The 141833-nt window shown below is 45.7% G+C and overlaps 2 protein-coding genes across 2 annotated transcripts; both read right to left on the bottom strand.

Moving 5' to 3' along the window:
• Positions 1-33521: 33521 nt before the first annotated feature.
• LOC309523325 (nuclear pore complex protein Nup214-like) lies at positions 33522-55448 on the bottom strand. Its single transcript, XM_082207130.1, has 4 exons — positions 55374-55448; positions 35072-35163; positions 34392-34481; positions 33522-34150 (listed from the first exon to the last, which is right to left on the bottom strand). The coding sequence occupies exons 2-4, from the start codon at positions 35126-35128 to the stop codon at positions 33935-33937; spliced, it is 363 nt and encodes a 120-aa protein (XP_082063256.1). The 5' UTR covers positions 35129-35163; positions 55374-55448; the 3' UTR covers positions 33522-33934.
• Positions 55449-71576: 16128 nt separating this feature from the next.
• LOC309523258 (nuclear pore complex protein Nup214-like) lies at positions 71577-135782 on the bottom strand (the record flags this gene model as incomplete). The annotated part of the gene is made up of 13 exons (XM_082207043.1): positions 135591-135782; positions 130227-130378; positions 129124-129313; positions 128556-128626; positions 126756-126819; positions 114128-114231; positions 112735-112841; positions 112503-112569; positions 111204-111330; positions 110397-110555; positions 103458-103792; positions 73616-73714; positions 71577-71651 (listed from the first exon to the last, which is right to left on the bottom strand). The coding sequence occupies exons 2-13, from the start codon at positions 130287-130289 to the stop codon at positions 71577-71579; spliced, it is 1461 nt and encodes a 486-aa protein (XP_082063169.1). The 5' UTR covers positions 130290-130378; positions 135591-135782.
• Positions 135783-141833: the final 6051 nt, after the last annotated feature.

Genomic DNA, 141833 nt, shown 5'->3' with positions numbered 1-141833 from the left:
AGATTCTTTGAATGAAATTTAGCTTGCCTATAGCAGAACGATACAAAGTTTTGTTAGGAAATGGCTTATCTTCACCTGTAAAGGTGAAACCACACACCATAGGCGTTTCCTTCCCATTTACATTTTCTAAACATAGCATTTCAACAAGATCATCAATTTTTGCAATTTGATGAATCAGAAAAGATCCATTTTTGCCTTTCTCAATTTGCATGGATAAGTAATTTTTAGCTATGCCTAATTCTACCACATCAAATTTCTTCTGTAACTGTGATACTACCTGTTTATATTCCTGTTTAGTTTTTGTAGAAATTAACACGTCATCTACATACACACATTTTTGTTACAGAGTTTGCTCTTTCCTTTATAAACACACAATTGTCTGCCTTTCCTTGTGAAAAACCAATACCCAGCAATTCTTTTGCTAAAGTTTGGTGCCAATTCCTTCCACTTTGGTGCAGACCATAAAGGGATTTATTTAATTTGCATACCAAACCTTCAGTGGCGTCTACGCCTTCAGGAACACGCATAAAAATTTGTTCTTTTAAATCTGCAAACAAATATGCAGTTTTTATATCTAGGTGATAAACAGAATGTCCACATTGTGATGCATCTTTTAACAAAAGCGTAACTGTTTCATATTTTACACTTGGTGAATAACACAAATCATAATCTTCGCCTGGAATTTGTTGAAAAACCCCTAGCAACTAATCTAGCCTTGTACCTTACAACATCATTTTTGTCATTCATTTTAACTCTATAAACCCATTTTGTGGGTCTCATATCTGTGGTTTGTGGTACAAGAAACAAAGTGTTATGCTCTTTTAAAGAAGCTATCTCAGAGTTCATAGCTTTATACCAATTTACAGCTTGGTGCTTAGGTAAATTCTGAACATCATTGTAGCTTTTTGGCTCAAAAACCGCCTTATTGGCATAAAGGTAAAGGTACCCCTGCCCGAACGGGCCAGTCTTGACAGACTCTGGGGTTTGTGCGCCCATCTCACTCAAGAGGCCGGGGGCCAGCGCTGTCCGGAGACACTTCCGGGTCACGTGGCCAGCGTGACAAAGCTGCATCTGGCGAGCCAGCGCAGCACACGGAACGCCGTTTACCTTCCCGCTGGTAAGCGGTACCTATTTATCTACTTGCACCCGGGGGTGCTTTCGAACTGCTAGGTTGGCAGGCGCTGGGACCGAGCAGCGGGAGCGCACCCCGCCGCGGGGATTCGAACCGCCGACCTTTCGATCGGCAAGCCCTAGGCGCTGAGGCTTTTACCCACAGCGCCACCCGCGTCCCTTATTGGCATACACAGAATTAAAATGTTCATCTGCAAAACGTTGTGGCTTCTGCCTCTTTCTATCTGAATGTCTCAGTCCGGAAGGAGAGTCAGACTCCTCAGACTTAATGGGACTAAGTGAACTACTAGTTTCAGGTTGTAAATCATCACTGTCAGACTGAAGAGATGCCTGTAGGCTAAGCTCATGGTCAGAAAACTCAAAAGAATCTAACCTCTCCTCGGGTGCCTGTAACTTTAAATCATCAAACAAATTATCAGATTCAACAGGCTTTTCGTCTTTTTCCATTAATTCAGAAGCACCATCTCCTGCTGCTGCTGCTTCCTCCTCTTCTTCCTCAGTATTATCTATACCATATCTTGGAAAACAGCAACTCCATTCCAATTTACAGTTTGTATCATGCTTCTGGTAATATGAAATTTGCCAGTTGCTGGTATGTAAATTCTGTACGCCCCCTGCTGGTAGCCCATTAATTTTCCCTGAACACTACGCTCACCCAATTTCTGCTAAGCGGGATAATGCATAATTACATCTGAACCCCAAATACGTAGGTATTTCAGATTGGGGCGTTTTTTAAACAGCTTCTCATAGGGGGTGACATCTAAACCAGAATGATAACTGCGATTTTTAACATGGCAAAAGGCATTGAGCGCTTCAGCCCAAAAAACCTCGGGCAGATTAGCATCGTGCGGATAAGTTTTAACCCCTGCCTGCAGGTCACGCTGCACAACTTCAACAAGCCCATTTTGCCAGGGACTTCGGGGGCAAGTTAACTCATGAGTAGTCCCCTGTGCTTCCAGGAAATTCTCAAAATCATCAAACAAATTCCCCGCCCCGGTCAGAAAACAGGTTCTCAATAGGTTTGTTAAAGTGCATTTTTACCCAGCTACAAAAAAATTTGTACTTCTCAAATGCTTGGGACTTCTCAGCTATTGCATAAGTCCAACAGTATCTACTATACTGGTCTATCAGAGTGAGCCAGTACTTAGAACCTCCTAATGATGGTGGGAGTGGCCCAACTAAATCACAATGTACACGCTCAAATGGTTCAGTTACTCTCCTATCTGAGCACCTACCCTTGCGTGCAACCTTAATCTTGTTCTTGCAACAGGATAGACATTGCATAAAGAATTTACATGGTTTTAAGTTGAGGCCATTAACAATATTCTTTGTCTTAATTACATCAGCAAAATTCAGATGTCCTAGAAGATGGTGTGCCTCATGGACACACCCGGAATGTGGCCTTACATTCCTCAACCCCTGGCTTGACTGTGCTGCTCTGCAATTTATAGGCGATTGGGAGTAGGTGCGAAAATACAGTCTATATAAACCATCAGAGTCCTGGGCATACAATAGACATTTGGTCCCATTGAAAAACTCACACATTGACTTTAAGAAACGCAGTTATGCCTTGACGAGCAAAACACCTTACTGATAATAAATTGTCCACTGACGGGCAGTAAATGCAGTTTGCTATCGTAATGTTTAAAGAGTCAAGTTTAACCGTACCCCTGCCAAGCGACTGCAGGACTTGTGAATTGGCTAAATGTACATTACCAATTTCCTCTTCAAAAGAAATAAACAAGCTTCGATCGTTGCAAATGTGCTGGGATGCACCTGAGTCCACAATAAAAGAATTCCACTTGGCACCTTTAATTCTTTTACGATCTGTTGTCTGAGCATGAAAAGCTCGCGGCTCATTTCTGTCTTTACGATATGATATCGGCTGCTGGGCTGACGACCGTGATTGACGAACAGAAACGGACTTGGGAGTACTTTGCTTTCTTTTGGATCTGCAGTCCTTTGCAAAATGTCCTTGCTTATTGCAGAACCAACAACGCTTGGCAGCTTTAAATGCAGTTGTATCACCACAAGTTTGCATATGGCGTTCCTCATTACTTCTGGAAATAGGAGAGCTTATGGCACAAGCCTCCCTTCTATCCAACTCGCCCAGTAATCTTGCCGTTATCCCTTCCACAGTTAATTGTGCTGGTGGAACAGCAGATATCTGGCTAGCTATACCATCAAAGTCCTCATTAAGGGAACAAAGAATGATAAAAACATACTGAATATCAGGGATTTCCATGTCCCTTCTAATTAATTCGCCGCGTATAGCCTCCAAACGTCTCAAGTGTGCTGCCAAATCAGGACCAGGCTGCAACTTTGTCTGGTACAGCTGCTTGAAAAACGTCAATGCAGACACCAACTCTTTTCTAATATGCACTGCTGCAAGACTGTCCCACATTTCTTTGGCAGTTTTCTTATTCCTTATATAGACTACTTGCTGGTCGCTGACTGCCAAATTAATTATCGCCCTGACTTTTGCATCTCCTTTCGACCAAGCATTAGTCACAGGGTCAGGAGGGTCATCAGTTACATAGGTCCATACTTCTCTAGAGGTCAAAAGTGCCTCCACCCGAAAATACCATAAACTATAGTTCTCATCTGTCAGCTGTGGGAAGACCAGAGCCTTCTCAGCTTCTGGAACCCGGTCAACCATTCTGGAACACTTCCAGACCCACAGAACTACGCCAACAGGAGAAAGAGTTTTCAAACCTTTCTCAGACTCCAAAAATATGCAGTCATCCACTCAGCAGCTGGGCCCATAACCAAAGATGTTGGCTATTTGCAGTTTAGTAGTGCTGCAGAGAGCTTGCTGGGGAGACCATGCATTAAAAAGGGACTAAAAAAAAAAAAACTTAAACAAGGTTTTAATAACAAAAACAAAAACTCCTTATACACTAAATACATCAACAACAAACCCAACCCATCCCCCAGGGTGATGAGGGAGCTAGGTGCTGCTCCTTATATACTATGCCCAAATGCTGACACAGCTTAATTAACACAACCTAGCAGCACCTGCTATGTTTCACAGCTGTAAGACTGGGTCTCGTTATTTGCCCTGGCCCTTAAAGACATACACAACTTGTGAAACAATAATGAACCTTCACATTTTACAGTGACCATTCAACACCTCCAACCAACCCTGTGGTTAAAGGATAGCAAATGAGGTGAACCTGGAGCCTGAACTATTCCTTGAGTGAAACTAATAACCTGATATTTTTGATGGGAAACAGGGAGCGCAGCCTCGAGAAGTCACTTGGTTTTTTGAGTATCACTTAGCTAAGAAGTAAGCTTTAAAACTCACTTCTGCTTTTTTGCTGTTCCAGGAGCCGATCCCACTCCAAATCCAGGACATAATTCACATCCTGAACAGCAAATTTCACGTACTGGTGTAAGCGCCGGATTTCCTGCCCAGAAAAAAAGAGGGTGGGGAATTTAGAATCATTTTTAATCTACTCAGGACACTATACAAGTGTGTGTGTGTGTGTGTGTGTGTGTGTGTGTGTGTGGTGTTTCAGAAATTATTAAGAGTTTACAACCATACTGATTTGGTTTCCTTCTGTGGTTAATGACAGACTGTGATCTATCTAGATTTCAATGAGGCTTCTGGCACCCAGTTGAGGAAAGGTGGGGCAGGATGCATAAATAACCAAAGAATTAGTGCAAACAACCTTAGAGAAGGCATTTATTTAAAAAACATTTCTATCTTCTCTGACCTGGCTTTAGCCTTATTGGTGATTGGGCAGTCTGAGGATACTAAAATAGTCCAATCAGAAACTTGCAGCTTCACATCTGGAACTAACCAATCACTGGAAGACACTGGAGCTTTTGGAGAAAGGCTGGTTGGCTGGGATTTGGGAAAAAGCATTGTTAGAGGGCTTGACGTACCATAGTAGAGTACAAATAAGTTTGCAGAAATAAAGGATGAATTTGAGAAAACCAGGGTGTCTTTCTTGATTTATGTAAACCAGATCTGTCCTCCCTCAGCCTGCACCTCACTCTGCTGCATGCCTAGACCTGTCTCAAGCCTATCTCACAGTGGTGCCAGGAGGGCAAAGTGAACCTTCAAGCATTTTGTATACTGAAAAGGGTTATTTAATGATGGAAGTGGTTTCAAGAAAATGGGGCCAAAGTGGAAAGGGCTGTTGCTGTTCATGGGCTCCAAAGAGTCATCTGATTGGCCACTGTGAGAAAAGGATGCTGGGCCAGACAGGCCTTCAGTCGAATCCAGCCAGATTCTGCTTAACTATATCACGTTACAAATCTAGAGTCACATCTTTATTCAAGCAACAACGACTCAATGCCCTATTTTAATTTAGATGTGGCATTTGGGGAAGATGATTATTGCCTGCAGGGGGCCTGCTGGAGCCTCAACTGGTGTGCATGAATGATTGAAAATTGTCCCCAAAAAGGCTTCTTTAGTTTAATGAATGTGCTTGTTCCACTGGCTTCAGAGCTCAGAAGGGCTGCGGAAGATATTGATTTGCTGGCTGCTACACTTGTAGGGAGAGATGGCAGCTGCTTTTGGCAAAGATGTGTTGCTATTTTGAAGAGCATTGTCAAAAGTGAGAGAGGGAGAGAGAGAGAGAGAGGGAGAGAGAGAGAGAGAGAGAGAGAGAGAGAGAGAGAGAGAGAGAGAGAGAAATGCCTCGATATTAATTTCTTATAGCAAAAAAAAAAAAGGCAGTATGCCACTGATTCACTGGGCAACAATTTTTTACTTTTTGAATGTTGTCTAGATTTCTACAACTGCTTTAGGGTATTTTTGCATCAGGAAATGGCATCCGTTTCTCTCCATCAGATCAGGTTTTTGTGCTATGTTGATTTGAAAAAAATCAGATCTTGTGACAAAATCGATTACATTTTTGTGGCATTATCAGCTGATTTTTGTCAACACATATCATCCTAAATATGTTTTTAAGATAAAAAAATGTTTTTCCAACAACATATATTGATTACCTGATAGAAACATTGATTACTGTAAACTGAATGGTGGGCATTGCTTTTTTTTTAATTTCTCTTTATTAATTTTCTTTTTTTTTTATAAAATTTTTATTGGTTTTACAAAAGTTTTTATAACAAACAAACATTAAAAAAGAAAAAAGACAAACAAACAAGTATAATTTCATAATGTCCTTTCATAAACTTCTTTCCTCGGACTTCCCCATACCTCCCCTTTCTGCATCCTCATGTCCAAATTTTTATAGCAACTTGTAAATGTTTTTTCCCGTCCTAGTTCATCATAGTCCTTTCTTAATCTAATCTTATATTACTGCAACCCTTTCTCTCTGTAAAATCTCGACATTCTAAGATTCATCAAGTTTATAATAGTCCTTAAGATAAATCTTAAATTTCTTCCAGTCTTCTTCCGCAGTCTCCTTTCCCTGGTCACGAATTCTGCTCGTCATTTCCGCCAATGTCATATAGTCAATCACTTTCATCTGCCATTCTTCCAAGGTGGGTAGGTCTTGTGTCTTCCAATACTTTGCGATCAATATTCTTGCTGCTGTTGTTGCATACATGAAAAAAGTTCTATCCTTCTTTGGCACCAATTGGCCGACAATGCCCAAGAGAAAGGCCTCTGGTTTCTTAAGGAAGGTATATTTAAATACCTTTTTCATTTCATTATATATCATTTCCCAGAAAGCCTTAATCTTCGGGCATGTCCACCAAAGATGATAAAAAGTACCTTCAGTTTCCTTACATTTCCAACATTTGTTATCAGGCAAATGGTAAATTTTTGCTAGCTTAACTGGGGTCATGTACCACCTATAGATCATTTTCATCACGTTTTCCTTTAAGGCATTACATGCCGTAAATTTAATACCGGTGTTCCACAACCTTTCCCAGTCAGCAAGCATAATATTATGACCAATGTCCTGTGCCCACTTAATCATAGCTGATTTAACTATTTCATCTTGTGTATTCCATTTCAACAGCAAGTTATACATTCTTGACAAATTCTTAGTATTGGGTTCTAACAATTCTGTCTCAAGTTTTGATTTTTCCACCTGGAAGCCAATTTTCCTGTCTTGTTTAAAAACCTCCATTATTTGATAATAGTGGAGCCAATCTTGTACTTTGGGTTTTAGTTTTTCATGGCTCTTTAATTTCAATTTCTCTCCATCCTGTTCTAAAATCTCACAATACTTTGGCCATCCGACCTCCATATTGACTTTCTTGTGTGCCTTAGCCTCTAAAGGTGACAACCATCTAGGGGTTTTGTTTTCCAACAGATCTTTATATCTCATCCAGACATTAAACAACGCTTTCCTAACAATATGATTTTTAAAGGCACTATGCACTTTGATTTTATCATACCATAGATATTAATTTTCATACACACATATACACACATATGTACAGAAAATAAATTCTTCACGGGAAAAGAAACAATAATAAGAACAACATAACTTAATTATAAGAAGAAGAAAAAAACAAAGACAAACATGTAAATTATTGACTTCCCTCCACCTCAGTTTTGGGTTATGTAATACATTTTCCCCCGCAGTTTTTCTTTAAAACTTTTGTATGTTGAGGGGTTATATTAAGCCTACTGTGATCTTTGGATTTTTAAAGTCTACTTCAATATAGGTTATGAATTTATTCCATTCTTTAATAAACTTTGTTTCTTTCTGGTCTCTAATTTTTTGTGTTAATTTTGCCAATTCTGAATATTCAAATAATTTACTTTGCCAATCTCTTACTGTTGGGATATTGGTTGATTTCCAATTTTGGGCGATTAAAATTCTAGCAGCTGTTGTTGCGTACTGGAATAAGGTCTGGTCCTCTTTCTTAATTTCATTGCCAATCATTCCGAGAAGAAAATTTTCAGGTTTTTGAACAAAAGTATATTTAAACATTTTTTTTTAGTTCATTATAAATGAGCTCCCAGAAGTTCTTGATTTTTTCACAAGTCCACCACAAGTGGTAAAAACTACCTTCCTTGTTTTTACACCTCCAGCACATTTTATCTCCATTGTTATAGATTTTTCCTAATTTTACAGGGGTGATGTACCATTTGTACATCATTTTTTCCATGTTTTCTCTTAAGGCAACACAAGCAGTGAACTTCATATCTTTATTCCAGAGCTTAATCCAACTATTGTATTCCAAATTATATCCCAGATCTATCACCCATTTCACCATAACTTCTTTTATTTCCTCGTCCTTAGGAATTTTGAATTTCCTTCCAGTATTTCTATCTGGAATCTTGATTTTTTTTCGTTTATCCCGATCTTTTGATCTTCTGTCCACAGTGCATTAATTTGATGGAATTGTAACCAACTCGTTAATTTATCTCCTAGTTCTTCATACGTTTTGATCTGCCAACCTTTTTCTGTTCTCACCAATAAATCTTCATATGTCCATCTCTTACCTTCTATGTTTGTTTTTTTAATTGTTAAAATATCTATTGGTGACAACCACCAGGGAGTTTTCCTTTCAAGAAGATTTTTATTTCTTTCCCAAACCTCTAGCAGAGGTCCTCTAATAATGTGACTGGAGAATTCTTTATGTACTTTTGCTTTATTATGCCACAAATATGCGTGCCAACCGAATCTGGTGTTAAAGCCTTCTAAATCTAGTAGGTCAGTGTTTTTTATTACAATCCATTCTTTAATCCAACAGAGGCATGAGGCCTCGTAATACAGTTTCAAATTCGGTACCGCAAAACCTCCTCTTTCTCTTCTATCTGTAAGCAATTTAAATTTAATTCTAGGCCTTTTTCCCTGCCAAATGAATTTAGATAAAATTTTCTGCCAATACTTTGTTTCCTCTTATCACCGGAATATTTTGAAATAGAAATAACAACTTTGGAAGTATATTCATCTTAATTGCGGCCATTCTTCCTGACCATGATAATTTTATTCTGTTCCATATATCTAAATATTTTTTAATTTCTTTCCAGGTTGTTTCATAATTGTCCGTCATTAAATTTATGTTCTTCATAGTTAGCCAAATTCCCAGGTATTTTACTTTTTTTACCGCTTTAATACCAATTTTAGTCTCTAGCTGGTTTTTCATAGCTTCTTCCAAGTTCTTCGTCATCATTTTAGTTTTTGATTTGTTTAACTTAAAACCCGATAACTTTCCAAATTCTTCTAACAATTCTATTACCTTATGGACACTTTTTTGTGGATCTTCTAATGATACCATCAGATCATCAGTGTATGCTTTCAGTTTGTATTCTTTTTTTCCAATTTTAATTCCACGTATTTCTGGAGTTGTTCTTATCTTATTTGCTATAATTTCTAGTATCATTATAAATAAAAGAGGTGATAGAGGGCACCCCTGTCTCGTACCCTTTGAAATTTCAAAATAATCAGTTAAATCATTATTAATAATCAATTTTGCTTTCTGGCTTGAGTAAATAGCTTTTATCCCTTCCAGGAAGGCGCCCTCTATCCCTACTGTTTCTAGACATCTTACAAGGAATTGCCAAGATACATTATCGAAGGCCTTTTCGGCGTCAATAAAAATTAGTGCCGCAGGTATTTCATTCTTGGCCTCTAGATATTCAATGATGTTAATTATATGTCTTATGTTGTCTTTTAATTGTCTATTGGGTAAGAATCCGACTTGATCTGTATGGATAAGGTTTCTTAAACATTTCTTAAGACGGTTGGCCATTACTTCCGCAAATAATTTATAATCATTATTTATGTTATTTATTTATTTATATCATTATTTAATGCTGCTGCTGCACTGTGAGTTGGGAAGGCCACTCCCTCCTCAGGCTGATTCCACCAGGCCCAGGGGGCGGGGCCCAGACTGACTCACCACCGCCACAGCTTAAGAGGCCTCATGAGGCACCGGGACACCACTGCTGCTGCTGCACTGTGGGTTGGGAAGGCCGCTCCCTCCTCAGGCTGATTATGTTGATATTGCAGAGTCCTGTGCACAACGGAATGACGAACAGTACGTGCCACATGCTTAAAGTTGCTTTATTCTCAGTTCAGTATTGAGAAATTACAAACATGCATCTTGCCTCTGCGGGAGCAGAGAAGCAAACGTCCTTCTCCTCGGAATAACGAACACCGAGAGGTCAGTGAAAAACAGGAAACCAGTGTACGTCACATCCAGCTTCCCATTCCCATGGGAAAACCCAACAGTGCTCTGACTGTGGAATGTAAACATTGTCTTGTGACAAGCACTTCGCTGCACAGTGAAGAGAGCTGAAACTAACATCCTCCCCCTTTCTGTGAACATCACTGGGCAGCGTGTTCGTACAATATCAGTACAAACCCAACTTCTGTACATAGGTACAGTGTTGATCCCTTGACACAATCTTGGACAATACATCAGCAGGAATTTCATTACCTGGCATATAGGACACCGTTACGAGTCCCTTCTGAATATGTTCCCTAGCATGTTGCACCTTCAATTGCAAGTGCTTCGTGCTTTGCTTACAACCTTCCGAATTCAGCAAAGCCAAACATGCTTTGTTGTCCTGGTAAACCTGGATTGGACATTTGACAGGAATTTTCATGTCTTTTCACAATTGTAACAACCATTCACACTCCTTAAGTGAATAAGACAGTGCATTCAGTTCAGCTTCACAAGTACTTAAGCTAATTGTTGTTTGCTTCTTGCATGACCAATCAAAAAGACCCTGATTGTACATGTAGCAAACTCCAGACGTACTTTTCCTGTCTGCAGTGTCACTTCCAAAACTTGCATCTGCAAAAATTTCAAGACCACCAGACTTCTGATTGTTAAATCTCAGTCTGTAATGCATAGTGCCTTTCAAATAGCGTGCTATGCGTTTCAGAGCTTTCCAATCCTTAACAGTAGGATTGTTAACTTGTCTGCTTAGCAAATTACAGCTAACAGCAATGTCAGGTCTTGAACATCTGGCAATGAAGTTTAGCTTGCCTAGCACACTTCTGTATAGTGTAGTGTCAGAAAATGCTTCTTCAGTGTCTTCTACCTGATAACCTGTTGTCATCGGTGTGTCTACAGGGTTAGCATCCATCAGGTTTAGTTTGCTTAACACATCAGCAATTTTCCTTGACTGGTGTACTAGAATGTTACCATCTTGATCTCTCTCTATTTCCAGAGATAGGTAGTTGTTTACCTCACCAAGATCTTTCATGTCAAAGTGCTCTTTCAGTTGAGCTAGGGCATTATTGTACATTGTGACATCTTTCCAAAAGAATAAAATATCATCAACATAAAACAAACAGTACAACTTCTTTTGCCCCTCCTCTTTGACAAACACACATGGATCAGCTTTCCCTTGCTGAAAACCTAGAGAAAACAATGCTTCAGTGAGTTTTGTGTGCCAACACCGTGCACTTTGTTTGAGACCATAAAGGGACTTCTTCAGAGCACAAACAAATCCCTGTTTTACCTGTACGCCATCAGGTGGAAGCATATAAAGTGATTCACCTAGAGATCCGTACAAAAATGCTGTATTTACATCGTGGTGACAAATGTGTAGATTCTCCTCTGCAGCTAGCTTGAGCATAAGCCTTATGCTCTCATATCTCACTGTGGGTGAGTAGGTCTCGTGATAGTCTTCACCTGGTACCTGTGCAAAACCTCTGGCTACCAATCTGGCTTTGTGTCTGACTATCTTGCCATTTTGATCAGTCTTCGCTTTGAAGACCCATTTGCTTCCAAGCAGTTTCATTCCTGGAACTACTGGAACAAGCTCCCAAGTTTTGTTCTTTTCTAAGGAATCAAGCTCAGCCTTCATGGCGTTTAACCATGGCTCAGCTTCCTTAGAATCCAAATCCTGGATTTCTTGGAAACTTGAAGGTTCAAATACCTTCTTGGAGCTTTTAACAGCTGCTACTGCTGTCTTGGCAAATTCATCAGCAAATCTCTTTGGAGGTCTGCCTTTAGTGGCTCTTTGTGACCTGCGAATCAGCCTTTGGTCTTCAACACTTTCCTCTTCCTTCTTAGGAGAAAAGTGACCTATTGTGAACAATGGTTCTTCCAATTCCTGATCAGAGCTTTCAGAGGGTCGCATAGAGGCTTTCGCACTCTTGAAATCCTCTGAAGTATCCGATTCAGTTTCAGACTCAGAATCAGAACCTTCATCAGTGGGTGTGGGTTGCTGTTGCTTATCCTTAGTCTCATCACTGTCATCAGGATAATATTGAAAAATTCCCACATTCTCCCCCCACTTGGCATTGTACTCAACACTTCTTGTGAGCCTAATTGTCTTAGAATCAGTCATCATTATTCTGTAAGAACCTTTCTGATAACCTAGAAAGATACCATGCAAACCACGCTTGCCTAACTTGGAGCTTTGTGGCGAGTGAATCCACATGTCAGAACCAAAAATTTTCATGTGTTTGATGTACGGTTTCTTGCCAAACATCTTCTCATAGGGGGTACAACCAATCGCTGAAGATAACCTGCAATTGTAACTGTAAATAAAACACGAGAGAGCTTCGGCCCAATAACTCTCTGGAAGATTGGCATCATGCAGCAAGGTTTTTAACCCTTGAAGCAATGTTTGATTTGCCCTTTCGCAAAGTCCATTCTGCCATGGCCAGCGAGGACTGGACAAATCGTGTTGAATTCCTTTCTCAGTCAGAAAAGCTTCAAACTGCTGAGAAGTGAATTCCCCCCCGCGATCTGTGAAAAGAATTTTTATCTTCTTACCATGCACATTTTCCAACCAAGCACAGAATTCCTTAAACCTTGGAAAAGCCTCTGATTTCTGTTTGAGATTGTACACGTAAATATACCTGGAAAATGCATCAATGAGAACCATGAAGAACCTATTTTCACCCAAAGAGGGCGATAGTGGACCAACTAAATCAGCATGAACAATCTGGTATGGTTCTGTAGCTTGTCTACTAGACACCTTACCTTTTGCAGCCATTTTCACCTTGTTTGCTGCGCATGCCTTGCACTTCATGTGGTACCTGCAGGGTTTAATAGTCATACCTTCAACCAAGGTAGGCATTTTCGATACTGCCTCAAAATGCAAATGACCAAATTTCCTGTGAAAATCATGAATACATCCTGCATGCAAACTTTTGTTAGAACCTGCAATGCAACAAGTATCATTCTGCACAACATCATCAAAATACAAAACAAACAAACGATCAACACATTCAGCATGCAATACATAATCGTCTTTCTTTGTGATGGTGCATTTCTTGTTCTTGAAGGAAACGTCAATGTTCCGTTCATTCAGCTGCATCACACTTAGAAGATTGTGTGTGGCATCTGGAACATAAAGTACATCCTGTATCGATAAGTCCAAACTGTGAAGAACAACAGTTCCGTAGCCTTGACTGGGGATCGTGTGGTCATCCGCCTGGTGAATCGCACCTTCCTGCGGTGTAAAAGACACGAACAGTCTCTTATCGTTGCACATGTGGTGGGTAGCTGCTGAATCAACAACGAAGAAGGATCTAGACGTCTTCTGGACCTTTGCAACCTTTGGAGTGAAGCGTGAGACCATTGCCTTGTGCTGCGTTGTCCTGGACACCGGACCTTTGCCTTTGCTTTGGCCTTTACCACGCGATGAACTTCCGCTGCGCTGCTCTGTCTTGGCCCTGGGATATTTGCATTCCCTCTTCATATGGCCTAGACGTCCACACGAGTAGCATTTCACTGCCTTCAAAGCTTTGGCGCCCTCTGGTGGTTCCACTGCACTCTGGGATGACGTCTGTGAAGACTCCCCCTTATCCATGCAGCTAGCACCCCGGCGATCTGCTTCATTCTGGATCACGGCAGTAACATAGGCTACTGTGAGCTGAGCAGTTGGTTGAACAGCAATCTGAGTGGCAACGGACTCCCAACTTGGACCCAAAGAATGTAGTATCATGAAGGAATACACAGCCTCTGGAAAGTTGAGTCCTCTCTGTTGCAGCTCATGTCTCAGATTCTGCATCTCCATCAGATGTTTACGCACATCTCCACCTTCAGCAAGAGCCATACCATGCAGCTTGGCATAGTAGTACATTGAGGAACCAGCTTCTGTCCTCAAGTGAGCCTCTCTTAAAGTGTTCCAAATTTCTTTGGCTGTGGTCTTTCCACGCAACAAACAGAGCTCTTCTGGGGATACTATCAACGTAAGCGTTCCCCTTGCTTTGGAATCCTTAGCAGCCCATTGAGCTGTAATTGGAGCTGGGGGGTTGTCTGTAATAACATTAAACAGACCCTCTTTCCGCAGAATTGCCTCTGCATACTGCACCCACTCCGTGTAATTTTTCTTATTGAGCTTAGGAATCCCAAAAGCATCAGCCAGCTTTGCTTCAGCCATCATTGCTGCTTTAAACAAGCTGCGTCACAGTACAGCTTCCAAAAGCACTTGTAAAAAGTACTTTCGCTTTCCCAGTCATCCAAGCCTGTGAGCTTGTGCCTTTATCTGTATCGCGGCAAAACGGCTTTAAAAGTACAAAGTCCAGCCATAAAGCTATAAACTAGAAACTGGCAGGCTGCCAGGCTGCTCCGGGCAGCATGAGCACATACCTTCATCAATCAAACTTGACGCGCAGAGCAGATAACGCGATCCGTTCCTCTGTACCTCTGCCGGCATTCCGACTCGGCTTGATTTACGTCTTTCTGGGCCCGATAACCAAAATGTTGATATTGCAGAGTCCTGTGCACAACGGAATGACGAACAGTACGTGCCACATGCTTAAAGTTGCTTTATTCTCAGTTCAGTATTGAGAAATTACAAACATGCATCTTGCCTCTGCGGGAGCAGAGAAGCAAACGTCCTTCTCCTCGGAATAACGAACACCGAGAGGTCAGTGAAAAACAGGAAACCAGTGTACGTCACATCCAGCTTCCCATTCCCGTGGGAAAACCCAACAGTGCTCTGACTGTGGAATGTAAACATTGTCTTGTGACAAGCACTTCGCTGCACAGTGAAGAGAGCTGAAACTAACAGATTCCACCAGGCCCAGGGGGCAGGGCCCAGACTGACTCACCACCGCCACAGCTTAAGAGGCCTCATGAGGCACCGGGACACCACTGCTGCTGCTGCACTGTGAGTTGGGAAGGCCACTCCCTCCTCAGGCTGATTCCACCAGGCCCAGGGGGCGGGGCCCAGACTGACTCACCACCGCCACAGCTTAAGAGGCCTCATGAGGCACCGGGACACCATTGCTGCGGCTTCACTGTGGGGGTTGAGGAAGGACGCTCCCTCCTGTAGGCACACTCCTCCAGGCCTAGGGGGCGGGGCCCACACTCGCCACCGCTACTGTTTTAAGGACACTGGTGTTGCCGCGGCAAATGTTTAAAATGTTTTTATATATTTTAAAATGTTTTATAGGGGTTTTTACTTTTTACTTTGTTGTACCACCGTGAACGGTGGTTTTTATTGATGTATTTTTATTTTGTTCCGTTTTATTTTGGTTTGGGGTTGGATATTGAGTGGGGTGGGGATTTGTTTTGTTGGTACAATTGTTTTTGATCTGATTTGTTTTCTATTTTGTAAATGGAGGTTGGTTTGAGGCTTGGGATTGCTACCGTAGTGGGGCGAGGGAGGTATGGCGGTGGGGGCAGATGTCATAGGCGAAGGGGATCGAGATATGGATATGCTCGTACCCCTTCCAATCTGCGCCCCATCCCGAGGGACAAAGGTAGGGTGAGCAAGGATTACTCACCTCCGTCACTGGTGTTGTGCAATGCAAGGTCTATAGGCAAAAAAACCGCCACCCTGCGAGACTTCTTCACCTCGCAGGGGGTCGACCTGGCTTGTGTGACGGAGACCTGGGTGCGCGAAGGGGAAACTGTTACCTTACGAGAGATGGCGCCCCCGGGTTTCTCCGTCCTCCACCAGTCGCGGACTGTGGGCCGGGGGGGAGGGGTGGCATTATTAATCCGAGAAGACTGTTCTTTCAGGGCTCTACCATCACCATCGATCCCCGGCATTGAATGTGTTGGCCTAGTGTGGGGCTCCGAGGTGAGCTTGGCTGTCTGGCTGGTGTACCGGCCACCTAGCGCACCAGCAGCCACCCTGTCAGGCCTGTTGGAGGCAGTGGCCGGCTGGGCCTTGGAGTTCCCCAACCTATTGGTACTGGGGGACTTCAACATCCATGCTGATGCCATTCCCTCCTCACAGGCTCTGGACCTGGTGTCTTCCATGGCAACACTAGGGCTCTCCCAGTTTGTTTCGGGCCCCACACATCAAGCAGGCCACACGCTGGATTTGATCTTTGGCGCCAGTATAGATGTGATCATGTCTCCCTCAATGAAGGTGCCATGGTCTGATCACTACGCACTGAAAGCCAGGATTGATTTTCCACCCCCATCCTGCTTAGGTGGCGAGCCAATTTGGGCTCGCCCGCAGAGGCTGATGGACCCTGATAGATTCCGTCAGGCCTTGCGGGACCTTGCTCCCCCTGGCGACTCATTGACTGAGCTTGTTGAGGGCTGGAATATCCAGCTCCTAGCAGCCATCGATGAGATCGCAGCTAGGCGCCCTCTGCGACCCCGCAGAAACCGGGCTCCCTGGTTTACCGAGCGGGACCTCAGACGGCTAGAGCGAGTATGGCGGGGTGCCCGTGACGGAGCTTCAAGAACATCTTATAGGGTTTTTATGAAAACCTACGAGATGGCAGTGAAGGCCACTAAGAAGTCCTACTTCTCGGCCTCCATTGCCTCCGCTAGCTCTCGCCCGGCGCAATTGTTTAGTATAATTAGGTCTTTAACGTCCCTTGAAGGACAGCCAAATTTAAATAACAATTTGACACACAGCTGCGAGGCATTTGCGAGCTTTTTTGCGGAGAAGGTCCTGTTGCTCCGCCATGACCTCCCTGCCAATTTGGATACAATAAAGGAACTGGAGGCCCCTCGACTGTCCTCGGGTCCAGTATTGGACCACTTTGACTGGATATCCCCAGCCGATGTGGACAGACTCCTCCAAGCTGGAAAGCCCACCACTTGTCCTCTTGACCCGTGCCCGTCCTGGCTGATTAGAGCGTGTCCAGACGAGGTGCGGGCCCCCCTGGGTGATATCATCAATTTGTCCCTTGGCACTGGGATATTCCCAGGGGAACTGAAGGAGGCAGTGGTGCGTCCGCTTTTAAAGAAAACATCATTAGATCCTTTAGATCTATCCAATTACCGCCCGGTTTCGAATCTTCCATTCCTGGGTAAGGTGATTGAGAGAGCAGTTGCTGAACAGCTTGGTAGGTTTCTGGATGAAACATCTGCTCTCGATCCATTCCAGTCCGGCTTCCGCGCTGGTCATGGGACCGAGACGGCTCTGGTCGCCCTAACAGATGATCTCCGCAGGCAGCTGGATCGAGGCGGGTCGGGGCTGCTGATTCTTCTAGACCTGTCAGCAGCCTTCGACATGGTCGATCACGAACTTCTGGACTTTATTAACTGGCCTTGCCGACGTGGGGATCCAGGGCACAGTCCTTCAATGGCTGCGCTCGTTTCTCTCCGGTCAGGGACAGAGGGTGGCGCTTGGGGGGGAATTGTCATCGCGCCACTCCTTGGTGTGTGGAGTGCCTCAGGGTGCGATTCTCTCCCTGATGCTTTTTAACATCTTTATGCGCCCCCTCGCCCAGCTTGTCCGGAGTTTTGGGCTGGGTTGCCATCAGTATGCCGATGACACCCAACTCTATCTGTTGATGGATGGCCATCCTGACTCGGCCCCAGACACACTGACCAGATGTCTGGAAGCTGTGGCTGGATGGTTACGTGGGAGCCGGTTGAAGTTAAATCCTTCGAAGACAGAGGTCCTCTGGCTGGGACGGAGCGATATGGGATTGAGGGGGCAACTCCCATCTCTTGCGGGGGTGCAATTAGTGCCAGCATCGTCCGTTAAGAGTTTGGGTGTAATCTTCGATACCTCCCTCTCCATGGAGGCGCAGATAGATTACAGCTATAACAAAGGCGGCATTTTTTCATCTCCGCCAAGCTAAGCAGTTGGCTCCTTATCTCTCTCGCCCTGACCTAGCCACTGTGATCCACGCGACGGTCACCTCCAGACTGGATTATTGTAACTCGCTCTACGTGGGGCTGCCCTTGAGACTGACCCAGAAACTCCAGCGGGTGCAGAATGCCGCAGCGAGACTCCTTATGGGGTCTTCGCTGCGAGATCATATCCATCCGGTGCTATACCAGCTGCACTGGCTCCCGGTGGAGTACAGGATCAGGTTTAAGGTGCTGATTTTAACCTTTAAAGCCCTATACGGCCTAGGACCCTCGTACCTACGGGACCACCTCTCCTGGTATGTCCCACAGAGAAATTTACGGTCTGCAAATAAAAACACCCTAAAGATCCCAGGCCACAGAGAGGTTAGGTTGGCCTCAACTAGAGCCAGGGCTTTCTCGGCCGCGGCTCCAATCTGGTGGAACGCTCTGTCACAAGAGACTAGGGCCCTGCAGGACCTGACATCCTTCCGCAGGGCCTGCAAGACAGAGCTGTTCCACCAGGCCTTTTGTCAGGGCGCAGCCTGACCCCCTCCTCTGGCAATCTGCACAAAATTTTGCTTGATGGTTGCCATTAATTTGATTTTAATTTGATTTAATTAATTTTATAATGAATGTTTTAGAATGTTGGACTATTTTGATTGTTGTTAGCCGCCCTGAGCCCGGCTTCGGCTGGGGAGGCCGGGATATAAATAAAATTTGTTATTATTATTATTATTATTATTATTATTATTATTATTATTATTAATGATATTGGTCTGTAGTTTTTCATATCTAATTTATCTGTGTCAGGCTTAGATATTAATGTAATATAGGCTTCCTTCCATGAGTCTGGTGTCTTTCCACCGCTTAAGATGTTATTCGCTATTTCTGTCATAGCTAAGCTATCCTCAATCTGTTCTTGTGATATGTTCAAATCTCTTATTTCCTCCTTCATTTTTTCTGTCTCCCTTTTATGTTCCTTCATTTCTTTTTGAATTTTCTTGTTTGATTCCTCTATTACTTTTGATCTAACTGATAGGTCTTGTATTTTATTAGTGAGTTCTCCCACAGCTCCTTCAATTTTTTTATCTATCTGTTCCTGCACCTCTCCTAATTTACTTTCCATATGCAATTCACTCTGTTTAAATTCCTCTTTGATCTTTAACCACAATATGTCTAGGTTTTTAATTTCCTCTTGTCGTGAGCCCTTTCTGTCTCCAAGAGTCCCTCCTACCTTTTTTCCATTTTCCCCTGACATTTTGTGATTATTTACACAATAGTCTGTGTTAATTTTCTGTCTCTCCCCTGAGGGGTGCACAATCTTTTTTTTTTTTTTGTTATTCTTATTTTTCTATGTCTTAACCACTTTCCTTTAATGTACCTTATTACGCCCGTGCGATTTTGTTTTTCTTATTTTATATTCTTACAATTTCTTTTATATCACTTTCTATTTTATTTCCTTTTTTCAGACAGAGTATTACCTTTGAAGTCAATTAATTCAGCTGTATCCTAAAGTACAACCATAATATCTCCGAGTACCACCAGAAAATATGTACTATTATAATAAACAGTTACAAATCCAGTTGGATAATAAAATGTCCAGAAATAAAAAAAAATAGCTTCACTTATAATCCCAGTATATCTCGACCGTGGCAATCTTAAAGTCTTGTTTATACACCTTAGTACCTTCCTTAGGCTCTTGTTTTTCTTCAAATGATTCCCCCCTCCTAGGGTATTATTAATAGTATATGAAAATATAGTTTGTGTTTTCCCAAACCGTCCCTTAAAACATTAACACCCTCTGAAAGTTTGGTAAATTTCTCCAAGACTCAAATAATTATTACTTATGTATGAGTTATTCCTGTTAAAGTGGTTTTCTAAAGTCCACGTAGATTGATGGGAGAGCAGTAGTTCCTTTTTTAAAAATTAAATAATTAAATAATTAATTAATGTTCAGTTCCGATTTCTTTTAATTTCTTTAATCTTCCACCACTTGCCGGTTTAATCCGTCACTTGTAAAGGATATTCTATAATTTAGTCCATGTCCTAATCCAAGGTCTAGTAAGGCTAATAATTCAGGCTTTAATCCATGATCTAAATCAGACCTGTAAACCAATTAGATCCCAATATCACAAAATCACTGGTCCAATCTCTATCACCAAATCACTGTTTCAGTCTCTATTACAAAAAAGAAGAAATCACTGGTCCCGTCTCTGTCACCAAATCACTGGTCCGGATTCTGTCCCAATTTCCTGTTTATATTTTCAAGTCCATAAGAGATGTGAATGTCCAATTCAAAATGTTGTAAATATCCAATTATAGTCTACTGGAGTGTAAAACCCCCTGTTTTTAACACTCAAAGTTATTTTCCAAATTTTCCCAGGGTTTATCGGGTGATATTTTCCGCATTCCAATTATTTCTGGTTTTTTTCTAACTCCAAAGCTTAAATGTGAATCTTTCCCAGAGCGCAAAAAAAAAACAACGAAAAAGAAAACGGGAAAGAGGGGGTTAACTTAAGTCCAGTTTTTCAGCAGTAAGGATCGAAAGAGTACCCAAGATCATTGCAGTCAAATATAACCTTTTTTCTTAGGCAGTTCTTATTTAAAAGAGAAGAGACGTTTCTGCCAATCTTCCCTTATTCTTGTCTTTACTGTAACTTTGTTGTTTTTAACGCAGCTTCCAAGCTTTCCCTGTTTTCTTTTAAATTAAACTTCTACTAGTTGTCTCAAGCTGCTCTTTCAATCAGCTCTGTGGTTATTACGTTTCTAATTATCTCTCTCACCGAGAGGGAACAACAAAGTCTCTGGATAGTCCTTAATCTGCTGCTTTGTTTTACAAATTCAAAAGTCTATTTGCCTCGACAGAAGCTGCCATGGGCTTTTGTTATGTACTCACGCAGTCAGGCTAGAGGCTGCTTCCTTCCTTTACTCCTGCGACTTAGTATCCTGTGCCATTTTAACTCCTCCACCTGGATGGATTCCTTAATTTAATCCTTCAACATCCAGCGTTCACTTAGTGTGTTCTTAAAAATTTTAATTTTAAAATACTTCTCTCACACTAAGGGTCCGTTCTTAAATTTTTGGAGATTGGCCGCTTTCTCTAGCGAGAGCCAGAGGCATCACAACACAGGGTCGGTTCCTTCCTCTTGCAATCCCCTCGTCTTCGAGCTCTTCAAGAAAAAACCCCGAAAAAACGGCCGGACCGCTTCCGCGCTACCGGTTAGCCATCCCTCAAGGGTATCCCCATTGAAATTTGTTGGGGGTGCAGTGCCTTTGCAACTCCCCCAAGCCCCTGTGTTGTTGGAAAAACCCCGACGAGGCTTTCCACGCTCCCTTTCTATCCACGACGGAAATCGGAAGTCGAATGGTGGGCATTGATAAAGGTAAGTACACGTAAACTGCACGTTCCGTCACCATTTTTCAAACTTCAGGGCTTGAACTTCCGTTTCTTGGAACTCCTGGAATGCTCAGCGGCAGGGAGGTCTCTCTTCAGAGTCCAACAGTAGTCAGCCATCATGACTGCGTCCCAGCGACCCTGATACCTGGTCTCCATCTCTTTCATGTCCTGATGGAATCTCTCCCCCTGCTCGTCACTCATTGAACCCAGGTTCTCAGGAAACCAGTCCATATTTGAAAAGAGGTAGTGCATCTTGACGCTCATGTTGCAGCCCAGGTTTCTGAAAGCAGTCAGCATAATAATAATAATAATAATAATAATAATAATAATAATAATAATTTATTATTTATACCCCGCCCATCTGGCTGGGCCTCCCCAGCCACTCTGGGCGGCTTCCATAAAAACCAAAAATACAGTAAAATATCACACGTTAAAAACTTCCCTGAACAGGGCTGCCTTAAGATGTCTCCTGAATGTCAGGTAGTTGTTTATCGCCTTGACATCTGCTGGAAGGGTGTTCCACAGGGCGGGCGCCACTACCGAGAAGGCCCTCTGCCTGATTCCCTGTAGCTTTGCTTCTCGCAATGAGGGAACCGCCAGAAGGCCCTCGGCGCTGGACCTCAGCGTCCGGGCAGAATGATGGGGGTGGAGACGCTCCTTCAGGTATACTGGACCGAGGCCGTTTAGGGCTTTAAAGGTCAGCACCAACACTTTGAATTGTGCTCGGAAACGTACTGGGAGCCAATGCAGGTCTTTCAAGACCGGTGTTATATGGTCTCGGCGGCCGCTCCCAGTCACCAGTCTAGCTGCCGCATTCTGGATTAGTTGTAGTTTCCGAGTCACCTTCAAAGGTAGCCCCATGTTGTTGACAAGTTCTGCGTAGTTTCTGGCCTTATTGTTGCCCAGAAAGTTCTTCACTACCAGAACAAATGCCTTCCACGCTTCCAGTTCCACTTCGTTCATTGAGTTTCCGAACTCTGGATCTCTGATGAGCTGACGGATCTGAGGACCGTCAAAGATGCCAGCTTTCAACTTCTCCATGGTCAATCCTGGAAAAGCCTGGCACAAGTAAGTGAAGCAGTCACCATCCCTGTCCAGAGCCTTGGTGAACTGCTTGATTAAGCAGAGCTTGATGTGCAGCGGTGGGAAAAGTATTCTGTCTCTGTCCACCAGAGGGTCATTGATGACGTTCCTTTCTTTGCAAGGCACCAATTCCTGACTTCCGGTCGGCGCCAGCGTTAATGGCGGTCCTCTTTCCGAGCTCCGGAGGAGGACTGCTCTGCGAGTTTGGGTCTGACCCGCTACGGCAAGCGGGGGACCCCTAAAATCACAGGCACTGAAGCCTGTGAACAAGGAGACTTGGCGGGCACCAGAAGCGCCCCCCTTTACTGCAGAAAGAGCCTTTTTAAAGGCTCTGGAACGGCATCGGGAGAGCGCGGTGCTGAGAGTCGTTACCCAGCCCGCAGAGTGAAGCCGCGTCGCCATTGACGGAGAGCGCCGATTCCTTCCTATAAATCTAGGACTGAAAAACCTGTGAGTAAGACTGAACGCTAATTTGGAACCCTTTAAAATTGAAAATTTGGCTGAAAACGGGGAAGGTAAAAATTAAGGAAGTCTGCCTTCCCCCGACTGTATGACAGCTAAAGCAACGGAAATTTAAAGCTGCATCTGTATGAAACATTCCTTGACTATTTAAACCTGACATTGGACTTAGATCTCCCCTCTAGCAAGCAGGACAGAGGGGAGGAAAAAGGGACAATAAGAACTGCGTGACTTATCTAAAAGGGAAAAATCTTCTGCTGCCTTAATACCCTGAAACGGACTGCCAAACAAGATAATAGAGCACTGAACTGTCTTTAAATTCTTGGGAAAGTTACATGGTTGAAGTTTCCTTTGCTACAAAGTTTTTAGACCTTGTTGCTACAGTATATTGGAGCATGCTGAAATAGTATCCACTGGGAAAAGTGCTGTAACATATATTTACAAGCCTCCTGATATACTTGTTTTTAACTTCTTTGTCTCCGTACTCGGACATTTTGCTTTGCTCCCCCTAGAGGGCTTAAGTAACGGTTGTAACAGTCTAGGACAGTGGAATTTTCCATCAGAGGACTGTTTTCGTGGGAACGTCCTTGGGACATGAGTGGCCCAGCAGAAGAGATAACCACCAGAGCCAAAGCTAAGCAGCAACAACACCAGCAACAGCAACAAAAGAAAAGAGGCTCAATTACAGGCGTAACTCCTACAGGAACAACAGGACAAGAAAAAGTGACAGCTGCCTCTATGGAGTCAGTGACACAAGCGTTACTCAAGATAAATCAATCTTTGGAGACCTTAACAAAGCAGAGTACAGAAAATACACAGAAATTAACAGAACTAACAGCAAGACTGGACTTGAACACAGAATCTATAAACAGGCTGGTTCAAGAAAATTCTGCAACACGTAAGATTGCAGAGGAAGCTAGAACTATTGCTGGAGAGACACAAGAGAACTTAGAACCGATTGCTAAAAAGGTTCATGAACATGATGCAACTTTGGCTTTGTGGGAACTACAGAGAAAGGAAAGAAATCTGAAATTGAGATTGATTCCCGAGAGCGAAGGAGACAACCTCGTGGAGTTTTTAACACAAGAGTTTGCTGATTTCTGGGAAGACCTGGAGGAGGAAGAATTTAAGATAACAACAGCATTTAGACTGGGCAGAAGACTGAACAGAAAGACCCCGAGGGATTGCCTGATTACCCTTAGATCTAAGGAAGAAAGAGATAAAATGTTAAAATTACACTACCAAAAGGCTTTGCAAATTGAAAATTCATCTATACAGATTTTTAAAGACATCCCTAAATATATCTTGGAGTTGAGAACCTCCTATAAGGATCTGGTCTACCTGCTGAAGAAGAACATCATTCCTTTCAGGTGGGAGTTCCCACAGGGACTGTCCTTTGACTACAAGGGAAAGAAGGTGAAAATAAAGACAATACAAGACAAAGAGAGGTTCCTGGAAAGAAACCAAGAGGACCTACAGAAGGGAACTGTGGACCCAATCGCAGAACAAAGGAGAGCACTAGATATTTTGAACTTATCGTTTGGACTTAATCCACCACCATCAGAGGAAGAGCAACAACTGGGAGCAGTTGGAGGAACAACGGAAAAGTAACAAGATGGCCCTGCAATTCCTTAGTTGGAATTGTAATGGGCTCAATATGCCTTTGAAGAGACGTCAAGTTTTTCATATTTTGAAAAGAGAACAATTGGATTTGATATGTCTACAAGAAACCCATGTAACCAGAGCACACAGGAAACTACTCATAAATAAAAGATTAGGACAAGAATTCATTTCATCGGACAAAGTTAAGAAAAGAGGAGTTGTGATTTATGTAAAAGAGAAATGGGTTCCAAAAATGATGTTTAAAGATGAGCAAGGAAGATATTTGGCAGTTGAAATACAAGTGCAAGGAGAAAAAAATTTAATAGTTGGAATTTATGCACCAAATGAAGGCAAGGCGGAATTCTTCAAGAAGCTCCATGAAACTTTGATGGACTATTTGGATTATAATGTGATAATTATGGGAGACATGAACGGTGTGGTTTCTACAAATATGGACAAAGCACAAAGACTGACAATCTCAAAGGAAGGGAGACTTCCGAAGACCTTCTTTGAAATGACTGAAAACATGGACTTAATAGATATATGGAGAACGAGGAACCCTCTTGAGAGAGAAGGAACATTCTTTTCTCAAGCAATGATGACCTGGACCAGAATTGATCAAATCTGGATCACTAGTGGGATGGCTCCAAAGATTAAGAAGATAGAAATCTGTCCAAAAACTTGCTCCGACCATAACGCCGTAAAGATGGAAATGAAACTTACAACAACTGGTCAATTTAGATGGAGGATGAATGACACCCTGTTTAGAGACAAGGAGATCCACATGAAGGCCCAAAAAAACTTTAAAGGACTATTTTGAAATAAATCTAAAGGCCGACGTGGAAAAAAGAGTGATCTGGGACGCAAGTAAAGCTGTGATGCGAGGTTTTTTGATTCAACAAAACTCAATAAAAAAGAAAAAGCAGAATGAGAAGAAGGAAAAGAACCTGGAAAAGATAAAAGAAGGAGAGAAAAAATTAAGATCAAAACCAAAGTCCCAGGAGATTTTGAGAGAGATTAAGCTATACCAGACGCAATATATGGAATTGATGAATCAAGAGATTGAGTGGAAGTTAAAGCAAATGAAACAAAAGACATTCGAATCGGCAGACAAATGTGGCAAACTTTTGGCATGGCAATTGAAGAAAAGGCAGAAACTAAATACAGTTACAAGTTTAGAAGTGGATGGGAAGAACATATCTAAACCCAATGTGATTAGAAACTGTTTTCTGAGCTACTTTAAAAAACTTTATTCTCAAGGACCACAAAATGAAGAGGACATAGATAAATTCCTTAATAAATATGGATTACAAAAAATCTCTCATCAAAGCAAGGTGGATTTAAACCAGAGAATAACAGAACAAGAGATAGAGGGTGCCATTCAGGACATGCAACTGGGCAAATCTCCAGGACCAGATGGACTGACTTCCAGATACTACAAATCTTTGAAGGAGTGGTTGGTTCAACCGTTAAAGGAAGTATGTAACGAGATCTTAGAGGGAAAAAAGGCACCAGAATCGTGGAAAGAAGCGTATATTTCACTCATACCAAAGACAGAGACTGAAAAGACTCAACTTAAGAACTACCACCCAATATCATTACTTAATGTGGATTACAAAATCTTTGCAGACATTTTGGCAAAAAGATTTAAAAGAGTGTTGATGGAGAAGATTCATAAGGACCAAGCAGGCTTTCTCCCCAAAAGGCATTTATCAGACAATGTAAGGAATATAATAGACATTTTGGAATTGCTAGAGGTGAATATTAACACCAAAGCAGTGTTGATTTTTGTGGATGCGGAGAAAGCCTTTGACAATATCTCTTGGAGTTTTATGAAAAAGAATCTTCATGGGATGGGGGTAGGCCAAGGATTTGAGAATGGTATGGGTGCGATATATTCTGAACAAAAAGCTAAGCTGATTGTAAATAATGTGGTAACTGAGGAACTTAAGATAGAAAAAGGAACACGACAGGGGTGCCCAATTTCCCCATTGCTTTTTGTTTCTGTTCTGGAGGTGTTGCTGAATATGATTAGAAATGACCAGCAGGTTAAAGGTGTACAGGTCGGAGCTAAACATTATAAGTTAAGGGCTTTTGCAGATGACTTAGTGTTGACCTTACAGGAGCCAAACACTAGTACGAAAAGGGTGTTGGAGATAATTCAACAATTTGGCCAGGTAGCCGGATTTAAACTGAACAAACAAAAAACTAAAGTCTTAGAAAAAAATTTAACAGTCACGGAGAAGGAGAAATTTCAAGAAGAGACAGGTTTGACGGTGGTCAAGAAGGTGAAATACCTAGGGGTTTTTTTGACATCTAAAAATTTGTTCATTTCTTTTTTAAATTTTTTGGCATCTGTATGCCACCCCATAACCATAGCTAAACTAATTAGACAAAACAAAGCACTTAAAAAAACAAAACCCCAACATAAATAGAACAAAAACAGTGGCAACAATAACATTAGCAACCTGCCCCATTATATATTACTGAAATGAAGAAAGCCTGGGCTAGAAGCTAACCAGGGTGGATTTGGGTGAGAAGGACTGATGGTGCTGTTCTGTTCTGGTACTCAACATTAAAGAAAACTAAGCCTAGGGATTTGTCCTTAAGTCTGTGCCTTTCGCAACTGTTCTGTTTGAATATCAGGATTCTAGCAAAAGCAACAACAGATCTTGGAAGCCTGCCCTCCCCTGGTCTAGAGGCTTCAACTGTGGCAAACTGTTTGCTTGATGCTGTCTGTCAGGGAACTGACATCAGAGGGAAAGGAGGTGGTAGGGCTCCCAGAGACTGGGAGAGACTCAACAGCCAAAGCAGGGACCAGCAGGGGGAGCACGGGGTCTCTGGAGGGGAATCTCAGTAATACTGAGAGAGACGCAGCAACGCAGGCAGGAAGCAGGGGAGAGAAAGGGGTGAGAGACACTTCTAGCGAAAATAGTGGGGAGGTGTCAGAAGCAACTGCAGGGAGACCCATGCTTCGTCGGAAGCTGTCACGTCGTGAGTCCAGGAGACGTGTTTCCGTTAAGGAACTTCTTTGTTGGAGGCGTTTCCGCAAACAGCCACTGTCGGACTCCACCAGTGACTAGAGCAGACATGTCTGATGAGCTCTGTCACGCACAGAGACTTGTGGGGCCGCACAAACTCTGAAGGGGCACACTTTTAAGCACAAGCAGCTAATCAACCCCCTGACAGCAGTCCGACAGTCTTTGTACGCTGCCTGTGCAGGAGAAAGCATCATGAGCGACCCAGCAGGAGCCGGAGCAGGAGGAGCTGATCCAAGCTTGGAGGAAAGATACCGAGCATTGGAAGTCCAACTTGCGCTGCAGACGGCGAGGCTGGAGGAGAGGAGGGCGCAGGATGCTGACAAGAAGGGGAGAACCACTCAGTTCCCCAGAAAGGTACCAGGATTGGTGCAGAAGTTTGGGGGGGGACCCCAAGGACTATCATGCCTTTAGGACAGAGATGCAATATGCCCTGAATGTGCAGTTTGATGAGTTCCCTGATGAGGAATCGCGAGTTGCTTTCGTAATTGGGCATCTTGAGAAGGGCGCGCGTGATTGGGTTCGGCCCCTGATGGCAACGCACAACGATATCCTAAAGGACACTATGAAATTCTTTCGTGCAATGGATATCATGTTTTCCAGTGATATTGAGGAAGGGTTGGTGCGCAGACAGCTGATGGCTTGCAAGCAGGGAAGCAGATCTGTCCGTGAGTACTGGACTGAATTTACCATGCTGATTCACAGATTGGGGTGGGATTTATCGGCAGCACCCATTCAGATGCTGTTTGAAGAAGGTCTTTCTTCAGCTGTGAAAGACGAGCTGTCCAGGAGCCCCAGGGCTGTGTCGATGGATCAGCTGACCAAGTCTGCGCTGACCATTGGAGCGCGCCAGGAGGCAAGAGCCTTGGAGAGGCGGGAAGGGAGAGGGGAACGTTGGAAGGAGTTACGCATTCCAGACATTCCTGAGCCAGCTTTCCCGCCGGCAGAGCCGATGGAAATCGGAACAGCCCGCGCGCGCGCAGTTTCAAAGCCCAGTGAGGGGGCGAAGAAGGAGGGAAAGGGAGCCCGGAAATGCTATCTCTGCCAACAGCCAGGCCACTTTGCCAGAGTCTGCCCCCAGAGGAAGGAATGGCAAGGGATGGTGGGGGCAGTGGAGGGAGGAGAGCAGGGAGAAACGGAGCAAGTAAAAGCCAACGCCTGGTTGCCGTCAGGGCACTGCAACCAGGCTCAAGAGCAGTGAAAGTGCCCGTACCAGAAGCTCCTCGACCTGCCCTAGTGATTGAAGTGTCGCTAGAGCTGCAAAATGGACACCCCCTACAAATAAAGGCGCTGTTGGATTCCGGCAGCTCTTGCAATTTTATGAGCAAGGAGTTTGCTGCTGAACATCAGATACAGACTATCCCTTTAAGCAACCCCCTGCAGGTGACCACAATCGATGGCAGGGAGCTGTTGGGAGGAGGAGTCAGCTTGCAGACCGTCCCAATGATAATGAGGGTGGCAAGGCACACAGAACTGATAGCGTTTAATGTGGCCACCTTGGGAGGCGCTCCCATTATTTTGGGAATGAGCTGGCTAGCCCTACATGATCCGCTGGTGGGCTGGCATCAAATAGTGGTTTCCTTCGGTTCAGCACATTGCTTAGAACACTGCAGGGGGGAAAGGGGTTCAGCAGGGGCCCAAGCCACCCTGGCAGGGACTGAAGTGATGGAGAAAGGGACGGTGCCACCACAGTATGCTGATTTCAACGATGTGTTCAGCGAGAAGGAAGCTGATCAACTACCCCCGCATAGGCCCTTTGATTGCCAGATTAATCTACTCCCTGGAGCCCAGCTTCCTGTAGGCAAGCTGTATGCCATGTCAGACAGGGAGATGCAGGAGTTGAGAGCGTTCATTGACAAGAACCTGAAGAGAGGCTTCATCAGGGAGTCTAAGGCAGCGGGGGGTAGCCCAGTGTTTTTTGTGGATAAAAAAAAACACGGACAAGCCGAGGCTGGTATGTGACTTTCGACAGTTAAATGCAGTGACTGAGCCTGCGGCTTTTCCCATGCCCAGGATTGATGATATTTTGACCAGGGTGCGAAAAGGAAAGATTTTTACAAAGCTGGACCTGAGGGGGGCGTACAACCTGATACGTATAAGGAAAGGGGATGAATGGAAGACCACCATGTTCACCCCTTTGGGGGCATTTGAATATCTCGTGATGCCTTTTGGATTACAAACAGGCTCCGCGTGTTTTCAAAGTTTTATGAACCACGTGCTGGGGCCTTTGCTCTACAAGAATTGCGTGGCCTTCCTAGATGACGTGTTGGTGTATTCGGAGAACGAGGAGCAACATGTGAGAGACGTCAGGGAAGTGTTGAGCAGGCTGCAAGCCAACAGACTGTGGGTGAAACTGGAGAAGTGTCAGTTTCATACCAAGGAGGTGGAATTCCTGGGGTACCGCTTGTCCGATAAGGGGTTGGCTATGGACCCCAGCAAGGTTCAAGCGGTGCTGGAATGGAAAACACCCAAGACCAAGAAGGATGTGCAGAGGTTCCTAGGGTTTGGAAATTTTTATCGTAAGTTCATCCGGAACTTCGCCCACCTGACGGCGCCCATCACGGACTGTCTTAGCGGCAAAAAGAAGTTTGTTTGGACGGGGGAGGCGGAGAGAGCGTTTGATGAACTGAAAAAGGCCTTCGCCTCTGACGAACAACTTCTACATGTGGATTTACAAAAAAAGCTGAGGGTCGAAACAGACGCGTCGGACAGAGCCATAGGGGCGGTGCTTCTTCTGCAGCCGGGGAAGGAGGGGTCAGAGTGGCGACCGTGTGCCTTCTTTTCGCGAAAACTGAACAAATCTGAGAGGAACTACACGGTGTACGACCGGGAACTTCTTGCCATTTATGAGGCCTTCCGGAGATGGAGGCATCTACTAATTGGTGCACAACAGAAGGTGCAAGTGTGCACGGACCATAAGAATCTAGAGTATTGGAGAACTGCGCGAGTGCTCAACCAACGGCAGTTGAGATGGGCCCAGGAGTTCTCCAAATTTAACTTTGAGATTTGTTACGTACCAGGCCCGGAGAACGTTAGGGCTGACGCTCTCTCACGCAAACCTGAATATTTGGAGGGAGAGGGTGCACCCGAGGAGACCCATGTCATTCCCGAGGACCGCTGGGTGTGTGGGGCGGCATTGGTGGGGCAAAGGGAGCTGGTAGAGGGAACGGTGCAGGATGAATACGCCCAGGACAAACTCAGGAGTCTCAGGAGGGAGGGAGACAAACCCGGGGGTTTTGAGGAGAGAAATGGGGCATTGTACTACAAGGGAGCGTTATACATACCTGAAGGGGAATTGAGGGAAAAGGTACTCAAGCAACTGCACGATAACCCCACAGCCGGGCATTTTGGGCAACACAAAACCATGTGGCTGGTCACCAGGGAATTCTGGTGGCCCAAGGTCAGGGAAGATGTGCGGGAATATGTGAGAGGGTGTGACAGATGCCAACGAGCCAAAGGGGAGAGGCGGGCACCGGCAGGTTTATTAGAACCACTACCCACGCCGGAGAGGCCATGGGAGGCAGTGGCAATAGATTTCATAACTGATCTGCCCAGGTCCAAAGGGAAAACAGCCATCATGGTGGTGGTAGACCTGTTAACCAAGATGGCCCACTTTATAGCCTGCTCACATGCGGTCACAGCAGAAGAAACCGCCAAATTGTTTGTGGAAAATGTGTTTAGGTTGCATGGCGCCCCCTTGAGGGTGGTTTCGGACCGAGGGAAACAATTTACTTCCAGGTTCTGGAGGAGGCTCATGAGCTTATTGCATGTAGAGGTCAATTTCTCTACTGCCCGTCATCCCGAAACCAATGGGCAGGCGGAAAGAGCCAATGGTGTCCTCCAGCAATATTTGAGGTGTTATGTTAATGACAGAGAGAATGATTGGGTGGAGAAGCTGGCGTTGGCAGAATTTGCCTACAACAATGCAGAGAACGTGTCCACGGGGATGAGCCCCTTTTTGGCCAATCACGGGTGTCATCCCCGAGCCTTCCCAGGGGGGGAGGGGGAGAACTGGAGCGTTCCAGCCGCAGAACAGTTCGTTGAAGAAATGGAAGCTATCCACCGCCAACTTCAACTTAATTTAAACCGGGCGAAGGAGGAATATAAGAGGCAGGCAGACAAAACCAGAAGGGAAGGGGAAAGCATTAGGGTGGGGGACCAGGTGTGGCTGTCCACCCAAGGGTTACCGTTTAAAGGAGGTTGTAAGAAGTTAAGACCCAGAAGACTGGGTCCATTTGAAGTCACGCAACAGGTCAACCCAGTGGCTTTCAGACTCCGGTTACCGAACCACATGAAGTTGCACCCAGTGTTCCACAGATCGTTGCTGTCACCGTATATAGGGGACAGAGAGGGGAGGGTCAATAGGGGACCAGCGATGGAGGAAAAAGAACAAAGCTACCATGTAGCGGAGATTCTCGATTCCAGGTGGAAGGGAGAGCAAGTAGAGTACTTGGTAAGGTGGGAAGGGGAACCGGAGTCGGAAAACACCTGGGTCAGGGCAGAGGATGTAGATGACGAGGTTCTGATTGAAGCCTTTCATCAGAGATTCCCTCGTAAACCCCAGCCAGTGGCGAGGTTCCGGAGGGAATACTTCGCCACCACCGACGAAGAAGAAGAGTTGGAGGGGTTCGCTGATTCCGAGGTGGAGGAGGATTCAGCGAGTCGGAACGAAGACCGATGGAGGGAGATGTTCGAGACGTCTGAAGATGAAGAGGATTCGTTTCGGGGTTTCAGCTCCTCACCGCCCAGAGGAGAGGGAGGGGGCGGGGGGGAAGGGGGCCCTGGAGGGGAGGTGGATGTCAGGGAACTGACATCAGAGGGAAAGGAGGTGGTAGGGCTCCCAGAGACTGGGAGAGACTCAACAGCCAAAGCAGGGACCAGCAGGGGGAGCACGGGGTCTCTGGAGGGGAATCTCAGTAATACTGAGAGAGACGCAGCAACGCAGGCAGGAAGCAGGGGAGAGAAAGGGGTGAGAGACACTTCTAGCGAAAATAGTGGGGAGGTGTCAGAAGCAACTGCAGGGAGACCCATGCTTCGTCGGAAGCTGTCACGTCGTGAGTCCAGGAGACGTGTTTCCGTTAAGGAACTTCTTTGTTGGAGGCGTTTCCGCAAACAGCCACTGTCGGACTCCACCAGTGACTAGAGCAGACATGTCTGATGAGCTCTGTCACGCACAGAGACTTGTGGGGCCGCACAAACTCTGAAGGGGCACACTTTTAAGCACAAGCAGCTAATCAACCCCCTGACACTGTCTTTATTTTATTTTCAGTCTTAGCTCAAAACCAGACATTTTATTCCCACTGGAATTTTTAAGTGGCTTGCTGTGGATTTTTGCTCTAAAGTCGTTCTGAGAAGTTTGAACAAGAAGTGGCTAAAAATCGTTCAATAAATATATATGATTTGCTAAAAGAATAAAACCCAAACAGCCTTCAGACCATGGTTTCCAAGGCAGTCACAAATTATGGTTATCAGTTCAGACATGGTACTAAGCTTCTTTAACCAGAAGATGGAACTATGCTATACAGTGGTACCTTGGTTTACAGACGCTTCAGGTTACAGACTCCACTAACCCAGAAATAGTACCTCAGGTTAAGAACTTTGCTTCAGGAAGAGAACAGAAATCACGTGGCGGCAGCGCGGAAGGCCCCATTAGCTAAAGTGGTACCTCAGGTTAAGAACAGTTTCAGGTTAAGAATGGACCTCCAGAACGAATTAAGTTCTTAACCCGAGGTACCACTGTATGCACATTACTGTCATTTCACTTTTGTCTCTAGCTCAAAAATGGTTTGTGGGACGGTTCCCCAAAACCCAGCAAACCTAATTACCCGAGGCAACACAATGGAGAGAGTATGTCTCCTTCAGGAACACCAAACCCCCTTTCAAACTTCCTCCTCAAGAGTGCAATCTGATGGGAATAGGATAAGTATGATAAATAAGGAAAATACATGCGGCATGCAGCCAAGGGTGAAGTGGTCTATTAAGGCACAGCATATTGTTTTCAGCAAATGAAAACATACACTCAATTACGAAACAATGGAGTGAACGAACTACTGTATTTAATAAGTGGGACTTGAGGGGCGGCAGGAATCAGAAGGCCATTTCAAACCACTCACTGTGCTTTATGATACTGATTTGGCAACTGTTTCAGGCAAAGCTGAAAATAAAATATATACACCACACAATGAAGAATACAACACCCACCTTGAATTACCAGGGCTACCAAACAGAGCAGACATGGTTAGGATTACACAGAAAATGTCACAGTCTCAGCAATAGTAATACCACCATAATCGTCCCATGCAATCAACAGAATGAGAAGTTCTTCAATTTGTAAAAACCATGACCTAACAAGTAACCCACTCTCAACCCTGAGCTAATTGAGCATGAAGGAAAACTTGGTTCTCAACTGGAGGCTACATCCTCCCCCAAATCCTCTTACCTCTGTTGTCTCTTTGATCTCCAAAAGGAAAGTGTGAAGGTCGTTTGACTCCATCCTCAACATCTCCTCCTCTTCCTCGGTGCCCACTTCGATGGCAGCTTTGGCTGTCCTGCCTTTCAGCTCTTCCATCTCCTTCTGGAAATGTGCAATCTACAGGAACAAGTTCAGTAGTTCATGCATGTTAAATGACGACACACCCAACCGTTGAGAGCTCAGGTTGGGGAAGAACAGTACGGACAGCAAACATGTTGCCCACCAGATGTTGTTGGACTACAACTCCCATCATCCTCTGACCATTGATGAACGTTGAAGTCCAACTTCATATGGAGCCCAGGTTCAAAGAAAGGTGACCCGGGGAGGAGCAGTACATCATAGCTCCAGAAAGCCTCACCTCCTCCCTGATTCCTATGATGACAGGATCTGAATCCTTCCACTGGTGAGTCTGTTTCTCCACTCCAGCAGTGGGTGGTTGCTGCCGGCCCTGCAAGGCACAAATGCTTTATTATTGTTTGATGGGGAATTTTAGAACTAAAATGTTCTGCTATGAGAGATAAAACAAGAAAACTTCTGAACATATTAAAGGAAGAGAGGGAGGAAGGTGGGTGCGTGTGTGTTGAAAGCAAAACACAAGTAAATAAAGTTTGTAATTTGCTTGTCTATAAGGGTGGGTCTGACAATAATGGTACAAAAAATTAATACTAAGGACAAGAAAAATTAAGCCTCCCCAAAATTAAAACCTGCCCCCCATAAAACTCCTAAGCAACCCCCACCCCATCCCCCAACAGTGTTTAGGCACCCTGAGCCACATATCCACCAGGAGTCACAGGTAAAATGTCTTCCTTGCTAAATAACCACCTAATATGCACAGGAACACACTCTTGGGGTTCACTCACGTAACTGAATGTCTCCCTTTACCAAATCTGCTCAGAGACTCCTTCAATCTTCCAGAGAGAAGCTGTGTGAGATAGAAGCAGCTATGTTCACGTAGTAAGCTTTGTCTGATTTGATCCTTGTTTTTGAGATGGAACAATATGTTTCCTGTCAAGGACAGACAGGTCAGCTTCTAATTACCTGGGAAGGGCTCACTTTTGAAACAGCTGAGGAAATCTTGGCTGTTTTCTGGAGCATGGAAGCTGGAAGAGCACTCTGAGAAGGACGCTTCACTAAGAGTCCAAAAAGAAACAAAATCACTCATAGACTCATAAATTTCAAAGATAACAGGATTTGGTAAGTGTAGCTATCTGCTTTCAGGAAAATTAAGTTTATATGTTTTTATGTACGGTATTTTTCGCCCCATAGGGCGCACCAGCCAATGGACGCACCTAGTTTTTTTTGGGGGGGGGAAATAAAGGGGAAAAATTTATTCCCCCCCCCAGGCGTGGGGCTGGGGTGGGGGATGCCCGAGCTTCCCCCAACCCCAGAACAGGCTGCTATCCGCAAGCCTAGGGAGCCCGGCGGGAAGTCACGCCGGTCTCCCCAGGCTTGCGGATATCTGTCCCCCGAGCTTGTGGGGCTGGTGGTGGGGAGATGCACACTTCTCCCCAGCGCCAGCCTCCAAACCAGGTTGGGGAACAGCGGGATGGCGGCGCTCTGCCTCCCTGCTGTCCCCCGAGCTTGTGGGGCTGGCGCTGGGGAGAAGCCGGCTTCTCCCCAGCACCAGCCTCCAAACCAGGTTGGGGAACAGCGGGAAGGTGCGCTGTGCCTCCCTGCTGTCTCCTGAGCTTGTGGGGCTGCCCGATATCTGCATGAAGCCCGGGGCGCGCTGTGCAGCGCGCCCCAGGCTTCGGGATGCAGGCTGCTATCCGCAAGCCTTGGGAGCCCGGCGGGAACTCCCACGGAGCTCCCAAGGCTTGCGGATAGCTTCCTGAAGCCTGGAGAGCGAGAGGGGTCGGTGCGCACTGACCCCTCTCGCTCTCCAGGCTTCAGTGAAAGCCTGCATTCGCCCCATAGGACGCACACACATTTCCCCTTCATTTTTGTGTTTTTTTTATAATAATATTTTATTAAGATTTTCCAAAAAGTAAACATCCACAAAAAACAAAAAAGTCAGAAAAAACAAACAACAAACATCAAAAATTCCAACAAAGAAACAGAAAAAAGAAGAAAAATACAAAAGAAAAATTTAGCATAAAAAAAGAACACTCTTTTATATTAATGACTTTCAAAACCTTATTCTCTTTGCTTCCACCCGCCTTCCCTTCTTGTATTCTACTTTAAAAGTTAATTCAGCAAGATCGTTTAATATTCATTTTAGACCTTTATAATCTTTATAATACCTTTATAATCTTATTTATCTTAATCGCTAGAACCCCTTCATTTCATTTTCAGAGCCTTCAACATTCATAAATTTTACAATATTTTTGTAGGTAAACTTTAAACTTCTTCCAATCCTCTTCCATCTGCTCCTCTCCTTGATCTCGGATTCTGCCGGTCATCTCTGCCAGTTCCATATAGTCTATCACTTGCATCTGCCATTCTTCCAAGGTGGGTAAATCTTGCGTCTTCCAATGCTTTGCGATAAGTATTCTTGCTGCTGCTGTGGCATACATGAAAAAAGTTCTATCCTTCTTTGGCACCAATTGGCCGACTATGCCCAGGAGAAAGGCCTCTGGTTTCTTCAGGAAAGTATACTTAAATACTTTTTTCAGTTCATTATAGATCATTTCCCAGAACGCCTTAATCCTTGGGCACGTCCACCAAAGGTGAAAGAATGTTCCTTCAGTTTCTTTACATTTCCAACATTTGTTATCAGGCAAATGATAGATTTTTGCAAGCTTGACTGGTGTCATGTACCACCTATAAATCATTTTCATAATATTTTCTCTTAAGGCATTACATGCCGTAAATTTCATACCGGTGGTCCACAACCATTCCCAGTCAGCAAACATAATATTATGACCAATGTCTTGTGCCCATTTTATCATAGCCGATTTAACCGTTTCCTCCTCCGTGTTCCATTTCAACAGCAAATCATACATTCTCGACAATATCTTAGCTTTGGGTTCTAACAATTCTGTTTCCAACTTTGATTTTTCCACCTGGAAACCATTTTTCCTGTCCAAATTATAGGCCTCTCTTATTTGAAAGTAATGTAACCAATCCTGCACCTTATCTTTAAGTTTCTCATAACTCTGCAATTTCAACCTGTCCCCTCTTGTTCCAAAATTTCTGAATATCTCGGCCATTTAGATTCCATATTAAGCTTTTTCACAGCTTTGGCCTCCATTGACGACAGCCACCTAGGAGTCTTACTTTCCAACAAATCTTTGTATCTCGTCCAGACGTTAAATAGTGCTTTCCTGACAATATGATTTTTAAAACCTTTATGAACTTTAGCCTTATCATACCACAGATATGCATGCCACCCAAAAGCGTTATCAAAACCCTCTAAATCCAGTATGTCAGTGTTCTCAAGAAGTAGCCATTCCTTCAGCCAGCAAAAAGCTGCTGCTTCATAATATAACTTAAAGTCTGGCAGGGCAACCCCCCCTCTATTCTTAGTATCAGTAAGGATTTTGTATTTTATTCTGGGCTTTTTGCCCTGCCAGACAAATCTAGAGATTTCTTTTTGCCACTTCTTGAAACAGTCCATCTTGTCAATGATTTGTAAGGTCTGAAACAAAAATAACATTCTTGGCAATACATTCATTTTGATAACCGCAATTCTACCCAATAAGGAAAGCTTCAGATTTGTCCAAATTTCAAGATCTTTTTTCACTTCCGACCAACACTTCTCATAGTTATCTTTAAATAAATTAACATTTTTTGAAGTCATGTTCACCCCTAGGTATTTCACTTTTTTTACCAATGATAAACCTGTTTCTCTCTGAAACCCTTCCTTCTCAATCGATGTCAGATTCTTCTCCAAAACCATTGTTTTCGATTTATTCAATTTAAAACCTGCCACCTGACCAAATTCTTGTATTATTTCCAAAGCTCTGTTAGTACTGGGAATTGGCTCCTGTAATGTCAATACTAGGTCATCTGCATATGCTTTAAGTTTGTATTGTTTAACTCCGACCTGTATACCCTGAATCTGTTGGTCCCTTCTAATCATGTTCAGCAAGACCTCCAGGACTGAAATAAAAAGCAGGGGGGAAATTGGGCAGCCTTGTCGTGTCCCTTTCTCTATCTTAACTTCTTCTGTAACTGCGTTGTTCACTATTAGTTTTGCCTTTTGTTCTGAATAAATCGCACCTATACCGTTTCCGAACCTTTCTCCCACCCCCATCCCTTGTAGATTTTTCCTCATAAAGCTCCAAGAGATATTATCAAAGGCTTTCTCCGCATCAATAAATTATCAAAACAGCTTTTGTATTTATATTAACTTGCAATTTTTCCAAGATGTCAATCAAATTCCTTGTATTATTAGACATATATCTGCCTGGGAGAAAGCCTGCTTGGTCTTTGTGTATCATCCCATCTAAAACTTTTTTCAGTCTTTTAGCCAAAATATCGGCAAAAATTTTGTAATCCACATTAAGTAGGGATATAGGGCGGTAGTTCTTAAGTTGTGTCTTTTCAGACTCATTTTTTGGTATTAGTATGATGAAGGCCTCTTTCCACGATTCCGGTGCTCTCTTCCCCTCCATAATTTCATTACAAACCTCCATTAACGGTTGAATTAAAAAGTCTTTCAAAACTTTGTAATACTTGGAGGATAGTCCATCTGGGCCTGGAGACTTGCCTAGTTGCAAATTCTTTATGGCACCTTCAACCTCTTGTTCAGAAATTTTTTCATTCAAAATTAGTTTGTTCTCTTGAGATATTTTTTGTAGTCCATTTGTTTCTAAAAATTTCTCAATCTTAATCTCATTCTGTGGCCCTTGTGCGTACAGTTGTTTAAAGTATCTCTGGAAACAATCTTTAATTTCCTTTGGGTTTTGTATGTTCCTTCCATTTACTTCAAGATTAGTCACAGTATTTAATTTTTGTCTTTTCTTCAGCTGCCAAGCTAGCAGCTTTCCACACTTATTAGCCGATTCAAAGGTTTTTTGTCTCATCTGTTTGATCTTCCATTCTATATCCTGATTAACCATTTTCAAATATTGTGCTTGATATGATTTAATTTCTCGCAGAATCTCCTGTGACTTGGGTTTAGACCTTAATCTCTTCTCTCCTTCTTTAATTTTCTCTAGAATCTTTCCTTTTCTCTCCTCTTGAAGTCTTCTCTTTATAGCATTTTGCTGAATCAAAAAACCTCTCATTACAGCTTTACTTGCGTCCCAGATTCCTCTCTTTTCCACCGTAGTCTTCAAGTTTATTTCAAAATAATCTTTTATAGTTTTTTGGGCCTTTTTAATAATTTCTGGATCTCTAAACAAGGTGTCATTCATTCTCCATCTGAAGGAACCAATTGGTGTTAATTTCATTTCCATTTTCACAGGGTTGTGGTCGGAGCAAGTTTTTGGGCAGATTTCCACCTTTCGAATCTTAGGTGCCATCCCTCTTGTAATCCAAATCTGGTCAATTCGTGTCCAGGTCATGTGGGTTTCAGAGAAAAAAGTCCCCTCTCTGCCTAGGGGGTTTTTAGTTCTCCAAGTGTCAATCAAGTCCATGTTGTCTGTCATTTCAAAGAAAGTCTTTGGTAGTCTTCCATCTTTTGTAACTAACTGTCTTTCAGATTTATCCATATTTGTCGACACAACACCGTTCATGTCTCCCATCAAGATGATATTTTGATCCATATAGTCCAACAAAGTCTCATGCAGTTTCTTATAAAATTCTGATTTCCCCTCATTAGGTGCATAGACTCCAATTATTAATATTTTCTCTCCTTGAAGTTGTATTTCAATTGCTACAAATCGTCCATGTTCATCTTTGAGGAGAAATTTTGGTGATAATTTCTCTTTTGCATATATCACAACTCCTCTTTTTTTAACTTTGTCTGATGAAATAAATTCTTGGCCTAATTGTTTATTTATCAGCAGTTTTCTGTGGAGTCTTGTTATATGTGCTTCTTGTAAACAAATCAAGTCTAATTGTTCCTTTTTTAAGATATGAAAAATTCTTTTCCTCTTACTGGGGGAATTCAAACCCCTGATATTCCAGGTTAAAATCTGCAGACATGTTGTGGTTACTTTAGGGTTCCTCCAACGGCTCCTAAGAGTTGCTCTTGTTCTGACGGTTGTGTCTCTTTCTCTAGTTGGTCCAACCCCAAGGGGTGTCAGGGTTACTTCCAGATCCTAGCTCACAGAGGATCACGCTAGCCAGCGATCGTTAAATAAAAGTCTTTATTGAGTTACAGTCTCCATTCTCGAGCTGCTGCGTGCAACCCTACGTCTTATGCTTAGATCGGCGAAGCTCCGTCTGAGTCTCCGCCCCTTGCGCACCAACTTAATATCCTAGCCCTGCTCCACCTTTTCCGCCTGACAGTTCTCCTCTGGGTCCCTCTGCCCCCCTGGGTCTCTTCCTTCCGGGATTCTTCTGACGCTGACCCCCCTGACTCTCCTGTCTCCTTGCGCCGGGCTTTAGGACCTGGCTCCCTTTCCGGGCTGCCTACTGCGCCACCTTCCTGTGCATTTGAACTTGGCGCGCGCGCCCAACCTTCCACTTTCCGTCTAACCGTCACTTCGCTCCCCGATGAAGGTGTGGCCACTCCTGACTCGTGCCCTCCCTCCTGTTGCGAGCTGCCAGCGCTTGCTCCCTGGCGCTCTTCCTCTTTCCTACTCTCTGGCGGTGACGTTGGTCCCGATCTCCAACTGCTCCCCTCTGAGTCCCCTCTGGCTCTTTCTTCCTGGGGTGTCCCCCTAGTCTCCCCCCTTGCCCTGGCCACTGGTGCTCCTTTTTGTGAATCTTCTGATTCACTGGAAAGACTCGGAGATCTCGGGTCGTCGTCATCACTCATCCTTTCTTCTGCCTCCTCCCCCTCGCTCTCTGTTTCCTCCCTTGCCCTCGCCTCTGCTCCTGAACCCCTGACATCCATCCCCCCCTCGAAGCCCCCTCTTCCCCCCTCCCCTCCTTCCGGTGCGGGAACTGGGTGCTGCAGTGTCAAGGGGACGAATGTCGGGTACAGTTCGCTTCCCGTGGCGGGCCTCCATCCGAAGTCTTCCGGTTCTTCCTCCCTGCTCTCGTCGACGACGGTCACCTCTGCTTCCATCTCTGTGCCGCCGTGCTCAAGACCCTGGTCGTCCCCGAAAACGTCCATGTCCGTCTCTCCCTCGCTTCCTTCTGGAGGCGTTGCTCGTCCTGGACCCTCCAGCCACTTCCTGCGCCACTGCTCCTCTGGTCGATCATCCCACCAATACGAGGGTTCTGAAGCAGATCCCGAGGGCGACCCCTCCGGGGAACGGGCGTCTCGTGTCGGTTCCTCATCCGAGTCGAACCCCCGGAACGTGCTGGCTGAAAGCGTGGGCGTGAAAAGCCAGTCGTCGAAAAAGTCCGCTGGCATTGGCCTATGGGGGAAGAGGGCATGAAACTCTTCCTTGAGCAGAGGTTCATCTAAAGCGTAGCCCGGCACCCAGCTGTTGGCACTGGCCGGGGTGCCCTCCTTAGCGAGAAGGTATTCTACCCCCTCTTCCCCCCATCTGGAGTCCAAAATCTCCGTGACTTCGTTGAGGCGCACCTCCTGTGCCACTCCCCGTTGCCTGGTTCCCTCTCGGAGCGGACTCGGCGCCGTTCCGGGTTCCTGAAACCTGTGCGGTGCCTTGTAGGGAGTGAGCACCGATCTGTGGAACACCGGATGCATTCTGGAACCCTCCGGAAGCGCCAGCCTGAAGGCCACCGGGTTGACCTGCTCTTCGACTTGGTAGGGCCCCAGTTGCTTATGCCCTAGTTTCTTCTTGGCCAACGACCTGGCCGGCACTGCGTGGGCTGCTAACCAGACCCAGTCTCCCACATGGATCTCTTCGCCAACCCTTCTGTGTTTGTCTGCCTGCACCTTGTATGCGTGTTTGGCCAGCTCCAGGTGCCGCCGCAGGTGATCGTGGACCTCCTGCAACTCCGACGCGAACGCATCTGCTGTCTGCGGCTCCCCCTCCACCAGTCTTTCCAGTCCCGGGAAGGTTCTGGGGTGCCTCCCGTTGTTGGCGAAGAACGGCGTGACCCCCGTGGACACGTGCTTCGTGTTGTTGTAGGCGAACTCGGCGAGCGGCAGGTAATCCACCCACGTCGCAGGCTGTTGATTCGCATAGCATCTCAGGTACTGCTGCATGATGGCATTGACCCGCTCCGCTTGCCCGTTGGTCTGCGGGTGTCTCGCCGACGCCAGGTTGATCTTGACGTTTAGGAAGCCCATCAGCTTCTGCCAGAAATTCGAGATGAACTGCCACCCGCGGTCGGACAGAATAGACCGTGGCAGACCGTGAACCTTGAACACGTGGTCTATGAACAGTTTGGCGGTTTGTTCCGCCGTGGCCACCTTCGCACACGGGATGAAATGTGCCATCTTGGAGAACAAGTCCACCACCACCAGCACGGCCGTCTTGCCCCTCGAGCTGGGCAGATCCGTGACGAAGTCCAGGGCGACTCTCTCCCATGGCTCGACCGGAGTTTGCAGCGGTTCCAACAGTCCGGCCGGCGGTCTGTGCACTGGTTTGGCCCTCTGGCAGGTGTCGCACCTCGCCACGTAGTCCGCGACCTCCCCTCTCATTCCGGGCCACCAGAAATCCCTGGCGACTAATTCCACCGTCTTCTCCTTGCCAAAGTGCCCGGCAGTGGGCGCGTCGTGCAGCTGATGCAGTACCTTGGCGCGAAGTTCGTCTCCCGGCACGTAGATGGCCCCTTTGCGGATGAGCAATCCATCTCTCAGCTGGAACCCGTCGGTCGCTGCCGTGCCCCTTTGCATCTCTGCCATCTTTGCTTGCGCGAAGGAGTCATTCTGCAACGCTCGGCGCACCGCCTCCAGGTCCACTGTCGCCGCAGCGCACGCCCACACTGTTGGCGCGAAGATGTGCATGGCGGCCGCTGGCGTGGCGTCCTCCAGATACTGTGGCTTACGGGAGAGCGCGTCCGCCATGATGTTGGTGTCCCCCGGGACATACTCTATTCGGAAGTCGAAGTTCGCAAAGAACTCAGCCCAACGTATCTGCCTCTGGTTCAGGAACTGTGCCGTGCGCCAGTGCTCCAGATTCTTGTGGTCCGTGCAGACCTGCACCGTGTGCTTGGCTCCAATCAGGAAGTGCCTCCATGCTTTGAACGCTGCATGAATAGCCAGCAACTCCCTGTCCCAGATGGTGTAGTTCTGTTCGGACTTGCTGAGCTTCCTGGAGTAAAACGCTCCGGGCCTCCAAACCCCCTGCGGGTTCTTCTGCAGCAGGACTGCTCCGACGGCCCTGTCCGAGGCGTCTGTTTCAACTCTCATCGGCCTGCTGGGGTCGACATGAAGCAGCTGTTCCTCCGACGCGAAAAGACGCTTGAGTGCCTGAAAGGACTGCTCCGCCTGCGCTGTCCAGATGAACTTCTTTTTCTTGGAACTGAGCGTGTCCGTGATGGCCGCTGTCTGCATAGCGAAGCCTTTGATGAACTTGCGATAGAAGTTCGCGAAGCCGACAAACCGTTGGACCTCCTTCCGGTTGCGTGGGCTTTTCCAATCCAACACCGCTCGAACCTTGGCGCTGTCCATGGCGAGCCCCTTGTCAGACAACTTGTAGCCCAGGAAATCCACCTCCGTCACGTCGAATTGGCACTTCTCCAGCTTGGCGTAAAGCCTATGTTGCCGGAGCCTGCTCAGCACTTCCCTGACGTGTCTGTCATGCTCCTGCTGCGATTCCGAAAAGATCAGGATGTCATCCAAGAAACAGACGCACGTCTTGTAGAGGAGCCCCGCCAACACGTGATGCATGAAAGCTTGAAAAACGTGGGAGCCATTTTGCAATCCAAAAGGCATAACTATATATTCGTAGGTGCCCAGGGGCGTGAACATGGCTGTCTTCCACTCATCTCCTTCCCGCATGCGAATGAGGTTGTACGCCCCTCGCAGGTCCAACTTGGTGAACACGCTGCCCTTGCGTACTTTTGCGAGGAGGTCGTCGATTCGGGGCATGGGGAAGTCCGATGGCTTGGTGACACTGTTCAAAATGCGGTAGTCCACTACGAGTCTTTTTTGGGGCGTGTCTCGCTTCTTCACAAAGAATACAGGACTGCCCCCCGCTGCCTGGGACTCTCGGATGAAACCGCGCTCCAAATTATGATCTATGAACTCTTTGAGTTCCTGCAGTTCGTCTTCAGACATGGAATACAGCTTCCCTTTGGGCAGCGCCGCCCCCGGCAGCAGGTCAATTTTGCAGTCATATGGTCTGTGGGGGGGTAGCTTGTCTGCCTCCTTCTCGCAGAAAACCTCCAAAAATTCTGCGTACTTGTGGGGAATCGCTTGCAGCGTGCCTAGCAGCAGCTGTGACTCCTCTTGCTCCCCTTCCTGCTGGGGCATGATGCAGTGTTCAGCACAAAAGGAAGAGCCGAAGGTCAGCTGCCTCTGGTACCAAGCCAGCGTCGGGCTGTGCTTGTCCAGCCAACTCATGCCCAATACAATAGGCGTGTCCGAGAGTTGAGTGACGTTGAAGCTGATGATTTCCCTGTGATTTCCAAGCCGCAGCACCATAGGTGGCGTCTGCTTCACCACTTGCCCCCCTAACAGCTCCCTGCCATCCACCGTGACAACCTGCAGGGGCAGCGTGGCAGGCAGCAACTGTATAGCGTGCCGGTCGACAAAGTCCTGCCCTATGAAGTCTGCATTGCTTCCCGAGTCGACTGTGATTGGCACGTCCATGGTGATTCCATTGGGTAGCTGGAGCGATGCGGTGAGCCTCACTACTGGCTTGGGCGGGAGGGGGTCCATGGGCGGTAAAATCTCTGGGGACTGCTTCACTGACACGTCTGGCTGGGCCCCAGTGCCTCTTCCTCCAGCCAGACATCGTCGTTTCCCTGCTGTGGTTCTCCGTGCTGCGTTGCTGCAGTCACCATTGCTGAGGCTGCAGTGTGCTTGTGGAGCCTCCGGGGACACTCTTTCGCCATATGCCCTGGATCCTCGCAGATATAACACTTCCTGTTCCCTCTAGGAGGCTTCGCTTTCACTGCTGCCGGTGCTAGGGCTCTGGCTGCTGACTGAGCCCTTGCACTCCCAACCTCCATCGGTTCCACCCCTCCCCCTGTTGGAGGCGTGGATTGCGCACGCGCTGCTTCTCTGGGAAGGAAGGAGGAGCCCCTGGCTGGTTCGCGCCCGCTGCGCCCTTCGTCCCTGCTCCACGGACGTTCTTCCAGCCGCACCCCCACCGCCAGCGCCCTCTGAACGATCTCCTGCGTGGTCCGGGGTCTCTCCCCCCTCGCAATCTCATCTTTAACCGAGTTGTGCAAGCCCTCCCAAAAAAGGTCTCTGACAGGAGCCGAATCTCTGTCCCATTCCAGGGCACTGACCAAAGCGAAAAAGCGGGCATGATACTGCCTTACGCTGGCCCTCCCTTGCCTTAGTCCATGCACCTCCTTTCGGGCAAGATCCACGTCAATGCTTGATAAAAAACAGCCATCCATCGCTTTAATAAAGGCGTCCGCATTTTGGAGCGCAGGATCCTTATCTCTCCACAAATTGCGCAGCCATGCTTTTGCGTCTCCATGCAAATGGGACATGATGAACCCCACTTTCTCTTGTTCATCTCTAAAGTCTTTGTGCAGTAGTTGCAGTGCACACATTACGTCTGCTCTAAAGTTGGGGTACTGTTGCAAATTCCCATCGAAGTGCGAGACCAGACCGCCTGTGCGTCTCCCCAACCCAATCCCCTCTGATTTGGGTGTCTGTTGCCCTTGCTTCGTAAGCACGTCCAACCTGACCTGGAGATCCCTGTAGGCGGCAGCTGCTTCCTCCTCTCTCTTCCTGGACGCCAGCGCCTCGGCATTCAGTCGTGAAACTGCTTCTCTGAGTTCCGTTATTTGCTGTTCGGCCGTCATATTGTCTGCCGTTCGTGAGCTCTCTTGTAGGCACCCGCTTTCCCTCCTCTCCGCGAGGCCGTGGATGCCCACAATTTGATGAGACGGAGCTTACTGTCAGGGTTACTTCCAGATCCTAGCTCACAGAGGATCACGCTAGCCAGCGATCGTTAAATAAAAGTCTTTATTGAGTTACAGTCTCCATTCTCGAGCTGCTGCGTGCAACCCTACGTCTTATGCTTAGATCGGCGAAGCTCCGTCTGAGTCTCCGCCCCTTGCGCACCAACTTAATATCCTAGCCCTGCTCCACCTTTTCCGCCTGACAGTTCTCCTCTGGGTCCCTCTGCCCCCCTGGGTCTCTTCCTTCCGGGATTCTTCTGACGCTGACCCCCTGACTCTCCTGTCTCCTTGCGCCGGGCTTTAGGACCTGGCTCCCTTTCCGGGCTGCCTACTGCGCCACCTTCCTGTGCATTTGAACTTGGCGCGCGCGCCCAACCTTCCACTTTCCGTCTAACCGTCACTTCGCTCCCCGATGAAGGTGTGGCCACTCCTGACTCGTGCCCTCCCTCCTGTTGCGAGCTGCCAGCGCTTGCTCCCTGGCGCTCTTCCTCTTTCCTACTCTCTGGCGGTGACGTTGGTCCCGATCTCCAACTGCTCCCCTCTGAGTCCCCTCTGGCTCTTTCTTCCTGGGGTGCCCCCCTAGTCTCCCCCCTTGCCCTGGCCACTGGTGCTCCTTTTTGTGAATCTTCTGATTCACTGGAAAGACTCGGAGATCTCGGGTCGTCGTCATCACTCATCCTTTCTTCTGCCTCCTCCCCCTCGCTCTCTGTTTCCTCCCTTGCCCTCGCCTCTGCTCCTGAACCCCTGACAGGTGTCTTCCCAAATCAAGTGGTCCCACTCCTGGTAATTCCGGTTCTTTTGTTCTGGCCTCTTTTCGTAGGTCCTCACCAAAATCTCTCAAGAAGCTCACTTTATCTTCCTTTGATCTTATCCTTATTTTCTTTCCTTTGAATGAAAATGAGAGGCCTTGTGGAAATTCCCACCTAAACGGAATGCTGCTTTTCCTTAGTAGACCTACCAAGTCTGCGTAGTTAGCTCTGAGATCCAGTAAATATTTTGGGATATCTTTAAAGATCTCAATTCTCTCACCTTCTATCACGAGTGCTTTCTGATAATGAAGATTTTGTCTCTTTCTTCCTTTGATCTTAGCGAAATCAAACAGTCTCTTGCTTTGTTTTTCCTTTTTACCCTTCCCAGTCGGAAGGCACTCACTATCTTAAATTCTTCCTTTTGTGGATCCAGGTCCCAGTAATCTTCAAATTCCGATGTAAGAAATTCAATTAATTCCCCTTCTTCTGATTCTGGGACCGCTCTTATTCTCAAATTAGTCTGTTTCTCTTTAAGTTCGATCAGAGAGAATTGTTCCTTATAGTCATCCAATCTTCTATTTATTGGCGGTATCTTCTCCTCCACCGCCAAAACCCTCTCTTTCGCTTCCTCTGCTGTCTTCTTTGTCTCCTTGGATTCCTGCAGCAACTTGTCAATAGCCTGGGTATTAATGTTCACTTTCTGTCCCACATCATTCACCTTCTGTCCAAGATCATTAATGGTTGAGGTATTTAAGTCAATCTTAGCTGTCAAATTTTGTATAGCTGAAAGAATCTTGTCCAGTGTAGTAGAGTCCGTTCCTGCTCCTTCTATAGCTTGTGGGGCAGAAAGTCCTGCTACAGATGCTCTTCTGTACGATTGTTGTTGCTGTGCCTGTAATTGCTGTTGTTGTCTAGTTTTAGCTTTAGTCGCTTTCTCTTGAGCCTTCTCAGACGTCTTATCTTGTTGTTTATCCTGATCCATTACTACTTCCGGAGGCGGCGCGAAACGAGTAATGGCGGTCCTCTTTGCGCAGCGAAGAGGGGCTCCGCAGAAAAGGGTCGTTCGCTACGGCAAAGCGACGACCCATTAAGTTAAACCACGAGCAGAGTGAGCTCGTGGCCGTGGGATCCGGCGGGCACCCAGAGCGACCCCCAAAACGAAGAAGGGACCCCGTAAGGGGCTCCGGAAGCGCGGAGGGGAAGCGGTGCTGTGGATTCATCGCTCTTTCTGCGGGAGTGAAGCCGCGCGGCTGTTACGGATGAGCGCCGACCTTTCTTCCTTTACATTGGATTACAAATTAACTACTCGTGAGTAAGATTTATTTGAGATTGGATTACAAATTCGTGAATTCGGCTGAAAGCGGGAGACGAGAAAAAGGAAGTCCGTCTCCCGGTGGTGCTTAGTGATCAAAGGCAAAGGAACTGACAAGCTGGAAGCAGTACAAAAGGGTTTTTAAATGAGAGACAGCATACGTCTGGAGAAGTTGGAAACTGAAGGGAAAGGCAAGTTATCTTTATTTTCCTGCTATTGTGTTTACTCTGTTTGGGGTTTTTCTCCTCTGCTAGACTTTTAAAAACTTTAAAGACTTGAAAACCCCTAGTCCCGGACTTGCAGTGGGCAAAAGGTTGTTTTGCGGATACACTTACAAAGCTGAAACGGATACTTAGAGGCATTACTGGTGGATACAATTAAGCAACTGTATTTTGCACCTTTTAAGAAACTATTGTGGCAAAATTGAGAGGGCTCTGCCAGAGGGAAAAGGTCTTCTCTAAAGACTATGGTTAATTTATTTAACTGCAGGAACTTTAATGGCGACTGAAACTTTGTTTCTTCTTTCATGAACTGAACAATACTCCCTCTAGTGGAGTTTGGGATTTACAATTTCCTGAGAACCAACTTTGTTTTGTCTCTCTGTGGTCTGGTTATTCACTCTGAGGCCTGTCTTTCCCATGGAACTTTTGACAGTTTGACCTTGAATCCAAAGACAGGTGTGGAATGAGCGACCGAGTAAAAACAAGAGCTGCGTCGAAAGCAGGGAAAGGCAAATTGGTACAAACAACTCTGGTTTCCCAGGCTCGCAGATCTTCAGTCCCTGCGGTTCTACAGGCTGTACCATCACCAACAACCCCAGCTGAAGAACCTGAACAGTTAACAAGTGAAGATATGGCAGCTGGGGGATCTAACACTCTTCTAGAGGAAATGTTACAACAATTTGCAATTTTGAACAAAAAAGTGGATGATCAAACTGCAAAAATTGACTTAGCCACATCTTCAATTACCAAACTCTCTGAACAGGTGGCTAAGCATTCACAAGATATTGGAAATCTAAAGGACGTTGTATCTGAAAATCGAAAATTGGCCGAGACTGCGAATGAAAAAGCAGAAGCAGCAACTAAAGAAGTGGAGGAATTGAAAGGAGAGGTAAGGCCGCTCCATAAACATATTACTGACCAGCAGGCCTATCTGTCTTTGGTGGAACTGCGAAACAGGGAAAATAATTTGAGATTACGCTCTATCCCAGAGATTGAGAAAGAGGACTTGATTGGCTTCTTAACAGCAGAATTTTCTAAATTCTGGGGTATAAACGAAGATACAGACTTTAAAATAACAACTGCATTCAGATTGGGAAGGGCTGCTGGGAAGGACAGACCTAGAGACTGTTTGATTATCTTAAGGACTAAGCAGGAGAGAGACAAGCTACTTGACCTACATTTTAACAAAGCACTTGAGATCCAGGACAGAAGAGCACAAATCTACAAGGATATTCCTAAACAATTACTGGATCTCAGATCTAACTACACTGACCTAGCTGGACTTTTGAGAGGTAACGGAATACCATACAGGTGGGAGTTTCCACAAGGCCTCTCATTCAAATACAAAGGAAAGAAGATAAAAATCAAAACGAAAGAGGACAGCCAGAAGTTCCTACACGACCACGGAGAAGACTTGCAGAAAGGAGTGGCAGCTATTTGGCCACCACCAGAGTCTGGAAAAGAGTTACCACCCTCGGATTTGGACAAAAAAGAAGACGCCCAATAAGAGTAACAACAGATTGATACAGGATGTCTCTGCAGCTGTATAGTTGGAACATTAATGGCGCGAATTCCCCAGAAAAACGCAAAAGGATCTTCCATATTCTAAAGAAAGAGAATTTGGACATAATTTGCTTGCAAGAAACCCATGTGACCAGGTTACACAGGAAGGTGTTAATAAATAAAAGATTAGGCCAAGAATTTATCTCATCAGATAGAGTTAAGAAGAGAGGCGTGGTGATCTACGCCAAGGAGAATTTATCACCAAAATTTTTGTTTAAAGATGAACAAGGAAGAATCCTGGCTATTGAAATTTCGACTCAAGGAGAGAAAGTTTTGATATTAGGAATTTATGCACCAAATGAGGGGAAATCAGAATTTTATAAGAAGCTGCATGAGACACTACTGGACTATCTGGACTATTCCAACATCATTATGATGGGAGATATGAATGGGGTCGTCTCTACTTTTATGGATAAGTCACAGAATCAGAATCTGACCAAAGATGGAAGACTACCAAAAACTTTCTTTGAACTAACTGACAATATGGACCTAATTGATTTGTGGAGGACGAGAAACCCCCTAGGTAAAGAAGGAACTTTCTTTTCTGAGGCCCACCTGTCATGGACAAGAATCGACCAAATCTGGGCAACTAGAGGGCTGGCACCTAAGACTACAAAAATAGAAATCTGCCCAAAGACTTGCTCCGACCATAACGCTTTGAAAATGGAAATGAGATTTACTACTGCCGACTCCTTCAGATGGAAAATGAATGACAACCTGTTAAAAGATCAAGAGATTGTAAAGAAGGCCCAAAAAGCTTTAAAGGACTATTTTGAAATTAACTTGAATACCTCGGTGGAAAAAAGAATAATCTGGGACGCAAGCAAAGCTGTCATGAGAGGGTTTCTGATACAACAGAATACGATCAAGAAAAAATTTTGGAATGGTAAAAAAGACAAGATATTGGAGAAGATAAGAGATGGAGAGAAAAAATTAAGATTGAATCCAAAATCAAAAGAGACTTTAAGAGAAATCAAATTTCACCAGTCACAATATGCGAAATTGATTAACCAAGAAGTGGAATGGAAAATCAAACAAATGAAACAAAGATCTTTTGAATCTGTGAATAAATGTGGGAAACTGCTAGCTTGGCAGTTGAAAAAGAGACAAAAATTAAATTATGTTACCAACTTAGAAGTTGAAGGGAAAAACATTCAGAAACCGGGAGAAATTAGAAAGTGTTTCCAGAAATATTTTAAAAAACTGTATACACAAGGGTCCGAGGAAGCAACTGAGATAGAACAATTTTTGAAAGACAATGGCCTACCAAAACTATCTCAAGAGAAAAGATCAATCTTGAACTGCAAAATAACACAACAGGAAATCGAGGATGCCATCCAGAATATGCAACTAGGCAAATCTCCAGGCCCTGATGGACTCACCTCCAAGTACTACAGGATGTTAAAAGACTATTTGATACAACCATTAATGGAGGTTTGCAACCAGATTATGGGGGGAGGGAGGGCACCAGACACGTGGAAAGAAGCATTCATCACACTGATACCCAAAGTGGAAACTGAAAAGACTCAACTTAAGAACTACCGTCCCATCTCACTCCTAAATGTGGATTACAAAATATTGGCGGATATTTTGGCTAACAGATTTAAAAAAGTATTAAACGAAGTAATCCATAAGGACCAAGCAGGCTTTCTCCCAGGCAGACATTTGTTTGATAACACCAGGAACATTATCGATATTCTGGAACTTTTACAAACAAATATTAACACTAAAGCAGTGTTAATTTTTATTGATGCGGAGAAGGCCTTCGACAACATCTCTTGGAAATTTATGAAGAAAAACTTGGAAGGGATGGGAGTGGGAAGGGGGTTTGAGAATGGAATAGAAGCAATCTATTCAGAACAAAAAGCTAAGTTGATAGTGAACAATGTGGTGACAGAAGAACTTCATATTGAAAAAGGAACACGCCAGGGGTGCCCCCTATCCCCTTTATTGTTTATATCAGTTCTGGAGGTTTTGCTGAATATGATAAGGGAGGATCGGCAGGTACAAGGAATACGGGTCGGAGCGAAACAATATAAACTGAAAGCATTTGCAGATGACTTGGTTTTAACACTACAGGAGCCAGAACCTAGTACAAAAAGAGTTTTGGAATTGATTCAGAAATTTGGTCGGGTGGCGGGTTTTAAGTTGAACAAACAAAAAACTAAGGTGTTAGGGAAAAATTTGACAGTTACTGAAACAGAGGGGTTTCAGAAGGAAACAGAACTAAACATTGTTAAAAAAGTGAAATATCTGGGGGTCAATCTGTCTTCTAAGAATTTGAATCTATTTAAAGATAATTATGAGAAATGTTGGTCAGAAGTTAAAAAAGATTTAGAAATTTGGTCAAGATTGAAACTATCCTTGTTAGGCCGAATTGCAGCTATAAAAATGAACGTTTTGCCAAAGATGTTGTTTTTGTTTCAAGCCTTGCAGGTTGTGGACAGAGTGGAATGTTTTGGAAAGTGGCAGAAGGATATTTCTAGGTTTGTCTGGCAGGGCAAAAAGCCCCGAATAAAGTTTAAAATACTAACTGATGCAAAGGAGAGAGGGGGGTTTGCCCTGCCAGACTTAAGGTTATATTATGAAGCTGCGGCCTTCTGCTGGATGAAAGATTGGATTTTATTGGAAAACACTGATGTCCTAGATCTGGAAGGCTTCAATAATTCGTTAGGTTGGCATGCGTATTTGTGGTATGACAAGGGGAAAACACATGGAATGTTTAAAAACCATATTGTCAGAAAAGCAATATATATGGTCTGGAAAAAATATAAAGACTTATTGGAAAGCAAAACTCCGAGGTGGATTTCACCAATAGAGGCCAAAGCTCGGAAAACACCCAATATGGAGGCATACTGGCCGAAATATTGGGAAATAATAGAAAACATTGGAGGTAATTGGAGGTTGCAGAGCTTTGAAAAATTAAAGGATAAGGTGCAAAATTGGCTACACTATGCCCAAATTAATGAGGTTTTTAAGCTAGATAAAAAAACAGGATTCCAGGTGGAAAAATCGAAACTTGAGACAGAGTTGCTAGAACCAAAGACCAAGTTATTATCGAGAATGTACAACTTGCTGCTTAAATGGAACACCCAGGATGAGATAGTTAAATCAGCAATGATAAAATGGGCTCAGGACATTGGTTATAATATCATGTCTGAAGATTGGGAGAGGTTATGGACCACCGGTATGAAATTTACTGCATGTAATGCTCTGAAAGAAAATATTATGAAAATGGTATACAGGTGGTACATGACCCCGGTCAAATTGGCTAAGATATACCATTTGTCCGATAATAAATGTTGGAAATGTAAGGAAGCTGAGGGGACATTCTTTCACCTCTGGTGGACTTGTCCAAGATTGAAGGCCTTCTGGGAAATGATCTATAACGAGTTAAAAAAGGTGTTCAAGTACACCTTTCCCAAGAAACCAGAGGCCTTCCTTCTGGGCATTGTCGGCCAGAAGGTGTTAAAAAAGGATAGAACTTTTTTTATGTATGCTACAACAGCAGCAAGAATTCTTATTGCCAAGCATTGGAAGACCCAAGATTTGCCCACACTGGAGGATTGGCAGACGCAATTGATGAACTACATGGAACTAGCCGAGATGACTGCAAGGATCCGAGACCTGGGAGAAGAGGCAATGGAGGAGGACTGGAAAAAATTTAAAGACTATCTGCAAAAGTACTATAAGTTGTATGAATCATAAGATGCCGTATGATTTGGAACGTTAGCCCCAGCAACGAAATTTAATTATTTATGAAATTGGACAACATTTATGAAAGAATCAAAGTTTAAATGGGTAAAAACGACATTATGTTATATTTTTAGAGTAAATGGAGAATAAGAGATTTAAACTTAAATTGCAACTGAAAATATAAAGAAACACACGAAATAAGGGTATAATTTGCTGATAACTTTATTATCAAGAATGCATTATGCGGGAGATGAGGGGAAGTCCAATGGAAATTTGAAATAAGTTCAGTTACGGAAATGACAGCTGCAATGGAAAATCCCCAGCAATAACACAAAGTTCCTCTAGGGGAGCAGAGTAGCAAAATGTTTCAAGATGATGGTTATTCAGCAATAAACTTCCCAAATGTTATACCAGTAGAAACAGTTATAAACTCAGATGTATCCTTTAAAAAGTTACCAGTCTCTTGCAGAAATCCACAGTAAAAATTACAATGTCTATAAAGGTGGTGCACTCAAAATGACCTTTAAGTTGTTTAAAGCAGTCCGATATCAAAGATTGAGTGATGATTCCCCCCCCCTTTCCCAACTTATGGGGGGAGGGGGTCGTTTGCCAGGCAATGAAGTTTAGCTCTTTACAATCACAGATTTTTTGGTTCAAAGCTTCTTTGTCCCTTGCTTTCAAACTATTTACAGGATCGGCAAAGCGGGCTTCCTGTTTACACTTTGCCGGTTTCGGATCCAAATTCCATAATAGCGTCCAAGATCAAAGTCAGAGCCAAGTTCAAAGCTCATTTATCTCAGTTCTTATTCTTTGATCTTTTCCAAACTCCCCACTTCTTACTCACGGATAGATGTTTCAGTTCGGAATTTCACAGGAAAAAGGTCAGCGCTCTCCGGTAACTGCTGTGCAGCTTCGCTCCGCAGAAGTAGCGATCGACTCACAACACAGCGCAAAACCCCCGCTCAGCTCCGAAGCTCTTTACAGGGCTTCTTTGACAGTTCGGGGGTGCGCAGAACGTGTCCGCTGAGTCCCACGGCCCCAGGCTTCTCCCGCCTGCGGGTTTTTTGAGGGTCCTCCGCTTTCGCTGCAGCGGTGGACCCGATTTCTACGGAGCTCTCCCTCCCGTTCAGAGGGAATCCGCCATTACCGTTGGCGCCGCCTCCGGAAGCCTCAAATAAGTATTTGTTTTCACATCTTAAGCTGCCCCTTCATTTTTGGAGGGGGAAAGGTGCGTCCTATAGGGCGAAAAATACGGTAGTTTCCATATAGCTGTTTTTAAGGTTGTTTTTTAGTTTTAATGACATGCTGTTTGTTTTTTTAGACTGAATGCTGATTAGAAGATTTTTGAAATATTAAGCAGTAGATCAGAGCTCTCCAAACTGCAGCTGCAGTGTGTAGGTGTGTCATGCAAATGCTCCCCACGCTTCTCCCAGGGCTGGAAAGGGGTTAGTTTAACCTCCAGTTTGCTAGTAAAAAAATGAATTACTGTGTTGTGAAATGATGCATGTCTAAAAAGTGTGTCACCAACATGTAAAGTTTGGAAAGCTCTGCAGTAGATAAGAAAGAGCAAGAAAGAGCAGACCACCATGGCAAAGAGAGCTCTAAGCACACATGTGACCATTCCAGAAAGGAGGAAACACAGACAGGCAGTAAAAAATAAAATCTGTGTGGCAGCAATAGACATTTTCAGCAAAAAGAACTGACCACTGTAGGATGTTGAAATGCCAAACTTCCATTTTTGTACAAAGTTTATAGTCCTCAATCCCTGTTTCTCATACTAATCCACATGTAATGCAGTCACAACTACATATGAGGTTTTATCAGCAGAAAAAGGGGGAAAGGGAGAGGGGATATACCTGCTGAAGAGACTGGGGTGGAAGCCTTGATTGGCACTGCAGGAGGGGTGCCCAGCACAGTGGACTGACCCACAGTCCCAGCAGGTGAGAAGGAGAACATACTGGAGCTTTGGCCACTGTTGGGAGCTGGTATAGAAGATTCAGCAGCAGTGAACCTGGGGAGGGAGGGAGAATAGAAGAATTCATGCTCTTGGGACTAGGACTCTTCATGGTACGGGCCTTTTGCAGGTGATTGTTACCCGTAGCTGCATGCAGGGTGCCCTTGGTCACACCCTGTGCCATCAGCACTCTGCAAGAGCAGTGGAAAACCTCTGTCCCACAAATGTATTGAAAAATAGCTGCACTATATATTTAAAGTGGTACCAATAGTCAGGACTTCTCCAAAATAACCCAGGGAGCTGTTGCTTGTTAAGCCTGCTGAGATAGGTTAAAGGTAAAGGTAAAGGGACCCCCGACCATTAGATCCAGTCGTGGACGACTCTGGGGTTGCGGCGCTCATCTTGCTTTATTGGCCGAGGGAGCCGGCGTACAGCTTCCGGGTCATGTGGCCAACATGACTAAGCCACTTCTGGCAAACCAGAACAGTGCACGGAAACGCCGTTTACCTTCCCGCCAGAGCGGTACCTATTTATCTACTTGCACTTTGGCGTGCTTTCGAACTGTGTGGAGGTAACGTTTCACTTGTGCTGAGGCACACCTCACACCAGGCATGGAACAGTGTGCCAAGGAGCATCGCACCCACGCTCCTTGAACTCCTGGCTCTTGGCTAGAAAACATGGTTTTTCCCCTGATCGTTTGTCCTCTCACAGATTTGGTTACTAGACATAACGCTTGGCTGGAGCATGACCAGGGATGCAGATGTAATCAAGTATCGGGGAGCATTTTAGGAAAACACCTGCTAACACGTGTATTTGATAACGCTGGAAATGTGCTTAGATGTTAATACGTCACGTGGTTTCACTACTGTTTCCAACTGTTGACTTCTGCTAATAAAAAGAGGCTCTGCGAAGCTTGCTCTTGAGCTTGCTCATGCACAGCTTACTGCATCCAACCTCCCGTCGTCCTCCATTATTCCTACATGTGGCGCCTAACGTGGGGCCTGACCATACTCGCTTCACCCGGCAAGGGCTACAGACGTGTCCTCGTATCCTTCTGGATCCCGGTGAGTATTTTTGGAATAGCATAGAGATGGGGGGTTCCCTTTCAGCACAACAGCAACAACATCGCAAAGATTTACAGTACCTGCTTTTAAAAGCACGTCACCGCTGCTCCTCAGGAGATCTCAAGGACCTGTTAGAAGTAATTAATCAGCAGTGTCCTTGGTATCCTGAAGGCGGATCTTTCAGACTCAAGGATTGGGAAAAGGTTGGGAGAACCTTGCATTTGGAACCTCGAGCCTCTGTTAAGATTTTACATACATGTACATAACTCTGTTTTTTTTTTATAAGATTTTTATTGGTTTTACAAAGTTTTTTTTTAAACAAACACACACATAAAAAGACATACAAACACGTATAGTTTCATAACAATTTTTTCATAAACCTCTCTTCTCGGACTTCCCCATACCTCCCCTTTCTGCATCCCAATGTCCATAGTTTTTTAACAACTTCTAAATATCTCTTTCCAACCTCTTTCATGTTGATCTTTTCTTTAATCTAATCTTATATCACTGTAACCCTTTCTTTCTGAAAACCTCGACATTCTAGCATTCATCAAGTTTATAGTAGTCCTTAAGATAAATTTTAAATTTCTTCCATTCTTCTTCCGCCGTCTCCTTTCCCTGATCACGGATTCTGCCAGTCATTTCAGCCAATGTCATGTAGTCCATCACTTTGATCTGCCATTCTTCCAGGGTGGGTAGATCTTGTGTCTTCCAATACTTTGTGATGAGTATTCTTACTGCTGTTGTAGCATACATAAAAAAAGTTCTATCTTTCTTTGACACCAATTGGCCGACAATGCCCAAGAGAAAGGCCTCTGGTTTCTTAGGGAAAGTACATTTAAGTACCTTTTTCATTTCATTATATATCATTTCCCAGAAAGCCTTAATCTTCGGGCATGTCCACCAAAGATGATAGAAAGTACCTTCAGTTTCTTTACATTTCCAACACTTATTATCAGGCAAATGGTAAATTTTTGCTAGCTTGACTGGGGTCATGTACCACCTGTAAATCATTTTCATAATATTTTCCTTTAAGGCATTACATGCCGTAAATTTAATACCGGTGTTCCACAACCATTCCCAGTCAGCAGACATGATGTCATGACCAATATCCTGTGCCCACTTAATCATAGCCGATTTAACTGTTTCATCTTGTGTATTCCATTTCAGCAGCAAATTATACATTCTCGACAAGTTCTTAGTATTGGGTTCTAACAATTCAGTTTCTATTTTTGATTTCTCCACCTGGAAGCCAATTTTCCTGTCTTGTTTGTAAATCTCCATTATTTGATAATAATGGAGCCAGTCTCGTACTATAGGTTTCAGTTTCTCATGACTCTGTAATTTCAATTTATCTCCATCTTGTTCCAAAATTTCCCAATACTTTGGCCATCTGGCCTCCATATTGAGCTTTTTCACTGCCTTAGCCTCCAAGGGTGACAACCATCTAGGGGTTTTGTTTTCCAACAGATCTTTGTATCTTATCCAAACATTATATAAAGCTTTCCTAACAATATGGTTCTTGAAGGCCCTTTGCACCTTGATTTTATCATACCATAAAAATGCATGCCAACCAAATTCATTGTTAAAACCTTCCAGATCCAAGATATCTGTGTTCTCGAGGAGCATCCACTCTTTCAGCCAGCAAATCGCTGCTGCTTCATAGTACAGTTTTAAGTCCGGCAGGGCAAATCCCCCTCTTTCTTTTGCATCTGTAAGTACTTTAAATTTTATTCTGGGCTTTTTGCCCTGCCAGACAAATTTCGCAATGTCTTTCTGCCACCTCTTGAAACAGTCCATCTTGTCGAGAATCTGCAAAGTCTGAAACAAAAATAACATTCTAGGCAATACATTCATCTTGATAACTGCAATTCGGCCTAACATTGACAGTTTCAAATTTGTCCATATTTCTAGATCTTTTTTAATTTCTGACCAACATTTTTCATAGTTGTCTTTATACAGGTTTAAATTTTTAGATGTCAAATGAACCCCTAGGTATTTGACCTTCTTAACCACTGTCAAACCTGTCTCTTCTTGAAATCTCTCCTTCTCCGTAACTGTTAAGTTTTTTTCTAAAACTTTAGTTTTTTGTTTGTTCAATTTAAATCCGGCTACCTGGCCAAATTGTTGGATTATCTCCAACACCCTTTTGGTACTAGTGTTTGGCTCTTGTAAGGTCAGTACTTTTATATGCCTGTTGTCTTTGTCCATGGAGTTTTCTTGGCAGGGATACTGGAGTGCCTTGCCGGTTCCTACTCCAGGTGGATCACGTTTGGTCAAAACTCTCCACTATGACCTGATCATCTTGGGTGCCCTGCTCGGCATAGTTCATAGCTTCTCTGAGTTCTTCAAGCCCCTTCGCCACGGCAAGGCAGTGATCCATGAAGGGGATCTTAGAAAGCACTGCAAATAACAAGGCCAGTGGAAGTGATGGTATTCCAGCTGAACTGTTTAAAATTTTAAAAGATGATGCTGTTAAGGTGCTCCACTCAATATGCCAGCAAGTTTGGAAAACTCAGCAGTGGCCAGAGGATTGGAGAAGATCAGTCTACATCCCAATCCCAAAGAAAGGCAGTGCCAAAGAATGCTCCAACTACCGCACAATTGCACTCATTTCACACGCTAGCAAGGTTATGCTTAAAATTCTACAAGGAAGGCTCAAGCAGTATGTGGACCGAGAACTCCCAGAAGTGCAAGCTGGATTTAGAAGAGGCAGAGGAACCAGAGACCAAATTGCAAACATGCGCTGGATTATGGAGAAAGCTAGAGAGTTCCAGAAAGACATCTACTTCTGCTTCATTGACTATGCAAAAGCCTTTGACTGTGTTGACCACAGCAAACTATGGCAAGTTCTTAAAGAAATGGGAGTGCCTGATCACCTCATCTGTCTCCTGAGAAATCTCTATGTGGGACAAGAAGCTACAGTTAGAACTGGATATGGAACAACTGATTGGTTCCAAATTGGGAAAGGAGTACGGCAAGGCTGTATATTGTCTCCCTGCTTATTTAACTTATATGCAGAATTCATCATGCGAAAGGCTGGGCTGGATAATTCCCAAGCCGGAATTAAGATTGCCGGAAGAAATATCAACAACCTCAGATATGCAGATGACACAACCTTGATGGCAGAAAGTGAAGAGGAATTAAAGAATCTTTTAATGAGGGTGAAAGAGGAGAGCGCAAAATATGGTCTGAAGCTCAACATCAAAAAAACGAAGATCATGGCCACTGGGCCCATCACCTCCTGGCAAATAGAAGGGGAAGAAATGGAGGCAGTGAGAGATTTTACTTTCTTGGGCTCCATGATCAGTGCAGATGGTGACAGCAGTCACGAAATTAAAAGACGCCTGCTCCTTGGGAGAAAGGCGATGGCAAACCTAGACAACATCTTAAAAAGCAGAGACATCACCTTGCCAACAAAGGTCCGTATAGTAAAAGCCATGGTTTTCCCAGTAGTGATGTATGGAAGTGAGAGCTGGACCATAAAGAAGGCTGATCGCCGAAGAATTGATGCTTTTGAATTATGGTGCTGGAGGAGACTCTTGAGAGTCCCATGGACTGCAAGAAGATCAAACCTCTCCATTCTGAAGGAAATCAGCCCTGAGCGCTCACTGGAAGGACAGATCGTGAAGCTGAGGCTCCAATACTTTGGCCACCTCATGAGAAGAGAAGACTCCCTGGAAAAGACCCTGATGTTGGGAAAGATGGAGGGCACAAGGAGAAGGGGACGACAGAGAATGAGATGGTTGGATGGTGTTCTTGAAGCTACCAGCATGAGTTTGATCAAACTGCGGGAGGCAGTGGAGGACAGAAGTGCCTGGCGTGCTCTGGTCCATGGGGTCACGAAGAGTCGGACACGACTAAACGACTAAACAACAACAACAAAAAGTCAGTACTAGGTCATCTGCAAATGCCCTTAACTTGTAATGTTTAGCTCCGACCTGTACACCTTTAACCTGCTGGTCACTTCTAATCATATTCAGCAACACCTCCAGAACCGAAATAAAAAGCAATGGGGAAATTGGGCACCCCTGTCGTGTTCCTTTTTCTATCTTAAGTTCCTCAGTTATCACATTATTTACAATCAGCTTAGCTTTTTGTTCAGAATATATCGCACCCATACCATTCTCAAATCCTTGGCCTACCCCCATCCCATGAAGATTCTTTTTCATAAAACTCCAATAAATATTGTCAAAGGCTTTCTCCGCATCCACAAAGATCAACACTGCTTTGGTGTTTATATTCACCGCTAGTAATTCCAGAATGTCTATTATATTCCTTACATTGTCTGATAAATGCCTTTTGGGGAGAAAGCCTGCTTGGTCCTTATGAATCTTCTCCATCAACACTCTTTTAAATCTTTTTGCTAAAATGTCTGCAAAAATTTTGTAATCCACATTAAGTAATGATATTGGGCGGTAGTTCTTAAGTTGAGTCTTTTCAGTCTCTGTCTTTGGTATGAGTGAAATATACGCTTCTTCGTTTTGTAATCCTTGAGAATAAAGTTTTTTGAAATAACTCAAAAAGCAATTTCTAATCTCATTAGGTTTAGATATATTCTTTCCATCCACTTCTAGGCTTGTAACTGTATTTAATTTCTGCCTTTTCTTCAATTGCCATGCCAGAAGTTTACCGCATTTATTTGCCGATTCAAATGTCTTTTGTTTCATTTGCTTTATCTTCCATTCAATCTCTTGATTCATCAATTCCATATATTGTGTTTGATATAATTTAATCTCTCTCAGAATCTCCTGGGACTTTGGTTTTAATCTTAATTTTTTCTCTCCTTCTTTTATCTTTTCCAAGATCTTTTCCTTCTTCTCATTCTGCTTTCTCTTCTTTATTGAATTCTGTTGAATCAAAAATCCTCGCATCACAGCTTTACTTGCGTCCCAGATCACTCTTTTTTCCACATCGGCCTTTAGATTTATCTCAAAATAGTCCTTTAAGGTTTTTTGGGCCTTCATGTGGATCTCCTTGTCTCTAAACAGGGTGTCATTCATCCTCCATCTAAATTGACCAGTTGTTGTAAGTTTCATTTCCATCTTCACGGCGTTATGGTCGGAGCAAGTTTTTGGGCAGATTTCTACCTTCTTAATCTTTGGAACCATCCCACTAGTGATCCAGATTTGATCAATTCTGGTCCAGGTCATCATTGCTTGAGAGAAAAAAGTTCCCTCTCTCTCAAGAGGGTTCCTTGTTCTCCATATGTCTATTAAGTCCAAATTTTCCGTCATTTCAAAGAAGGTCTTCGGAAGTCTCCCTTCCTTGGAGATTGTCAGTCTTTGTGCCTTGTCCATATTTGTAGAAACCACACCGTTCATATCACCCATAATTATCATATTATAATCCAAATAGTCCATCAGAGTTTCATGGAGCTTCTTGAAGAATTCCGCCTTGCCTTCATTTGGTGCATAAATTCCAACTATTAAATTTTTTTCTCCTTGTATTTGTATTTCAACTGCCAGATATCTTCCTTGTTCATCTTTAAATATCATTTTTGGAGCCCACTTCTCTTTTACATAGATCACAACTCCTCTTTTTTTTACTTTGTCCGATGAAATAAATTCTTGTCCTAGTCTTTTGTTTATAAGTAATCTCCTGTGGGCTCTGGTTATATGAGTTTCTTGTAAGCATATCAAATCCAGTTGTTCTCTGTTCAAAATATGAAAAACTTGTCGTCTCCTCAAAGGCATGTTGAGCCCATTACAATTCCAACTAAGGAATTGCAGGGCCATCTTGTTATTTTTCTGTTACCCCTCCGACCGCTCCAAGTTTTTGCTCTTCCTCTGATGGTACTGAGTCAAGTCCGTACGATAAATTGAGAATGTCTATTGCTCTCCTCTGTTCTGCAATTGGGTCCACAGTTCCCTTCTGTAGGTCCTCTCGGTTTCTTTCCAAGAATCTCTCTTTATCTTGTATCGTCTTTATTTTCACCTTCTTTCCTTTGTAGTCAAAAGACAGTCCCTGTGGGAATTCCCACCTGAAAAGGATGTTGTTCTTCTTTAGCAGATACACCAAATCCTTATAGAAAGCTCTCAGATCCAAAATGTGTTTAGGGATATCTTTAAAAATCTGTATAGATGAGTTTTCAATTTGCAAGGCCTTTTCAAAATGTAGTCTTAATATTTTATCTCTTTCTTCCTTGGATCTACGAGTAATCAAGCAGTCCCTCGGAGTCTTTCTACTCTGTCTTTTACCCAGTCTGAACGCTGTTGTAATTTTAAATTCGTCCTCCTCCAAATCTTCCCAGCAATCAGCGAACTCTTGTGTTAAAAACTCCACGAGGTTGTCTCCTTCTTTCTCTGGAATTAGTCTCAATTTCAAGTTTGTCTCTTTTCTCTGTAATTCCCACAAAGCCAGGGTTGCATCATGTTCATGCACCTTTTTAGCAATCGGTTCTAGATTCTCTTGGGTCTCTCCAGCAATGGTTCTAGCTTCTTCTGCGATTTTACGTGTAGCAGAGTTTTCCTGAACCAGCTTGTCTATAGATTGTGTGTTCAAGTCCAGTCTTGCCGTTAATTCTGTTAATTTCTGTGTATTTTCTGAGCTCTGCTTTGTTAGAGTCTCCAAGGATTGGTTTATCTTAAGCAGAGCTTGTGTCACTGCATCCATGGAAGCGGCTGTCACTTTTTCTTGTCCTGTTGTTCCTGTTGTTCCTATAGGAGTTACTCCTGTAATCGAGCCTCTCTTCTTTTGTTGCTGTTGCTGTTGCTGGTGCTGTTGTTGTTGTTTAGCCTTAGCTCTTGTGGTTATCTCTTCTGTTGGAGCACTCATATCCCAAGGTCGTTTCCCACGGGAACAGTCTCCTGATGAAAAATTCCACTGTCCTGGGCTGTAACAACCTTTGCTTTACCCTCTAGGGGGAGCAAATCAAAATGTCCAAGTACGGAGAAAAAGAAAGTTTAAAGCAAAGTATATCAGGAGGCTTGTAAATATGTATTTCAACACTTTTCCAATAGATACTGTCTCAGCCTACTCTAATATACTGTAGCAACGAAAGTCCAAGAACTTTGTAACAAGCAAAACTTCCACCTTGTAACTTTCACAGAAGTTTAGAATCAGTTCAGTGCCCTATTGTCTTACTTAGCAGTCCGTTTCAGGTTATTGAGGCAGCAGAAGACTTTTTTCTTTTAAATAAATCATGCTGTTTTTAATGTCTCTTTTTCCTCCCCTCTGCCCTGCTAGCAAGAGGGGGGTCCGAAGTCCAAATGTCAGATTTAGATAGTCAAAAACAATGTCTCTTGCGGATGCAGTTTTAAAGTTTCGTTGCTTTAGTTGTCATGCAGTCGGGGGAAGGCAGACTTCCTTAATTTTCCCTTTCCCCGTTTTCAGCCAAATTTCAAATGTAGGATTTAATCTCAAATAGATGTTCAATCTTACTCACAGGTTTTTTCAGTCCAGAATTTACAGGAAGGAATCGGCGCTCTCCGCTAATGGCGACGCGGCTTCACCCTGCGGGCTGGGTAGCGATTCTGAGCACCGCGCTCCCCCGATGTCGTTCCGGAGCCTTTAAAAAGGCTCTTTCTGCGGTAAAGAGGGGCGCTTCTGGTGCCCACCGAATCTCCTTGTTCACAGGCTTCCGCGCCTGTGATTTTAGGGGTCCCCCGCTTGCCGTAGCGGGTCAGACCCGAACTCGCAGAGCAGTCCTCCTCCGGAGCTCGGAAAGAGGACCGCCATTAGCGCTGGCCAGAAGTGTCGGTATAACTCTGATACCGAAACCAGAGCAAGATAGATCGGATGTTAAGAACTATAGACCAATCTCATTACTTAATGTGGATTATAAAATATTTGCAAATATTTTGGCCAATAGACTGAAAAAGGTTTTAATAGAATACATACATAAAGGTCAGGCAGGATTTCTGCCTGGGAGACATATGCAAGATATATAGGAATATAATTGACATTTACAAAGATTAGAGGCTAAAAGAATCTGTAAAGCATTATTAATGTTTATTGACACGGAGAAGGCCTTTGACAACATTTCTTGGCTTTTTATGGAATTTTTTTTAGAAAGAATTGAGGTTGGTCAAAAATTCTTAAATAGTATTAAGGCGATCTATTCTGAACAAAAAGCTAAAATTATTGTCAATAATGTGGTATCAGAGGAAATTAGAATCGAGAAAGGAACCAGGCAAGGGTGCCCACTTTCTCCTCTATTATTTATTTTGGTTCTGGAGGTATTGCTAAATATGATGAGGAAAGAAGAGGAAGTTAAGGGCATTGTAGTAGGATCTAAGCAGTATAAATTAAAAGCCTTTGCAGTATGATTTGGTTTTAACTCTACAGGATCCAGAAACCAGTGCATTAAAAGCACTGGAGATGATTCAGGAGTTTAGGCAACTGGTAGGATTTAAATTAAATAAGAACAAAACCAAAGTTTTGGATAAAAACTTAGATAACGATGAAAGAAAAATCCTTATTGAAAATACAGGCCAGGGCTTTTCGAAAAAGGTTAAATATTTGGGTGTGAATTTAACGGCGAAAAATTTAAATCTATACAAAGATAATTATGGAAAAGTGTGGAATGAAATTAAAAGAGATCTAGACATATGGTCAAATTTAAAATTATCACTTATGGGCCGAATATTGGTGGTTAAGATGAATGTATTGCCGAAAATGTTGTTTTTATTTCAAACCTTACCTATTATTGACAATGTTAAATGTTTTAAAGAATGGCAGAAGGCGCTCTCCAAATTTATCTGGCAGGGGAAAAAACCTAGAATTAAATATAAACTACTTATGGATGTAAAAGAAAGAGGGGTTTTTCCCCTGCCTGATTTGAAGATATACTTTGAAGCTGTGGCCTTCTGCTGGATTAAAGATTGGATTAAATTAGACAATGAAGATATTTTGGACCTGGAGGGATTGGACAAGCAATTTGGTTGGCATGCATTGTTAGGATATTTCCGTTCCTCCTTAAAAAGGGAACAGGCTGTTGTGTGTCACATGCCTGTGTACTTCCTGCTCATTGGGAGTCTCCGTTTTGTATATAGCTTTTGTCCTTACTGTTTTCCTCGACATGGATGCAAGCAGTCATGTTTTTCCTTTGTTCTGACCAACGTTGAATAATGCTGTAAATATGCTCTCCTGGGTGAATCTTCCGTTGTGGAAACTGCGAAAAGGGCGTTCATGGGTCTTGGAATGTGTCTGAGGCTCGTGTCGCTAATTTACTGATGCTGTTCTACAGGAGACCGAGAGATCGTCTGGAGACGACGTGTAGGCCTTCCTGATGGCCTTTGTCTCCCTGGCAGTATCCCAACATGCATATCTATGGTATGATAAGATAAAGGCCCATAGTGGTTTTAAGAATCATATAATTAGAAAAGCGCTATACAATGTATGGAGGATCTCTTGGTATGAAAAACACCCAAATGAATTTCACCAATGGAAGCACAGGCCCCAAAAGAGCTAAATATGGAAAATAAATGGTTGAGATATTCAGATTTATTGTTAGAGGACAATGAAGGAGTTAAATATAAAACCATTTGAACAAATCAAAGATAACGTGAATTGGGTTCAATACTATCAAATTAATGAACTTTTCAAGATTGATAAGAGAAATGGTTTTGCAACAGAAAAAACCAAATTGGAAACGGAGTTGTTAGACACTAATGTTAAGAATATGTCTAAAATGTATAATTTGTTGTTGGAGTGGCATACAAAGGATGAACAAGTTAAATCAGTTATGATTGACTGGGCACAAGATGTGGGACACAATATAATGATGGAGGACTGGGAAAAGTTATGGAAGAAAGGGGTTAAGTTTACTGCATGTACGATGTTAAAGGAAAATATTATGAAAATGATGTCTAGGTGGTACTTGACCCGTTAAATTAGCTAAGATTTATCATAACTGTGATAATTTATTGTCAGGGAACTGCCATCAGTGCCGGAGGGAGAGAGAGAGCTCCAGAGGGATCCCAGAGAGCGTCCCGGGATTGGGAGAGGCAGCCCATCTTCTGGGGAAGGGAATCAGCTCAGTTCCAGTGGAGAAGGGGGGCAGATGGGGGAATCAGAGAGGCAGTCACATGACTCCTTGCTGGGAACCAGCGGGGGGAAGAAGGGTCCTCCGCTGCCTACGCCCTCCTTGCGCAGAAGGCTTCCGCGCAGGGAGAGTAGGAGGAGACTGGGCGTGAAAGAACTTCTTTGCTGGAAGAAGTTTAAGAAATGCCCACTGACGGATTCTGCCAGCGATTGAGACAGCCACGGGTGAGTGGCTGTCCGGACAGAAAAGGTTCACTTAGGCAACCCAGCCAGGTGTTGGCACCGGCTTACGCACGAGCAACCCCTTGAACCATTACATTTATGTTGGAAATGTAAAGAAAAGGAAGGTACCTTTTATCACATGTGGTGGACCTGTCCCAAGGTGAAGGACTTCTGGGGAAAGATTTATAATGAATTTTTAAAAATGATGAAATATACATTTATAAAAAAAACTCAGAAGCCTTTCTACTTGGAATAATAGGTTTTGAACTACCCAAGCAAGATGTAAAGTTATTTTTGTATGCCACAACTGCTGCCCGAATTTTAATAGCCAAGAAATGGAAAACACAAGAATTAGCAACAGTGGAAGAATGGCAGGTGAAAATGATGGACTATATGGAGTTGGCTGACCTTACTGGAAGAATCCGTGACCAGAAAGAAGAGGAATACCAAGAAGAGTGGAAGAAATTTAAAGACTATTTGAATAAATATTGTAATATTAAAAATTAGAAATTGCTTGAAAGTACCAAATAGGCCTGGGATTAAATTAGGAGTAAATTAAATAAATGAGATCTAGAACTCTAAGAAAAGTTAAGAAATTGGACTTTAATTGGAATACTGTGTTTTAATAATGATATTAGAAAACTACTACATTCAAATACAAGGAAATTCAGATGGGAGGGCCCAGAGGAAGTCCAAAATATGTTTATAAGGTTAGATGTTTAAACAACTAATTAATTTGTGTTGTTTATGTTGTTAGGTGTTTGTTGTTATGTTTTTATTTTATTTTTTTATTTTTGCCTATGTTTGTGATTCTTTTTCTTTTTTCTTTGTTGTAGTATGTGCTATATTTGTAAAAAACCTAATAAAAATTATTTTATTTTTTATTTAAAAAAAGATTTTACATACGTGGCATCTGTGCCAAGATGCTGTTCAGAAATTTAGTCCAGCAGAAAGACAGCCTTTAATTTCCCTGATGAATCCACCACCCACACCACCTATGGTATCAAAAATAGTTTCTCCTAAATCAGATTTAGAACTTTCTGACATTAATCGTCAAATACCTCCTGGGCTTCAGCCCAGTGGCGTAGCGTGGGGGGTGCCAGGGGTGCCGGCCGCACCGGGCGCAACATCTGGGGGGGCGCGCTCGCTGCCTCCGGAGTCGCCGAAGAGCCTTGGGCGCAGGCTGTAGTGGAGCCGCATGTCTCGCGGAACCGACGAGCTGTGCGCGCGTCCGGGCTGAAGGCGCCCGGCAGGCAGCGGCTCTCAGCGCTCGCCGCGGAGGACGCGCCAGGCAGCCCCTCCTCACAGCCCCGCCTCCGCCGGTGCTGCTGCAGCTGCTGGGCCGTTGCATTTTCCTCGCCTCTCTGCCCCCCTCCTCCTCCGGGCAAGCGGCGTCGTTTGGGCGGCAGCGCCAGCGGCAACTCGCAGGTTAGGGGTTAGGGGGGGGCGCAAATTACTTGCCTTGCCCCGGGTTAGGGGGCGCAAATTACTTGCGTTGCCCCGGGTGCTGACAACTCACGCTACGCCGCTGCTTCAGCCTAAGATTTCTAGTAACAATCCTTTCTAGTTACTGGTACTAGAGATTTCTCAATCAGGCAGAAAAGGATCTGAGTTCCTTAAGGCAGGGAAGGAAACCCTCTCTGCCGTCCAGCACATGGTTAAAGAGGCAAAGGCATCTCCTCATTTAAACCTAGAGGAGCTTGCTGAACTTATTGAAGTTTGTCCCATTACTTGGACACCAGATAATCAAGGTGGCCAGGTAGGCCACTGGGACAGCCTTCCCTATTCTGTAATTAGGGAACTCAGGAAATCAATGTTTGGTTTTGGTCTAACCAGTACTTATGTCAAATGACTTTTGGAAGGCACGTCATCAGGCTTTGCAAAATTCCATTTGATTGGAAAGCACTCATGAAAATGATTTTAAATCCTGGTCAATTTGTGATATGGCAGAGTGAATTTCACGAAACTGCCAAGCACCAAGCCACCATTCATGCAGCCCAGGGAGTCATTTTTGATCATTTAGTAGGTGAAGGTCAGTTTGCTGCAATAAATATGCAGACCCAACTGCCTCAAGCCTATTTTCCTTTAATTTCTGCATGTGCCTTGTATGGCTTTAAAAAGGTTCCTGAAACTGGGAAACCTGCCAAGATCTTTGCCAGAAGAGAAGAAAAGAAATTATAAGAGTAAAATCTTTTGTAATATTGAAATATTAATTGGAATACAATATGGCGTTAAAATTATGGACTTGGAATGTTAATGGAATGAACGATAAAAAAACCACGAAATAAAATTGAACAATATTTAAAACAAAAGAATTTGGACATTATATGCCTACAAGAGACGCATGTTAAAAGGACGCACAGAAAATTTTTGATAAATAAAAAATTAGGAAATGAGTTTGTTTCATCTGATAAAAGTAAAAAGAGAGGAGTGGTATTGGTACATAAAAAATAAACTGGAGGCGCAACAAATATTTAAGGATGAAGAAGGGAGAATTATAGCAGTCCAAGTCAATTGGCAAGGTGAAAAACTGATAATCATTGGAGTTTATGCACCAAATGGAAATAAAATGGAATTTTTTAAGGACTTGGAGGAAAGATTATTTGAATATTTGGATCAAAAGATCATAATAATGGGTGATATGAATGGTGTAGTTTCAATGGAAATGGATAGACTACGGGCATTTGGGAAAACAAAAGAAGAGAAACTTCCAAAATCATTCTTTGAAATGGCAGAGACCTGTAATTTGACGGACATTTGGAGACTAAGATACCCATTAGAAAAACAATTCACATTTATTTCAGAAGCAAATCAATCAATGTCAAGAATTGATCAGATATGGATATCCAATGAACTAACATCGAGAACCTTAAAGATTGAAATACAACCAAAAGTCTTCTCAGATCATAATGCAATTAAATGTATTCTAAAAGGATATGAAGAAAAATCTTTCAGATGGAGAATAAATGAAAACCTGCTGGACGATCAGAAGATAGTGGAAAGGGCACAGAAATTCCTAACGGACTACTTTCTAAATAATGTGAATAAAGGCACAAGAATGTGTACGGTGTGGGACGCTAGTAAAGCGGTGATGAGGGGTTTTTTTATCCAGCAAAATGCAATTAAAAACAAAATGAGAGAAAAAGGGAAAAAGGAAATCCTAAAACAAATTATGGAAAATGAAAAAAAAATTAACTACTAGGCCCAAGGATGAAAAAGTGAAACAAAATATAAAAGTGCTTCAAACTCAATTTGCGATGATAATTAATAAGGAAGTGGAATGGAATATTAAAAAAAATGAAGCAGAGGAATTTTGAATTTGCAAATAAGTCTGGAAAATGGCTGGCTTGGCAAATTAAAAAAAGGAAAGAGCAAAATACAATAAACAAAATAAAAGTGGAAGATCAAGATATTGAAAATCCGAAGGGAATTAGGAAAGGATTTGTAGATTTTTATAGAGAATTGTATAAAAGAAAGGGGAGAGGTAATGCAAAAGAAATAGAGGACTATTTAAAGAAGAAAGAGATGCAGAAAATATCGAGTTGCAATAAAAATAAATTGATTGAGCCAATCAAAATGGATGAAATTATAAATGCAATAAGAGAACTTAAAAGTGGGAAGACACCGGGACCGGATGGATTTAGTGCAAGATACTATAAAGAAATGAAACACACCCTGTCTGTACCATTAAAAGAAGTGATGAATAACATTTTAAAGAAGGAGGAAATACCAGAAACCTGGAAAGAAGCTGTCAGGGAACTGACATCAGAGCAGAGGGGGGAGGCGAGGCTTCCAGATTCTGCAGGAGAGGGAACGAGTAAGGGTAGAGAGAGAACGTCATCTGGGGAAGGAAGTCCAGGTGACACCAGGAAGAAGGGAGAGGCAGAGAGCATCTCGGAGGTGAGGCTCCGAGATTCTTCCAGTGAAGTCAGTGAGGAAGGTGGAGGACCACCACTAGGCACGCCCACTCTGCGCAGAAGGCTTCCGCGCAGAGAGGCGAGGCGAAGGTTGTCCGTTAAGGAATTCTTATGCTGGAGGAAATTTAGGAGACGCCCACTCACGGATTCTGCTAGCGACTGAGCAGCAGCGCCAAGGCTGCTCAGTCAGGGAAAGACACAACCGCCCCTAAGCAGTTTGGAACAGCTAGAGGTTTACACACAAGTAACCCCAATTCCCGTGACAGCAATCCGTGAGTCCCTTACATTGCTTGTGTGCAAGAGGACCGGGGTACAGTCATGAGTCAAACCGGAGGAGCCGGCGCAGGAGAGGGGGCCAAAGGCGGACAGAGTCTGGAGGAGAGAAACCGAGACTTGGAGCAGCAACTGGCTCTACTAGCGGCGCGGCTGGATGAAAGGAGGACACATGATGCCCAGGGGAAGATTACCCCCATCGCAAGAAAGGTACCGGGACTTGTGCAGAAGTTTGGGGGCAACCCCAGAGATTATAACGCTTTTAAGACAGAAGTGCAGTATGCGCTGGAGCTGCAGTACGATGATTTTGCCGATAATGGGGGAAGAGTCGCTTTCGTGGTGGGGCACCTGGAGGGGCGGGCCAGAGATTGGGTTCGACCCTTAATGGCAGCGGAGAACGCGGCCTTGAAGGACCTGCGGAAGTTTTTTAGCACGGTGGATCACATGTTCTCGAGCGATGTTGAACTGAGTGTGACACGCAAAGAACTGATGGGGTGCAAACAAGGAAACCAGTCAGTGAGAGAGTACTGGTCGAGGTTTGCTATGCTGATCCATAAACTTGGGTGGGATCTGAGTTCGGAACCAGTACAAATGTTATTTGAGGAGGGCTTATCCCCTTGGGTGAGAGACGAACTTTCCCGCTCACCCCGCCCGGAATCGATGGACCAGCTGACCAAGTTGGCGCTCGCTGTAGGAGTCCGACAAGAGACGTGTGCTCTGGAAAGGCGGGAAGGGAGAGCAGAGCGTTGGCATGACAACCGCATTCCAGACATGCCAGCGTCTACTGTGCCACCCGAGGAGCCAATGGAGATTGGAGGAGCGAGCGCGCGCGGGTTTTCAAACTCCAGCAAGGTGCGTAAGAAGGAGGGGAAAACCAGCAAGAGGTGTTTCCTATGCCAGCAGCCGGGACATTTTGCCAGAGCATGCCCTCAGAAGAAGGCGTGGCAAGGAATGGTGGGGGCAGTGGGGAGTGAGGAGGAAAAGAAGGAGGCGCCGGGAAACGGCAGTGCTTGGCTGCAGGAAGGCGGGCACAGCAGCCAGGCGAGCAACCAGTAGAAGTGCCCAAACCAGACCCTCCCCGAGCAGCCATCGCCATAGAGGTGGTGCTAGAACTCCCAAACGGACACCCCATCAAAGTGAAGGCGCTGCTGGATTCAGGCAGCTCTTGCCACTTCTTTAGCAAGGATTTTGCGCTAGAACACCAGCTACAGGTGGTGCCTCTAGAACATCCCCTGCAAGTAACCACGATTGATGGGAGAGAACTTTTGGGAGGGGAAGTAACCCACCAGACCCCTCCCATGAAAATGACAGTTTCCAGACACACTGAGACCATTGCCTTTCACGTAGCCACCTTAGTAGGACCACCTATCATACTGGGAATGAGTTGGCTGGCACTGCACGACCCAGTAGTAGGGTGGCACCCTACCCAGTAGTAGGGTGGCACCACCTTTGGGTCAGCTCACTGCGTAGAGCATTGCCACGAAGGGGAAACCCCGAGGATGGCAGTAGCCAGGGTGGCAGGGATGGTGGTGGGAGAAAAGGGGAGAGTACCACCTCAGTATGCAGACCTGGAAGAAGTCTTCAGCGAGAGAGAGGCGGATAGACTACCCCCTCACCAGCCCTTTGACTGTCAGATCAACCTACTCCCAGGGGCTCAGTTACCAGTGGGTAAGCTGTACGCCATGTCAGACAGGGAGATGCAGGAGTTGCGGAAGTTCATTGACAAGAATCTGAAGAGGGGCTTTATACGTGAATCAAGGGCGGTGGGGGGCAGTCCAGTGTTCTTTGTGGACAAAAGAGACTCCAAAGAGCCCCGCTTGGTCGTAGATTACAGGTCCGTGAACCGGGTGTCGGAACCGGTGACCTTCCCAATGCCCAGGATTGATGACATTTTGGCCAGGGTAAGGAAAGGGAAGGTTTTTACCAAGTTGGACCTTCGAGGGGCGTACAATCTGATAAGGATGAGGGAGGGGGATGAATGGAAAACCACGATGTTCATCCCTCTGGGGGCCTTTGAGTATCTCGTTATGCCCTTCGGATTACAATCGGGATCCAGCACATTTCAAGCATTCATGCACCACGTGCTGGGGTCCCTGCTGTACAAGAATTGTGTGGCCTTCCTGGACGACGTACTTATCTACTCAGAGAACGAGGAGCAGCATGTGAAAGATGTCAGGGAAATGCTGAAAAGGCTGCAGGAGCATCAGCTGTGGGTCAAACTGGAGAAATGCCAATTCCATGCACAAGAGGTGGAGTTCCTGGGCTACAGGTTGTCAGACAAAGGTCTGGCAATGGACCCAGGCAAGGTGCAGGCCGTGCTAGAATGGAAGCCTCCCAAGAACCGGAAGGACGTGCAGAGGTTCTTGGGGTTTGCAAATTTCTACAGGAAGTTCATCAAGAACTTCGCCCATCTAACGGCACCCATAACGGATTGTCTCAGCAGCAAGAAGAAGTTCGAATGGACGGAGGAGGCCCAGCATTCCTTTGAAAAGCTTAAGAGGGCGTTCGCGTCGGAAGAGCAGCTCCTACATGTGGATCTGCGGAAGCCGATGAGGCTAGAGACGGACGCATCAGACAGAGCTGTAGGAGGCATATTGCTCCAGCAGGGAAATGGGGAGTGGAAACCGTGTGCCTTCTTTTCCAGGAAGCTTAACAAGTCAGAGCAAAACTATACAGTGTACGATCGGGAACTGCTGGCAATTCACGAGGCTTTTCGACGATGGAGACATTTTCTCATAGGCGCACAGCACAAAGTCCAGGTGTGTACTGACCACAAGAACCTGGAATATTGGAGAACGGCGAGAGTGCTGAACCAACGACAGGTGCGGTGGGCTCAGGAGTTTTCCAAGTTTAATTTTGAGATTAGGTACGTGCCTGGGAAGGAAAATGTCAGAGCAGACGCCCTCTCCCGCAAGCCCGAATACGAGGAAGGGGAGGGAGGTCCAGAGGCGCGTTATGTCATACCCGAGGACAAATGGGGGGGAGTGTTTGTAGGGAGGCAAGAGCTGGCCGGGTTGACGAGGGATGATCAGTATGCACAAACCTGTTAGGATATTTCCATTCCACCTTAAAAGGGAGCAGGCTTTGTGAGTCACAGAGTCTGCACATGTCCTGTTCACAGGATGTTTATGTTCTGCTGTTCCTTTCGATTTTGCAGTCGGTCAGAGACGCTGACTCAGAACGGTCATGTTTTTCTTTGTTCTGTTCAACGCTTAATAAAGTCTGTGAATATGCTCTTCTGCGGTGCAGCTTTTCTGGCTGTGTTTCTGCTGATAAACAGTGTGCACAAGCCTGGAATGTGGCAATCTATTTCTGAGGCTTTGTGTCGCTAACTGCTGGATCTGCCTGTCTACGGGAGATCGATGGACGTCCGGCAGCCGGCTTGGGGCCATGATGGATTATATCTCCCTGGCAGTATTCCCAACAACAAGGTTTCGGGCCCAGATTCACAGCACCTACAGGAGAGTAAAACTGCAACAGACTGAGAGGTACGTGGGAAAAGCGAAAGAAAAGAGGGAGGCTTTTCTGTTTACCTCGGAAGGAGTCTTAGATCTCCGGAAGGCTTAATTGGCCTGGGAGCCGAGCCAGAGAGTTCGTGATTAATGAGCTGCCAAGATAAGGAGTCTCTGAAGTTAGTAAGACTCACGGCTAAAGCAAAAAGCTGGAAATGGAGTTTTTCCAAGCTTCTGAGGCAAATGAGTGTCCTAAGTTACATGGGCAGAACTATGAAACCTGGGCAAAATGGTGTGAAAGTTTGCTGCGTCAGTTTGGGGTGTGGCATACCGTATCTGAGGCCCCCCTGGTTCCTCTGACAGAGAAATGGAAAGGCCAAAATTCGAAGGCCATTGACGTAATAGTCTTATCCGTCTCTCTTGAGGAAATTAAGACGCTTGCTGGCAACACCACTGCACATGGGATGTGGAATGCTTTGAAAGCTGCTCACCAGCAAGTAATCCCAGCCCAGAGTTTGACTGCATCGGAGGTCCTGGCTGTTTCCCAGAATGCGAGTGAATGCAGGGATGCTGAGGGCACCGGTTGCAAGCTGCAGGGGGAGCTGACCGTCACGTCATCCCAGGCAGCGTTCCAGCCTCCAGGGGGAGCCAAGGAGTCGGCAGCTGAGAGCTCTGTTTCTCATGGGAACCAAGGTCATCGCCTTTGCAGAGGCCGGAAAGGCAAAGGTAAACAGAGGCAGGCGTCTGCAGATGGCCAGAAGCAGAGGGAGGGTGGAAAGCCCGCGCCAGGGAAAAACAAGGCTATGTTTGCTGGCACAGCTTCACCAAAGGCTAAAGGCACGTCTGCTGGCCAGGAGCAGGGGGGCAAGCTGCAAAAGCCCACACTGGTGGAAAACAAGGGTTTGCTTGCTGTAAAGACTGCTCCAACAGCCAAAGGCAGGTTTATTGTCGATTCAGGTGCCAGCCGCCACATCTCGAAGGACCGCCACCTGTTTATCTCCTTCACACCTCAAGAAGGTGAGATCCACCTGGCTGATGGAAGGACGCTGCAAATCGCAGGAGAAGGGACTGTGAAACTTGCAAGTCTGCACACAACCATCAGTAATGTACTTTTTGTTCCAGGAGCTGCAAGCAACTTGCTCAGTGTCCCACAGCTTACTGGGCATGGTTTTCAGATTTCCTTCAAGAGGAGCGTCTGTGTCATCAGTAAAGGCAAAGAGGACTATTTGCATGCAAAGTTTATGGATGGTTTGTTCCATATAACTTATGACGACACTAGTGCTGTTGTGTCTAATGCTGATTCTTGTTGTGTTGCACAAACTAACAAAGTTCTTCATGCAGGTTGCATTCACGATGCACATCAAAGGTTTTGTCACCTCTCTTGGAAGGCACTGGCCAAGATGCCAGAGGTGGTTGAGGGTTTGAACATCAAACCCTGTAAATTTCACATGAAATGTGTATCTTGTGCAGAGAACAAGGTGAAGGTTGCTCCAAAAGGCAAGGAGTCTAGCAGGCAGGCCTCCAAACCCTACCAGCTAGTGCATGCGGACCTGGTTGGTCCACTTGCGCCCTCTTTAGGAGGAGCAAGGTACTTCATGGTTCTAATTGATTCTTTTTCCAGGTACATTCATGTGTTTTTGCTCGAACAGAAATCGCAAGCGTTTCCGAAGTTTAAGGCATTCTGTGCTTGGTTGGAGAATGTGCACGGTAAACGTATTGGCTCTTTGTTTACCAATCGGGGCGGATAGTTCACGTCTCAGCAGTTTGAAGCTTTCCTGACTGAGAAGGGAATCCAGCATGACATGTCAACGCCCAGATCGCCATGGATGAATGGGCTTGCGGAGCGAGCAAATCAGACATTGCTGCAAGGAATGAAAAGCTTGTTGCATGATGCCAATCTCCCTGATAAGTTTTGGGGGGAAGCTTTGGGGAATTTTGTTTACTCCTTTAATCGCAGATTGTCATCACCTATTGGTTGTACCCCCTATGAGAAGATGTTTGGCAAGAAACCCAACATCAAACACATGAAAATCTTTGGTTCTGACATGTGGGTACACTCCCCACAAACCAACAAGCTTGGGAAGCATGGGGCACATGGTTTGTTCATGGGGTACGAAAAAGGTGCTTACAGGGTATGGATGACTAACTCTAAGTCCAAGGAGTGTTGAGTACAATCCTAAGTGGGGGGAAAATGTGGGAATTTTCCAGAGTTACCCAGAGGAGGATGAAGGTGATGTCAAGCAAGCAGCTAAAGCTGAGGAAGCTGATGAAGATGATGATGATGATCAGAGTTCGGATTCCAGTTCAGTGGGCGGCGCTGCTGCTGGTGTCAGTGACAGTGATGACACAGCAGAATACAAGAGCGCAAAGGCCTCAGTCAGACCATCTGATGCGTCTGACAATGAACTGGAAGAACCACTGTTCACCATTGGTCGCTTTTCTCCTAAGAAAGAGGAGATGAGTCAAGAAGACTTGCGTATATTACGCAGATCTGAGAGAGCCACGAAGGGCAAACCTCCAAAGAGGTATGCTGATGAGTTTGCTAAGACAGCAACTGCTGTTCTTAGTAGCTCAGAGAAGGTGTGGGAACCTTCAAGCTTCAAAGAGGTTCAGGAGTTAACCTCTAAAGATGCTGAGCCTTGGCTTAATGCCATGAAGGCTGAAGTTGATTCCTTGAACAGGAACCAAACTTGGGAACTGGTACCGGTAGTCCCAGGAATGAGACTGGTTGGCAGCAAATGGGTCTTCAAGGCCAAGACAGACCAGAATGGCAAGGTTGTCAGACACAAAGCCAGATTGGTTGCCAGAGGTTTTTCACAGGTACCAGGACAGGATTACCACGAGACCTACTCACCCACAGTCAAATATGAGAGCATTCGGCTGATGCTCAAGATCGCTGCGGAGGAGAAACTGCATGTTTCCCATCATGACATTAATACAGCTTTTTTATACGGGATTTTGAATGAGGAGCTGTTCATGCTTCCACCTGATGGGATGGAGATACAGAAGGGAATGGTCTGTGTGATGGGATGATGAGCTGCTTGTGCGTAAAATCGTAGTCCCTCAGAGTTTGTTCAAGTCCACAAACCTCTGTCTGTGACGCAGCCCCTCAGACATGGCTGCTCTAGTCACTTGCAGATTCCGACAGTGGTTGCTTTCGGAATCGCTTCCAGCATAAAAGCTCCTTAACGGAAACACGTCTTCTGGACTCGCGGCGTGACAGTTTCCGGCGAGGAGTGGGTCTCCCTATGGGAGGTTCAGAAACCTCCCCACTGTTCTCACTGGACGTGTCCCTGAGCCCTCCCTCTTGCTCGCTTTCCCTCAGAGACCCACCTCTCCCCCTGCTGGTTCCTGCTTCAGCTGCTGGGTCTCTCCCAGCCTCCGTGAGCCCTTCCACCACCTGTCCCTCCGATGGCAGTTCCCTGACATCCACCTCCCCTCTTGGACCCCCGTCACCCCCTCCCGTTCCCTCTCCTCTGGGCGGTGAGGAGGTAAAACCCCTAAAAGAATCCTCTTCATCTTCAGACGTCTCGAACATTTCCCTCCATCGGTCGCCGTTCCGGGTCGCTGAATCCTCCTCCTCCTCGGAATCTGTGAACCCCTCCAACTCCTCTTCCTCATCTGTGGTAGCAAAGTATTCCCTCCGGAACCTCGCTACAGGCTGAGGTTTACGTGGGAACCTCTGATGAAAAGTTTCTATTAAGACCTCGTCATTGACATCCTCTGCCATGACCCAGGTGTTTTCCGACTCCGGTTCCCCCTCCCACATTACCAAATACTCCACTTTATCTCCCTTCCACCTGGAATCGAGGATCTCCGCCACATGGTTGCTGTGTTCCCTTTCCTCCATTGCTGGTCCCCGAGTGAACCTCCCTTCTCTGTCCCCTTTATACGGTGACAGCAACGACCTGTGGAAAACTGGGTGCAGCTTCATGTGGTTCGGTAACCGGAGTCTGAAAGCCACTGGGTTGACCTGTTGCGTGACTTCAAATGGGCCCAATCTTTTGGGTCTTAACTTCTTACAACCCCCTTTGAATGGTAACCCTTGGGTTGACAGCCACACCTGGTCCCCCACCCTAATGGTTTCACCTTCCCTTCTGTTTTTGTCTGTCTGCCTCTTATACTCCTCCTTGGCCCTGTCTAAGTTAAGTTGGAGCTGACGATGGATCGCTTCCATTTCTTCTACGAACTGTTCGGCAGCCGGGACGCTCCATCTCTCCCCTTCCCACCCTGGGAAAGCCCTGGGATGGCACCCGTAATTAGCCAAAAAGGGGCTCATCCCTGTGGACACGTTCTCCGCATTGTTGTAAGCAAATTCCGCCAACGCCAGCTTCTCCACCCAATCATTCTCTCTGTCATTGACATAACACCTCAGATATTGCTGGAGGATGCCATTGGCTCTTTCCGCCTGCCCGTTGGTTTCAGGTTGCCGGGCAGTCGAAAAATTGACCTCTACATGCAGTAAGCTCATGAGCTTCCTCCAGAACCTGGAAGTAAATTGTTTCCCCCGGTCTGAAACCACCCTCAAGGGGGCGCCATGCAACCTAAACACATTTTCTACAAACAATTCCGCGATTTCTTCTGCCGTGACAGCATGTGAGCAGGCTATAAAGTGGCCCATTTTGGTTAACATGTCTACCACAACCATGATGGCTGTTTTCCCTCTGGACTTTGGCAGATCAGTCATGAAATCTATTGACACTGCTTCCCATGGTCTTTCAGGTGTGGGTAGCGGTTCTAATAACCCTGCCGGCGCCCGCCTCTCCCCTTTGGCTCGCTGGCATTGGTCACAACCTCTCACATACTCCCGCACATCTTCCCTGACCTTGGGCCACCAAAATTCCCTGGTAACCAGCCACATGGTTTTGTGTTGCCCAAAATGCCCCGCTTTGGGGTATCGTGCAGCTGCTTGAGTACCTTCCCCCTCAACTCTCCTTCAGGTGTATATAACGCTCCCTTGTAATACAACGCCCCGTTTCTCTCCTCAAAACCTCCGGGTTTATCTCCCTCCCTCCTGAGACCCCTGAGTTTGTCCTGGGCGTATTCATCATTCTCCGTTCCCTCCACCAGTTCTCTTTGCCCCACCAATGCCGCCCCACACACCCATCGGTCCTCTGGAATGACATGTCTCTCTTCGGGTGCTCCCTCCCCCTCCAAATATTCAGGTTTGCGTGAGAGAGCGTCCGCCCTAATGTTCTCTGGGCCTGGCACGTAACAAATCTCAAAGTTAAATTTGGAGAACTCCTGGGCCCATCTCACTTGCCGTTGGTTGAGCACTCGGGCCGTTCTCCAATACTCTAGGTTCTTGTGGTCAGTGCACACTTGCACCTTATGTTGTGCGCCAATTAGCAGGTGCCTCCATCTCCGGAAAGCCTCATGAATGGCGAGTAGTTCTCGGTCGTACACCATGTAGTTCCTCTCGGATTTGTTCAGCTTTCGCGAAAAAAAAGCACACGGTCTCCACTCTGACTCCTCCTTCCCTGGCTGCAGAAGCACCGCCCCTATAGCTCTGTCTGATGCGTCAGTTTCTACTCTCATCGGTTTTTGTAAATCCACATGCAGAAGTTGTTCTTCCGAGGCGAAGGCCCTTTTTAGTTCCTCAAATGCTCGCTCCGCCTCCTCAGTCCAAACGAATTTCTTCTTACTGCTGAGACAGTCCGTAATGGGCGCCGTCAGGTGGGCAAAGTTTCGGATGAACTTACGATAGAAGTTCCCAAACCCTAGGAACCTCTGCACATCCTTCTTTGTTTTGGGTGTTTTCCATTCCAGCACTGCCTGGACCTTGCCGGGATCCATAGCCAATCCCTTGTCTGACAGGCGGTACCCCAGGAATTCCACCTCCTTGGTATGAAACTGACACTTCTCCAGTTTCACCCACAGCTGGTTGGCTTGCAGCCTGCTCAACACTTCTCTGACGTCTCTCACATGCTGCTCCTCATTCTCAGAATACACCAACACGTCATCTAGGAAGGCCACGCAATTCTTGTAAAGCAAAGGCCCCAGTACGTGGTTCATAAACGATTGAAAGCACGCCGAGCCTGCTTGTAGGCCGTGTTACCATAAAGCACCAATGCTGCAGCAAGCAAAGGCTCCAGCAGCTCAGTCAGCTGCTTGTGGCTGGAAAGCCAGACAGGATGTTTGTGACTGTTGCCATGGAAACAAAGGGGCAGTCCATTCTGTACTGAGCACCGGATGTTAGCTCAGTGTGTGTGTCATATGACCCGTACTGGAAGTACATGGGTGGAGTTTCTTCTTGCTGTTGTCGAGTGCAGACGTGTTTCTCTGTACTGATATGAGAGACAGAAATAAAAGATGTAAATAGTTTTCTGTCTGCTTCTTTCCCCTCTCTGGGGGACACCAAAGGGGAGAGAGGAAGAACGGTGTGTTCCTCTCACACATCTGAGATGAATCGCCGGGACCTCGCCTGCTTATCAGCAGAGTGGAGACGCGAGGAGGTCGACAGGAATATCTGCCGGTGCCTACGCTGTGGCACATTCCTCTGACCCAGGCAGAATTCCAACAGGCCGAAGGGCATAACTAAATATTCAAATGCCCCCAAAGGGGTGAACATGGTGGTTTTCCATTCATCCCCCTTCCTTATACGTATCAGGTTGTACGCCCCCCTTAGGTCCAGCTTTGTAAAAATCTTTCCCTTCCGCACCCTGGTCAAAATGTCGTCAATCCTGGGCATAGGGAAGGCCACTGGTTCTGACACTGCGTTTAAAGCCCTGAAGTCACACACAAGCCTCGGCTTGTCCGTGTTTTTTTTATCCACAAAAAACACTGGGCTACCTCCCACCGCTCTGGACTCTCTGATGAAACCTCTCTTCAGGTTCTTGTCAATGAACCCCCTTAGCTCCTGCATCTCTCTGTCTGACATGGCGTACAACTTGCCTACAGGGAGCTGTGCCCCAGGGAGTAAATTGATTTGACAGTCAAAGGGTCTATGTGGGGGTAGTTGGTCAGCTTCCCTTTCGCTGAAAACGTCGCTGAGATCTGCGTATTGTCGTGGTACCTTCACTTTCTCTGTTACTTCCGTCCTTGCTAGGGTGGCTTGGGCCCCTGCTGAACCCTTTCCCTCTTTGCAGTGTTCTAAGCAATGCGCTGAACCAAAGGAAACCACTCTCTGATGCCAGCCCACCAGCGGATCATGTAACGCTAGCCAGCTCATCCCCAAAATAATGGGAGCACCTCCCAAGGTGGCCACATTAAACGCTATCAGTTCAGTGTGCCTTGCCACCTTCATTATCATTGGGACGGTCTGCAAGCTGACTTCTCCTCCCAACAGCTCCCTGCCATCGATCGTGGTCACCTGCAGGGGGTTGCTTAAAGGGATCGTCTGTATCTGGTGTTCAGCTGCAAACTCTTTACTCATGAAATTGCAGGAGCTGCCTGAGTCCAACAGCGCCTTTATCTTTAGAGGGTGTCCGTTTGGCAGCTCTAGCGACACTTCTATCACTAGGGCAGGTTTAGGAGGTTCTGGCGTGGGCACTTTCACTGCTCTTTGGCCTGGCTGCTGTGCCCCGACGGTGGCAGCCAGGCGTTGGCTTTTACTTGCTCCGGTATTTCTTCCTCTCTTCCCTCAACAGCTCCCACCATCCCTTGCCATTCCTTCCTCTGGGGGCAGACTCTGGCAAAGTGACCTGGCTGTTGGCAGAGATAGCATTTCCGGGCGCCTTTTCCCTCCTTCTTTCCCCCCTCACTGGGCTTTGAAACTGCGCGCGCGCGCGCTGTTCCGATTTCCATCGGCTCTGCCGGCGGGAAAGTTGGCTCTGGAATGTCTGGAATGCGGAACTCCTTCCAACGTTCCCCTTTCCCTTCCCGCCTCTCCAAGGCTCTCGCCTCCTGGCGCGCTCCTATGGTCAGCGCAGATTTGGTCAGCTGGTCCATAGAATCCGCCCTGGGCCCCCGGGAAAGTTCGTCTTTTACAGCTGAAGCAAGCCCTTCTTCAAATAGCATTTGAATGGGTTCCGCCGATAAGTCCCACCCCAATCTGTGAACCAGCATGGTGAATTCAGTCCAGTACTCAAGGACAGATCGGCTCCCCTGTTTGCAAGCCATTAGCTGTCTGCGCACCACTCCCTGCTCAATATCGCTGGAAAACATCAGATCCATGGCACGAAAGAACTTCATTGTGTCCTTTAGGACGTCATTATTCGTTGCCATCAGGGGTCTAACCCAGTCTCTCGCCCCTTTTTCAAGATGCCCAATCACAAAAGCCACTCGCGATTCCTCGTCAGGGAATTCATCAAACTGCAAATTGAGGGCATATTGCATCTCTGTCCGAAAGGCATGATAGTCCTTGGGCTCCCCCCCAAACTTCTGCACCAATCCTGTTACCTTTCTGGTGAGCTGGGTAGCTTTCCCCTTTTTGTCTGCATCTTGAGCCCTTCTCTCCTCAAGCCTCGCCGTCTGCAGCGCTAACTGGATCTCCAACGCCCGGTACCTTTCTTCCAGGCTTGGACCCGCTCCCGCTCCTGCTTCTCCGGTTCCGGCTGGGTCGCTCATGATGCCTTCTCCTGCACAAACTGCTTACAGAGATTGTCGGAATGCTGTGATGGGATGATGAGCTGCTTTTGCGTAAAATCGTAGTCCCTCAGAGTTTGCTCAAGTCCACAAACCTCTGTCTGTGACGGAGCCCCTCAGACATGGCTCCTCTAGTCACTTGCAGATTCCGACAGTGGTTGCTTTCGGAATCGCTTCCAGCATAAAAGCTCCTTAACGGAAACACGTCTTCTGGACTCGCGGCGTGACAGTTTCCGGCGAGGAGTGGGTCTCCCTATGGGAGGTTCAGAAACCTCCCCACTGTTCTCACTGGACGTGTCCCTGAGCCCTCCCTCTTGCTCGCTTTCCCTCAGAGACCCACCTCTCCCCCTGCTGGTTCCTGCTTCAGCTGCTGGGTCTCTCCCAGCCTCCGTGAGCCCTTCCACCACCTGTCCCTCCAATGGCAGTTCCCTGACAGTCTGTAAACTGCGGAAATCCTTATATGGTCTCAAGCAGAGTGCCAGGTGTTGGAACACAAAACTCACTGAGACATTGCTTTCTCTAGGTTTTCACCAGGGCAAAGCTGATCCATGTGTGTTTGTCAAGGAGGAGGGGCAAAACAAACTGTATTGTTTATGTTTTGTTGATGATCTTCTGATGTTTTGGAAGAATCAGGCTTTCTACCAAAGCACCCTAGCTCAGCTGAAGGAGCACTTTGACATGAAGGATCTTGATGAGGTATCCAACTATCTTTCTCTGCAGGTGGAGAAGGACCAAGCAGGTACTTTTCTGGTACACCAAACACAGAAAATTGCTGATGTGTTAACCAGGTTGAATTTGGTTGATGCAAACCCAGCAGACACACCGATGGTGACAGGTTACCAAGTAGACAGTACTGCTGAAGCGTTTTCTGACACAACGCTGTACAGATGCATTCTAGGCAAGATGAATTTCATTGCCAGATGTTCAAGACCTGACATAGCTGTTAGCTGTAATCTGCTTAGCAGACATGCCAACAATTCTACGATTCAGGATTGGAAAGCTCTGAAGCGCATAGCCCGTTATTTGAAAGGGACTATGCACTACAGGCTGAGGTTCACCAGTCAGAAGACTGGAGGTCTTGAAATCTTTGCAGATGCAAGTTTTGGAAGTGACACCACGGATGGTACAAGCACTTCTGGAGTATGCTACATGTACAACCACTGCCTGTTTGACTGGTTGTGCAAGAAGCAGACAACAGTGAGCCTAAGTTCCTGTGAAGCAGAACTCAATGCTCTGTCATTTTCACTCATGGATTGTGAATGGTTGATGCAACTGTTTAAGGACATCAGAGTGTCTGTAAAATGTCCTGTACAAGTGTATCAAGACAATAGATCGTGTTTGGCTTTGCTGAACTCCGAGAGTTGCAAGCAAAGGACCAAGTACTTACAGATTAAGCTACATCGTGCAAGAGAGTGTATTCAGAAAGGACTCATTCAGGTGTCCTACATGCCAGGAAATGAAATTCCTGCTGATCTGTTGTCTAAGGTTGTTAACAGAGAACAACTTAAGGTTTATGTACAAAGGTTGCAATTGGGTTGAACCACAGGTACTACAGGTTACACGGAAAGGGGGAGGATGTTGGGATATTTCCGTTCCACCTTAAAAGGGAGCAGGCTTTGTCAGTCACAGAGTCTGCGCATGTCCTGTTCACAGGATGTTTATGTTCTGCTGTTCCTTTCTATTTTGCAGTCGGTCAGAGACGCTGACTCAGAACGGTCATGTTTTTCTTTGTTCTGTTCAACGCTTAATAAAGTCTGTGAATATGCTCTTCTGCGGTGCAGCTTTTCTGGCTGTGTTTCTGCTGATAAACAGTGTGCACAAGCCTAGAATGTGGCAATCTATTTCTGAGGCTTCGTGTCGCTAACTGCTGGATCTGCCTGTCTACGGGAGATCGATGGACGTCCGGCAGCCGGCTTGGGGCCATGATGGACTATATCTTCCTGGCAGTATTCCCAACAAAACCAAGATCAGGGAAATTGGTATCACTGGGGAAACTCAGGGGGGTTCGAAGTAAAGGACGGACGGGGCACTGTACTATAAGGGTGCATTGTACATACCTGAGGGGGATTTGAGGAGCAGAATACTCAAGCAACTGCATGACAACCCCACGGCAGGACATTTTGGCCAACATAAGACAATGCTACTGGTCACCAGGCAGTTTTGGTGGCCACGGGTGAGAGAAGATGTGAAGGAGTATGTACGCGGGTGCCAGTGCTGCCAGAGAGCGAAGGGGGAGAGGACAGCACCTGCGGGGTTACTGGAGCCCTTACCGACACCAGAGAGGCCATGGGAGGTGGTATCAATTGACTTTATGACGGATTTACCCAAAGCCAGGGGGAAAACGGCAGTAATGGTGGTAGTTGACTTGATGACCAAAATGTGCCATTTTATTGCGTGCTCGCATGCGGTGACTGCAGCAAAGCTGTTTGTAGAGCATGTTTTCAGGTTGCATGGCGCCCCCTTGAGGATTTTATCCGACAGAGGCCAGCAATTCACGTCCAGATTCTGGAGGAAGCTTATGAGTCTGCTGGACGTCGAGGTTGGTTTCTCAACGGCCAGACATCCAGAAACCAACGGACAAGCAGAGAGGGCGAACAGCGTACTTCAACAATATCTACGCTGCTACGTCAACGAGAGGGAGAAGGATTGGGTGGACAAATTAGCGCTGGCTGAGTTTGCATACAATAACGCAGAACATGTGTCCACAGGGATGAGTCCGTTTATGGCGAATTACGGGTGTCACCCCAGGGCTTTCCCAGGGGAAGGGGAGGGAAGTTGGAGTGTTCCCGCAGCTGAAAAATTTGTGGAAGAGATGGAGGCTTTACACCAACAGCTTAAGTTAAACCTGGAAAGGGCCAAGGAAGAGTACAAGAGGCAGGCAGACAAGCACCGCAGGGAGGGAGAAAACATAAGAGTGGGGGACCAGGTGTGGTTGTCCACCAAAGGGTTACCGTTCAAAGGAGGGTGCAAGAAGCTACGGCCAAAGAGACTGGGACCGTTCGAAGCAGCCCAGCAAGTTAATCCGGTGGCCTTTAGGCTCAAATTGCCATCTCACATGAAACTGCACCCCGTGTTCCACAGGTCCTTACTCTCACCGTTCAGGGAAGGGAGGGAATTTCTGGGTCAGCAAAATGAAACACCCTTGCATCCACAGATGGAGGAAAGGGAACTCAGTGGCCATGCAGCTGAAATTCTCGATTCCAGATGGAAAGGGGGGGCGAGTGGAGTATTTGGTGGCGTGGGAGGGGGAGCCAGAAGAGGAAAATGCATGGGTCCCAGCAGAAGAGATTAGGGATGAGTATCTGCAGGAGGAGTTTCATAGCAGGTACCCGAGAAAGCCCAAACCACCAGAGAGGTTCTGGGGGGAGCAATTTGGCACCACCGATGAGGAGGAAGAGTTTGCGGGTTTTCCCGCCTCTGAAGAGGAGGGAGGGGATTTGACCGAAGAAGAATCCAACTGGGGAGATTGGGGAGAGAGAAGAGACAGCAGCAAATGGAGAGGGGTGTTTGAATCATCAGATGGAGAGGAGAGTTCCTTCCGGGGGTTTCCTGCATCACCGTCAGAGGAAAGGACGGGGGGGTGGAGGGCCCTGGGAGGGAGGTGGATGTCAGGGAACTGACATCAGAGCAGAGGGGGGAGGCGAGGCTTCCAGATTCTGCAGGAGAGGGAACGAGTAAGGGTAGAGAGAGAACGTCATCTGGGGAAGGAAGTCCAGGTGACACCAGGAAGAAGGGAGAGGCAGAGAGCATCTCGGAGGTGAGGCTCCGAGATTCTTCCAGTGAAGTCAGTGAGGAGGGTGGAGGACCACCACTAGGCACGCCCACTCTGCGCAGAAGGCTTCCGCGCAGAGAGGCGAGGCGAAGGTTGTCCGTTAAGGAATTCTTATGCTGGAGGAAATTTAGGAGACGCCCACTCACGGATTCTGCTAGCGACTGAGCAGCAGCGCCAAGGCTGCTCAGTCAGGGAAAGACACAACCGCCCCTAAGCAGTTTGGAACAGCTAGAGGTTTACACACAAGCAACCCCAATTCCCGTAACAGAAGCCTATATAACTTTTATTCCCAAACAGGACCCAAGTGAAGAATTACAGGCCGATCTCATTATTAAATAATGATTACAAAATGTTCGCAAACATTTTGGCAAATAAGATGAAAAGAATTTTAAAGGAAATGATACAGAAGGATCAAGCAGGTTTCCTTCCTGGTAGACAGATGAAAGACAACTTAAGAAATATAATTGATATAATGGAATATCTGACTAACAGGAAGGATAAATAAGCTATGTTAATTTTTGTGGATGCGGAGAAAGCCTTTGATAATATTTCTTGGGAATTTATGTTAAAAAACCTAGAAGTGATGGATATGGGCCAATCTTTTCTAAATGGTATAAAGGCAATATATTCCGAACAAAGAACAAAATTAATTGTTAATAACATAATAACGGAAAATATTGCAATAACCAAGGGTACAAGACAAGGGTGTCCTCTATCACCGCTGCTATTCATATCGGTCCTGGAAGTCTTATTAAGTTCAGTAAGAAACAATGAACAGATAAAAGGGGTATCAGTTGGCCGTAATCAATATAAAGTAAAGGGGTATGCTGATGACTTGGTTATAATGATAGAAGATCCTATAAAGAGTATTAAAGAAGTACTAAAAGAAATGGAAGAATTTGGACAGGTGGCAGGGTTTAAATTGAATAAGAAAAAAACCAAAATAATGGTGAGAAACATAGACCAAGAAATTAGTGAAAGAATAGAGCAACAGACAGAGATTGAGGTGGTAAAGAAAGTGAAATATTTAGGGATTGTATTGACTTCCAGGAATATTGATTTGTTTCAAAACAACTATGTACCAGTATGGAATAAAGTTAAACGAGATTTAGAGGTGTGGGGTAGAATGAAATTATCATTTTGGGGAAGAATTGCAACGATAAAGATGAGTGTGTTACCGAAAATGTTGTTTTTATTCCAAGCAATTCCAATAATTAAAGGAATAGCAATATTTAAAGAATGGCAAAAAGTAATTTCAAGATATATCTGGCAGGGCAAAAAGCCGAGAATAAAATTTAAGCTGTTAACAGATTTAAAAGAGAGGGGAGGCTTTGCCCTGCCAGATTTGAGGTTATATTATGAAGCATCATGTATATGTTGGTTGAAAGAATGGATGAAATTAGAAAATACAGATTTGTTAGATTTGGAAGGATATGATAATAGATTCGGTTGGCACACGTATTTATGGTACGAAAAGAAACGAGTGCATAAAGGTTTTGAAAATCATATTATTAGAGGATCTCTGATCGAGGTATGGGGTAGGTATAAAAACCTACTGGAACCAAAAATCCGACATTGGCTATCACCATTAGAGGTGATGAGTGTTAAAAAGATCAATATGACTAGGAGGTGGATAACATATGGGAGTTTAATCGAGAAAGAAGGAAGTAAGTGGAAAATGAAACCATATGAAGAAGTGAAAGAACATGTAAATGATTGGCTGCATTACTTTCGGATTAATGAGATGTTTAGAAAAGAGGTTGCAGAAAGAGGCTATTTTGAAAAATAATCTAGGTTTTAACGAGAAGTATTGAATAATGAAGTTAAAAATTTATTTATGATGTATAAATTATTATTAGAATGGCATTTGAAGGATGAAGAGGTTAAATCAGTTATGATTCAATGAGCCAAAGATTTTGGACATAACATTCAATTTGATGATTGGATAAAATTATGGAAGGAAGGGATGAGATTTACAGCATGCACCACAAATAAAGAAAATGTTATGAAAATGATATATCGATGGTATATAACACCAGTCAAATTAAGTAAGATGTATAAGGTGAGTAATAAATGTTGGAAATGTAAGGAGAAAGAAGGGACATTTTATCATATGTGGTGGGAATGTAAAAAAATGAAGTGCTTCTGGGAAATGATATATAATGAGATAAAGAAAATATTGAAATATACATTTCTTTAAAAACCAGAACCATTCCTATTAGGAATTTTAGGTGGTGAGATAAAAAGGAAGGATCAGAAAGTATTTTTGTATGCAGTAACAGCAGCTAGAACTCTGGTGGCCCAGAAATGGAAACAAGAAGAAATGCCCACGATTGAAGAATGGAGAACGAAATTACTGGATTATGCAGAACTAGACAGATTAACAGGGAGGATTCGCAACCGACGGGACCAAAGATTCACTGAGGACTGGAATAAATTTACAGAATATATTAAAAATATTTGTGATAATGATATAACGTTTGTAAGTTTCCAAGAAGCTCTGTAAGGAGGTTTGGTAGAAATATTGTTTAAATAATATGGTAAAATAAGATATACATAGTGCAATATAAATGAAGAAATGTGAAGATATGTAATAACTACGGAAAATTATCAGACATGTTGATGGAAGCCTAAAAGAAAAAAGATGTGTGAAGAATTCTTAATGTTTAATTGTGTTATAAATTTGTCTTTATTGGAAAATTAATAAAAATTATATACGAGAAAAAAAAAGAATCTTTGCCAGCATTGGGCAAGGAGCCTCTGAGCCTTTTCTTGATTTCACTAACCGCTTGCAAGAAGCATGGAAGACGAAGAGCAGACTCCATTTGAAGATCTCTCCCTCATTACAGTCGATCAGGTATATGAAGAAGAGCAGCAAAGTCAGTCCTCAGGGAATGTGCAGGCGACCTTGGAACGGACAGCTCACGGAAGAACCCCGACCAAACCCAAGAGGAGGCGTGTAGTGGTGATAGGGGATTCCCTACTGAGGGGAACAGAAGCAGTGATCTGTGGGCCTGACAAGATGTCTCGGGAAGTGTGCTGTCTCCCCGGGGCTAAGATCCAAGATGTAACTGAACGACTGCAAGGAATCATAAAACCCACTGACGAATACCCCTTCCTCTTGGTTCATGTGGGAACCAATGACACTGCAAGCAATAGCCTCCAGAAGATCAAAAGAGACTACGAGGCTCTCGGCAGGAAATTGAAGCAACTAAATGCACAAATTGTCATCTCGTCTGTCCTCCCAGTTGAACGACGTGGCCCAGGGAGAGAGGGGAAAATAGTGGAAGTGAACAGCTGGCTTCGCAAATGGTGTAAACAGGAACGGTTTGGATTCTTAGATCACGGACTGCAGTTTCTTGAAGATGGACTTCTGGCAAGTGATGGGCTGCACCTCACAACGGTTGGGAGAAATGTTTTTGCCAAAAATCTCAGAAACCTCATCAGGAGGGCTTTAAACTGACTAATGTGGGGGAGGGAGACAGTGCTCCTGAAGGTAGGAGTCTATCAATTAATGAAGATGATCATCCAAATGTCATAGACCAAATGGAGCAAACAGCACGCGGACCTAGTGGAGGGAGGAAAAAATCCTTAAATAAGAGACACGGGGGAATGATTAATGGACTTCAATGTCTGTACACTAATGCGCAAAGCATGGGAAATAAACAAGATGAGCTTGAGCTCTTGGTACAGCAAACTAAATATGACATAATAGGCATCACTGAAACCTGGTGGGATAAGTCCCACGATTGGAATGTAATAATGGAGGGATACAATCTATTTCAGAGAAACAGACCAGACAAGAAAGGAGGAGGAGTGGCGTTATATGTCAGGGGTGTGTATACCTGTGAAGAGATCCAAGATTTAGAACCTCAAAGCCAAAGTGAGAGCATTTGGGTCAAAATTAAGGGAGAGAAGAATAACAGAGACCTCATTGTGGGAGTTTACTATAGATCCCCAAGCCAAACGGAGGACATAGATGATGCCTTCCTGGAACAGATGGCCAAGCATGCAAAAGGAAGGGAGATAGTAGTAATGGGGGACTTCAATTACCCGGATATTTGTTGGACGTCAAACTCAGCCAAGAGCATAAGGTCAAACAGATTCCTCACTGGCCTTGCAGACAACTTCATTGTCCAGAAAGTGGGAGAAGCAACAAGAGGAACAGCCATTTTAGACCTGGTCCTAACCAATGTTGATGACCTGGTTAGTGGGGTAGATGTGGAAGGATCATTAGGCGCGAGTGATCATGCTCTTCTGAAGTTTACTATACAGTGGACAGTAGCAGCCAAGCATACTAGGACTCAATTTCTTGACTTTAAGAAAGCCGACTTCATAAAACTTAGGGAAGTGCTGGGTGAGATCCCATGGACAGCAATACTAAAAGGAAAGGGAGTTCATGATGGCTGGGAGTTTGTTAAGACGGAGATAGTAAAAGCACAACGTCAGGCAATACCAATGAGACGAAAACATGGAAGGTGCCTAAAGAAACCAGGGTGGCTATCTAAAGAACTTTTAACTGAATTAAGATTTAAAAAGGATGTGTACAAAAAATGGAAAAGGGGGGAAACCACCAAAGAGGAATTCAAACAAATAGCCAGCACGTGTAGACACAAAGTCAGAAAAGCTAAAGCACAGAATGAACTCAGGCTTGCTAGAGAGGTTAAAAGCAACAAAAAAGGCTTTTATGGGTATGTTCGTAGCAAAAGGAAGAACAAAGAAACAGTGGGGTCACTCAGAGGAGAAGATGGTGAAATGCAAACAGGGGACACAGAAAGGGCTGAACTCCTCAATGCCTTCTTTGCCTCAGTCTTCTCCGATAAAGAAGACAATGCCCGACCTGAAGAATTTGAAGCAAATGATTCAGCAAAGGAAACACAGCCCAGAATAACTAAGGAGATAGTACAAGAATATTTGGCTAGATTAGATGTATTCAAGTCTCCAGGGCCAGATGAACTGCATCCAAGAGTATTAAAAGAACTGGCAGATGTGATCTCAGAACCACTGGCAGTCATCTTTGAGAATTCCTGGAGAACAGGCGAAGTCCCGGCAGACTGGAGGAGGGCAAATGTTGTTCCTATTTTCAAAAAGGGGAAAAGAGAGGACCCAAATAATTACCGCCCAGTCAGTCTGACATCAATAGCAGGGAAGATTCTGGAGCAGATCATTAAGCAAACAGTCTGTGAGCACCTAGAAAGGAATGCTGTGATCACCAATAGTCAGCATGGATTTCTGAAAAATAAGTCATGTCAGACTAACCTGATCTCGTTTTTTGACAGAATTACAAGCCTGGTAGATGAAGGGAACGCAGTGGATGTAGCCTACCTTGATTTCAGCAAAGCATTTGACAAGGTGCCCCATGATATTCTTGTAAAGAAGCTGGTAAAATGCGGTCTTGACTATGCTACCACTCAGTGGATTTGTAACTGGCTGGCTGACCGAACCCAAAGGGTGCTGATCAATGGTTCCTCTTCATCCTGGAGAAGAGTGACTAGTGGGGTGCCACAGGGTTCTGTCTTGGGCCCGGTCTTATTCAACATCTTTATCAACGACTTGGATGATGGACTCAAGGGCATCCTGATCAAATTTGCAGATGACACCAAACTGGGAGGGGTGGCTAACACCCCAGAGGACAGGATCACACTTCAAAACGACCTTGACAGATTAGAGAACTGGGCAAAAACAAACAAGATGAATTTTAACAGGGAGAAATGTAAAGTATTGCACTTGGGCAAAAAAAATGAGAGGCACAAATACAAGATGGGTGACACCTGGCTTGAGAGCAGTACATGTGAAAAGGATCTAGGAGTCTTGGTTGACCACAAACTTGACATGAGCCAACAGTGTGACGCGGCAGCTAAAAAAGCCAATGCAATTCTGGGCTGCATCAATAGGAGTATAGCATCTAGATCAAGGGAAGTAATAGTGCCACTGTATTCTGCTCTGGTCAGACCACACCTGGAGTACTGTGTCCAGTTCTGGGCACCACAATTCAAGAAGGACACTGACAAACTGGAACGTGTCCAGAGGAGGGCAACCAAAATGGTCAAAGGCCTGGAAACGATGCCTTATGAGGAACGGCTAAGGGAGCTGGGCATGTTTAGCCTGGAGAAGAGGAGGTTAAGGGGTGATATGATAGCCATGTTCAAATATATAAAAGGATGTCACATAGAGGAGGGAGAAAGGTTGTTTTCTGCTGCTCCGGAGAAGCGGACACGGAGCAATGGAGCCAAACTACAAGAAAGAAGATTCCACCTAAACATTAGGAAGAACTTCCTGACAGTAAGAGCTGTTCGACAGTGGAATTTGCTGCCAAGGAGTGTGGTGGAGTCTCCTACTTTGGAGGTCTTTAAGCAGAGGCTTGACAACCATATGTCAGGAGTGCTCTGATGGTGTTTCCTGCTTGGCAGGGGGTTGGACTCGATGGCACTTGTGGTCTCTTCCAACTCTATGATTCTATGATTCTAAGCGGTGAGCCAGCAGATTGATAACCTTGACGCTGCCAATGAAGCTTCCAACATCTTGAGCATGTCTGGGATGATTCGCGCATGCCAATCGGAAGGATCGCAAACTTATAAAGCTTCGGTCCTTGCTGCAGCCCTCTGTTTACCAGAGAATACCAACTCTAAGCCCTTAGAAAAATGCCCATGTTGCAATAAAGGCTTCCAGTGGACAAGTCAGTGTGGGAGTTTGGGAGATGCCTAGTCGGGTCACCCTCTGACCCAGGACCAAAAAAAGGGGGGTTTCCCCACAACCAGTAGCAGCGAACAGCCAGTAACATCCTTAAAAAACCTGCCACCAAAGGCAGTGCGGGGCTGGATTTAATATTTTTTTATTTTCTTGTGGACAATTGAGTCTGACTACACAGGCATTCAGAATGCAAGCGTGGACTCAGCTGCATGTGACAGTCTGTTGCACAGCTACTTCCTTTTTTTCTGTGCCTGTGGCTGCAGACATGCTCTGAGAATGGGGGTTCAAGATTTACTGCAAAAACTTAATGCTAGTCTTGAATTAGGTGTCTGACTTTGTCTCAGTGTCGCCCTTAAAGTAGCAGATGCAGGAACCTATTTGGGTGGACCAAATAGGTGGACCAATGGCCAATCCCGGGGTAAAAATTAAAAGCCTTATATGCCCTGGTAGCAGAGCAACTTGCCTCTCAGCATGTAGAGGTCCCGACTAGCCCCTGGAATCTGTTTCTGTTTGCCCCAGTTAGAGTTTCCACAAAGCCACTTCCGCGATAAACAAGGAGGTGGGGTTGCGGGCGGCACGCCCCTTCCCCACATTCATGGGGGCTGGTTCCCACCCCTGCGATACCTTTTTTTTTATATAAATATTTTATTCAATTTTCAAACATAGAATAAGGAATCACATAGCACACATATCAACAAACAATATTAAAAAAGATAAAAAAGAAAAAAGAAAAAAAGAAGAATACAGCTGTTCATATTATTTTTATATAACTAACTGGACTTCCTCACATCTCCCTACCCTGCATTCTCTATAATAAAGATACCAGCAAATTATTACCTTGTTTCAATTCTTATTTTATACCTCTCAAATATTATACTTCTAATCTTAAATTAATTTTAACAATTAGTTTAAACTTAAGTTGAACATAATATTATTTTAAGTTTCGACCTTTTCTTGCATATCACTTAATTTTCTAAATCTTTCAGACGAGTTGCTAGAACCATACTTTTCTGAGTCGTGCAGTTTCTTAACATTCATACAATTTGTATTGTTTTTGTAAATAGTCTTTAAACTTTTTCCAATCCTCCTCCATTGTTTCTTCTCCCAAATCTCGGATTCTGCCAGTCATTTCAGCCAGCTCCATCAGTTGCGTCTGCCACTCTTCCAGTGTGGGCAAATCTTGTGTCTTCCAGTACTTTGCGATGAGTATTCTTGCTGCTGTGGTTGCATACATAAAAAAAGTTCTGTCCTTCTTTAACACTTTCTGGCCGACAATGCCCAAGAGGAAGGCCTCTGGTTTCTTAGTGAAGGTATATTTAAACACCTTTTTTAACTCATTGTAAATCATTTCCCAGAAGGCCTTCACTCTTGGACAGATCCACCAGAGGTGAAAGAATGTCCCTTCAGCCACCTTACATTTCCAACATTTATTATCAGCTAGGTGATATATTTTTGCAAGTTTGACTGGGGTCATGTACCACCTATATATCATTTTCATAATATTTTCCTTCAGGGCTTTACATGCCGTGAATTTCATACCGGTGGTCCATAACTTTTCCCAGTCTTCAAACATAATGTTGTATCCAATATCCTGAGCCCATTTTATCATGGCTGATTTAACTGTCTCATCCTGAGTATTCCATTTAAGCAGCAAGTTATACATTCTTGAAAGTACCTTAGTCTTTGGTTCTAACAATTCTGTTTCTAATTTCGATTTTTCCACCTGGAATCCTATTTTTTTGTCCAAATTAAAAACCTCTTTAATTTGAGCGTAATGTAACCAATCTCGCACCTTATTTTTCAGTTTCTCCAAACTCTGCAACCTCCAGTTGTCTCCAATTTTTTCTATTATTTCCCAATATTTCGGCCAACCGGCCTCCATATTGAGTCTTTTCCGGGCCTTAGCCTCCATTGGTGATAACCATCTTGGGGTCTTATTTTCTAATAAGTCTTTGTACTTTGTCCAGACAATAAATATTGCTTTCCTGACAATATGGTTTTTGAACACTTTATGAACTTTTACCTTGTCATACCACAAATATGCATGCCAACCAAAAGCATTGTTAAACCCTTCCAGATCTAGGACATCAGTGTTATCTAAAAGTAACCAATCCTTCATCCAGCAGAAAGCTGCAGCTTCATAATATAACCTTAAGTCCGGCAGGGCAAATCCCCCCCTTTCCTTTGCATCAGTTAAAATTTTAAATTTTATTCTGGGCTTTTTGCCCTGCCAGACAAACTTAGAAATGTCTTTCTGCCACTTTCCAAAACATTCCACTCTGTCCACAATCTGTAGGGTTTGAAACAAAAATAACATCTTTGGCAATACATTCATCTTTATAGCTGCAATTCGACCCAACAAGGAAAGTTTCAATCTTGACCAAATTTCTAGGTCCTTTTTGATTTCTGACCAACATTTTTCATAGTTATCTTTAAATAAATTCAAATTTTTCGCAGTCAGGTTAACCCCTAGGTATTTCACTTTTTTAACCACATTTAAGTCTGTCTCTTTCTGAAGCCTCTCTGATTACAAAGGTGTCAAATTTTTCTCTAAAACTTTAGTTTTTTGCTTGTTTAATTTAAATCCCGCCACCCGACCAAACTCATGAATCAATTCCAAAACTCTTTTCGTACTAGATTCCGGCTCCTGTAATGTTAAAACCAGGTCATCTGCAAAAGCTTTAAGCTTATACTGTTTCACTCCAACCTGTATTCCTTCCACCAACCGGTCCTCCCTAATCATGTTCAAAAGCACCTCCAGGACTGAGATGAATAACAAAGGGGATATAGGGCAACCTTGTCGTGTTCCTTTTTCAATTTTAAACTCATCTGTCACCACATTATTAACTATCAATTTAGCTTTTTGTTCTGAATAAATTGCCTCTATCCCATTTTCGAACCCCTGTCCCACTCCCATCCCTTCAAGACTTTTCTTCATAAATTTCCAAGATATATTGTCGAAGGCCTTCTCCGCATCTATAAAAATTAGCACTGCTTTACTATTAAGATTTGTTTGCAAAAGCTCCAAAATGTCAATAATGTTCCTAGTATTGTCAGATAAATGTCTACCTGGGAGAAAGCCTGCCTGATCCTTATGAATTACTTCATTCAAGACTTTTTTAAATCTACCTGCCAAAATATCTGCAAAAATTTTGTAATCCACATTTAGGAGTGAGATGGGACGGTAGTTCTTAAGTTGAGTCTTTTCAGTTTCCAGTTTGGGAATCAATGTGATGTATGCTTCTTTCCACGATTCCGGTGCCTTCTTCCCCACCATGATCTGATTACAAACCTCCATTAATGGTTGTATCAAGTAGTCTTTCAATGTCTTGTAGTACTTGGAGGTGAGTACATCCGGCCCTGGAGATTTGCCTAATTGCATACTCTGAATGGCACCTTCAATTTCTTGTTGTGTTATTTTGCAATTCAGGATTGTTCTTTTTTCCTGGGATAATTTTGGTAGTCCATTTGTTTTTAAGAATTGGTCTATCTCAGTCTCTTTTTGCGGCCCTTGCATGTAAAGTTGTTTGAAGTATCTCTGGAAGCATTTTCTAATTTCCTCAGGGTTCTGGATGTTTCTCCCTTCAATCTCTAAGTTTGTAACCGTATTCAGTTTTTGTCTCTTTTTCAACTGCCATGCTAGCAGTTTCCCACACTTATTTGCTGATTCAAATGACCGTTGTTTCATTAATTTAATTTTCCACTCAACTTCTTGGTTTATCAATTTGGCATATTGTGCTTGATAAAATTTAATTTCTCTCAGAATCTCCTGTGATTTAGGTTTTGATCTTAATTTTTTCTCACCATCTCTTATCTTCTCCAAGATCTTATCCTTTTTCCCATTCCAAAGTCTTTTCTTTATCGTATTCTGTTGTATCAAAACCCCCCTCATAACAGCTTTACTTGCATCCCAGATTACTCTTTTTTCCACTTTAGTATTCAAATTTATCTCAAAGTAGTCTTTTAGAGTCTTTTGGGCCTTCTTCACAATCTCCTGATCTCTTAACAAGGTGTCATTCATTTTCCATCTGAAGGAACCGATTGGAGTTAGTCTCATTTCCATTTTCATAGCGTTATGGTCGGAGCAAGTTTTTGGGCAGATTTCCACTTTTCTAGTCTTAGGTGCCAGTCCTCTAGTTATCCATATTTGGTCGATTCTTGTCCATGTCAGATGGGCTTCAGAAAAGAATGTTCCTTCTTTTCCTAGGGGGTTCTTTGTCCTCCAAATGTCAATCAGGTCCAAGTTGTCAGTTAACTCAAAAAAAGTTTTAGGTAGTCTGCCGTCTTTTGTCAAATTTTGATTTTGAGACTTGTCCATGTTTGTAGAGACCACCCCATTCATATCTCCCATCATAATGATGTTGCTGTAGTCCAGATAGTCCAGCATTGTCTCATGCAGCTTCTTGTAAAATTCTGATTTCCCCTCATTCAGTGCATAGATTCCTAATATCAAAAACTTTTCTCCTTGGGTCTGAATTTCGATTGCCAAAATTCTTCCTTGCTCATCCTTAAATAAGAACTTTGGTGATAGGTTCTCCTTTGCATAAATCACCACTCCTCTTTTCTTAACTCTGTCCGATGAAATAAATTCTTGGCCTAATCTTTTATTAATTAGCACTTTTCTATGGAGCCTGGTCACATGTGTTTCCTGCAAGCAGATAATGTCCAATTGTTCTTTTCTCAATATATGAAATATTCTTCTTTTTTCCGGGGAATTCCTACCATTAATGTTCCAACTAAGGAGCTGCAGAGACATCCTGGATCAATCTGCTATTCCTTTGGTGGTGGCGTCTCTTTCTTTTGATCCTCTGGCCCCAGAGGTACAGGAACAGGTACAGGTGCAGGCGGAGGTGGTGGCCAAGACCCAGGTCCCGCTATTCCTTTCTGAAGGTCCTCTCCGTGGTCGTTCAAAAACTTATCTTGATCTTCTGCTGTTTTAATTTTAATTTTCTTTCCTTTGAAGCTGAAAGATAGTCCTTGAGGAAATTCCCACCTAAAGGGGATTGAATTGCCTTTCAGTAATCTTGTTAATTCTGTATATGTAGATCTAAGGTCCAAGAGTTGCTTCGGAATATCCTTGTAAATTTCTGCTCTAATGCCTTGTATAACCAATGATTTTTCAAAGTGAAGGCTTAATATTTTATCTCTCTCTTGCTTGGATCTCAAAATAATCAGACAGTCTCTGGATCTATCTTTCCTCACCAATCTTCCCAGTCTGAAGGCACTCACAATTTTAAAGTCCTTGTCTTCTCCAATAGCCCAAAACTTTGAAAATTCTGATGTCAGATAGCCTATTAAGTCCCCCTGTTAGAGTTCTGGGATGGCTCTCAGTCTGAGGTTGTTCTCCCTATTTCTCAGTTCAATCATAGACAGGTAGGCCTGCTGTTCACTTATCTGTTTGTGCAAAGGTTTCACCTCCACCTGTACTGCTTCGGCCTTTCGATTGGCTTCCGCGGCTTTTTGATTCGCTTCCTCAGCTAATTTATGATTTTCTGCAGTTACTTCCTGGAGATTCCCAATTGCTTGTGTGTGTTGAGCAACTTGTTCAGTCAATTTACTGATACTGGCTGTAGCTTGGTCAATTTTAGCCGAATGCTCGTCTGCCTTCTTATTTAAACTTTCCAATTGTCCCAAAATTTGTTCTAAAAGAGCTGCAGATCCTCCTGTAGCCATATCTTCTAATGATGTCTGCTCAGTTTCTCCTTCATGTATCTCTAAAACAGCTGGGACAGATGATCTGCGTGGCTGAGAAGTCAAAGTTGTTTGCACTAGTTGTTTAGCTTTCGTTTTCGCCAATCTTGTTTTGCCCGTACCATTCATTCCAGTCCTGTCTACGTGCCAAGGTCAAGCTGTGTAAAGTCCCATGGGAATCACAATTCCAGAGAGTAAATAACAAAGCAGTAGAGAATAAAAACAAAAAGCAGGTCTCAGACAGCTGTAAGTCCAAAATCCTCTAGGGGGAGTGTAACAATGCATCAGAAAAGAAAATAAAGTTGTTCCGCCATTAAAATCCAAGCAGTCTTAAACCACAATGAAAGGATCATTCAGCTCCCCTTTAACATGCAGAGCTTTCCCAAGATTGAAACAAAGTCTCTAAAAAGGTGCGAGAAACAGTTCTCCCATTTGTATCCAGACTAAAACGCTCCAATGTAACACTTTCAGCAGTTAAACAGTCTCAGCAATTTGACAGTTCTTTTTTAATCTGGCAGCCCATGAATTTGGGCTTATCCGTCATTTATAAATCCACAAAAGGGGGAGGAAAGTCCAGTCCAAAACCAACAAAAGTAGAACAAAAATTAACTCTCTTGATCTCTTAGAAACAAGTTTAAATATTGCACAAAAGTCCAAACTTCTAAAGTCACCTTATAAAGATTCCAGCTTGTCAAATTCTTTGCTTTAATTCTTTAAGCATTGCAGGGAGACGGACTTCCTGGTTGCGTCTCCCGCTTTCACCAAATTTAGTCACTTTAGTCCCAAAATTCCCCTTACTCACGGGTTTGTAGTTTGAATCAAATATTCCAGGAAAAAAGGTCGGCGCTCATCGGCAGCAGCTGCGCGGCTTCACTTCCGCAGAAAGAGCGATGAACTCACAGCACCGCGCCAGCCCTTCCACGTTCCGGAGCCCCTTACGGGGTTCCTTCTTCGTTTTGGGGGGCGCTTCTGGTGCCCGCCGAGTCCCACGGCCACAGGCTCACTCTACCTGTGGTTTTTCTTTATGGGTCTCCGCTTCGCCGTAGCGGACGACCCGTTTCTGCGGAGCTCCCCTTCACAGCGCAAAGGGGACCGCCATTACCGTTTTGCGCCGCCTCTGGAAGTCCGATACCTAAGGGAATCCCCGCCCGTGTCATACCCTGGGCCAGCCAATCGGCTGGCTCCGGGGGCAGGGCCTTGGCTATTTAAACCTGCTGCAGCCTAGGCTCCTCCTCTTTCCTCCTCTGCTGCAGCTGACCCGGTTTTCCCGCCCATCCCACCCTGTTAGGATAGGTTCTCTGACGTTGCTATGGACTACGGTTGGTCGCTGTCAAGGGGCCTGGTAGGAATTTTACCAAATGGCAGATTGATTTCAGCCATTTGGTTTTCGCCTACCTCGTAGCAAACCGTCACAACTCTTCGGTATTGGCGGTTAGGCATTGGTAGGGGTACTGTCCTATTGTTATGCAAATGAAGGGGGAAGGAGCGCCATCACCTTCCCCCAAGCAAGGGTAGTCCGGTAAAGGATTCCGGGGGGCATGGCCTTGTCCTAAGCCTAAGGAGGTGTGGGCCCACGGCACGCCCCCACGCGGTGACGCCCGGGGGAGGTCCTAGTTGACGTGCCTCAGCAGGACTCCTCCCTCTGGTGATTAATCCTTCCGGCCTCTAGCCGGTTAGTAGTTAGGACCAATGCCTAAGCCAATACCGCTCAATTCCTGTAATCAATAAAGTTGTGGCCTAATTTGACCCATTAACCTTGTGTCCTGTGTCTTTATTTCCTCAGGGGGAGGCGGGAACTCGCCACGCAACCATTATAAGTTACCCACAGCACCATTACAGCTTTTTTGAGTTGTTAAAACCCTCGGACATCATTTCCATGACTGGAAAACATAGCACATGCTTAGCTGATTTTAATGCCTCCCTAAAGGGATGGTCTCATGCCCTGCAGCTCACTAACTCTGATTTAGTAACCTTAACCTTAGCTCACTAACTCTGATTTAGTAACCTTTAGTAACTCACCCAAAAATCTTTGGACAGTTGTGACTCAGCATGTTCCTTTCTTGGTCTGCCTGTTCTGTCAGCCAATGCCAATCCCTCATGCCATAGCTCTCTTTACTGATGGCAATCCAACACGAGGAGCTACAAACTTTCTGAGAATCAAGGCTGGTGTGTAAAGTACATCCCTCCTCGGCTCTCAGTCTATCTAGCTTTTTCCAGCTGTTCTGTCTGCTCTGATAGCAGATAGCCATTTTTGTATAGCAGCTTATTGAACAATTGCCTATGGCTTTGATAACCAATCAAACCGATGAGAATTTGTTGGCTTTGTTTCTCTCTCTGCACGTAAAATCTGCCTGGGCTCTTAACAGCAGGAAATGCCTGAGCAGATGCTGCCTTGCGAGAGCTAACTGTAACTTCCTCATTCTTAGACCCAGTGGACATTATATGTGGGGTTTTTTCACCAATCTGCAAATGTTCTAGCAAAACAGTTCAAACTGCACAGGCGCAGGCTTTAGTTCGCACCTGCCCTCACTGTTCCAAAATGCCTCAGTCATTTCCTCATGCAGTTGTGGCAAATGGATGTGACATCTGTAACACATGTTAAGCCCTAATTCCGCGGTTCACGTCACCATAGATACCTTCTCTGGTTTTATCTGGGCTACCACCAGCGATCTGAAACCACAACGATGGTGAATTCAACAAGTCAAACCTGCCAATCGCTCCCTGGAAGGCACCTTTTGGAAAAAGTTAGGAAATGGGGAGAAGTGCAGGACCCTAGGTGGATTTCAGTGTAAATCTAACACTTTGTTGTTTTCAATTAACCATCTTGGTTCTAATTCAGATCACCTTGCACCAGCAGACAGGCATTTCTGCAAATCCAAGGACCTCGACCTTAACAACCTACTGTGTCAACAGCTACCGGATCTGCAGTTTCGTGGCCCTGTGGCCTTGATAGCCTGGGGGCGGGGCTATGCTGTTACTTTTTACCCCTACAGGTCCGTTGTGAGTTCCAGTTCCGTGTGTGCTGTCAGCAGTCCAATCATCTGTCCAGCATGGCCTGGCATCAGGACCTGACCAATCTGTTTCCAAACTTCCAGCTAACCCTACAGGAGATGCCAGTAAAGCACCACCCAAGGGAGACATAGTGCCACCCAGTGCAGACCAGGAAAGAACTACGTCTAGTCACTTGGGGTGACACCAAAGCCCTCATTCCTGCTGGACAACATCAGCTCTCTTGAGCCCAACAACCAGAGACATTAGACTCATTTTTTGCTGCCACATCTTTGCCCAGCTTACTGCAAACTATACAATGTGTTTCCTCATTTTTTTCAACTTTGCAAGGTCTGCCTTGCCCCCCACAGCATGACCCTCTCTGCTCCAGCTTTGCAAACCACACTCTAGGCTTCATGTTTTGGCCCTTACCAATTCAGTCTCAGAATACACCCCTCTCTTAATATTTAGGAAAAGAGGAGGTGTGGAGGTAATGATCCGCTTGTGCTGAGGCACACCTCGCACCCGGCATGCAACAGTGTCGCAGATGTAATCAAGTATCGGGGAACATTTTAGGAAAACACCTGCTAACACGTGTATTTGATAAGGCTGGAAATGTGCTTAGATGTTAATACGTCATGTTAAGAGTGGTTTCACTACTGTTTCCAACTGTTGACTTCTGCTAATAAAAAGAGGCTCTGCAAAGCTTGTTCTTGAGCTTGCTTACACACAGCTCACTGCATCCAACCTCCCGTCTTCCTCTGTTATTTCTACAGAACTGCTAGGTTGGCAGGAGAAGGAACCGAGCAACAGGAGCTCACCCCGTCGCAGGGATTCGAACTGCCGACCTTCTGATCGGCAAGCCCTAGGCTCTGTGGTTTAGACCACAGTGATAGTTTAGGAGACCCCTATTCCCTCTCACAGAGATATAATTTCCACAGTGGCTTAGCAGTCAATCCTTCTTCCCAGGAACTCTGGGTCTCCTAACAGCTCTCATCCCCCTGAAAAAACAGTTCCTAAGATTCCTTGGACAGAGGACCTGTTTAAAACGGTATTGCTTTAAATGTACAGTGCAGATGGGGCCCCTGGTGCAGAACCTGTGGTGCCCCTCTGGATATTGGACTCCAGCTCCCACCAGCCCAGTCAGCATGTTCCATCGGACAATGGGAACCCTGAATCCAGCGAGACACGGAGAGCCCCACCAACTTTAAAACAATGTGTTTAACACATTCAAGAACTGCTTCAAAACCACCACACATACATTGCTAAAAAGATTCAAAGGGAGACTTACTTTTCAGTGAGGTTAGTTTTGACGGAGGAAGGTGACGAGGCAAAGCCTTGCTTTAGCCCAACAGGACTCGCGAAGGGAGGGGCCCCGGCTGAGCTGTCCATGCCCTAACTCACGGAACCAAAAGAGAAGGAGGGAGAAGAAGCTGCAATGGGGCTGGACAGCAGTGATGGAGTTGGAGGCACTTTGGAGATGCTGGTGGTTGGAGAGAAGGGGAACCCGACTGCTCCGCTCAGGTTAGAACCAAGGGGAGGCTTGGGGGTCTCCGACATGCCAGGATACTGAGGCGGGGTATCAGCAGCAGATCTGGTGGATTTCAGAGTGAAGGACGCAAAAGACAAAGTGGGTGCCCCTTTGCTGGAAACTGAAGATGTGGCTGGGACAATGGCCAAGGAAGCTTCGACTTTTAGAGGAGCAGCAGAAGCAAGAGCGGATGATGGGGGAGTGCTTCCTGGAAGCGATGAGAGAGGTTTTGTTAAAAGTTACTATGTGTCATTAGGGCCCTTCCACATCAAATCAACACAAAAAACAAGGGTTTCGCCACCCACTGTCTCGGATTTTGATGAAACTTGGTGTACACTCTTCCCTTATGGTTGCAAAATTGAAAATAATGCATAATTTTAAATTATTTTAATCTTTTTCTTTCTAGGTCTTATTTCCTTTCATGTCAGCATTCAAAGTTTCTGACCAATTTTTTTAGATTGATTTCGCGATATAGCCAATTTTCATAGTTTTAAATACCCCAAAACTGAAAAAGAAGTCTGCACTTTTGAAAATGAACCCCTGTAATAACCAATATTATTTCAGATTTTAAGATGAACAACTTTGTTTCATTAATTTTTTCTATTACAACTATGAATTGTAGAAAGTTGTACCCAGTAGCCATTTTTTCACCATGATGTCAAAAAAATGTAAAATTTTGTTACAAGACATAAGAGGCCATTAAATCTTATAATTTGTTGAGAAAGAGCATGTCTTTGCAATAATTTTCACCATCAAAAAAGTCTGATTCCATCGTGCCCACACGCTGGAAATTTAGGTTTTCTAAACCTAGTTTTTTCACCCAAAAACCTACATTTATACATTTTTTTAGGCATTTATAAAAACTTTTGAATGCTGGTGTATTTTTTCCTGAAATCCTCGTCCTCTTATTAAGCTCTGTGTAAAATTTCAAAGAGATCTGATCATTGGTTATTGGGGGGGGGGGGATAAAATGTACAGAAGGCCGAGGTTCTCAAGAGGGAAAAAAAATTAAGGGGGTTTCTTTCTTTCAACCATAAGGGAAGGGTGTACACCAAGTTTCATCAAAATCCGAGATGGTGGGTGGCATGACTGCGTTGAACTGACATGGAATGACCCATTAGGAAGAAGTCAGACATCACTCAGGGGCCACAGCTAGAATGGTGTTGTGTGCCAAGACAATGGCACTAACCCAGAGCAGAACGATTCCAGAACAGGGTGAGCTAGCTGGGAGGTGCAACAGGAGATAAGGAATAAGGAAATGGGCTGTGCGTCTAACTCAGCTGGGCTATAAAACCAGGCAAGGATGCTATAATTGACATCTTGGTGGAGTTACAGTTATGCAGGCTGGTGGAAAGCTTTTAACCGTGACTGGGTGTATGCTGCTTCACTCTAGCACATTATTTGTCCATTTGACTTAATCTTGCTTGCTTGGACTGGCAGCTGCTGTCTATGGTCTCTAGGGAGAAGAAAGATGTGGGGTGATCCTGATAACACACTGAGGCCGAGAGAGGTTCACTGCAAAAGGGAGAATATAATAATAATAATAATAATTTATTATTTGTACCCCGCCCATCTGGCTGGGTTTCCCCAGCCACTCTGGGCGGCTTCCATAGAAACCAAAAATACACTAAAATATCAGAGATTAAAAACTTCCCTGAACAGGGCTGCCTTAAGATGTCTTCTGAATGTCAGGTAGTTATTTATCACTTTGACATCGGATGGGAGGGCGTTCCACAGGGCGGGCGCCACTACCGAGAAGGCCCTCTGCCTGGTTCCCTGTAGCTTTGCTTCTCGCAATGAGGGAACCGCCAGAAGGCCCTCGGCACAGGACCTCAGCGTCCGGGCAGAACCATGGGGGTGGAGACGCTCCTTCGGGTATACTGGGCCGAGGCCGTTTAGGGCTTTAAAGGTCAACACCAGCACTTTGAATTGTGCTCGGAAACGTACTGGGAGCCAATGTAGGTCTTTCAAGACCGGTGTTATGTGGTCTCGGCGGCCGCCCCCCGTCACCAGTCTAGCTGCCGCGTTCTGGATTAGTTGTAGTTTCCAAGTCACCTTCAAAGGTAACCCCACGTAGAGCGCATTGCAGTAGTCCAAGCGGGAGATAACTAGAGCATGCACCACTCTGGCGAGACAGTCCGCGGGCAGGTAGGGTCTCAACCTGCGTACCAGGTGGAGTTGGTAGACAGCTGCCCTGGATACAGAATTGACCTGCGCCTCCATGGACAGCTGTGAGTCCAAAATGACTCCCAGGCTGCGCACCTGGTCCTTCAGGGGCACAGTTACCCTATTCAGGACCAGGGAGTCCTCCACACCAGCCCGCCCCCGTCCCCCAAAAATAGTACTTCTGTCTTGTCAGGATTCAACTTAAATCCGTTAGCCGCCACCCATCCTCCAACCGCCTCCAGGCACTCACACAGGACCTTCACTGCCTTCACTGGTTCTGATTTGAAAGAGAGGTAGAGCTGGGTATCATCTGCATATTGATGGACACCCAGTCCAAACCCCCTGATGATCTCTCCCAGCGGCTTCATATAGATGTTAAAAAGCATGGGGGAGAGGACGGAACCCTGAGGCACCCCACAAGTGAGGGCCCAGGGGACTGAACACTCATCCCCCACCACCACTTTCTGAACACGGCCTAGGAGGAAGGAGCGAAACCACTGTATAACAGTGCCCCCAGCTCCCAGCCCCTCTAGACAGTCCAGAAGGCTGTTATGGTCGATTGTATCAAAGGCTGCTGAGAGATCCAGCAGAACTAGGAAACAACTCTCACCTTTGTCCCTAGCTCGCCGGAAATCATCAACCAGCGCGACCAAGGCAGTTTCAGTCCCATGATGAGGCCTGAATCCCGATTGGAAGGGATCCAAATGGTCCGCATCCTCCAGGCGTGCCTGGAGTTGTTCAGCAACCACGCGCTCAATCACCTTGTCCAAGAATGGAAGATTTGAGACTGGGCGATAGTGGGCCATACTGGCCGGGTCTAAAGATGTTTTTTTAAGAAGCGGTTTAATGACCGCCTCTTTCAGCGGATCTGGGAATGTTCCCTCACAGAGGGAAACATTCACCACCCCGCAGAGCCCATCGCCCAGCCCTTCCTGGTTTGCTTTTATTAGCCAGGATGGGCAAGGATCAAGGAGACAGGTGGTTGGTTTCACACGTCCAAGCAGCCTATCCACATCCTCGGGGGTAACGGATTGAAACTGATTCCATGCAACTTGACCAGACAGAGCTCTAGCACTCTCCCGCCCCAGCCCTGCTCCCACGGTGGTGTCTAGCTCCTTCCGAATATGAGTGATTTTATCTGCAAAAAACTTTGCAAAATCGTTGCAGGAGATCTTGGGGTCTTTACAAGGCCCCGGTGGTAAAGGTGGTTCCGTTAAATTGCGAACCACCTGAAAGAGTCTCCTGCTACTATTTTCTGCAGATGAAATAGAGGTGGTGAAGAAAGTCTTCTTCGCCGTCGCTATCGCCGCTTGGTAGGCTCGACGTTGAGCTCTAACCTGTGTCCGGTCAGATTCGGAGTGAGTTTTCTGCCACCGATGCTCTAGCCGTCTCAGCGATTGTTTCATCGCCCTCAGCTCCGAAGAAAACCACGGGGCTGTCTGGGCTCCATGCAATCGGAGAGGGCGCTTTGGAGCCAGACAGTCGATAGCCCTGGTTAACTCCGCATTCCAGCGGGCCACCAGGGAAGCAGCTGAAAGGCCATCAACATGGGATAAAGCATCCCCTACCGCTCTCTGGAAACCATTTGGATCCATTAAGTGGCGGGGGCGGACCATCCAAATTGGTCCCACCTCCCTGCAGAGGGGAAGGGTAGCGGAAAAGTCCAGTTGCACCAGGAAGTGATCTGCCAGGAAGAAGACCCTCAACTGCCACACAGTTTGGTGTTGTGGAGAGGCTTTCCCACACAATTGAGATGTACCTCAGAAGCACTTGGACTTAACTCCACAGCTCAGCATGCCATCATACAAGATTCTCCTTCCCCCATTTAGCCCCACAGGGGAGGGCCAGAGTCAGCACACATTTTAACTCTCTATCAAGACCAGACAAGATTTGTGTATATGCACAGATACATGCTTAGAATACTGATATTAGCTCTGCCGTTTAAGGATATGGCAGGATAGACATACACAGTAATTTAATAAAAATGCACAATAGATCTTTTCAGACTCACAGATCGGACCTCCAAGATCCCTGCCCAAAGGGCAGGCTCTTAAATCAATACTACAATTTCCCAGGTCGGCTGGATTTTAATTGAGCTGGGAATTCAGAGCACAAGGCGTTCTACAATCCCCCATCGATTTTTGGCAAGGATCATGTCAGTCTGAATCAAACATCCTGCCAACAAGCATGCCAAGTGGAGCTGGAAAGAAAAGCCTTTGCCAAAACAAAGGTGTTCCATATTGAACAGGAAATGCAATTACACAGATGAAAAGTGAACAGGGCTTTGCAGTGAACCTTCATCTCTGGCCAAAACAGGTAATACACAAATAGTTCTCTTCGCCCTACCTGGAGATGCCAGGGATCACACCTGAGACCTTCTGCATGCAAAGCAGGTTTCTCTACCACTGAACTACACTGCCCCCCCCCACCTATTAGGAAGATTCCTTATTTCATGTCAGATTGTTGGTCCAGCTAACTGAGCGCTGTCTACACTGACAGGCAGCAGCTTCCCGGGTTTCCAGACCAGGGTCTCTCCCAGCCCCATGTGGAGATGCCAACTACTGAACACAGGACTCCTTGCATCCAAAGCGTAGGTCCAACCAATCATATATGCAAAGTGGGACAGTTTGGTAGCCTCTGCACTGCACACAGAAAGACCCAGCTTCAACACCCAGCTTCTCTAGGTGGGACGGAGAGAGGCCCTTGCCTGAAACCTGGAGAGATGCTGCCAGTCAGTGCAGATAATACTGATGGTCCAACCTGGCATGAGGTCTGTTTCCTACTCTCCTATGGAACGCTGTGAAGCGTTCCCAAGACTGCAGCCTTACAGAGCAATCCTAACCACATAAACAAAGATCTATCAAGGTGGAAATGCTGATGAGCAAAACCAAAAGATTGAAAAGGGAGGGTAAGGGGTACAGGTATGTCTTTTTGATCTCCAGTTGTGCATGTTGCTTGCCACGCCCTCCTTATCACTCTACACCAGCCTTCTCTGGCACGGTGCCACCCATACGTTGTTGAATTCTGACTCTCATTATTCTTGGTCACTGACTGCTGAGAGTTCTGTAACACCTAGAGCAGTGTTTCCCAACCGGTGTTCCGCGGCACACTAGTGTGCCGCGGAATGTTGCCTTGTGTTCCGTGGGAGGGAGGCGGGCGGCGAGAGGCGGGGCGGCGGCGGCGAGCACACGCGGGGCGGTGAGCGAGCTCCCTCCCACATCCCATCGCCGCTCGCTTCGGCCGGCCTACTGGAGGAAGGCGTGAAAACCTCGCGCATGCGCAGGCCTTCCGCCTGCGACAGCCCAGTAGGCCGGCCGAAGCGAGCGGCGATGGGATGTGGGAGGGAGCTCGCTCGCCGCCCCGCGTGTGCTCGCCACCCGACTCACCCGCCTCCCTCCCACGGCACACCAGCCTACCTCCATGGGAGGGAGTCGGGCGAGTCGGGCGGCGAGAGGCGGGGCGGCGGCGGCGAGGAGAAGCCGCCCAGCGCGGGGCTCTCGCCGTCTGCCTGCCTGGCTGCCTGCGAGCTCGGTGGGCAGCGCTTCCGTCCGCAGCGCCCGCCTCGCAGCTCTCATTCCCTGCCCCTGCCAAAGCTCACCCAGCCAAGCCGCGCTCTCTTTCCTGCCTCGCTTTGCTGCCTCCTCCCCCCCCCACCCCCAAAGCTTGGACGTTCCCCGGCAGGAAGGAGGGAACTTAATCCTCTCCAAGGGCTGCGGAAAACAGACATGCAAATGGGGGCATGCCAGCTCTTCAAGCGCCGCCGGCTTTCTTCGGGAATTACCGCCCGCCGAGCCCGGTAACGCTGACAGGCCGAGCCGCGGGGCTTGGCAGCGCAGCCGGCAGAGTGTGGCAAAGGGCGGCCGCCACGCGCCGGGCAAGGCGAGACTCGACGGGGAGGACACCGGCAGCAGCGCCCCCCCCCCCGAAACCCGCTCCGGGCAGGTAATTCACAGAGAGTGGACAGAAGGAAGCCTTAAAGGGCTTCAGCCTCCCAGAGTGGCGGGGAAGAATAATAATAATAATAATAATAATAATAATAATAATAATAATAATAATAATAATAATAATAATAATAAAATTGACAGGTGCTGTTTTTCTAGGTGAGGGGGTGGGGACTGTAATAACAAAAAAATCAGCTGTACATCAACCGCTGTTTTGCAATGAGGAATTGCAAATAAGGAAGATCAAAAGGAGAATGTTTTTTTTTGGGGGGGACTCTCTTCCTCTTCCTCCTCCTCCTCTCATTCTTGCTCCTCTTCCTGGCAAATGGGCTGCTGAGACCCCTTCTCTCTTGGGTGCCGGTGGGTGCTGTGACGTTGACGCTGCTGTGGCAAGTGCCTTTACTTAGCAGAGTGCATTCCCCTTTACACAGGAGGGGAGGGAAAAAAATTGAAACTTACACTTTCGTGCATCCCTCCCGGCGCGACGCTGCGCGCTGACGTCACGGGGCTGTAATGGTGGTGTGCCTCGAGATTTTTTTCATCAAACAAGTGTGCCTTTGCCCAAAAAAGGTTGGGAAACACTGACCTAGAGGGCACCAGGCTGCTCCATTTGCATTCAAGGTGTTTTAGGATAAGTGTTATACAACCTTGGATCCTCGGGTGTTGCTGGACCAAAACTCCCCCAAAAAGCAAGCAAGCACCTACCTGATTTTGTTCCTCTGTCTCCTTCTGGAGAGAGAGGCTCCGGCATCACCATCAGAGACCTCACACCAGGGTTTTGATTGACCATGTAAAAGGGGCAGAGGACTCCATCAGTTGACAGCAGCAGCAGGACCGGTGCTGGGTCCGTGGTTTTATCCTCACCTGCAAAAATGCCACAAACACACACACACCATGACCAGACATGTTCAGCAGTACCTCCACTTAGTAAGCAGCCCTCAGAACAAGTCCGGGACGGGACCAGGAAGTTATGTTAGAATGGCAAGAGTTTAAAACTTTACAAAGGGAACTAAGTGCCCAAGATGACTTCTCTTGAATAATGCAACATGTATTACAACTCTGTTCCATGCATTTCTAGTCTACCCTTTTTTTCTTTTACTTATACAGGACACATTCCAGCCAGGCAAAAAACAGTGTCAGCTGGGGAGAGTCCCATGGGCCAGATGGAGGCCTGGAGGGTCACAATTGGCCCCGAGGTCGCAGGTCTGCCCACTCTGAATAGCCTCAAGAATCACAGTTAGAAGGTGGGAAAATAGCACTTCCAAGTATATTAATAGCATCTTCTCAGGACTAATGACCAGCACTAAAGCTCCCTCTACAGCAGGCGTGAAGAAGCTTTAGCCCTCCAGATGTTGCTGAACTACAACTCTCAGCATCCCTGGCCATGCTTGCTAGGGCTGATGGGAGACATGGTTCAGCAACATCTGGAGGGCAAAAGGTTCCCCACACCTGCTATAGAGAGCACTGTTGTTTGCTTTATGCTTAACCCAAGAGCAACATTCATATACTTACTAATGGTTATGGGCATGTTGCTGGTGTAATCAACGGCCACGCCTACGGGCAAAGTGTCATCGTTCTTATCTGTGACCGGAAGTTCTGCTCGGCTGGAGTCTTCCAGAACCCACAGCTCCCAGTTGTTCTGTAAGAAGGGTTAGTTTAATTAGTACTAGGAATCAGGATCTTGGTCTATCTAGCACAGTATTGTCTACACTGACTAACAGCAACTCCCAACGCTACCTGGAAATGCTGGGAACTGAACCTGGGGCCTTATGCTTGCTAAAGAGATGCTCTGCTACTGAGCTATGGCCGCTCCCCAATGGCTCTGTGCTTTGGCAACCTCTGGAATCGTTCCAGCCAGGGAGGTCAACTTGTAATAATAAGGGCTTTTTTCACTTTAAAAAATCACTGTGGCACATGCAGTGGAGAGGAAAATTACTATTATTCCTTGGTTCATTTATAAAGATTTTTGTGTACAACCAACTCATATAAAGTATTGAGGCAGCACAGTGGTACCTCAGGTTACATATGCTTCAGGTTACAGACTCCGCTAACCCAGAAATAGTGCTTCAGGTTAAGAACTTTGCTTCAGGATAAGAACAGAAATTGTGCTCCGGTGGTGTGGCAGCAGCAGGAGGCCCCATTAGCTAAAGTGGTGCTTCAGGTTAATAACAGTTTCAGGTTAAGAACGGACCTCCGGAATGAATTAAGTACTTAACCCGAGGTACCACTGCATACAACAATATGTACAAGTACAAGTGAAACATTATGAAATAAACATTTAAACAACTGGATAATAAAAAATGTTTAGGCAGTTGCATGGGCTTGTTGGCATAAAAAGGTCTTCAAGAGATGCCTTAAAGTCAAAAGGGTATATCTAGTCCACCATCATTGGCAGGGGTGAGTCCACGGTCCACAAAAGCAAGAGCCTGAATAATGTAACTGTTAGCAGGTCGGGCTTGGAGCTGGAAGCCCAGGATTCAAATTGATCAAGTTCACTGGGCCAGTCTGTGCCTCTCAGCCTAAACTACCTCACAGGGTTGTTGTGGGGATTAAATGAGGGGGAGAACCATGTACACCACCTTGAGCTCCTTGGAGGAAAAAAGGTAGGGTATAAGTGCAATCAATCAATCAATCAATCAAGATAATAAATAAAATATTCTGTCCCAGTAAGTGCATGGGGTTCAAGGTGACATGAGACTTTGCTATTTCTTGCTGCAGCTGACTAATAATAACTACCCCTCTGGAACTCTCACTGGGACCTCTGATCTTCTTATAAGAGGCACTTGCTGGGGAAATAGGAAATGGGATTACCTTGTCTCCTTGCCTTGCGAGGATGCTGACCTCTGTGGAAGCAGCAGATGTTGCAAGGACCACATCCCTTGAGGAAGGAAACAACAACCACAAATCCATAACCCACTTCAAGCAGCATAAACACATTGCCCTGTTAGTTTCAAATAACAATCTTTAAATACACCCAGCCCTTTGCTCACCTAATTAATGTTAAAAGGGAACTATTCAGTGTTGTATGATCGCCATTACTCACCATTCTTCAACGTAGTTAAGGAAGTAGTGATGTAGCCTCTCAGAACAGCTGCCATAACAGGGCTCCATAAAATTCACAAACAGCTCAGGCCACTTGTCTTCCTTTTTCTGAATGGGGAGACAGAATGGGAAATAGTGTGTAAAATGGGAGATGCAACATATGAGAAAAAGCGCCTTAAGGGAGGGGCAGCTAACAAATGACCCTGCAGACGCTGGACTGTTTTAAAATGTTTGCATCATTTATAACATACATAACTGTTTTATGGTTGCAACTGTTTCATAATTACAAGGAGGGGGCCTTCATGATAGCCTGCTCCCAGATTTTGTGGCTTCCTTCCTAGAGAAGCTAGACTGGCTCCTTCCTTGCTGTTCTCCCCTGGCACGTGAAGGCTGCCTTGTTCCCATGTGCTTTGGGGAACTGACTGCTTTTAAGGAAAGTGATTTGAATAGTGCTTTGCTATTTTTTGCTATCAATATTTTCATAATTTGTGTTTATATAGTTTTAATTCTATTACAGTTTAATTCTTTTTAAACTATTATCTTCTGTATATTTTAGCTTTCTGTATTTTATCTGTTTCGCTTTAATTTCTGAAATCCGCCTTGAGCTACAGTGTAGAGAAAAAGCAAGATATAAAGAATGCATTATTATATAAAACAAACTGCCATCATTCCTGAACACAGGCCATGCTGGCTGAGGCTGATGGAAGCTGGAGTCCCTACAGTGTGTGGAAGGTCAAGGGTCCCACACCTCTGGCCAAAAGTATGATGAAATGTTTCAATAACCACAAAATGATATGCACTCCTAAACCGTTTTGCCTGGCTGGGATGCATCCTGGAATTCTGATAATGCCTCTTGATTGTCTGACTGGAGGACAGCAAGGACTATTATGAGTGTCCGTAGAAACTAGCCTACTATCCAGAGGCAAAATGTACATCCATTGCTCTGCTCGCTTTTGCCTGCAACCCTGCTGCTCACCACTGGCATGTGGTCCCTGGAAAGCTGCTCAGGACAGAATGTGGCCCTCAGGCAGAAAGAAAGTTCCAAACACACAAGTTAAACCTGTGCATCTAAGAGGTAGACATCTAACACATGTTTGTATGGGGACTTGGCAAGCAAAACTGACACTCGCAGCAGAAGTGTGGAGGCTGCTGTGGTTGGTGAATGCTTCAATTTCCATGCAAGGTTTGACTAAATGGTTTCTATGAAGTGGGATTCTACATCTACTTTTTTTATCATTCCGAAGCCAGAGCCTAAAATGCAGGAAGACACAGCAGCACAAACCAGGGGCAAAGACCTAGCAAAATTGTGAGAATGACAGTAGCCAGCACAGACTTAGAAAGCAAACACAAGAGAAATAGAAGTTGCTTCCCCAGCACTTCCTCTCTTCACATACAGGGAGCACAGCCATCACCACTTCTGGTGCAGTTTCCATGATCCCATCCGCAGCCGCATATACGATAGTGAAGATGTAAGTGCTGACCCACAACACGCCCAAGACTGGAAAACAGAAATGTGGGTAAACTTGGGTTGTCGGGTTTTTTGCTTTTGTTTTTCTCAAGAGCCACTCATTATTATTATTATTATTATTATTACTTACACAGGAACATAGGGTTGTATGCAAGCGTGGTCCTACTCAGAGTAGGCCCACTGAAATAAATGAACCTGTGTAGAAGTCAGTTGGATGCATCCCACTGGAAGCTGCCTTATGTCAAGTCAGATCACTGGTCCATATAGCTCAATATTGTCTGGCAGGGATTTTCCAGGATTTCAGCCAGGAGACATTCACAGCCCCACCTGGAGATACTGGGGGACTGAGCTTGGGACCATCTGCATGCAAAGCAGATGCCCTTCCACTGAGTTATGCTGCTTTCCCCTCATGCTAGGAAGCTTCCCAATATCATGTCAGATCATTGATCCAGGTAACTGAGTGCTGCCTACAATAATTGGCAACAGCACTCCAGGGTTTCAGTCTCTCCCAGCCCCACCTGGAGATGAACATGGGATTTCTGGAGTCAAAAGCATATGTCCATCCAATGTGCTATATACAAAGAGGGACAAAGAGGGATATCTTGGTGGTACACCACCTGCTTTGCATGCAGAAAGTCCCAGGTTGAATCCCCAGCATTTCCAGGTATGGCTGGGAGGCACCCCAGCCTGAAATCCCAGAGAGTTGCTGCCAGTTAGAGTAAGCAATACTAAACTTTGTGGATTAACAGTCTGACTTGGTATAATGCAGCTGGTTAGTTCCTTTATGTGTTCCTTAACACTGTTTACTGCGTGAAGACAGAAGGATCTAGGACACTGGAAACCTTCCCTACAGAGGGCTGCATCCAGCAAAGTTCTTCTCAAGTAGACACACTGAAGTTAATCTGCCTAATTTAGTCATCTCCATCAATTTCAAAGGGGCTGCTGTGAGTACAACAGTTTTGTTGCTGTATTAATCTTAGGGAACATGACATATAAAGAGCTTCAAGTTTCAATTACAAATATACGAATTAAAAATTTAACGTAACAGATGTTATAATATGCCCAAGGACTGCACTTTTTTCCAAAAGAAAGGAAGGCATTATCAAATCTTTGCACTATAATGACCGCTCCACGCTTAAAACGGGGGGCGCCCTTTGCATGGACGTGTGCAGCCCCTAGATCTGGAGTGGCCCCAACAGCATAGGCTTGGCTTTGCCTTCCCTCAGGTGTGATATCTGGAGGTCTCCGCCTACCTCAGTCAGTTGTCCAATCCCACCTGGGGGAAGCGTTGCCAAGGAGACCAGGCCAGGTAGGGGAGGGATTACCTGCCCACACAATAGAGGGAGGATCTTACCTGGGAATCCTCACTTGGCTCCAGAGCTTCTCCAGGAAGGACGTCGCTGGACTTCCTCGCTCCAAAGGTAAGCCTGGGGCCTTTGCCCCCCCCCCCCACTAGAGGGATCCCAAGGGATAACGGGGGGGGGGTAATGGACTTCAGGATACCCCTTCAAAAGGGGATCCTTTTCCTTAGGTGGGCCCTGATGCCCCGGGGTGTTGGGTGGTGGCACGGGGGCCCCTCTAGCTGCCCCCCATGCCTGCGGGGGTGTGTGGGCCGCGCGGGGGGGGAGGCAACGCCACGCGCGGCCCCTTCCCTTCCCCCGCCAGGCCTGGCGGCCCTGGGGTGCGGCGGGTGGTGGAGAGGGGGTCCCCGGTCACCTCCCAGGGCCTTGGTGGCCCCCAGACGGCCTTTCTTAGGCCGCAGGGAGGCCCGCCGCGTTTTGTGAGGCCTTACTAGGCCTTGGGGGGCTCCTCCGCGCCCCCCAGCCCTGGAGCCTCTCCTGGGTGGCGGGAGCCTTCCCGCCGCCCCCGCGATCGCCGGGGGGGCTGCGGGCCCCGCCGCGCGGCCTCCCCCGGCTCCGGAGGGCTGCCTGGGCCGCAGGGAGGCCTGGCTGGGCCTCGGCGAGGCCTTGTCGCATTTTGCGGCCTAGCCGGGCCTCCGGCGGCCTTGGAGCTTCTCCTGGGCGGCGGAGGCCTTCCCGCCAGACTCACAATCGCCGGGGTGGGGGCGCGGGCTGCGGCACTCCCCGGCTCTGGGTGGCCTAACCGGGCCTCGGAAAGGCTCTGCTGAATGGTGCGGCCTAGCTGGGCCTACAGCGGCTTTGGAGCCTCCCCTGGGCGGCGGGGGCCTTCCTGCCACCCCCCCATTCCGTGGGGGGGGGGCCGCGGGCCACACCGCATGGCCTTCCCCCACCTTTTGTCAGCCTTTAAGGCCGCAGGGAGGCCCTGCCACTTCGCATGGCCTACACCAGGCCTCTGGCGACCCTGGAACCTCCCCTGGGCGGCGGGGGGGGGACCTCTGCAGCCGGTGGGCATACCCGCCTCCCCCCCCCAGATGGCCCCGGGGGACAGTGTGTGCCTCTGCTTGCCCCACACCCCCATAAACTGTGGCGGGGCCTGCTTAGTGGTGGCCCCAAGTCTGCAGCCATTTCAATCGCGACCGCATGGCGGCAGCCACCGCTTCGACAGCCCTAAAATCTAAATCCGCCGAGCAGAGGAAAAAAGATAAAAAAGTGAGTGTTGAGCGTACCTTTCGTAATTGGCTCACCGCATACACCACTTACATGGGTATTATAGTCGCTAGTTAACCTGACAGGGGTTGGCACTTGTCCAACTACCTACTCATCATCCTAAAGGCTGAAGCCATGTCTGGGGGGGAGGCGGCACTCGCCTATGACCAGGCATTCAGGGAACGGGCGGCAGAGGACGACACAGTTAGATGGGATATCAAAGATGATGACGTGTGGTCTGAGTTGGTTGCCCCGTTCTTCAAGAAAGGGCCCGACAATGTGAAACAGTCCAAATATCAATCCAAGGCCCCCAAGAGATCTTGCTGGGAGTATAACAACGGTTCCTGCCTCAGAGAAAAATGTCGATTTGCTCATGAATGCGAGCGCTGTAGGGGATCTCACCCCACCATGAAATGTTTTCGGGGGAAGAAGCTTTTTCGAGGCTCCCGCGGATCAGGCGCAGGCACATCTCAAGACAAAAGAGAGGCCAGAGCCTCTACAGCAGTGTTTTTCAACCACTGTTGCCTGGTGTGCTGTGAGATGTTGCCTGGAGGGAGGCGGGCGAGGCGGGCGGCGAGAGGCGCGGCGGCGGCGGCGAGGAGAGGCCGCCCAGCGCGGGGCTCTCGCCATCTGCCTGCCTGGCTGCCTGCGAGCTCGGCGGGCAGCGCCTCCGTCCGCAGCGCCCGCCTCGCGGCTCTCATTCCCTGCCCCTGCCAAAGCTCACCCAGCCAAGCCGCGCTCTCCTTCCTGCCTCGCTTTGCTGCCTCCTCCCCCCCCCACCCCAAAAGCTTGGAGGATCCCCGGCAAGGGGGAGGGAAAAAAATTGAAACTTACACTTTCGTGCGTCCATCCCGGCGTGACGCTGCGCGCTGACGTCACGGGGCTGTAATGGTGGTGTGCCTCGAGATTTTTTTCATCAAACAAGTGTGCCTTTGCCCAAAAAAGGTTGGGAAACACTGCTCTACAGGCCCCTCTGGCGCTCAGCAAAGCAAAAACTGTTGGGAAACTGCCAGGGAGATAACGTCCATCATGGCCCCCAAGCCGGAGTTCGGAGAATCCATCGGCCTCCCGTAGTCACGCAGATCCAACAGTTAGGGGCACAAAGCCTTTGGAAATTCCTAGCCACATTCCTAGGCTGGTGCACCCTCTTTCAGCAGAAAACACAGTCAAAAGCTTGCACCGCAGAAGAGCAGAAGAGCATATTTACAGACTTTATTTAGAACATGAACAGAACAAAAGAAAACACGTCCATTCTCAGTCAGCGTCTCTGACCAACTGGCAATCGAAAGGAAACAACAGCAGAACAAAAACATCCTGTGAATAGGACATGCGCAGACTCTGTGACTCCCAAAGCCTGCTCCCTTTTAAGGTGGAACGGAAATATCCTAACATCCTCCCCCTTTCCGTGTAACCTGTTGTACCTGTGGTTCACCCAATTGCAACTTCTGTGTGTAAACCTTAAGTTGTTCTCTGTTAACAACCTTAGACAACAGATCAGCAGGAATTTCATTTCCTGCCATGTAGGACACCTGAATCAGTCCTTTCTGAATACACTCTCTTGCACGATGTAGCTTAATCTGCAAGTACTTGGTTCTCTGCTTGCAACTCTCGGAGTTCAGCAAAGCCAAACACGATCTAATGTCTTGATACACTTGTACAGGACATTTCACAGAAACTCTGATGTCCTTAAACAGTTGCATCAACCATTCACAATCCATGAGTGAAAATGACAGAGCATTGAGTTCTGCTTCACAGGAACTTAGGCTCACTGTTGTTTGCTTCTTGCACAACCAGTCAAACAGACAGTGGTTGTACATGTAGCACACTCCAGAAGTGCTCGTACCATCCGTGGTGTCACTTCCAAAACTTGCATCTGCAAAGATTTCAAGACCTCCAGTCTTCTGACTGGTGAACCTCAGCCTGTAGTGCATAGTCCCTTTCAAATAGCGGGCTATGCGCTTCAGAGCTTTCCAATCCTGAACCGTAGGATTGTTGGCATGTCTGCTAAGCAGATTACAGCTAACAGCTATGTCAGGTCTTGAACATCTGGCAATGAAATTCATCTTGCCTAGAATGCATCTGTACAGCGTTGTGTCAGAAAACGCTTCAGCAGTACTGTCTACCTGGTAACCTGTCACCATCGGTGTGTCTGCTGGGTTTGCATCAACCAAATTCAACCTGGTTAACACATCAGCAATTTTCTGTGTTTGGTGTACCAGAAAATTACCTGCTTGGTCTCTCTCCACCTGCAGAGAAAGATAGTTGGATACCTCACCAAGATCCTTCATGTCAAAGTGCTCCTTCAGCTGAGCTAGGGTGCTTTGGTAAAAAGCCTGATTCTTCCAAAACATCAGAAGATCATCAACAAAACATAAACAATACAGTTTGTTTTGCCCCTCCTCCTTGACAAACACACATGGATCAGCTTTGCCCTGGTGAAAACCTAGAGAAAGCAATGTCTCAGTGAGTTTTGTGTTCCAACACCTGGCACTCTGCTTGAGACCATATAAGGATTTCCGCAGTTTACAGACCATTCCCTTCTGTATCTGCATCCCATCAGGTGGAAGCATGAACAGCTCCTCCCCCAAAATCCCGTACAAAAAAGCTGTATTAATGTCGTGGTGGGAAACATGCAGTTTCTCCTCCGCAGCAATCTTGAGCATCAGCCGAATGCTCTCATATTTGACTGTGGGAGAGTAGGTCTCGTGGTAATCCTGTCCTGGTACCTGTGAAAAACCTCTGGCAACCAATCTGGCTTTGTGTCTGACTACCTTGCCATTCTGGTCTGTTTTGGCCTCGAAGACCCATTTGCTGCCAACCAGTCTCATTCCTGGGACTATCAGTACCAGTTCCCAAGTTTGGTTCCTGTTCAAGGAATCAACTTCAGCCTTCATGGCATTAAGCCAAGGCTCAGCATCTTTAGAGGTTAACTCCTGAACCTCTTTGAAGCTTGAAGGTTCCCACACCTTCTCTGAGCTACTAAGAACAGCAGTTGCTGTCTTAGCAAACTCATCAGCATACCTCTTTGGAGGTCTGCCCTTGGTCGCCCTTTCAGACCTACGTACTAGACGCAAGTCTTCTGGACTCATCTCCTCTTTCTTAGGAGAAAAATGACCAATGGTGAACAGTGGTTCTTCCAGTTCATTGTCAGACGCATCAGATGGTCTGACTGAGGCCTTTGCGCTCTGGTAGTCTGCTGTGTCATCACTGTCACTGACACCAGCAGCAGCGCCGCCCACTGAACTGGAATCCGAACTCTGATCATCATCCTCATCATCATCCTCATCATCCTCAGCAGCTTCCTCAGCTTTAGCTGCTTGCTTGACATCACCTTCATCCTCCTCTGGGTAACTCTGGAAAATTCCCACATTTTCCCCCCACTTGGGATTGTACTCAACACTCCTTGAGAACTTAATGGACTTAGAGTTAGTCATCCATACCCTGTATGCACCTTTTTCGTACCCCATGAACAAACCATGTGCCCCACGCTTCCCAAGCTTGTTGGTTTGTGGGGAGTGTATCCACATGTCAGAACCAAAGATTTTCATGTGTTTGGTGTTGGGTTTCTTGCCAAACATCTTCTCATAGGGAGTACAGCCAATGGGTGATGACAATCTGCGATTAAAAGAATAAACCAGATTCCCCAAAGCCTCCCCCCAAAACTTATCAGGGAGATTGGCATCATGCAACAAGGTTTTTATTCCTTGCAGCAATGTCTGATTTGCTCTCTCTGCAAGACCATTCATCCATGGCGATCTGGGCGTTGACATGTCATGCTGGATTCCCTTCTCAGTCAGGAAAGCTTCAAACTGCTGAGAAGTGAACTCCCCGCCCCAATCAGTAAACAAACAAGAAATACGTTTACCGTGCACATTCTCCAACTAAGCACAGAATGCCTTAAACTTCGGAAACGCTTGCGATTTCTGTTCGAGCAAAAACACATGAATGTACCTCGAAAAAGAATCAATCAGGATCATGAAGTACCTTGCTCCTCCTAAAGAGGGCGCAAGTGGCCCAACCAGGTCTGCATGCACTAGCTGGTAGGGTTTGGAAGCCTGCCTGCTAGACTCCTTGCCTTTTGGAGCAACTTTCACCTTGTTCTCTGCACAAGATACACACTTCATGTGAAATTTACAGGGTTTGATGTTCAAACCCTCAACCGCCTCTGGCATCTTGGCCAATGCCTTCCAAGAGACGTGACCAAACCGTCGATGCGCATCGTGAATGCAACCTGCATGAAGAACTTTGTTAGTTTGTGCAACACAACAAGAATCAGCATTAGATACAACAGCAGTGTCCTCATAAGTTATATGGAACAAACCATCCATAAACTTTGCATGCAAATAGTCCTCTTTGCCTTTACTGATGACACAGACGCTCCTCTTGAAGGAAATCTGAAAACCACGCCCAGTAAGCTGTGGGACGCTCAGCAAGTTGCTCGCCGCTCCTGGAACAAAAAGTACACCGCTGATGGTTGTGTGCAGACTTGCAAGTTTCACAGTCCCTTCTCCTGCAATTTGCAACGCCCTTCCATCAGCCAGGTGGATCTCACCTTCCTGAGGCTTGAAGGAGATAAAGAGATGGCGATCCTTCGTGACGTGGCGGGTGGCACCTGAATCAAGAATAAATCTGCCTTTGGCTGTTGGAGCAGTCTTTACAGCAAGCAAACCCTTGTTTTGCACCGCTGTGGGCTTTTGCAGCTTGCCCCCCCCCCCCGCTGCTCCTGGCCACCAGACGTGCCTTTAGCCTTTGGTGAAGCTGTGCCAGCAAACATAGCCTTGTTTTTCACTGGCGTGGGCTTTTGCAGCTTGCCCCCCTGCTTCTGGTCAGCAGACGTGCCTTTAGCCTTTGGTGAAGCTGTGCCAGCAAACAACGCTTTGTTTTTCCCTGGCGCGGGCTCTTCACCCTCCCTCTGCTTTGGGCCATCTGCAGACGCCTGCCTGTGTTTACCTTTGCTTTTCCAGCCTCTGCAAAGGCGATGGCCTTGGTTCTCACGAGAACCAGAGCTCTCAGCTGCCGACTCCTTGGCTCCCCCTGGAGGCTGGAATGCTGCCTGGGATGACGTGACGGTCAGCTCCCCCTGCAGCTTGCAACCGGTGCCCTCAGCATCCCTGCATTCACTCGCATTCTGGGAAACAGCTAGGACCTCCGATGCAGTCAAACTCTGGGCTGGGATTACTGGCAAATGAGCTTTTTTCAAAGCATTCCACATTCCACGTGCAGTGGTGTTGCCAGCCAGCGTCTTAATTTCCTCAAGAGATACGGATAAGACTATTACGTCAATCGCTTTCGAATTCTGGCCTTTCCATTTCTCTGTCAGAGGAACCGGAGGGGGCTCAGAAACGGCATGCCACACCCCAAACTGACGCAGCAAAGATTCACACCATTTTGCCCAGGTTTCATAATTCTGCCCATCCAACTTAGGGCATTCAGCATTTCCATAAGCTCGGAAAAACTCCATTCCAGCTTTTGGCATTAGCCGTGAGTCTTTTTTAACTTGAGAGACTCCTTATCTTGGCAGCCATTAATCACGAAGCCTTTTTGGCGCAGCTCCCAGGCCAATTAAGCCTTGCCGGAGATCAAAGGCTCCTTGCAAGGTAAAACAGAAAAGAGTCCCTTCCTTTCGCTTTCCCCACTTCATACCTCTCAAACGCAGTCTGTTGCAGCTTTACTCTCCTGTAGGTGCTATGAATCTGGGCCCGAAACCTTGTTGTTGGGAAACTGCCAGGGAGATAACGTCCATCATGGCCCCCAAGCCGGAGTTCGGAGAATCCATCGGCCTCCCGTAGTCACGCAGATCCAACAGTTAGGGGCACAAAGCCTTTGGAAATTCCTAGCCACATTCCTAGGCTGGTGCACCCTCTTTCAGCAGAAAACACAGTCAAAAGCTTGCACCGCAGAAGAGCAGAAGAGCATATTTACAGACTTTATTTAGAACATGAACAGAACAAAAGAAAACACGTCCATTCTCAGTCAGCGTCTCTGACCAACTGGCAATCGAAAGGAAACAACAGCAGAACAAAAACATCCTGTGAACAGGACATGCGCAGACTCTGTGACTCCCAAAGCCTGCTCCCTTTTAAGGTGGAACGGAAATATCCTAACAATGCCCGCAAATAGTGCTCTCCTTTCCCTAGCCCCCTCACCCATATCTCTATCAGCAATGCTGCCTTTGTTACACCAGTACCCCAATAAAGAGGCAGCAAAATACATTGAGGAGGTCTTTAAGGAAGGTTTCCGCATCCCAGTGGTAGGCACCCCCTCATGCACCAATCCCCCCAACCAAAAGTCTGTCCGAGATATGCCATACATCGCCAAGAAGAAGATCACAAAAGAACGCTTGCTGGGGCGAATGGCAGGTCCCTTCACAGAACCCCCATTTCCTAACCTCATAGTGTCCCCACTGGCTATTGTACCTAAGAAGGCACCAGGCGAGTTTCGATTAATACATAACCTTTCTTACCCAAAGGGTGGGTCAGTAAATGATGCCATTCCCGAAGAACAATGCTCAGTCAAATATGCATCTCTTGATCAGGCAATCAGGCTGGTTAGGGAGTTTGGCCCGGGCGCGCTCATGGCAAAATGTGACATCGAATCAGCCTTCCGTCTGCTACCAGTCCACCCCAGGGACTTCTGGTTGCTAGGTTTCAAATTCCAGGACCAATGGTACTTTGACAAAGCTATGCCCATGGGCTGTTCCATCGCATGCGCTGCATTTGAAACCTTCAGCACATTTGTGGAATGGGCCATGAAACGCAGGTCGGGGTCCCACCGCATTTCCCATTACCTGGATGACTACTTTTTCGTGCAGCCAGCGGGCTCAGATGCATGCGCTAGGGCGCTGGCATGCTTCATTCAGCTGGCGGCTGAACTAGGCATTCCACTGGCAGCAGACAAGACCGAAGGTCCAACCACTGTCATCTCATATCTGGGTATTGAACTGGATTCTGTCAGTCAAACCTCTCGCCTGCCCCCGGCCAAACTCGCCACGCTGCGGGAATTGATAACTACCATGATGGCCCAGAAGAAGACCACATTGCGTCAGGTCCAGACACTCCTAGGACACCTCAATTTTGCATGCAGGGTTATCTCGCCCGGTCGCGCCTTTTGCGCACGCCTAGCCCGCCTCACGGCTGGCGGTGGTGCCCCCCATCACCACATCAGGGTCACCCACACCATAAGGGAGGACCTCAAAATATGGCTGACCTTCCTGGAAAGTTACAATGGGGTGTCCTTTTGGCAAGATTGGCTGCTGCCTAAGGAACAGCTACAGGTGCACTCTGACACCTCTGGTCGCTTTGGCTTTGGTGTCTACTTCAGGGGTCACTGGTGTGCGCAGCCGTGGCCGACATCTTGGCACGCGGAGGGCATTACACGCGATTTAACTTTTCTTGAGTTCTTCCCAATCCTAGTGGCTCTCCGGGTTTGGGGGCACCTCCTCAAGGACACCAGGGTGTGCTTCTGGTCGGACAACCCGGCGGTGGTAAGAATCATCGCGAAGCAATCCGCAAAATCCAACAGGGTAATTCGCGTGCTCCGCCTCTTCGTGCTGGAATGTCTGAAAGGTAACATCTCCTTTTCCGCACGGTTCATCCCCGGCCTCAATAACAAAATTGCAGATGCCCTGTCTCGCTTTCAGATGGAGCGTTTTCGCGACCTAGCACCCGAGGCCGATCAACTCCCAGAGGCCTTTCCGGAGGACCTCTGGGAACTTGGACGAGAGAAGTGACAGCAGGAGTACTGAGCGCCCTTGCACCATCAACATTGCAGTCCTACACCAGAGCATGGTCCCAATTCGAGGGGTTCAGAGATAAGTTTGGTTTACGATGCAGACGTGCTGCTAAGGAGCATGATGTTCTAAAATATTTGGTTCACCTAAAGCGTAGAGGCATGGCCCTTAGGACCATCAGCCCGCACAAGGCCGCTATCTCATACTTCAGCAACTGTTTTGGGTTCCCAGACCCCTGTAACACTTTCCACGTAAGGAAGCTTATTGCAGGGTGGCGTCGCTCCCACCCGCCCATTCCAGATAAGAGGAGGCCAGTAACCAGTGAGATCCTCCAGATGATATGGGATGCGCTCCCCAGCATTTGCTGGTCCAACTATGAGGTTAGGCTCTTCAGGGCGGCCTTCTCCCTGGCCTTCTTTGGTGCGCTCCGTATCGGAGAGTGCGTTGGGGGCACACTGTCACCTCATCACGGGGGCTTGTCAGTGGCTGATATCAACCTTGACAAGCGCATGATACAAGTCAAAATCCGAGCCTCCAAAACCGATCAACTAGGTAGGGGTTCCATTCTAAGTCTAGCCTCCTCCCCACACACTGGACCATGCCCTGTCGCGGACACACGAAAATTCCTGAAGGTACATCCTCCGGGACCAGGCCCCCTCCTCATTCATGCATCAGGCCGCCCCATGACCCGTTGCCAATTTGTCTCAATATTGCGTAAGGCCATACATGCCTGTGGAGGCGACCCGGCACAATTTTCCGGGCATTCCTTTCGCATTGGTGCAGCAACCACTGCAGCTGCGAGCAGCCTCCCGGCCGAACACATAAAAACAATGGGGCGGTGGCGTTCAGCTGCCTTCAAAGGCTACATTAGACACAACCAGCAGGCACTGACAGATACCATATAATCCTTTCTTTCAGACTCAACCCCCAAACATGTGTGGATCTTCGGCCACAGCATAGTGCATTGGGCGGCCATCCACGCCACTACTGGTCCAGGCGGTGAACATCTGGGTCTGCAGCCAAAGATCTCCATTACCTGGTTCGGACAACGTGGAATGCGGTGGGATGGCCTGCTCCCTCGGTTGCGTCACGAACTTGCGTTCCGCCAAGCGCGGTTGTGCTCCACCTCGGCGAAAATGACTTGGTCGTGCGGAAAAGCATAATTCTGATCAAAACAGCGATCGCAGACCTGGAAAGCGTACACGCCACTCACCCCAGTATCATGATTTTCTGGTCCAAACTTCTACCATGCTTGCATTGGCGTGGCAACATCAAACCCACTAGACTCAATTACATTGTGGAAAAAATCAATAGGGCAGTGCGTTCTGCAACCACTCGCATGGGAGGTCTGGTTGTGAAACACCCCAACATTAAAGTTTACATGCAGGAGCTATTTCGGCTGGATGGCGTGCACCTATCGGACCTTGGTAACGAGCGTTGGCTAAGCGACATCAGGCATGGCCTGATGGACTGGTTGGAGGATGGCAAAGGCGTTTTTCAGATGTAGGTAGTCTTGGCGGTGAGACCGCAATCTTTGCGGTCTCGGGTGGCGGTATCAGGCCTTGGGTGGAATCCTTTTGTCCATCTTCCTCTTGCGGCGACGATACCAGGGTTCCCCGTTAAAGGGGTTTTCTGAAGGGAGGCTTTGGCCGTACACCGAAAGGTCGTCATTGCTCTCTCCTGCGGCGGCGGCGGCGTTACGGGGGCGGCCATCTCTGCTTGAACATATGTTCTCCAGAGCCGGCCCATCCCCCCACACACACTGGGTAACCCTGATGCTCCCTAGGTCCCCGGCGGGGGACCAGGGAGGGAGAACGCCCAATGCCTGAGCCAAGGTCTACCCACATTTGAAATTTAATAAAGTTGTGGCCAATTTAATCCCATAGCACGTTGTCTTGGGTCGTTATTCCACATGACGGGGGGACCGTGCAGGATCTGGGGACTCCGCCTGTCCACGCAATTATGTAACTGTGCTGCATTAACAACCCTGACAACTAAATTACAGGAGATTAAATATTAATCCATACTGTAAATGGGATTGGTATAAAATACTACTTAGTATTTTGAGCAAAACACCTGCCAGATTTATTTTTCAACGACTAGTTAGTCAAAAACAAGCATCTCACATTCCACAATATGCCTGGATTTCATGGATGGGCAAATTCTAGGCATGTAAGTGAAACACTGTGATTACATGATCCATCTGTACTACTGTAATACCAACCGGTCAAAACGCCAAATTTTAGGAAACACAGTACCTTTGACAGGATTATCTGAATCATAGAATGGAGGACAGGGAATTGTTTTCTTCTCCTGCAGGTTCTGAAAAAATAGAAGAATGAGAGTGATTAGAATACCCTAAGTTTAATCATATGGGGGGTTTGTTTCTTCAAAGTATTCTATCTACAATGCAACACTTCATATCACACATGCAATAATAAAACACAAACACTCTGAATTTATACAAGAACTTTCAAAAAAATGTCCAAAGTGTTTCATCTGAAGCTACCATGGTTCAGTAATCTGATGACATGGTACATTTCACTCAGTACTGTCTGCTCTGTGGATGATGAACCTGAAGCCCTCCAGATGTTCTTGGACTACAACTCCCAGTATCCCCTGACTATTGGCCATGCTAGATGGAGCTGATGGGAGATGGAATACAACAGGGGTCAGCAAACCTTTTCAGCAAGGGGCCGGTCCACTGTCCCTCAGACCTTGTGGGGGGCCAGACTATATTTTTTGGGGGGAAATGAACAAATTCCTATGCCCCACAAATAACCCAGAGATGCATTTTAAATAAAAGCACACATTCTACTCCTGTAAAAACACGCTGATCCCCGAACCACCCGCAGGCCAGATTGAGAAGGCGATTGGGCCGGATCCGGCCCCCGGGCCTTAGTTTGCCTACCCATGAAATACAACAACAGCTGGAGGACTATGAGTTCTCTATCCCTAATCTGCTCTCAATGGGAACAATGCTCCAAGATTTCAGGCACAGGCATTTTGTAGCGAAAGATCCCTCTAAGGAGAGATTGCTGGCAGTCAAATGTGGGCACTCTTAACCTCCCGCTTAATTATGGGCATGGTCCCAACTCACTTATATCAGAGATGAACATCATCATGGGAGAGGTGTTTCCAGCAATCCCATCCTTTGCCCTTGGAAGCCTTATAAGCTGCTGCTACAGGAGAGGGACTGTAAGCAACATCATAGGAGTGGTGCTTCTAGGACTAAGGTGAAACTATGATGCTTCCTTGTTTTTGCTATTGCATGCTGCATGGTGCTTAAGTAATCTTGTTATATTTATAATACTGAAATGTGGGGTTTTGGTATGATATATTTTTGTTGTGCTGTGTTATTATGAAGGTTTTAGTAGTGTTCGTTCGAAATGCATTCCTGTTTCTTTGTTGTAAGCTGCTTTGAGCATGTTTTTTTGTAGAAGAGCAGCAAACAAATAAAATGAAAGAAAATTGATTAATTTTAGGCCCAGGGATCAAATGCAGTCCTCCAAGCCTCTATTTTGTCCTCAGGGTTCACCTCAAGCCACATCCCTTACTAGCCCTCTTTCCCCCTTTGTGTTTTTGCCTGGCTAGATGCACAGCCATTCATTCATAGCACATGGCTTATCGCTAAGAATCCTTAGAACCATAGTTTACCCCAACAGAACCACAGTTCCCATGATTCCTTGGGGAAGGGGGGAAGAAATCATGTGTTTTAAATGTATGGTGCATATGCAGCCTTGTGCTCCTAAACTTCTTGATTGCCTGGATGGTGAATAGAGAGGAGTGTGAAGGCATGAAGAAACTAGCTTATTATACAAAATCAAAATTCTCATTCTACCTGACAGTGCCGGTGACTGAACCTGGGGACTAGTGCATGCAAAATGGATGCTCAAGCTCTAGACTACAGCCATTCCCAGACATGTACTTCTGCTACCCTTATGCTTAAGACTCCATCTTCTGAACTGTGAATTGGGAGAACAAAACAGGAAAGAACCAAGAGGGAGAAGCAGGAGGAGGCAGATCATTATAGGCCAAATAGAACAAAACAGACTTACAGGCAGATACTGGACCACTGTGCCATTCTGCTTGCCTACAGCCAGCTGCTTTCCTTTAGGACTCCAACACACTAAAGGGGGGGGGGGGAGAGAAAAGCAAGCAGGCATCATTAAGCAGTTGCAAAGGAAATAGCAACAACAAAACCAACCAGTGCAATTTGGCAAATGGCTTAAATTGCCCTCACAAGTGTTATTCAAACACGACGACAATCTCAAATTTGGAATGCAATAGAATGTCCATTCAACATGAAGGTGCAGCCAACGATGGTCTCAGGAGAGCATACCCTAGAGTAGGAGAGGGGAAATGTTGGCCCTCTAGATGCTGCTGAACAGCAGCTCCCATCAGCCTAGCAAGCACAGCCAATGGCCAGGGGTGGGTGGTAGTTGGAGTTCAGCAACATTGGGAGGGCCAAAGGTTCCTTATGAGATACCCTTGTTTGCAATAGTCCATATGGTGCAATCAGGCTTACTTTGAGCTGTAACTCTAAAATATATGTAAATCGGAACTCCAATTCAGCTGATTTATAACAGGGATTTTTTGCATCAGTCTAAAAGTCATGCTACTAACCTGATGTAACAGCCACTGAAGCAGGGAGAGTTGCATAGATCTTCACGGAATCTGCCACCTGCAGGACAGAGAGGCTTCCATCAGACAGACAGACGGCCAGCATGGAGGCATTCACTGGATTCCATTTCAGGTCAATGACCATCGCCCCAGCCATCTTCTGATAGGCAAAGGGGCGTTTTTGCTGCTTAGCCTATTAGAAGGAAATGGACGTTTGTTAGATCGTATCCATATGAGCAAAGACACCTGCCTTCAGTAGAGTCAAATCACTGGCCCACCAAGCTCAGTATAATAATAATAATTATTATTATTATTATTATTATTATTATTATTATTATTATTTATACTGCGCCCAACAAAACACTAAAATACATACTCTATACCATACTCTCCAAGACCTGAAGGAAAGAGATGTTTTCACTAGCCTAAGCTCCTATCAGTGGTAGAGTTCAGAAGTAATGATGAGCTCCAGATTATTGTAGCACTGGAGGACCTTTTTATACAGGGGCCACATTCCATTATGGACAACATTCCAGCGGGCACGTATCAGTAGTGGGCATGGCTTGAGGCAAACGCGCACAGAGTAATGGATATATACAGTGGGCTACATTCCAGCCATGCAAAAGTCAGAGCCTTTTACATGTGCTGCCCCCTGTATCTTCAGCCATGCAAGCAAGAGTCATTATCACAGTTCATGGACAACTTCCAGCCAGGAAAAAGCACTCAGGGAGAATGCTGAGCAAGGCTGGTGAGGAGTGTGGCCTGGGGAGAGCTTTGAGGGTCAGATAGAGAGGATATGAGTCACAGCGAACCTCAGCCTCACACACTTCATCCCCCCTGCTGGCACAGCCACAAGGAAGAGACTGGAATCTTCTGCTCCCTTTTTGATTAACCGCAGTTTACTATCGCACATGAATACTACACTGTGGTAGTATTCCTCCCAATTTTTAATTAACAATGGTTTAGCATTACATCTGAATCCTTAAGTGTGGTTATGCTTCATTAGGGCTTGCTAAAGCTCTCCAGTTTCAAAACTCATAGCAAAGCACACCCTGGAGTGAGGGTTGTGGGGGGTTCCAAGTTTGTTTTCAAACCATGCAACTTACCTGATTCACAAAGGTGCGAACATCAAAAAAGCCAATGAAGGACCCAGCTTCACTGGAGGCCATGCAGACAGAGAGTGTGAGGTTATCACAGCTGAGTGCCAAGTGATGCACAAATAACTAGGTGGGAACGAAGAGACTCTGGACATTCTAAACTTAAAAAAAATGAAGAGGAGCACCAGGGAGGGGGGGGAAACAATAAATTATTTTAAAGGTAGTTAGAGGCCTGAACTAATCCAATACTGCCCTATTCGTCTGTTAAGATCGGCTGGGGATGCCCTGCTTGTTATTTCAACCTGTTGGGCAGCAGAGCTGGGCGATGTCTGGTTTTCAACATCGCAATATACTGATATAACACAATGTCTGAAATAAGAAGAAAGGTGGGAAGAAGGTGGGAAGAAATAAGCAGCCACATATTGACTCCTGGATATGGACTTCAAACTGGTTTTGGATGATACATTGCCCAGCCCTAGTGTACTAATCTGGAGGGAGGGAGGAGGCAGCCCACTTGCTTGGGTGAAGGTGCAGACAGGCAGGCAAGCACCTTCTCAAGTTCCCTCTGCCAAGGCTGGCAGCTGGGCTGCAGAGGGAGGAATTGGGCCTCTCACTGTGGGTGAACATCAGACAGACTTGCAAGTGTCACTCGAGAGTGAAATGTGCAGTGCTGGTGGCAGTCAAGGAGTGAGCAAGGATTCATGATATATTGCCAGGTGAAAAATTCTGAAACTGTTATCATGATCTGGACTTCAAACCAGTTTGGGGCAATGCTCTGATATATCGCCCAGCTCTACCGGGCAGGCACTGTTAATGCAAGACATTCTGAATGGCACCCTCATAGAATATAGAACTCCCTTGCAAATGGAATGTGTCACAATGTGAAAACCTTTATGGTTTACTCAAGCCTTTGGAATGTAATATACCTTCTTGCCAATGCCACTACTTTATGTGTTGTTAATGTTATTTATTGTTGTGCTGTATTTGTAAACTGCATCGCCCAGCCATGCTCCTGTTGGGAAGGTTAGGATATAAGTAAAGGAAAATAAATACAGAGATACATAATAAACCCCTGATCCCAGAATTCTAAGACAACGCTAAACTAGGAGCTACACACTCTCCCCTTTTGTGATTCCCAGCAACACAGTGATTCACAAACATTGTCTCAGTAAGCATTACAACGACTGTAGATGGTTGGCCAATGCTATTTCCCCTGCACCAGTTTGGCAGGTTAGAAAATGCAGGCTTACTTAGGGCAACCAAGTTAATGAATGAGGCAACAGTTGAATGCAGACTTCCAGATGTTTAGCTGTCCCTTACCCACAATGCTACATGAGCCCAAATAGGTAAAAACAAACAAACCCAGAGGAATCATGGTGGGGGACGGGGAACATATAAATAGTAACAGTGGAGGACCCTAAGAACTCTCTGCCGAAAGTCTTAGAAAAAATACAGAACTTTGGGCAGGTGGCAGGTTTTAAGTTGAACAAAAATAAGACAAAGCTGAGAGTGAAAAATGTACCAGAAAAGGGGGGGGGGATTACAGCAAAATATAGAAACAGAGGTTCATAAAAAAGTTAAATATTTAGGAGTTTGGTTGACAACCAAAAATATTAACATGCTTAAAGATAATTATGAAAAAAATGGAATGAAATAAAAAGGAATCTAGAAGTATGGGGAAGAATGAATTTATCACTGTTAGGAAGTGATAAATATGAAGTGATCAATATGAACATATTGCAAAAAATGTTATTTTTATTCCAGTCAGTACCGGTTATAGGTAATGAAGCATGCTTCAAGAAATGACAAATGGATATTACAAAATTCATTTGGAAAGGGAAAAACCAATAATAAAACATAAATTACAGTGGTGCCTCGCAAGACGAAAAGAATCCGTTCTGTGATTCTCTTCGTCTAGTGGTTTTTTCGTCTTGCGAAGCAAGGCCATTGACGGATTAGCGGATTAGCGCTATTAGCGCTTTTAGCGGCTTTTAGCGTCTTATCTGCTGATCGGATCAGCTGATAAGCGGCTTAGCGGCTTAGAAAAAGGGGGGGGAGGAAAAAAACCAGCAAGAACTCGCAAGACATTGTCGTCTTGCAAAGCAAGCCCGTTTTGCGAAGCACCTCCAAAACGGAAAACTCTTTCGTCTAGCGAGTTTTCCATCTTGCGAGGCATTCGTCTTGCGGGGCACCACTGTACTTACAGACAGTAAAGATAGAGGTGGTTTTTCCCTTCCAGATCTTAAAAGTACAAAGGTAAGGTACAAAGATTTATTAGAACAGAAGACTCCATGGTGGTTGTCTCCAATGGAAGCAACATTGATTAAAAAAATAAATAGGAGAGGAAAATGGCTTACAAATAGAGATCTATTAATAGAAACAGAAGGGAAATTAAAAATGAAAGAATTTGAAGAGATCAGAGAACATGTTAATGACTGGTTACAATTTTTTCAAGTAAATGAGGTCTTCAAAGAAGATAAAAAGAAAGGATTTAATTATAATTTATCTAGATTTCAAAGAGAAATTGTAGAGGATAATACCAAATTATTGAAGAAGATGTATAATTTATTATTAAAATGGGAAACCAAAGATGAAGAGGTTAAATGTGTAATGATTAAACGGGCACAAGATGTAGGATATAACTTACAAATGAAAGACTGGGAAAAATTATGGAAAGTTGATTTAAAATTCACCGCATATACAACTTTGAAAGAGAATTATATGAAAATGATGTACCGATGGTATTTAACTCCTGTCAAACTGGCAAAAATGTATAGAACAAGTGCTAATAAGTGCTGGAAGTGTAAAGAGAAAGAAGGTACGCTTTACCACATGTGGTGGAATTGTAAAGTAATTAAAAGTTACTGGCAAATGATACATAATGAACTGAAGAAGATGTTTAAAATTTTGTTAAAAAACCAGAAGCTTTTCTGTTGGGTATAATAGGACAGGAACTACCAAAAAAGCAGAAGAAGTTGTTTATGTATGCTACAACGGCGGCTTGGATACTACTAGCCCAAAAATGGAAGGACGACAAGATACCAATGAAAGAAGAATGGCAAGTCAACCTTATGGAATATGCAGAAATGGCGAAACTAATGGAAAGAATAAGAGACAATGATAATGTAGAATTTTAAAAAGACTGGGAACCTTTTGTGTTATATTTACAGAAATATTGTAAAGATACGGACTCCCTAGCAGGGTTTGATTAAACACTTACAAGTAAGAAAAGAAGATCAAAGGTTAAGTAAGGACAACATGGAATGAAATTGACTGTAAGATGTAATCATGAAGGAAAATTTGGTATAAAACTGATAAGAAAATAAGAGTATTAAGGTATAAAATTTTAAACATAAGATAATAATTAGTAGCAGTAAATGCCTGTTGTCTTTATCCATGGAGTTTCTTGGCAGGGATACTGGAGTGGCTTGCCGGTTCCTGCTCCAGGATCACGTTTGGTCAAAACTTTCCACTATGACCTGTTCATCTTGGGTGCCCTGCTCGGCATAGTTCATAGCGTCTGTGAGTTATTCAAGCCTCTTCGCCACGGCAAGGCAGTGATCCATGAAGGGGGATCACTGCCTTGCCGTGGCCAGTGGCCAGAGGATTGAGAAGATCAGTCTACATCCCAATCCCAAAGAAGGGCAGTGCCAAAGAATGCTCCAACTACCGCACAATTGCACTCATTGCACACGCTAGCAAGGTTATGCTTAAAATTCTACAAGGCAGGCTTAAGCAGTATGTGGACCAAGAACTCCCAGAAGTGCAAGCTGGATTTCGAAGGGGCAGAGGAACCAGAGACCAAATTGCAAACATGCACTGGATTATGGAGAAAGCTAGAGAGTTCCAGAAAGACATCTACTTCTGCTTCATTGACTATGTAAAAGCCTTTGACTGTGTCGACCACAGCAAACTATGGCAAGTTCTTAAAGAAATGGGAGTGCCTGATCACCTCATCTGTCTCCTGAGAAATCTCTATGTGGGACAAGAAGCTACATTTAGAACTGGATATGGAACAACTGATTGGTTCAAAATTGGGAAAGGAGTACGACAAGACTGTATATTGTCTCCCTGCTTATTTAACTTATATGCAGAATTCATCATGCGAAAGGCTGGGCTGGATGAATCCCTAGCCGGAATTAAGATTGCCGGAAGAAATATCAACAACCTCAGATATGCAGATGACAGAACATGGATGGCAGAAAGTGAGGAGGAATTAAAGAACCTTTTAATGAGGGTGAAAGAGGGGAGCGCAAAATATGGTCTGAAGCTCAACATCAAAAAAACGAAGATCACGGCCACTGGTCCCATCACCTCCTGGCAAATAGAAGGGGAAGAAATGGAGGCAGTGAGAGATTTTACTTTCTTGGGCTCCATGATCACTGCAGATGGTGACAGCAGCTACGAAATTAAAAGACCCCTGCTTGTTGGGAGAAAAGCAATGACAAACCTAGACAGCATCTTAAAAAGCAGAGACATCACCTTGCCAACAAAGGTCCGTATAGTTAAAGCCATGGTTTTCCCAGTAGTGATGTATGGAAGTGAGAGCTGGACCATAAAGAAGGCTGATCACCGAAGAATGGATGCTTTTGAATTATGGTGCTGGAGGAGACTCTAGAGAGTCCCATGGACTGCAAGAAGATCAAACCTCCCCATTCTGAAGGAAATCAACCCTGAGTGCTCACTGGAAGGACAGATCGTGAAGCTGAGACTCCAATACTTTGGCCACCTCATGAGAAGAGAAGATTCCCTGGAAAAGACCCTGATGTTGGGAAAGATGGAGGGCACAAGGAGAAGGGGACGACAGAGGACGAGATGGTTGGATAGTGTTCTCGAAGCTACCAGCATGAGTTTGAACAAACTGCGGGAGGCAGTGGAATACAGGAGTGCCTGGCGTGCTCTGGTCCATGGGGTCACAAAGAGTCGGACACGACTAAACGACTAAACAACAACAAGCAGTAAATATTTAAAGAACCAGAAGGGGAAATTGAGGGAAGTCACAGAGGGGGTGGTTCTTTTTCTTATATATGACAAATGTTATATTGTGTTGTTTGACTGAATATAAAATTGTAAAAATCCAAAAGGAAAAAAAGAAAATGGAGACTTACTTAGGGCAACCAAGTTAATGAATGAGGCAACAGTTGAATGCAGACTTCCAGATGTTTAGCTGTCCCTTATCCACTAAGCTACATGAGCCCAAATAGGTAAAAAAACCCAGCCCTATAATTTGCAAAGGATACTTGCCACCCCAAAGCTTATGATGGGTATTCAGAGCAGAACAAGTGAGTTTATGCTTAATGCTAAAAAATACAGCTCTATAGATAAAAATTAAGGAAGGCTGGGGATGAGGGTGAGGAAAGAGAAAAAACTTACCTATTTTATTAGGAGAATCCCCCACTGGAATCTGCATTAGAAGGTTTTTTGTCTCGAAGATCTGCAGTCCAGCTGCACAGCCAGCAAACAGTAATCCATATTTGTTGGATACAGCAAGAAGACTGGAACACTCTTTTGGGAGTTCATCAGGCGCATCAAAGATTCGTACTTTCTTCAATGCTCTGAACTTAAAATCCTGTGGCACATTCATAGATTTAAAAATCTGTGCAGGCTAAATCTAAATGCATCAGTTTATTCAAATACACCACAGAACTCAACCAAAACCTTGATTATTTAATCACATTTAATTACACAAATGATTCTCAGACTTATTTGCTCCCCATTCCTCAGTGAACCAGCTACTAAAAGGAGACTGGAAGCATCTACTTGCTTTGAATCTAACTGGAGCTCTTTGTTACATCTAAAGTTTGGGAAACTGTGGTTAGTTCAAGCCAGCTAGGGATCATAAATTATGATTTGAACCTGGCTTGTTTGAATTAACCATAGCTTAAATTAACAGCCCCCCCCCTCCAAGTTCGAACACAACAGGAAACTCTGATTAGTTTAAAGGAGGAAGTGTCCACTCTCCTTCTTACATCACAGTAAAGGAAGAGGGAAGGGGAGTGCATTTGAGTCTCAGTGTCAATTCATAGTTTAGCATCATGTCTGAAAAGATAACACAGTCTACTGAATGGTTCCTTGTTTTTGCTCATGCACCTGATTTAGCAAACTTAGAAAATACCTAGCCCTTTAGTTTGTGATGATAAACTGTTCAAAATTCTAGATTTCTGTTTTATATTGACTGTTTCAGTTTTAAAGCTTTATCCTGTGGTTTAAATTTCCTCACTATAGGCTGTGTTTTGTCAAAATCAGATAATAGCTAAAGATGAAGGGCTTTCCCCAATGCTGCAGTTAGCACATAAATGGAGGCCACTAGCCTCTTACCATGCCAACTAAAAGCAACAACAGGCTAGTAACTTTTGGAAGCTCTTTTACAAGGCTGTCTTAGACATTGCTCCAATCTTCTCTTGGTAGAACACTCAGAGCAACCTATAGCACAGAAGAAATATACTAGGGTGTGTGGAAACGAAATCAATACCTGAACAAATTTCTATGGTGTCAGGTGCTGGTGTGGTTGCTCGAGAGCAAACAGGCAAGACTCCAACCTGTCTTTTCCAGGCTTTATTATCTGTACAAAACTATTTACAGTGCAGAGCATCGCAAATCCATGTCTGCTCAGTCGCTAACAGAATCTGGGAGTGGGCGGTCCTTATACCTTCCCCAGCATAACAGTCGTGTGACCCCCATCCTTCTCCTCCCCTCTATGCGCCCAAACCTACTGTGCAGAGTGGGCGCTGGCAAAGGGGGACTTGCCTCCCCTCTGCTTTGCTCAGGCTCGGTGTTGAGCTCTCCCTAGCATCTTCTGATCCCTGCACCCGTTCCCCACTGGAGGCGGGGCTTCCCTCCTCGCCAGAGGAAGAACTGCTTCGCAAGATCTTCGGAGGCTTCCTGTAACACAACTGCCCTTCTACCTCTCGCCTCTGAGCTGATGGCATTTCCCTGACATCCAGCCTTATTTACAAGGCTGCAATAATGAAACACTTATAGCTGTCTTGTAAACAGACCCACAGAACTTACTAGCCTGCCAATTATTTTACTAGTCTCTTGGGGCCTGGGCAGAGGAGAAACAGAGTGCAGTTTTTCCAGTGGAAGTGAAGAGTATAAGAACATAAAACAAGCTGGATCAGGCCAGTAGTCCATCTAGCCCAGCATCCTGTTCTCACAGTGGCCAACCAGATACTCCAAGAGTTAATTGGTAAGCAGCACTTGATCACAAAAGCAACTATTCTCTTCTGTGGTTTCCAGCAACTGGTATTATGAGGCATAATGACTCCAGACAGTAGAGGTAGAACAGACACCATGGGTACCAGGCACTGTCCCTGATGCATTAGCCTGGTCTGCTTTCAAAGCCATCTAAGAAGGGAACTTTCCCTCCTCTAAAAGCTGTTTTGGTTTCTAAGCTGGGCATGCAGGAGAGGCACTTTGGCTGGTCCACTCCTTCAACTTCATGCCATTTCTGGTCACCTGCAGCAATGGCAGGGAGCCCCGGTTGGTCCTGCAGGTATTGCTGGGCTCCCACTCCCACCAGCCCCCAATATGCAAGGCCTGAGATGGTAGTAGTTGCAATCCCACAAGACACCTGTTTGGACAACCACATAAGTTCTCCATTAGTATCTGTACTACTGAAGACATTTTCTTTTATTATTCTACACCTAGCTATTATTATTGAAAATAAATAAAAATATATATTTTAAAAATGTTATCCATTCCTGGATAGCGCTTAAATGCATGGCTGGTTTACATAACGTGCTCTGAATTTCCTGACACAGACACAATTTCAAAAATTAAAAAACTGAAACAGACTAAAATTACCTACGCTTTCTAAGCGTTATGAACTTTCACAACATCCCTGTAAGGTAGGCCACTTATTTTAACGTAAGTACTGCCGGCAAAAACACAACAGGGTAAAATACAATATTAACATAACAGGTGCATAACCCCCCCTTCCGACTCACCTTCATTATCTCCCTCTCAGGGATTACATCCATGTTGTCCCCCATGACAGAGCCTCGGATGAAGACTTACAACGAAGCCAACCGGTACGACAGGAGGACTTCACGTGCGCAACCTCAAATCACATTCCCTGCCTCTTATAAACCAGGATGGGAAGCGAAAGAGGGGAAACATCTGCTTTCGGGGAACAGATGAAGCCCACAACGGGCACTTCCGGCGACGTTCTAGGAGTGTACCTGCCGTCTTGGTTCCTTTGCTCGAAGCCTCTATGTCAAGAACGAGAGCGGGTGGGAAGTTACCGTATTTTTCGCCCCATAGGACGCACCGGCCCATAGGACGCACCTAGTTTTTTTGGGGGGAAATAAAGGAAAAATTTTTTTATTTCCCCCCCAGGTGTGCTGCGCTAATCCCGAAGCTTGGGGCGTGCGGAGCTCAGCGCGCCCCAAGCTTCTGGGTGCCGGCAAGGTCTCCGCTAGCCGTGGGAGAGCTGCGCGGCTCTCCCACGGCTAGCGGAGCCCTGCGCTAACCCCGAAGCTTGGGGCGAGCGGAGTTCAGCGCGCCCCAAGCTTCTGGGTGCCGGCAAGCAGTCCACTAGCCGTGGGAGAGCCGCGCGGCTCTCCCAGGGCTAGTGGACCGCTGCACTAACCCTGAAGCTTGGGGCGTGCGGAGTTCAGCGCGTCCCAAGCTTCTGGGTGCCGGCAAGCAGTCCGCTAGCCCTGGGAGAGCCGCGCGGCTCTCCCAGGACTAGCGGACCGCTGCGCTAATCCTGAAGCTTGGGGCGTGCGGAGTTCAGCGCGTCCCAAGCTTCTGGGTGCCGGCAAGCAGTCCGCTAGCCCTGGGAGAGCCACGCGGCTCTCCCAGGACTAGCGGACCGCTGCGCTAATCCTGAAGCTTGGGGCATGCGGAGCTCAGCGCGCCCCAAGCCTCTGGGTCCTGGCAAGCACTCCGCTAGCCCTGGGAGAGCCGCGCGGCTCTCCCAGGGCTAGCGGACTGCTGCGCTAACCGTGAAGCTTGGGGCGTGCGGAATTCAGCGCGCCCCAAGCTTCTGGGTGCTGGCAAGCAGTCCGCTAGCCGTGGGAGAGCCACGCGGCTCTCCCAGGGCTAGCGGAGCGCTGCGCTAACCCTGAAGCCTGGGGCGTGCGGAGCTCAGCGCGCCCCAAGCTTCTGGGTGCCGGCAAGCAGTCCGCTAGCCGTGGGAGAGCCCCACGGCTCTCCCAGGGCTAGCGGAGCGCTGCGCTAATCCCGAAGCTTGGGGCGTGTGGAGCTCAGCGCGCCCCAAGCTTCTGGGTGCAGGCAAGCTCTCCGCTAGCCCTGGGAGAGCTGGGTCTCCCACAGCTAGCGGATAGCTTCCTGAAGCCTGGAGAGCGAGAGGGGTCAGTGCGCCCCGACCCCCCTCGCTCTCCAGGCTTCAGCGAAAGCCTGCATTCGCCCCATAGGACGCACACACATTTCCCCTTCATTTTTGGAGGGGAAAAAGTGCGTCTTATAGGGCGAAAAATACAGTAGGTGCAGAGCAAACATGAGTCTTTGCGCCCATTACCATGTTTTGGGAAGGCGCCCGGCCCGTGGGAGCTGGGGCTAAGGCACCGATAGCCTGGTCGGAAAGTGATGCAGTTCTGTTACCTCAATTCCGGTGACGTATTAGGCCTAGTTTCAAACCTTCTTACCTTACAGTAACCATAGAAAAGGAAATTAGAGAAAGAAATTAGACTATAGACTCACACAGGACAGACAGGTCTTCTGAGGCTCTTTAGAAGTCAGCTTCATATCTAAGGCGGAATGAAGAGCTGCCCATAGAAAGCTATGAAACCACGATTTGGCTGTTGTTGCTATAGCGCCGTTGAATGAGTATTCCAAGGTCCCTGCCTTGAGGAACTTACAACATTTTCTGTGAAGATTTCGTTCACCTCCTCACACCCACAAATTATAGCAGAAAATATAGCAATTCCTACTCCTTCCAATATCATATTCACACTATATATTTAAAGCACATGACTCTTCCCCTAAAGAGTCCTGGGAACTGTTCTTTTCATATATACCCCCCAGAGCTACAGTTCCCAGCACCCTTAACAAACTCTGTTTTTTTCAAAAATAGAAGTTGAGGCTGCACTCTTTTGTGCACTTATGTGGAAATGAAGCTTCATTGAATGGAGTGGGACTTCTGAATAAAGATGGAATGAGGTTGTGCTGTAGACATTTACCCAGTAATTCCTTGAAAATTGATATATTCCTCTCATCAATTAGTAATTTACATTAACTTCTTTTTTGTAGTATTTTATCTTTCAATAGCCTTGAGTTGAGGAATAACAAACAATCTCCTGGATCATGTACATTCTCATTCTTTCAGATCTGATTCTGAAGATTTTTATCAATGTCCATTATCAACTCTTCATCTTGGGCTCCCAACCATTTCGCCAACTCTTGAATTACAGTGGTACCTCTGTTTACGTACTTAATTCGTTCTGGAGGTCATTTCTTAATCTGAAACTGTTCTTAACCTGAGCTACCACTTTAGCTAATGGGGCCTCCAGCTGCTGCTGCACTATCACCACACAATTTCTGTTCTCATCCTGAAGCAAAGTTCTTAACCCAAGGTAATATTTCTGGTTTAGCGGAGTCTGTAACCTGAAGCGTATGTAACCTGAAGCGTATGTAACCTGAAGTGTATGTAACCTGAAGCGTATGTAACCCGAGGTACCACTGTATTTTGTTTTTGATGTGTTCATCTTGGATTCTGGTACTCCTCAAAGATGCAGTATGAGTTCTCTTTGGTGTATTTCAAGAATGGCTACCTGGTCCAATGTCTCCTCCTGAGCTTTTTTTAATTCTGTCATTTCATCTGTTATTATGTTCTGGTTTTTTCAGTTCTTTATTCTCATTTTGAATTTTATTGGTATTTCCTCTTGCTTATTAGACGTGCCTTTACATTCTTGTACTGATTTATCTAATTCCTTGTTTTTGATGGTCAACTTTTAACTGACCGGAAAGATCCATTATTAGTTTTGAATTTTGTTCTATCTTAATATCCATTGAGTTCAGTTTATCATTTATGGTCTTGTTCATTCCAACAATTAATTATTTCAGGTCAACATTTGGGTCTATTTCAGCTGTCGACTGTTGCCTTCCTTGTAAACCTGCAGTGGTGGTTATTGTAGATTGTAATAATAATAATAATAATAATAATAATAATAATAATAATAATAATTTATTATTTGTACCCCGCCCATCTGGCTGGGTTTCCCCAGCCACTCTGGGCGGCTTCCATAGAAACCAAAAATACACTAAAATATCACAGATTAAAAACTTCCCTGAACAGCGCTGCCTTAAGATGTCTTCTGAATGTCAGGTAGTTATTTATCACTTTGACATCTGATGGGAGGGCGTTCCACAGGGCGGGTGCCACTACCGAGAAGGCCCTCTGCCTGGTTCCCTGTAGCTTTGCTTCTCGCAATGAGGGAACCGCCAGAAGGCCCTCGGCGCTGGATCTCAGCGTCTGGGCAGAACGATGGGGGTGGAGACGCTCCTTCGGGTATACTGGGCCGAGGCCGTTTAGGGCTTTAAAGGTCAGCACCAACACTTTGAATTGTGCTCGGAAACATACTGGGAGCCAATGTAGGTCTTTTAAGACCGGTGTTATGTGGTCTCGGCGGCCGCCCCCCGTCACCAGTC

Source organism: Podarcis vaucheri (genome assembly GCF_965113315.1).
Source record: "Podarcis vaucheri genome assembly, chromosome: W".
NCBI classification, from domain to species: Eukaryota; Metazoa; Chordata; class Lepidosauria; order Squamata; family Lacertidae; genus Podarcis; species Podarcis vaucheri.
This window is presented reverse-complemented; position numbering and strand designations above follow the sequence as displayed.

Coding starts and splice junctions, on each gene's coding strand:
- LOC309523325 (XM_082207130.1), bottom strand. CDS start 35,128: ATGCTCCAGAAAACAGCCAAGATTTCCTCAGCTGTTTCAAAAGTGAGC. Junction 34,482..35,071: donor CAAAAGTGAGCCCTTCCCAG/GTAATTAGAAGC, acceptor TGTGCCTTGCAG/GGCCGGCAGCAACCACCCAC. Junction 34,151..34,391: donor TCATAGGAATCAGGGAGGAG/GTGAGGCTTTCT, acceptor TTGTTCCTGTAG/ATTGCACATTTCCAGAAGGA.